Source organism: Salmo salar, chromosome ssa13 (assembly GCF_905237065.1).
Source record: "Salmo salar chromosome ssa13, Ssal_v3.1, whole genome shotgun sequence".
NCBI classification, from domain to species: domain Eukaryota; kingdom Metazoa; phylum Chordata; class Actinopteri; order Salmoniformes; family Salmonidae; genus Salmo; species Salmo salar.
In genome coordinates, this window is record NC_059454.1 from 95,311,705 (window position 1) to 95,455,500 (window position 143,796).

The 143,796-nt window shown below is 43.6% G+C and overlaps 4 protein-coding genes, 4 long non-coding RNA genes and 2 pseudogenes across 34 annotated transcripts in view; 4 read left to right on the top strand and 6 right to left on the bottom strand.

The window, feature by feature from the left end:
• Positions 1-229: 229 nt before the first annotated feature.
• Positions 230-4,148, bottom strand: LOC123726103 (uncharacterized). The gene is made up of 2 exons (XR_006758398.1): positions 1,239-4,148; positions 230-1,127 (listed from the first exon to the last, which is right to left on the bottom strand). It is a non-coding gene; the product is annotated as an uncharacterized lncRNA (long non-coding RNA).
• A 4,951-nt stretch (positions 4,149-9,099) lies between these two features.
• Positions 9,100-13,851, top strand: LOC106567751 (dentin sialophosphoprotein-like; annotated as a pseudogene).
• Positions 13,852-14,438: 587 nt separating this feature from the next.
• LOC106567752 (uncharacterized) lies at positions 14,439-17,204 on the bottom strand. Its single transcript, XR_001320148.2, has 2 exons — positions 15,448-17,204; positions 14,439-15,336 (listed from the first exon to the last, which is right to left on the bottom strand). It is a non-coding gene; the product is annotated as an uncharacterized lncRNA (long non-coding RNA).
• A 6,101-nt stretch (positions 17,205-23,305) lies between these two features.
• LOC106594651 (dentin sialophosphoprotein-like) lies at positions 23,306-28,061 on the top strand (annotated as a pseudogene).
• A 587-nt stretch (positions 28,062-28,648) lies between these two features.
• Positions 28,649-32,963, bottom strand: LOC106596325 (uncharacterized). The gene is made up of 2 exons (XR_001326642.2): positions 29,658-32,963; positions 28,649-29,546 (listed from the first exon to the last, which is right to left on the bottom strand). It is a non-coding gene; the product is annotated as an uncharacterized lncRNA (long non-coding RNA).
• Positions 32,964-42,338: 9,375 nt separating this feature from the next.
• LOC106568138 (uncharacterized) lies at positions 42,339-67,927 on the bottom strand. The gene is made up of 4 exons (XR_001320235.2): positions 67,775-67,927; positions 66,789-66,851; positions 50,126-50,358; positions 42,339-43,294 (listed from the first exon to the last, which is right to left on the bottom strand). It is a non-coding gene; the product is annotated as an uncharacterized lncRNA (long non-coding RNA).
• Positions 67,928-76,781: 8,854 nt separating this feature from the next.
• LOC106568136 (serine/threonine-protein phosphatase 2B catalytic subunit gamma isoform) lies at positions 76,782-91,913 on the top strand. 3 transcript variants are annotated; one of them, XM_014138200.2, is made up of 13 exons: positions 76,782-77,390; positions 87,171-87,368; positions 87,443-87,567; positions 87,849-87,960; positions 88,139-88,284; positions 88,467-88,684; positions 89,032-89,126; positions 89,238-89,363; positions 89,467-89,544; positions 90,033-90,117; positions 90,304-90,401; positions 91,057-91,083; positions 91,627-91,913. In XM_014138200.2, the coding sequence occupies exons 1-13, from the start codon at positions 77,330-77,332 to the stop codon at positions 91,782-91,784; spliced, it is 1,527 nt and encodes a 508-aa protein (XP_013993675.1). In that variant the 5' UTR covers positions 76,782-77,329; the 3' UTR covers positions 91,785-91,913. The 3 variants fall into 3 exon arrangements, with proteins under 3 accessions (XP_013993675.1, XP_013993677.1, XP_013993674.1); XM_014138199.2 differs by having other exon boundaries at positions 76,783-77,390; positions 91,618-91,912; XM_014138202.2 differs by lacking the exon at positions 91,057-91,083 and having other exon boundaries at positions 91,618-91,912.
• A 5,063-nt stretch (positions 91,914-96,976) lies between these two features.
• LOC106568134 (dematin) lies at positions 96,977-127,556 on the bottom strand. Of its 19 annotated transcripts, none has more exons than XM_045692448.1 (18): positions 127,338-127,556; positions 111,289-111,346; positions 109,824-109,875; positions 109,122-109,196; positions 108,811-108,882; positions 108,650-108,730; positions 108,530-108,556; positions 108,247-108,343; positions 108,094-108,138; positions 107,851-107,985; positions 106,459-106,562; positions 106,160-106,280; positions 106,040-106,080; positions 105,912-105,957; positions 99,490-99,497; positions 99,124-99,189; positions 98,950-99,030; positions 96,977-97,385 (listed from the first exon to the last, which is right to left on the bottom strand). In XM_045692448.1, exons 3-18 carry the CDS (start codon positions 109,824-109,826, stop codon positions 97,272-97,274), a joined length of 1,116 nt encoding a protein of 371 aa, XP_045548404.1. In that variant the 5' UTR covers positions 109,827-109,875; positions 111,289-111,346; positions 127,338-127,556; the 3' UTR covers positions 96,977-97,271. The 19 variants fall into 19 exon arrangements, 18 of the variants coding, with proteins under 18 accessions (XP_045548404.1, XP_045548403.1, XP_045548402.1 ...); XM_045692447.1 differs by having other exon boundaries at positions 111,289-111,350; positions 127,338-127,515; XM_045692446.1 differs by lacking the exon at positions 109,824-109,875.
• On the top strand, positions 127,485-130,208 carry pbdc1 (polysaccharide biosynthesis domain containing 1). 2 transcript variants are annotated; one of them, XR_006758400.1, is made up of 7 exons: positions 127,485-127,755; positions 128,766-128,831; positions 128,941-129,000; positions 129,118-129,258; positions 129,375-129,486; positions 129,629-129,774; positions 129,848-130,208. XR_006758400.1 is itself a non-coding variant. In XM_014138198.2 (6 exons), exons 1-6 carry the CDS (start codon positions 127,726-127,728, stop codon positions 129,718-129,720), a joined length of 501 nt encoding a protein of 166 aa, XP_013993673.1. In that variant the 5' UTR covers positions 127,485-127,725; the 3' UTR covers positions 129,721-130,208. The 2 variants fall into 2 exon arrangements, 1 of the variants encoding a protein (XP_013993673.1); XM_014138198.2 differs by having other exon boundaries at positions 129,629-130,208.
• Positions 130,209-132,394: 2,186 nt separating this feature from the next.
• The window catches only part of LOC106568133 (exportin-7), a 27,943-nt gene continuing 16,541 nt past the window's right edge, over positions 132,395-143,796 (bottom strand). For 2 of the 6 annotated variants that reach the window (XM_014138179.2, XM_014138178.2), the window contains exons 16-30: positions 142,712-142,785; positions 142,551-142,631; positions 142,381-142,444; positions 142,149-142,257; positions 141,522-141,717; positions 141,201-141,308; positions 140,441-140,506; positions 140,033-140,115; positions 139,726-139,940; positions 139,449-139,587; positions 134,748-134,812; positions 134,560-134,652; positions 134,366-134,470; positions 134,047-134,174; positions 132,395-133,952 (exon numbers count right to left, since the gene is read on the bottom strand). In XM_014138179.2, coding sequence (XP_013993654.2) covers positions 133,859-133,952; positions 134,047-134,174; positions 134,366-134,470; positions 134,560-134,652; positions 134,748-134,812; positions 139,449-139,587; positions 139,726-139,940; positions 140,033-140,115; positions 140,441-140,506; positions 141,201-141,308; positions 141,522-141,717; positions 142,149-142,257; positions 142,381-142,444; positions 142,551-142,631; positions 142,712-142,785 — 1,620 coding nt within the window. In that variant the 3' untranslated portion in view covers positions 132,395-133,858. The remainder of the gene's footprint in view (positions 133,953-134,046; positions 134,175-134,365; positions 134,471-134,559; positions 134,653-134,747; positions 134,813-139,448; positions 139,588-139,725; positions 139,941-140,032; positions 140,116-140,440; positions 140,507-141,200; positions 141,309-141,521; positions 141,718-142,148; positions 142,258-142,380; positions 142,445-142,550; positions 142,632-142,711; positions 142,786-143,796) is intronic. The other 4 variants (XM_014138184.2, XM_014138183.2, XM_014138180.2 and 1 more) reach the window with 3 other exon arrangements.

The window sequence follows — 143,796 nt, forward strand, 5'->3', positions numbered from 1 at the left end:
GGTGTAGTGCAACAAATAGCCACAAGACAGCGCTGTAGGAATGGATAAAATCACTGTCAAAATCCCACTGTTAATCACACACTCCATCTCACTGAACACTCACTCTTTTCCAAGCATGGAGTACACTAATACACTAATCATCTATTATGACTGATCATACCAAGAACTAAAACTTGATAACAGTAATCAAAAATATAATCAATTAAGAGACATCTTTTCTCTTTTTAAGTATTTTTCTATCTCTTTATTGAGTACACAAGTTCACAACAAATATCAATCAAATGTATGTTAGTAAGCCCTTTTTAAATCAGCAGTTGTCGCAATGTACTTTACAGATAACCAGCCTAAAACTCCAAAGAGCAAGTCACTACATACTGTATGTAAAGAGACATACTGGAGCATAACACAACAATATCAATAAATCAATCAAACATTCACAGATGTTTCTATCACACCCAGCAGATTATGATCACCTAGTTCACAGACATTCAAACACCCGTAACTACCACCATATGTTGAACTAGTAAAGATTACAGGGCTTCTGATAGGGTTATTATGAAGCTATGGATAACATTACCTAGAAATGCTGCTGCATAAAAAATATAAAAAGATCCAAGATATTTCATACAATGCAGGTACTGTAAACAGTCCATACAAAAATGATGACGTAAAAAAAAGCAATGATTTATAAACTCTGGAATAATTATAATTAAGTATTCTCATGAATACTCTCATTATTAGTTGTCTCCTCTAGTTGCTGGAGCGGGAGTTGTAATGTCCTCAGTGACACGTGCAGTAACATTCCCTGGTGACGGTGTCGTTTCACTGACAATTGGCCCATTCGTGGACATTTCTGTCACTGGTGGAATAGTTGACATGGCAGCAGTGGGAGGGTTCACTGTGGTTGGAGCAGTTGGTCCTCGTGTCATTCTTGATTCATCAGATTCTGAGGACTCGTGGATTCGTGGAATATTGTGGTGTCCAGGCCTGTTGAACTGTGGAATATTGTGGTGTCCAGGCCTGTTGAACTGTGGAACATTGTGGTGTCCAGGCCTGTTGAACTGTGGTCCATTGTGATGTCCAAGTCTGTTGAACTGTGGACCATTGTGATGTCCAAGTCTGTTGAACTGTGGAGTGAACAAAGCACATCAGCACCTGAAAATACTGTAACGATAGCCACTACTGCTACTAATTATGGCAAAAGATATATAAGATAAATAAAATGTTCATCCACTTACTGGTTTTGCAATTGCTTTTGAGATAAAGACAATAAGAAGTGCAGGCCTCAGTAGCTCCATCTCTTTTTTATTTCTGATGGAAAAAATAAACCAAATCGTAGATTTTTCTCTGATTACAGCTCCTGTCCCGTCTAAGCCTACTGTGGAGGAGACCATAGACAGACATCCAGGGCTGGTGCTAATATAGCCAGTGCCAATAAATAAACCAAGGGCTAGGCAGTTATCTAATCCTAGGAATGTTGCAGGAGGATTACTGGGCCTGATGGGATAGGCTTTCTGACTGTGTGTAACACGCGTCTGTCATTTCATCACTGAAAATATTCCTCTCTGAGAAAAACTTAAATAATTCCAGTGTAAGAAAATAATAAATCATCTAGGCACCCCCACTATGTTGAAGAGATCCAGCGTATTGAAACAAAAACTGAAAAAGGAAAAAGCTGCTACATGTCTGTCACTAGCAGGAAATAATCTTTGCTAAAACAATACTAATATCCAGGGTGATTTTATTTAACCTTGTTTCAACTATTTGTTTAGTCACGTTCCAGTCTGCAGATTCCAGTCTGCAGATTCTGAACTAGCTCAAACTAGTGCAGATAATTATTTAAACCACAAGATTAAGCAACCATTAGCCAACATAATGGAATATAAGTGTAGACATGCCTTGTCATTTCATGTCAACTATCATTTCCTGTCAACTATAATTAAATGAAACTGTTGCGTGATAGAGACTGATGACTAATGGTCAAATAAGTACACTCATAGTTTCTGGAAGAAAAACAAATCCTGAAAATGGCAACATGATCATAATTTGTAGTGCAGCCAAAGAAGGAAGTTAGGTAGCTATCCTGTATCTTTGAATTCACTACTAGTTAAAACCTCACTCATGTCATTTTGAATCATGGATGGTTGAGCAATTAGATTTTGAAAGATTAAACTTGTTAGACAATCTTGCCCAGCCTGACTGTTGCATCCAATGTGATACTCAGTATAGTAATGTAGTAAACACACCACAATATTCTCCTCTATTTTGTTGTCCCCCACGATGAAATCGGAGAGGGGACTGTGGATCTGTCTCCATCTGTTCGTTCCTACATTAAAGCCAAATTAAAGCCAATTTAAGCTTGATCTGAAAATGTGGTCGGTGGCTCCATAGGGAGGATGTGACATAATTGCGGAGCATCCAGAGGAATGCATCGCCGTGCACCTCCCAAATGTAGTAACAATGCTTCATATAGTTCCGCATTGGCATGATTGGTTGACTGTAGGTGGGGGCAGGAGGTCCTGTAAAACACACAAACTCACTTCCTTGACAACGTCCTTCAACGCTCTGCTTAACAGCTCTACGCTGCTCCATAAAGCACAAGAAGCATGAATGCCCTGACTTCTGCAAAGGCCATATCACCGTAAATGCTGCACAGCCAATGTACACGTCAGACTGACCATGCAGAGCCTTTAGTCACACACATATCTCAGACAGCACTACCCCGATTTTGAGGAAACTTGGGTGAATGATGCGTCTTGCCATAGCAATCATGCCTTTACAAAATTACACATATTGGCCCAAGGGGGCTGCTGCATCGAGGGGAACGACATGTTTACTGTTGTCTTGTTTTATTTGGTCTGTGGGTTGAAATCTGGAGTACATCTAATCAAGAATGAAATCAGAACAAACAACTACATGTTCTGTCTTCCCTGTGGCTCAGTTGGTAGAGCATGGTGCTTGCAACGCCAGGGTTGTGGGTTTGATTCCCACGGGGGGCCAGTATGGGGAAAAAAAAGAAGGAAAAAAATTATGAAATATATGCATTCACTACTGTAAGTCGCTCTGGATAAGAGTGTCTGCTAAATGACTAAAATGTAATCTTCAAATCAACTTTTCTTTGTCACATGTTTCATAAACAGCAGGTGTAGACTAAGAGTGAAACGCTAACTTCGGGCTCCAGAGTGGCGCAGCGGTCTAAGACACTGCATTTCAGTGCTTGAGGTGTCACTACAGACACCCTGGTTTGATTCCAGGCTGTATCACAACCGGCCGTGATTGGTAGTCCCATAGGGCGGTGCACAATTGTCCCAGTGTTGTCTGGGTTTGGCCAGTGTAGGCCGTCATTGCAAATAAGAATTTGTTCCTAACTGACTTGCCTAGTTAAGTAAAATTAAATCAAAACCAGGACATTTCTAAGTGACCCCAAACTTTTGAACGGTAGTATAGTTCTGATCATTATGGTGAAATTAGATTGATGTTACGTCATTGTATTTAAGTTGAAGTTTTACCCTAATTTCAGTGTTTACAACGCTGGTGGAAATGAGATGGAAACAGTACTGGTTGATGATTTTTTGCAAATCCAAATGCGTTTTCCTCCTAGATTCCACTTCACAATAGGTTGACAAAAATGATGTCGAAACAACGATTCAACCAGTGCGTGCCCAGTGGGAGCTCTTAGACCAACATTTATTTTTCATCATTTTTACAATTTCCCAGTTTTATTCCAACCTCAATGTGGAAATGTATATCAAACACAGGAAAAACATGTCATGACTGCGCTGGGCCTTTAAAGGGTGAACGGTAAAATATCTAACTAATCTAATGAAGAACCACGGTTGGTTGAGCAATTTCATTTTGTCAGACAAATTGACTACGTTCACTCCTTCCCAATCTGACTTGAATCCAGGGTGGTTCACAGTATGGTATTTTGATAAGCCTCAGGTAAACAAACAGTGTAATATTGATGCTCAGTGACTAGACGCTCTTGTTACACACGATGAAACATAGAGATAAACAGTGTATGCATAACAAAATCATACACTGAAATGAGGCAGATAGATTTGAATTTCATACATATTTTATTTCACTGATTACTCTTCTTCTATATATTTGGGGAATACAAAACTCAGAGATTCAGAGTTATTGCCTTGGGGCCTTACAACAGAACAAAAAGAGTTGAGAATTCTAGAGGTCAGCACTACAGAGTGAACACTAAGACTGATTGTGTTCAGGCCGTATGGGTTAGCGCCTAATGGGTGACGTTTTACATGCTCCTAACCAACTGTGCTAATTTTTTTCACGTTGTTTGTAACTTATTTTGTACATAATGTTGCTGCTACTGTCTCTTATGACCGAAAATAACTTTTAGGCATCAGAACAGCGATTACTCACCTCGAAGTGGAACAATAATTTTTCTTTAACTAGAGTGACGCGAAGGATATACTGCTTTCTCGGGAACGGGATCAAATCACTGTCATTTGTGTGAAGAAAAGACAAATGGAGCGAGGTCGGGCTGCCTTCTGAGAATTCGTAGGCGAGTGAGTAAACTCCCACTGCCATCCGTTCTATTGGCCAACATGCAATCATTGAAAAATAAAATGGATGACCTACGATCAAGATTATACTACCAATGGGACATTAAAAACGATCTTATGTTTCACCGGGTCGTGGCTGAACAACGACACGGATAATATAGAGCTAGGATTTTCCATGCATCAGCAGGACAGAGAAGCTACGTCTGGTAAGACGAGGAGCAGGGGTGTTAGACAGCTGGTGAACGATGTCTAATATTAAAGAAGTCTCGAGGTATTGCTCGCCTAAGGTGGAGAACATTAGATAAGCTGTAGACCACACTATCTACCAAGAGAGATCTCATCTATACTATTCGTAGACATCTATTTACCACAACAAAGGCCATAAATCAAATCAAAGTTTATTTGTCATATGCGCCGAATACAACAGGTGTACAGTGAAATGCGTACTTACAAGCCCCTAACCAACAGTGCTATTTTTAAGTAAAAAAATAGGTATTAGATAAACAATTTATTTCACCTTTATTTAACCAGGTAGGCAAGTTGAGAACAAGTTCTCATTTACAATTGCGACCTGGCCAAGATAAAGCAAAGCAGTTCGACATATAAAACAACAGAGTTACACATGGAGTAAAACAAACATACAGTAGAAAAATAAGTCTATATACAATGTGAGCAAATGAGGTGAGATAAGGGAGGGAAAGGCAAAAAAAGGCCATGGTGGCAAAGTAAATACAATAAAGCAAGTAAAACACTGGAATGGTAGATTTGTAGTGGAAGAACGTGCAGAGTAGAAATAATGGGGTGCAAAGGAGCAAAATAAATAAATAAATAAATAAATACAGTAGGGGAAGAGGTAGTTGTTTGGGCTAAATTATAGATGGGCTATGTACAGGTGCAGTGATCTGTGAGCTGCTCTGACAGCTGGTGCTTAAAGCTAGTGAGGGAGATAAGTGTTTCCAGTTTCAGAGATTTTTGTAGTTCGTTCCAGTCATTGGCAGCGGAGAACTGTAAGGAGAGACGGCCAAAGGAGGAATTGGCTTTGGGGGTGACCAGAGAGATATATCTGCTGGAGCGCGTGCTACAGGTGGGTGCTGCTATAGTGACCAGTGAGCTGAGATAAGGGGGGACTTTACCTAGCAGGGTCTTGTAGATGACCTGGAGCCAGTGGGTTTGGCGACGAGTATGAAGCGAGGGCCAGCCAACGAGAGCGTACAGGTCGCAGTGGTGGGTAGTATATGGGGCTTTGGTGACAAAACGGATGGCACTGTGATAGACTGCATCCAGTTTATTGAGTAGGGTATTGGAGGCTATTTTGTAAATGACATCACCGAAGTCGAGGATCGGTAGGATGGTCAGTTTTACGAGGGTATGTTTGGCAGCATGAGTGAAGGAGGCTTTGTTGTGAAATAGGAAGCCAATTCTAGATTTAACTTTAGATTGGAGATGTTTGATGTGAGTCTGGAAGGAGAGCTTACAGTCTAACCAGACACCTAGGTATTTGTAGTTGTCCACATATTCTAAGTAAGAACCGTCCAGAGTAGTGATGCTGGACGGGCGGGCAGGTGCGGGCAGCGAGCGGTTGAAGAGCATGCATTTAGTTTTACTTGTATTTAAGAGCAGTTGGAGGCCACGGAAGGAGAGTTGTATGGCATTGAAGCTCATCTGAAGGGTTGTTAACACGGTGTCCAAAGAAGGGCCAGAAATATACAGAATGGTGTCGTCTGCGTAGAGGTGGATCAGAGACTCACCTGCAGCAAGAGCGACATCATTGATGTATACATATTATGTTGCAGTTCTAACATTTGAATATCATTATTTGTGGTGGCGGTTAGAATCACTTCATTTGAATATCATTATTTGTGGTGGCGGTTGGAATGACTTCATTTGAATATCATTATTTGTTGATACCAATGTTAAAGTACGCACTAGAGCAGGGATGGGCAACTGGTGGTCTGCCCCCATTTGTAAGCCCGCGGACCAATTTGACCCCAAAAATATATATATTTTTTTTTGTGGGGGGGGACTCACTAAGAGAATACACAAGGTGCAATTTCAAAATGCAGTCAATTAGTCGAATTACTGACGGTGATCATCAGTTATCACATAAAAACTGCAAAAATTTGCCTCCACCCTATGGCAAAATATGTAGAATTGCAGGAATTGAGTTATAAAATTGTTAAATCTTCTCTCCGCTCCATGGAATGTGTAGAATTGCAGCAAACTTACTTTAAAATGGCAACATTTTCTCTACACCTCATGAAAAAATGTGGAGAATGGCAGGAAATGAACTTTAAAACTGAAATGTTTTCTCTTCGCTGTCATGAGGGGTTGCTAAAATGTTTTGCTCGCAAAACATTATGATGAGTTCCGTTTTTTGTGGCTCTCACCACATCAAAGTTGCACATCCCTGCATTAGAGCCTCAAGGTACTGTAGGTGTTGACGTAATGATTGGTTCAGGCAGAAAGGGAAGAAAGTCTGTAATCTTGTGGTGCTATAGGGGTGTTAGAGGTGTCTTGATGTTCAGTTTCTGGTGAACCACTGGTTGATTTGATATCAGACACACGTAAAAACATCTCAATAAGAATTCCAGACACAACCTGAAGAAGATTGAACTGTTGTGACATGAACACAAACGAGGTGAAAAACGTAACAAATGCAGCATGTCTCGACTTGATGCATCCACTCTCAAGAATTCCAGACATCTGTCTGGGAGTTTCACTGTACATGTCTGGTGTTGTGCCTTGTCTTCCTGTTTAAAAAAATGTTCCTCCACTTAGTGAGAGATGAATACACCCTGAACCATTCCACTGAACATGCGAAGCCACTGGAGGCTATTTTATTATGATATACAGTAAGAAATCAAGCTGTAGTGGATTACATGTTAAGTACTATAGCAGACTCAACATGTAGCAATGCATACTCCAGTGAATATGTCAGACACCTGTCAAACATTAATATAGACATCCAGACAAGTTAAATGCAGGGTTAGGATAGATAGTTTGACAAAGAAACTAATCAGGGATGCTACCTTAATTTCATACCTACTACTTTAATGGGTTGTTTATTTCACTGCTCTCCAACTTTTAGGAGAAGTATGTTCTAGAATTCAGAGAATACATAGGTGTCTGGAAGTTCTCCTCCTCCGAAAAATGATTACTCCATCTCCTTGTACTCTCCATACAATATACAGTGCCTTCAGAAAGTATTCTTACCCCTTGACTTATTACATTTTTTGTTACAGCCTGAATTCAAAATTGATTAAATTATATATTTTTTCTCTCACCAATCTACACACAATACCCAAATAATGACAAAGTGAAAACATGTTTTTCTACATTTAAGCTAATTTATTGAAAATTAAATACAGAAATATCTAATTTACATAAGTATTCACACCCCTGAGTCAATACTTTGTAGAAGCACCTTAGGCGATTACAGCTTGGAGTCATCTTGGGTATGTCTGTATCAGCTTTGCACATCTGGATTTGGGGATTTTCTTCCATACTCTGTGCAGATTTTCTTAAGCTCTGTTAAGTTAGATGGTGAGTGGCGGTGAACCGAAATCTTCCACAGATTTTCAGTGGGATTCAAGTCTGGGCTTTGGCTGGGCCACTCAAGGCTGTCCCACTCACATTCTTGTTCTGAAGCCATTCCAGCATTGCTTTAGCTGTATGCTTGGGGTCAATGTCCTGTAATAACGTAAATCTTCACCCCAAGTCTAAGGTTGTTTACATTCTGAAGCAGGTTCTCATTAAGGACATGTCTGTATTTAGCTCAATTCATTGTTCCCTCTATCCTTACCAGTCAATCAAGTAGTAAAATCTCTACCTGATTATTATTGAAAAGCCTGTGTAGTAAAGCTGGAGTGTTTTGACTACTTATTTGCTACCAACATCAAGTACTGAAGTAAAAATCTCTACCTGATTATTACTGGAAACCCTACTGTTTTCTTACCTAACACTACAAAACCCTACTTGTGTATCTTGAGTAGTGCATAAACTACACATTCACTGCACAATTCCTACATGCCTCTAGATTGTCACTACTGTACAAACAGGTTTTGTGTAGTAATTCAGTAGTACTTTTCACGAGGACACTGCAATAACAACAGCTAATGGGGATCCTAATAAAATAACAAATAAACACATTCATCTACTCTTTGACCTTGGCTGTTCTTTAACTTTGGCTTAGTGATTATGTAAGGAGGATTACCTTACAAACCAACAGTAATGTTTTGGTACTTCAATCATGGTTCATCTGCTACACAATTCTTCATCAGTAATAAAGCCAAAATGTCTTCATTTTGTGTTTTCTATCATAAATAAGTACTGTCATGTATCTCAATTTCAAAGGGCTTGTGTCCTTTCTAACAATACAGGATATGAGGGATTATTTTCTTCCTCTGTCTTGTCAATTGGTGAATGTTAGCATTGAGTGGCCACACCAACCACAGGAAGAGTGGGAGAGGAGAGGTGGGCCAGAAGTGGTAAACATCACAAGACACATCTAGCCCTGCTGCTATTGGCTGGAGCTGGAGGCAGCCGGGTTTATAAGCCAACCAGCAGCCTCCCTTCAGCAGCATCCATTCACATCCAAACTGAACTGTGGTGTTCCTCCTTTGGCATCCAAGAGAATACTGAGCAGCTCTCCTCTCATCCTCCTGATTAACTACTCGAGAGCAATCCTGTGGATTCTCTGAAGAACAAGTCGAGGTAAATAATGGCTTTCACTTGTATAGATGTTGGTGCTTCGTTTCTATAATCCTCTCCTGTAAAAGCTCAAAGAAAATTGTGGCGAATTGTTTTATATTTTGTGCAACTCAAATATCAATTATTTTCACAATTTTAAGAAATCTGGGAGACACTCTTCTGCACTTATAATCTATCATTCTGCAGTCAATGTGTCAATGTGTTGGACTTTTTTTATGTACAACAGAATACACGCAGTATTCTGGTTAGTAATAATAATGAAAAAGAAAATAGAGCTCAGTAGCCTGGTGTAACAATTAGTTTGTGTTATTACACATTCTCTCTATACACCAGATATGTATATGCCCTTGAACCTGATAGAGTGAAATAAATCATAAACTAGGTTTTATAGTGTTGGAGTGATGAATGTGAGCGTGACAGCAGGAAGAGGAAGCTGTGGCCTCAGCTCACAAATCCACAGCTAATTTGTTCTCAGCTAACTGACTCGTACAGTCTGTTCCAAGACTAAGCCACAGCATTTAAAGGGCTGCTGTGAGGAGAAATAATAATAACAGCAAAACTGACAGGCTGGATTAGTTACTTCTGAAGTCAGATCTCATCTACACACAACATCCCACGTTGTTTCTCTCGCCTCCGTCTGTCGACACAACAGATTTCTGTTCTAGAACCCAAGGATCTAATGAAAAAAGTAGAGTTGGCTTTCAAAATAAAGCTGAGGGACGTTCATCATGTTCCCTGCCTCCCTGGACCAACTGTGGTCTTCCAAACTTCCACTTTTAACTTGGGGAATTATACACTATGCAGAGATCATTATAGGTATAGCTAAAAGACTGCCTGCTCAGAGTTATACTTGATGTAATGTTGTTCTAGCTGAGAGTAGTTGAGCTGGAAAACAAGGGAGACGTTCATGCATGGGGTTAGGCATTAAAAAAAATTGAATCAAGTTAAATGTTATTTGTCACTTGAGGCGAATAAAACAGGTGTAGACCTTACAGCGAAATGCTTACTTACAAGCCCAACAATGCTTTAAGAAAAAAATTAATAAGTGTTAAGTAAAAAATAGAAAATAAAAGTAACAAATAATTAAACAGCTGCAGTAAAATAACAAGCAAGGCTATATACAGGGGGTACCGGTACAGAGTCAATGTGCGGGGGCACCGGTTAGTCGAGGTAATTTAGGTAATATGTACATGTAGGTAGAGTTAAAGTGACTATGCATAGATTATAAACAGAGAGTAGCAACAGTGTATAAGAGGGGTCTGGGTGGGCCTTTGATTAGCTGTTCAGGAGTCTTATGTTTTGGGGGTAGAAGCAGTTAAGAAGCCTTTTGGACCTCGACTTGGCACTCCGGTACAGTTTGCCGTGTGGTAGCAGAGAGAACAGTCTATGACTAGGGTGTCTGGAATATTTGACAATTTTCAGGACCTTCCTCTGACACCGCCAAACATAGAGGTCCTGGATGGCAGGAAGCTTGGCCCCAGTGATGTACTGGCCGTATGCACTACCCTCTGTTGTGCCTTGCAGTCAGAGGCCGAGCAGTTGCCATACCAGGCAGTGATGCAACCAGTCAGGATGCTCTCGATGGTGCAACTGTAGAACCTTTTGAGGATCTGAGGACCTATGCCAAATCTTTTGTCTTCTGAGGGGGAAAAGGTTTTGTCGTGCCCTCTTCACGACTGTCTTAGTGTGTTTGGACCATCATAGTTTGTTGGTGATGTGGACACCAAGGAACTTGAAGCTCTCAACCTGTTCCACTACAGCCCCGTCAATGAGAATGAGGGTGTTCTCGGTCCTCCTTTTCTTGTAGTCCACAATCATCTCCTTTGTCTTGATCACATTGAGGGAGAGGTTGTTGTCCTGGCACCACACTGCCAGGTCTTTGACCTCCTCCCTATAGGCTGTCTCATTGTAGCTAGGCTGGATGTCATTAGTTGGGATGGAAGCCCATTTTGTCTGCCAACGGTTAGGGACTTTAAAAGGAGTGCACTTCCACCAGAGTCCTTCCACTTAGCTATGGCGGAGACTCATAAGGGCCCATGGTTGGTATTCTCCCTGTATAGTAATCAAGGCTTTTAGGGTTTAAACATTACAAGGCAGGACTTCACAGGCACGTTTCATGTAAAATCAGTCTAATTGCCTCCCATTCAGGCATTTCTGCTGTAATTTCTGCTTTTATTAGGATACCCACTACCCGACGCCAATGGCGACGGCTAGTCTTCCTGGGGTCCGACACATAACGAAAAAGACATTACAGACAAAAAGACTTTACAAATTGAAAAAATAATGTATCACATTTTCACATTTAAGAAGGTGTTAAATGTAGCCTACACAGTAGCCTACACAACAGAGTTTGTATTTTCAGTTCTCATCATTTTGGTGGCTTTCATGATTCTTTCTTTTTTCATGATTATTATTTTTTTAGATACACCTTGTGACAATGAAGGCTGCAATTGTTTTCGTCCTGCTCTTTGCAACGGTCCTCGGTCGCCCGGCGATACGCTCGCTCAGCTACAGTCCAGAGAGCTCAGAAGAACTGGTGAGTGTTCCTTTTATATGAGAACATACAGTATATATTGAAAAGACAGTCTGACAGAGAGACAGATGTGTACATTGGTATCAACTTAAATTCCTGTTCATGTTGTCAGGTGAAACCAGCTCCAGTGCTTGGGATAGCCCCAGCAGAACTTACTGAGGTGGCCCCTGTACAGGTAAGAGCCTCTTTCAGCAAACATTCCTTTATAGTCTGTAGGTGTGTTGGCATTGACATTTATTAATTTGCCCTGTAGGGAAAACTGCATTAATATGTCCGTTTTTATTGGACTATTTTTATTAAGAATGTAGATACCCCTACAACATCAGACGAGAGCTCCGACGAAGATGAAACAGAGGTAAAACATAATTATGTTGTAGCATAAGTAAACATAAGATGCTGAATCAATCTTACACCTGATAGAGACAACCATATCTGTGCTTTTGATGGATGTTACTTGATACATTGATTGATCCTGTTTTTCTATTCTCCAGGGAGCTGATCCTACTTCAGACCCAACATCGGACAGCACAGCATCAACAGACAGCGCAGACAGTGCAGACAGCAATGAAAGCAAGGACAGCGCAGACAGTGCAGACAGCGATGTGAGTAATGCACTATGTATAAAACTACTGACAGCTTATATGTAGGATATATTGAGTCACTTTTTATTTATAGATGCATATGTAGTTATGGCCCCAGTAAGTCTACAGGGCCACACTGAGACTATAGCCACACTGAGACTATAGCTTGTAGTTCAATGAAGACATCTAGCTAATGTTGACAGACGGGAGCGTTTCACCAAGCTCTTATTTGAACTTTATATCTTATAAGAGGTTATGTAAAACTAAAGGTGTTGTTGTGATGTGGTGTGTTTTCAGGACACAGACGAGTCCAGTGAGTCAGAGGAGGCAGACACCACCGCTGCCCCTCTGACAGCTGAGCCCACCGTAGAGCCCACAATGGCTACCACTGAGGCCCCCATTTATGACGACGGACGTGGAGACAGCATGGGTTACCCCAGCGACCACAAGAAGTCTATCATCTACGTAGATACTAACAACATCGAGAAGGGACCCTCCCCTTACAAATCCTATGGAAAGATGGATGAGGGCATGTATGCTGGCAAAAGGTGTCTGTCTACGACACCGGGCTCGGAAACGAGATTGAGAAGACGATGACAGTGTTCAAGGTACATTTGTTTCTCCTCTGTTTTAGAATTCTCCATTTCAAACTCATAGGCATTATTTCCTTTCATTTAGTTTTGGAAGTTGAGCTAAACATCCTTCCACCGCCTCTCTCTCTCCCCCTCCAGGCCCTGCAGGTGCATGATTTGACGGAGGAGGACACCAGCACCCTCGACGTGGAGAGCCAGGTTCTGGACGCCTCCAGCGGGAAAGCCGAGGAGCCCAGCCTGCGCCAGGCACATGTCGGCGTAGCCAGCCAGGACAGGACCCCCTCTGAGAGCCCCGAGAGCCAGAAGGCCAAGAGCCTGGAGAGTGATGCCACCAGTGAGCGCACCAGTAGCGCTAGCAGCGATGGTACTAGCGAGAGCACCAGCACCAGCGCCAGTAATGAGACTGACAGCAGCAACAGTAGTGAGGAGGCTACAGCCAGGCCCGGGGCAGCAGACAGCGACTCAGCAGAGAGCAACGAGAGCCATGACAGTGACAGCGACTCGGCTGAGGAGGCGGCCACAGTGGCTACCATCACAACCGATGCTCCCGTCGTCATCACTGCCAAGTAAAGGCCTGTCTCTCTCATCCTGCTGCTGTCGACAGTGAAGAATGCTACCAGCACCTGGAAGGTGCTCTATGACCCTGCCTTAGGAGGAGAGGTCAGAACGGAGAGAATAACGGAAGACACATAAGCACAATACAGGGCCCTTAGGGTCTGATACAGTACAACAATAATACATGATAAGATTCATACTAGCCATCTCATCATGACATATAGAACAGTCAATTTTGTTCAATTGCACAATTATTTACACTACATATTGTTTGTCCCATTTTTACTGTAATAATGTATAACGTTGTATCATTCCTAAATACATGCATTCTTTTTTTCATAGAACTCATAGTGGGTGTGTTATTTCACATGTGTATACATTGTTGTGTCTGCTGAGCCATTGAGCTCTGTGCATAGTATGTAGAGACTCCAGGGGGATTCACAGTGGTGTTCACCAGAGAAACCACAATCCATCATTCAGCGTCATTATGAGCTAAAATATGAACAAAGGCCCTGTCACAGTAAACATGCTGGATGTAAAATAGAACTGGAAAAAATTACATTTTGAGTCTTCAAATTAAGTTGTTCATAGGTTGTTTTTCTCAACGTAACATTCCTTACTCTATTGTCTGATGAGGTGTTGTCTCGGTCAGGAGGAAGCTGGAGTTCACACATAACTCAAGCTGTGCCATGATCCCTTGGTGGTGTAGTGCAACAAATAGCCACAAGACAGCGCTGTAGGAATGGATAAAATCACTGTCAAAATCCCACTGTTAATCACACACTCCATCTCACTGAACACTCACTCTTTTCCAAGCATGGAGTACACTAATACACTAATCATCTATTATGACTGATCATACCAAGAACTAAAACTTGATAACAGTAATCAAAAATATAATCAATTAAGAGACATCTTTTCTCTTTTTAAGTATTTTTCTATCTCTTTATTGAGTACACAAGTTCACAACAAATATCAATCAAATGTATGTTAGTAAGCCCTTTTTAAATCAGCAGTTGTCGCAATGTACTTTACAGATAACCAGCCTAAAACTCCAAAGAGCAAGTCACTACATACTGTATGTAAAGAGACATACTGGAGCATAACACAACAATATCAATAAATCAATCAAACATTCACAGATGTTTCTATCACACCCAGCAGATTATGATCACCTAGTTCACAGACATTCAAACACCCGTAACTACCACCATATGTTGAACTAGTAAAGATTACAGGGCTTCTGATAGGGTTATTATGAAGCTATGGATAACATTACCTAGAAATGCTGCTGCATAAAAAATATAAAAAGATCCAAGATATTTCATACAATGCAGGTACTGTAAACAGTCCATACAAAAAATGATGACGTAAAAAAAGCAATGATTTATAAACTCTGGAATAATTATAATTAAGTATTCTCATGAATACTCTCATTATTAGTTGTCTCCTCTAGTTGCTGGAGCGGGAGTTGTAATGTCCTCAGTGACACGTGCAGTAACATTCCCTGGTGACGGTGTCGTTTCACTGACAATTGGCCCATTCGTGGACATTTCTGTCACTGGTGGAATAGTTGACATGGCAGCAGTGGGAGGGTTCACTGTGGTTGGAGCAGTTGGTCCTCGTGTCATTCTTGATTCATCAGATTCTGAGGACTCGTGGATTCGTGGAATATTGTGGTGTCCAGGCCTGTTGAACTGTGGAATATTGTGGTGTCCAGGCCTGTTGAACTGTGGAACATTGTGGTGTCCAGGCCTGTTGAACTGTGGTCCATTGTGATGTCCAAGTCTGTTGAACTGTGGACCATTGTGATGTCCAAGTCTGTTGAACTGTGGAGTGAACAAAGCACATCAGCACCTGAAAATACTGTAACGATAGCCACTACTGCTACTAATTATGGCAAAAGATATATAAGATAAATAAAATGTTCATCCACTTACTGGTTTTGCAATTGCTTTTGAGATAAAGACAATAAGAAGTGCAGGCCTCAGTAGCTCCATCTCTTTTTTATTTCTGATGGAAAAAATAAACCAAATCGTAGATTTTTCTCTGATTACAGCTCCTGTCCCGTCTAAGCCTACTGTGGAGGAGACCATAGACAGACATCCAGGGCTGGTGCTAATATAGCCAGTGCCAATAAATAAACCAAGGGCTAGGCAGTTATCTAATCCTAGGAATGTTGCAGGAGGATTACTGGGCCTGATGGGATAGGCTTTCTGACTGTGTGTAACACGCGTCTGTCATTTCATCACTGAAAATATTCCTCTCTGAGAAAAACTTAAATAATTCCAGTGTAAGAAAATAATAAATCATCTAGGCACCCCCACTATGTTGAAGAGATCCAGCGTATTGAAACAAAAACTGAAAAAGGAAAAAGCTGCTACATGTCTGTCACTAGCAGGAAATAATCTTTGCTAAAACAATACTAATATCCAGGGTGATTTTATTTAACCTTGTTTCAACTATTTGTTTAGTCACGTTCCAGTCTGCAGATTCCAGTCTGCAGATTCTGAACTAGCTCAAACTAGTGCAGATAATTATTTAAACCACAAGATTAAGCAACCATTAGCCAACATAATGGAATATAAGTGTAGACATGCCTTGTCATTTCATGTCAACTATCATTTCCTGTCAACTATAATTAAATGAAACTGTTGCGTGATAGAGACTGATGACTAATGGTCAAATAAGTACACTCATAGTTTCTGGAAGAAAAACAAATCCTGAAAATGGCAACATGATCATAATTTGTAGTGCAGCCAAAGAAGGAAGTTAGGTAGCTATCCTGTATCTTTGAATTCACTACTAGTTAAAACCTCACTCATGTCATTTTGAATCATGGATGGTTGAGCAATTAGATTTTGAAAGATTAAACTTGTTAGACAATCTTGCCCAGCCTGACTGTTGCATCCAATGTGATACTCAGTATAGTAATGTAGTAAACACACCACAATATTCTCCTCTATTTTGTTGTCCCCCACGATGAAATCGGAGAGGGGACTGTGGATCTGTCTCCATCTGTTCGTTCCTACATTAAAGCCAAATTAAAGCCAATTTAAGCTTGATCTGAAAATGTGGTCGGTGGCTCCATAGGGAGGATGTGACATAATTGCGGAGCATCCAGAGGAATGCATCGCCGTGCACCTCCCAAATGTAGTAACAATGCTTCATATAGTTCCGCATTGGCATGATTGGTTGACTGTAGGTGGGGGCAGGAGGTCCTGTAAAACACACAAACTCACTTCCTTGACAACGTCCTTCAACGCTCTGCTTAACAGCTCTACGCTGCTCCATAAAGCACAAGAAGCATGAATGCCCTGACTTCTGCAAAGGCCATATCACCGTAAATGCTGCACAGCCAATGTACACGTCAGACTGACCATGCAGAGCCTTTAGTCACACACATATCTCAGACAGCACTACCCCGATTTTGAGGAAACTTGGGTGAATGATGCGTCTTGCCATAGCAATCATGCCTTTACAAAATTACACATATTGGCCCAAGGGGGCTGCTGCATCGAGGGGAACGACATGTTTACTGTTGTCTTGTTTTATTTGGTCTGTGGGTTGAAATCTGGAGTACATCTAATCAAGAATGAAATCAGAACAAACAACTACATGTTCTGTCTTCCCTGTGGCTCAGTTGGTAGAGCATGGTGCTTGCAACGCCAGGGTTGTGGGTTTGATTCCCACGGGGGGCCAGTATGGGGAAAAAAGAAGGAAAAAATTATGAAATATATGCATTCACTACTGTAAGTCGCTCTGGATAAGAGTGTCTGCTAAATGACTAAAATGTAATCTTCAAATCAACTTTTCTTTGTCACATGTTTCATAAACAGCAGGTGTAGACTAAGAGTGAAACGCTAACTTCGGGCTCAGAGTGGCGCAGCGGTCTAAGACACTGCATTTCAGTGCTTGAGGTGTCACTACAGACACCCTGGTTTGATTCCAGGCTGTATCACAACCGGCCGTGATTGGTAGTCCCATAGGGCGGTGCACAATTGTCCCAGTGTTGTCTGGGTTTGGCCAGTGTAGGCCGTCATTGCAAATAAGAATTTGTTCCTAACTGACTTGCCTAGTTAAGTAAAATTAAATCAAAACCAGGACATTTCTAAGTGACCCCAAACTTTTGAACGGTAGTATAGTTCTGATCATTATGGTGAAATTAGATTGATGTTACGTCATTGTATTTAAGTTGAAGTTTTACCCTAATTTCAGTGTTTACAACGCTGGTGGAAATGAGATGGAAACAGTACTGGTTGATGATTTTTTGCAAATCCAAATGCGTTTTCCTCCTAGATTCCACTTCACAATAGGTTGACAAAAATGATGTCGAAACAACGATTCAACCAGTGCGTGCCCAGTGGGAGCTCTTAGACCAACATTTATTTTTCATCATTTTTACAATTTCCCAGTTTTATTCCAACCTCAATGTGGAAATGTATATCAAACACAGGAAAAACATGTCATGACTGCGCTGGGCCTTTAAAGGGTGAACGGTAAAATATCTAACTAATCTAATGAAGAACCACGGTTGGTTGAGCAATTTCATTTTGTCAGACAAATTGACTACGTTCACTCCTTCCCAATCTGACTTGAATCCAGGGTGGTTCACAGTATGGTATTTTGATAAGCCTCAGGTAAACAAACAGTGTAATATTGATGCTCAGTGACTAGACGCTCTTGTTACACACGATGAAACATAGAGATAAACAGTGTATGCATAACAAAATCATACACTGAAATGAGGCAGATAGATTTGAATTTCATACATATTTTATTTCACTGATTACTCTTCTTCTATATATTTGGGGAATACAAAACTCAGAGATTCAGAGTTATTGCCTTGGGGGCCTTACAACAGAACAAAAGAGTTGAGAATTCTAGAGGTCAGCACTACAGAGTGAACACTAAGACTGATTGTGTTCAGGCCGTATGGGTTAGCGCCTAATGGGTGACGTTTTACATGCTCCTAACCAACTGTGCTAATTTTTTTCACGTTGTTTGTAACTTATTTTGTACATAATGTTGCTGCTACTGTCTCTTATGACCGAAAATAACTTTTAGGCATCAGAACAGCGATTACTCACCTCGAAGTGGAACAATAATTTTTCTTTAACTAGAGTGACGCGAAGGATATACTGCTTTCTCGGGAACGGGATCAAATCACTGTCATTTGTGTGAAGAAAAGACAAATGGAGCGAGGTCGGGCTGCCTTCTGAGAATTCGTAGGCGAGTGAGTAAACTCCCACTGCCATCCGTTCTATTGGCCAACATGCAATCATTGAAAAATAAAATGGATGACCTACGATCAAGATTATACTACCAATGGGACATTAAAAACGATCTTATGTTTCACCGGGTCGTGGCTGAACAACGACACGGATAATATAGAGCTAGGATTTTCCATGCATCAGCAGGACAGAGAAGCTACGTCTGGTAAGACGAGGAGCAGGGGTGTTAGACAGCTGGTGAACGATGTCTAATATTAAAGAAGTCTCGAGGTATTGCTCGCCTAAGGTGGAGAACATTAGATAAGCTGTAGACCACACTATCTACCAAGAGAGATCTCATCTATACTATTCGTAGACATCTATTTACCACAACAAAGGCCATAAATCAAATCAAAGTTTATTTGTCATATGCGCCGAATACAACAGGTGTACAGTGAAATGCGTACTTACAAGCCCCTAACCAACAGTGCTATTTTTAAGTAAAAAAAATAGGTATTAGATAAACAATTTATTTCACCTTTATTTAACCAGGTAGGCAAGTTGAGAACAAGTTCTCATTTACAATTGCGACCTGGCCAAGATAAAGCAAAGCAGTTCGACATATAAAACAACAGAGTTACACATGGAGTAAAACAAACATACAGTAGAAAAATAAGTCTATATACAATGTGAGCAAATGAGGTGAGATAAGGGAGGGAAAGGCAAAAAAGGCCATGGTGGCAAAGTAAATACAATAAAGCAAGTAAAACACTGGAATGGTAGATTTGTAGTGGAAGAACGTGCAGAGTAGAAATAATGGGGTGCAAAGGAGCAAAATAAATAAATAAATAAATAAATACAGTAGGGGAAGAGGTAGTTGTTTGGGCTAAATTATAGATGGGCTATGTACAGGTGCAGTGATCTGTGAGCTGCTCTGACAGCTGGTGCTTAAAGCTAGTGAGGGAGATAAGTGTTTCCAGTTTCAGAGATTTTTGTAGTTCGTTCCAGTCATTGGCAGCGGAGAACTGTAAGGAGAGACGGCCAAAGGAGGAATTGGCTTTGGGGGTGACCAGAGAGATATATCTGCTGGAGCGCGTGCTACAGGTGGGTGCTGCTATAGTGACCAGTGAGCTGAGATAAGGGGGACTTTACCTAGCAGGGTCTTGTAGATGACCTGGAGCCAGTGGGTTTGGCGACGAGTATGAAGCGAGGGCCAGCCAACGAGAGCGTACAGGTCGCAGTGGTGGGTAGTATATGGGGCTTTGGTGACAAAACGGATGGCACTGTGATAGACTGCATCCAGTTTATTGAGTAGGGTATTGGAGGCTATTTTGTAAATGACATCACCGAAGTCGAGGATCGGTAGGATGGTCAGTTTTACGAGGGTATGTTTGGCAGCATGAGTGAAGGAGGCTTTGTTGTGAAATAGGAAGCCAATTCTAGATTTAACTTTAGATTGGAGATGTTTGATGTGAGTCTGGAAGGAGAGCTTACAGTCTAACCAGACACCTAGGTATTTGTAGTTGTCCACATATTCTAAGTAAGAACCGTCCAGAGTAGTGATGCTGGACGGGCGGGCAGGTGCGGGCAGCGAGCGGTTGAAGAGCATGCATTTAGTTTTACTTGTATTTAAGAGCAGTTGGAGGCCACGGAAGGAGAGTTGTATGGCATTGAAGCTCATCTGAAGGGTTGTTAACACGGTGTCCAAAGAAGGGCCAGAAATATACAGAATGGTGTCGTCTGCGTAGAGGTGGATCAGAGACTCACCTGCAGCAAGAGCGACATCATTGATGTATACATATTATGTTGCAGTTCTAACATTTGAATATCATTATTTGTGGTGGCGGTTAGAATCACTTCATTTGAATATCATTATTTGTGGTGGCGGTTGGAATGACTTCATTTGAATATCATTATTTGTTGATACCAATGTTAAAGTACGCACTAGAGCAGGGATGGGCAACTGGTGGTCTGCCCCCATTTGTAAGCCCGCGGACCAATTTGACCCCAAAAATATATATTTTTTTTTTTGTGGGGGGGGACTCACTAAGAGAATACACAAGGTGCAATTTCAAAATGCAGTCAATTAGTCGAATTACTGACGGTGATCATCAGTTATCACATAAAAAACTGCAAAAATTTGCCTCCACCCTATGGCAAAATATGTAGAATTGCAGGAATTGAGTTATAAAATTGTTAAATCTTCTCTCCGCTCCATGGAATGTGTAGAATTGCAGCAAACTTACTTTAAAATGGCAACATTTTCTCTACACCTCATGAAAAAATGTGGAGAATGGCAGGAAATGAACTTTAAAACTGAAATGTTTTCTCTTCGCTGTCATGAGGGGGGTTGCTAAAATGTTTTGCTCGCAAAACATTATGATGAGTTCCGTTTTTTGTGGCTCTCACCACATCAAAGTTGCACATCCCTGCATTAGAGCCTCAAGGTACTGTAGGTGTTGACGTAATGATTGGTTCAGGCAGAAAGGGAAGAAAGTCTGTAATCTTGTGGTGCTATAGGGGTGTTAGAGGTGTCTTGATGTTCAGTTTCTGGTGAACCACTGGTTGATTTGATATCAGACACACGTAAAAACATCTCAATAAGAATTCCAGACACAACCTGAAGAAGATTGAACTGTTGTGACATGAACACAAACGAGGTGAAAAACGTAACAAATGCAGCATGTCTCGACTTGATGCATCCACTCTCAAGAATTCCAGACATCTGTCTGGGAGTTTCACTGTACATGTCTGGTGTTGTGCCTTGTCTTCCTGTTTAAAAAATGTTCCTCCACTTAGTGAGAGATGAATACACCCTGAACCATTCCACTGAACATGCGAAGCCACTCGAGGCTATTTTATTATGATATACAGTAAGAAATCAAGCTGTAGTGGATTACATGTTAAGTACTATAGCAGACTCAACATGTAGCAATGCATACTCCAGTGAATATGTCAGACACCTGTCAAACATTAATATAGACATCCAGACAAGTTAAATGCAGGGTTAGGATAGATAGTTTGACAAAGAAACTAATCAGGGATGCTACCTTAATTTCATACCTACTACTTTAATGGGTTGTTTATTTCACTGCTCTCCAACTTTTAGGAGAAGTATGTTCTAGAATTCAGAGAATACATAGGTGTCTGGAAGTTCTCCTCCTCCGAAAAATGATTACTCCATCTCCTTGTACTCTCCATACAATATACAGTGCCTTCAGAAAGTATTCTTACCCCTTGACTTATTACATTTTTTGTTACAGCCTGAATTCAAAATTGATTAAATTATATATTTTTTCTCTCACCAATCTACACACAATACCCAAATAATGACAAAGTGAAAACATGTTTTTCTACATTTAAGCTAATTTATTGAAAATTAAATACAGAAATATCTAATTTACATAAGTATTCACACCCCTGAGTCAATACTTTGTAGAAGCACCTTAGGCGATTACAGCTTGGAGTCATCTTGGGTATGTCTGTATCAGCTTTGCACATCTGGATTTGGGGATTTTCTTCCATACTCTGTGCAGATTTTCTTAAGCTCTGTTAAGTTAGATGGTGAGTGGCGGTGAACCGAAATCTTCCACAGATTTTCAGTGGGATTCAAGTCTGGGCTTTGGCTGGGCCACTCAAGGCTGTCCCACTCACATTCTTGTTCTGAAGCCATTCCAGCATTGCTTTAGCTGTATGCTTGGGGTCAATGTCCTGTAATAACGTAAATCTTCACCCCAAGTCTAAGGTTGTTTACATTCTGAAGCAGGTTCTCATTAAGGACATGTCTGTATTTAGCTCAATTCATTGTTCCCTCTATCCTTACCAGTCAATCAAGTAGTAAAATCTCTACCTGATTATTATTGAAAAGCCTGTGTAGTAAAGCTGGAGTGTTTTGACTACTTATTTGCTACCAACATCAAGTACTGAAGTAAAAATCTCTACCTGATTATTACTGGAAACCCTACTGTTTTCTTACCTAACACTACAAAACCCTACTTGTGTATCTTGAGTAGTGCATAAACTACACATTCACTGCACAATTCCTACATGCCTCTAGATTGTCACTACTGTACAAACAGGTTTTGTGTAGTAATTCAGTAGTACTTTTCACGAGGACACTGCAATAACAACAGCTAATGGGGATCCTAATAAAATAACAAATAAACACATTCATCTACTCTTTGACCTTGGCTGTTCTTTAACTTTGGCTTAGTGATTATGTAAGGAGGATTACCTTACAAACCAACAGTAATGTTTTGGTACTTCAATCATGGTTCATCTGCTACACAATTCTTCATCAGTAATAAAGCCAAAATGTCTTCATTTTGTGTTTTCTATCATAAATAAGTACTGTCATGTATCTCAATTTCAAAGGGCTTGTGTCCTTTCTAACAATACAGGATATGAGGGATTATTTTCTTCCTCTGTCTTGTCAATTGGTGAATGTTAGCATTGAGTGGCCACACCAACCACAGGAAGAGTGGGAGAGGAGAGGTGGGCCAGAAGTGGTAAACATCACAAGACACATCTAGCCCTGCTGCTATTGGCTGGAGCTGGAGGCAGCCGGGTTTATAAGCCAACCAGCAGCCTCCCTTCAGCAGCATCCATTCACATCCAAACTGAACTGTGGTGTTCCTCCTTTGGCATCCAAGAGAATACTGAGCAGCTCTCCTCTCATCCTCCTGATTAACTACTCGAGAGCAATCCTGTGGATTCTCTGAAGAACAAGTCGAGGTAAATAATGGCTTTCACTTGTATAGATGTTGGTGCTTCGTTTCTATAATCCTCTCCTGTAAAAGCTCAAAGAAAATTGTGGCGAATTGTTTTATATTTTGTGCAACTCAAATATCAATTATTTTCACAATTTTAAGAAATCTGGGAGACACTCTTCTGCACTTATAATCTATCATTCTGCACAGTCAATGTGTCAATGTGTTGGACTTTTTTTATGTACAACAGAATACACGCAGTATTCTGGTTAGTAATAATAATGAAAAAGAAAATAGAGCTCAGTAGCCTGGTGTAACAATTAGTTTGTGTTATTACACATTCTCTCTATACACCAGATATGTATATGCCCTTGAACCTGATAGAGTGAAATAAATCATAAACTAGGTTTTATAGTGTTGGAGTGATGAATGTGAGCGTGACAGCAGGAAGAGGAAGCTGTGGCCTCAGCTCACAAATCCACAGCTAATTTGTTCTCAGCTAACTGACTCGTACAGTCTGTTCCAAGACTAAGCCACAGCATTTAAAGGGCTGCTGTGAGGAGAAATAATAATAACAGCAAAACTGACAGGCTGGATTAGTTACTTCTGAAGTCAGATCTCATCTACACACAACATCCCACGTTGTTTCTCTCGCCTCCGTCTGTCGACACAACAGATTTCTGTTCTAGAACCCAAGGATCTAATGAAAAAAGTAGAGTTGGCTTTCAAAATAAAGCTGAGGGACGTTCATCATGTTCCCTGCCTCCCTGGACCAACTGTGGTCTTCCAAACTTCCACTTTTAACTTGGGGAATTATACACTATGCAGAGATCATTATAGGTATAGCTAAAATACTGCCTGCTCAGAGTTATACTTGATGTAATGTTGTTCTAGCTGAGAGTAGTTGAGCTGGAAAACAAGGGAGACGTTCATGCATGGGGTTAGGCATTAAAAAAAATTGAATCAAGTTAAATGTTATTTGTCACTTGAGGCGAATAAAACAGGTGTAGACCTTACAGCGAAATGCTTACTTACAAGCCCAACAATGCTTTAAGAAAAAAATTAATAAGTGTTAAGTAAAAAATAGAAAATAAAAGTAACAAATAATTAAACAGCTGCAGTAAAATAACAAGCAAGGCTATATACAGGGGGTACCGGTACAGAGTCAATGTGCGGGGGCACCGGTTAGTCGAGGTAATTTAGGTAATATGTACATGTAGGTAGAGTTAAAGTGACTATGCATAGATTATAAACAGAGAGTAGCAACAGTGTATAAGAGGGGTCTGGGTGGGCCTTTGATTAGCTGTTCAGGAGTCTTATGTTTTGGGGGTAGAAGCAGTTAAGAAGCCTTTTGGACCTCGACTTGGCACTCCGGTACAGTTTGCCGTGTGGTAGCAGAGAGAACAGTCTATGACTAGGGTGTCTGGAATATTTGACAATTTTCAGGACCTTCCTCTGACACCGCCAAACATAGAGGTCCTGGATGGCAGGAAGCTTGGCCCCAGTGATGTACTGGCCGTATGCACTACCCTCTGTTGTGCCTTGCAGTCAGAGGCCGAGCAGTTGCCATACCAGGCAGTGATGCAACCAGTCAGGATGCTCTCGATGGTGCAACTGTAGAACCTTTTGAGGATCTGAGGACCTATGCCAAATCTTTTGTCTTCTGAGGGGGAAAAGGTTTTGTCGTGCCCTCTTCACGACTGTCTTAGTGTGTTTGGACCATCATAGTTTGTTGGTGATGTGGACACCAAGGAACTTGAAGCTCTCAACCTGTTCCACTACAGCCCCGTCAATGAGAATGAGGGTGTTCTCGGTCCTCCTTTTCTTGTAGTCCACAATCATCTCCTTTGTCTTGATCACATTGAGGGAGAGGTTGTTGTCCTGGCACCACACTGCCAGGTCTTTGACCTCCTCCCTATAGGCTGTCTCATTGTAGCTAGGCTGGATGTCATTAGTTGGGATGGAAGCCCATTTTGTCTGCCAACGGTTAGGGACTTTAAAAGGAGTGCACTTCCACCAGAGTCCTTCCACTTAGCTATGGCGGAGACTCATAAGGGCCCATGGTTGGTATTCTCCCTGTATAGTAATCAAGGCTTTTAGGGTTTAAACATTACAAGGCAGGACTTCACAGGCACGTTTCATGTAAAATCAGTCTAATTGCCTCCCATTCAGGCATTTCTGCTGTAATTTCTGCTTTTATTAGGATACCCACTACCCGACGCCAATGGCGACGGCTAGTCTTCCTGGGGTCCGACACATAACGAAAAAGACATTACAGACAAAAAGACTTTACAAATTGAAAAAATAATGTATCACATTTTCACATTTAAGAAGGTGTTAAATGTAGCCTACACAGTAGCCTACACAACAGAGTTTGTATTTTCAGTTCTCATCATTTTGGTGGCTTTCATGATTCTTTCTTTTTTCATGATTATTATTTTTTTAGATACACCTTGTGACAATGAAGGCTGCAATTGTTTTCGTCCTGCTCTTTGCAACGGTCCTCGGTCGCCCGGCGATACGCTCGCTCAGCTACAGTCCAGAGAGCTCAGAAGAACTGGTGAGTGTTCCTTTTATATGAGAACATACAGTATATATTGAAAAGACAGTCTGACAGAGAGACAGATGTGTACATTGGTATCAACTTAAATTCCTGTTCATGTTGTCAGGTGAAACCAGCTCCAGTGCTTGGGATAGCCCCAGCAGAACTTACTGAGGTGGCCCCTGTACAGGTAAGAGCCTCTTTCAGCAAACATTCCTTTATAATCTGTAGGTGTGTTGGCATTGACATTTATTAATTTGCCCTGTAGGGAAAACTGCATTAATATGTCCGTTTTTATTGGACTATTTTTATTAAGAATGTAGATACCCCTACAACATCAGACGAGAGCTCCGACCGAAGATGAAACAGAGGTAAAACATAATTATGTTGTAGCATAAGTAAACATAAGATGCTGAATCAATCTTACACCTGATAGAGACAACCATATCTGTGCTTTTGATGGATGTTACTTGATACATTGATTGATCCTGTTTTTCTATTCTCCAGGGAGCTGATCCTACTTCAGACCCAACATCGGACAGCACAGCATCAACAGACAGCGCAGACAGTGCAGACAGCAATGAAAGCAAGGACAGCGCAGACAGTGCAGACAGCGATGTGAGTAATGCACTATGTATAAAACTACTGACAGCTTATATGTAGGATATATTGAGTCACTTTTTATTTATAGATGCATATGTAGTTATGGCCCCAGTAAGTCTACAGGGCCACACTGAGACTATAGCCACACTGAGACTATAGCTTGTAGTTCAATGAAGACATCTAGCTAATGTTGACAGACGGGAGCGTTTCACCAAGCTCTTATTTGAACTTTATATCTTATAAGAGGTTATGTAAAACTAAAGGTGTTGTTGTGATGTGGTGTGTTTTCAGGACACAGACGAGTCCAGTGAGTCAGAGGAGGCAGACACCACCGCTGCCCCTCTGACAGCTGAGCCCACCGTAGAGCCCACAATGGCTACCACTGAGGCCCCCATTTATGACGACGGACGTGGAGACAGCATGGGTTACCCCAGCGACCACAAGAAGTCTATCATCTACGTAGATACTAACAACATCGAGAAGGGACCCTCCCCTTACAAATCCTATGGAAAGATGGATGAGGGCATGTATGCTGGCAAAAAGGTGTCTGTCTACGACACCGGGCTCGGAAACGAGATTGAGAAGACGATGACAGTGTTCAAGGTACATTTGTTTCTCCTCTGTTTTAGAATTCTCCATTTCAAACTCATAGGCATTATTTCCTTTCATTTAGTTTTGGAAGTTGAGCTAAACATCCTTCCACCGCCTCTCTCTCTCCCCCTCCAGGCCCTGCAGGTGCATGATTTGACGGAGGAGGACACCAGCACCCTCGACGTGGAGAGCCAGGTTCTGGACGCCTCCAGCGGGAAAGCCGAGGAGCCCAGCCTGCGCCAGGCACATGTCGGCGTAGCCAGCCAGGACAGGACCCCCTCTGAGAGCCCCGAGAGCCAGAAGGCCAAGAGCCTGGAGAGTGATGCCACCAGTGAGCGCACCAGTAGCGCTAGCAGCGATGGTACTAGCGAGAGCACCAGCACCAGCGCCAGTAATGAGACTGACAGCAGCAACAGTAGTGAGGAGGCTACAGCCAGGCCCGGGGCAGCAGACAGCGACTCAGCAGAGAGCAACGAGAGCCATGACAGTGACAGCGACTCGGCTGAGGAGGCGGCCACAGTGGCTACCATCACAACCGATGCTCCCGTCGTCATCACTGCCAAGTAAAGGCCTGTCTCTCTCATCCTGCTGCTGTCGACAGTGAAGAATGCTACCAGCACCTGGAAGGTGCTCTATGACCCTGCCTTAGGAGGAGAGGTCAGAACGGAGAGAATAACGGAAGACACATAAGCACAATACAGGGCCCTTAGGGTCTGATACAGTACAACAATAATACATGATAAGATTCATACTAGCCATCTCATCATGACATATAGAACAGTCAATTTTGTTCAATTGCACAATTATTTACACTACATATTGTTTGTCCCATTTTTACTGTAATAATGTATAACGTTGTATCATTCCTAAATACATGCATTCTTTTTTTCATAGAACTCATAGTGGGTGTGTTATTTCACATGTGTATACATTGTTGTGTCTGCTGAGCCATTGAGCTCTGTGCATAGTATGTAGAGACTCCAGGGGGATTCACAGTGGTGTTCACCAGAGAAACCACAATCCATCATTCAGCGTCATTATGAGCTAAAATATGAACAAAGGCCCTGTCACAGTAAACATGCTGGATGTAAAATAGAACTGGAAAAAATTACATTTTGAGTCTTCAAATTAAGTTGTTCATAGGTTGTTTTTCTCAACGTAACATTCCTTACTCTATTGTCTGATGAGGTGTTGTCTCGGTCAGGAGGAAGCTGGAGTTCACACATAACTCAAGCTGTGCCATGATCCCTTGGTGGTGTAGTGCAACAAATAGCCACAAGACAGCGCTGTAGGAATGGATAAAATCACTGTCAAAATCCCACTGTTAATCACACACTCCATCTCACTGAACACTCACTCTTTTCCAAGCATGGAGTACACTAATACACTAATCATCTATTATGACTGATCATACCAAGAACTAAAACTTGATAACAGTAATCAAAAATATAATCAATTAAGAGACATCTTTTCTCTTTTTAAGTATTTTTCTATCTCTTTATTGAGTACACAAGTTCACAACAAATATCAATCAAATGTATGTTAGTAAGCCCTTTTTAAATCAGCAGTTGTCGCAATGTACTTTACAGATAACCAGCCTAAAACTCCAAAGAGCAAGTCACTACATACTGTATGTAAAGAGACATACTGGAGCATAACACAACAATATCAATAAATCAATCAAACATTCACAGATGTTTCTATCACACCCAGCAGATTATGATCACCTAGTTCACAGACATTCAAACACCCGTAACTACCACCATATGTTGAACTAGTAAAGATTACAGGGCTTCTGATAGGGTTATTATGAAGCTATGGATAACATTACCTAGAAATGCTGCTGCATAAAAAATATAAAAAGATCCAAGATATTTCATACAATGCAGGTACTGTAAACAGTCCATACAAAAAATGATGACGTAAAAAAAGCAATGATTTATAAACTCTGGAATAATTATAATTAAGTATTCTCATGAATACTCTCATTATTAGTTGTCTCCTCTAGTTGCTGGAGCGGGAGTTGTAATGTCCTCAGTGACACGTGCAGTAACATTCCCTGGTGACGGTGTCGTTTCACTGACAATTGGCCCATTCGTGGACATTTCTGTCACTGGTGGAATAGTTGACATGGCAGCAGTGGGAGGGTTCACTGTGGTTGGAGCAGTTGGTCCTCGTGTCATTCTTGATTCATCAGATTCTGAGGACTCGTGGATTCGTGGAATATTGTGGTGTCCAGGCCTGTTGAACTGTGGAATATTGTGGTGTCCAGGCCTGTTGAACTGTGGAACATTGTGGTGTCCAGGCCTGTTGAACTGTGGTCCATTGTGATGTCCAAGTCTGTTGAACTGTGGACCATTGTGATGTCCAAGTCTGTTGAACTGTGGAGTGAACAAAGCACATCAGCACCTGAAAATACTGTAACGATAGCCACTACTGCTACTAATTATGGCAAAAGATATATAAGATAAATAAAATGTTCATCCACTTACTGGTTTTGCAATTGCTTTTGAGATAAAGACAATAAGAAGTGCAGGCCTCAGTAGCTCCATCTCTTTTTTATTTCTGATGGAAAAAATAAACCAAATCGTAGATTTTTCTCTGATTACAGCTCCTGTCCCGTCTAAGCCTACTGTGGAGGAGACCATAGACAGACATCCAGGGCTGGTGCTAATATAGCCAGTGCCAATAAATAAACCAAGGGCTAGGCAGTTATCTAATCCTAGGAATGTTGCAGGAGGATTACTGGGCCTGATGGGATAGGCTTTCTGACTGTGTGTAACACGCGTCTGTCATTTCATCACTGAAAATATTCCTCTCTGAGAAAAACTTAAATAATTCCAGTGTAAGAAAATAATAAATCATCTAGGCACCCCCACTATGTTGAAGAGATCCAGCGTATTGAAACAAAAACTGAAAAAGGAAAAAGCTGCTACATGTCTGTCACTAGCAGGAAATAATCTTTGCTAAAACAATACTAATATCCAGGGTGATTTTATTTAACCTTGTTTCAACTATTTGTTTAGTCACGTTCCAGTCTGCAGATTCCAGTCTGCAGATTCTGAACTAGCTCAAACTAGTGCAGATAATTATTTAAACCACAAGATTAAGCAACCATTAGCCAACATAATGGAATATAAGTGTAGACATGCCTTGTCATTTCATGTCAACTATCATTTCCTGTCAACTATAATTAAATGAAACTGTTGCGTGATAGAGACTGATGACTAATGGTCAAATAAGTACACTCATAGTTTCTGGAAGAAAAACAAATCCTGAAAATGGCAACATGATCATAATTTGTAGTGCAGCCAAAGAAGGAAGTTAGGTAGCTATCCTGTATCTTTGAATTCACTACTAGTTAAAACCTCACTCATGTCATTTTGAATCATGGATGGTTGAGCAATTAGATTTTGAAAGATTAAACTTGTTAGACAATCTTGCCCAGCCTGACTGTTGCATCCAATGTGATACTCAGTATAGTAATGTAGTAAACACACCACAATATTCTCCTCTATTTTGTTGTCCCCCACGATGAAATCGGAGAGGGGACTGTGGATCTGTCTCCATCTGTTCGTTCCTACATTAAAGCCAAATTAAAGCCAATTTAAGCTTGATCTGAAAATGTGGTCGGTGGCTCCATAGGGAGGATGTGACATAATTGCGGAGCATCCAGAGGAATGCATCGCCGTGCACCTCCCAAATGTAGTAACAATGCTTCATATAGTTCCGCATTGGCATGATTGGTTGACTGTAGGTGGGGGCAGGAGGTCCTGTAAAACACACAAACTCACTTCCTTGACAACGTCCTTCAACGCTCTGCTTAACAGCTCTACGCTGCTCCATAAAGCACAAGAAGCATGAATGCCCTGACTTCTGCAAAGGCCATATCACCGTAAATGCTGCACAGCCAATGTACACGTCAGACTGACCATGCAGAGCCTTTAGTCACACACATATCTCAGACAGCACTACCCCGATTTTGAGGAAACTTGGGTGAATGATGCGTCTTGCCATAGCAATCATGCCTTTACAAAATTACACATATTGGCCCAAGGGGGCTGCTGCATCGAGGGGAACGACATGTTTACTGTTGTCTTGTTTTATTTGGTCTGTGGGTTGAAATCTGGAGTACATCTAATCAAGAATGAAATCAGAACAAACAACTACATGTTCTGTCTTCCCTGTGGCTCAGTTGGTAGAGCATGGTGCTTGCAACGCCAGGGTTGTGGGTTTGATTCCCACGGGGGGCCAGTATGGGGAAAAAAAAGAAGGAAAAAAATTATGAAATATATGCATTCACTACTGTAAGTCGCTCTGGATAAGAGTGTCTGCTAAATGACTAAAATGTAATCTTCAAATCAACTTTTCTTTGTCACATGTTTCATAAACAGCAGGTGTAGACTAAGAGTGAAACGCTAACTTCGGGCTCCAGAGTGGCGCAGCGGTCTAAGACACTGCATTTCAGTGCTTGAGGTGTCACTACAGACACCCTGGTTTGATTCCAGGCTGTATCACAACCGGCCGTGATTGGTAGTCCCATAGGGCGGTGCACAATTGTCCCAGTGTTGTCTGGGTTTGGCCAGTGTAGGCCGTCATTGCAAATAAGAATTTGTTCCTAACTGACTTGCCTAGTTAAGTAAAATTAAATCAAAACCAGGACATTTCTAAGTGACCCCAAACTTTTGAACGGTAGTATAGTTCTGATCATTATGGTGAAATTAGATTGATGTTACGTCATTGTATTTAAGTTGAAGTTTTACCCTAATTTCAGTGTTTACAACGCTGGTGGAAATGAGATGGAAACAGTACTGGTTGATGATTTTTTGCAAATCCAAATGCGTTTTCCTCCTAGATTCCACTTCACAATAGGTTGACAAAAATGATGTCGAAACAACGATTCAACCAGTGCGTGCCCAGTGGGAGCTCTTAGACCAACATTTATTTTTCATCATTTTTACAATTTCCCAGTTTTATTCCAACCTCAATGTGGAAATGTATATCAAACACAGGAAAAACATGTCATGACTGCGCTGGGCCTTTAAAGGGTGAACGGTAAAATATCTAACTAATCTAATGAAGAACCACGGTTGGTTGAGCAATTTCATTTTGTCAGACAAATTGACTACGTTCACTCCTTCCCAATCTGACTTGAATCCAGGGTGGTTCACAGTATGGTATTTTGATAAGCCTCAGGTAAACAAACAGTGTAATATTGATGCTCAGTGACTAGACGCTCTTGTTACACACGATGAAACATAGAGATAAACAGTGTATGCATAACAAAATCATACACTGAAATGAGGCAGATAGATTTGAATTTCATACATATTTTATTTCACTGATTACTCTTCTTCTATATATTTGGGGAATACAAAACTCAGAGATTCAGAGTTATTGCCTTGGGGGCCTTACAACAGAACAAAAAGAGTTGAGAATTCTAGAGGTCAGCACTACAGAGTGAACACTAAGACTGATTGTGTTCAGGCCGTATGGGTTAGCGCCTAATGGGTGACGTTTTACATGCTCCTAACCAACTGTGCTAATTTTTTTCACGTTGTTTGTAACTTATTTTGTACATAATGTTGCTGCTACTGTCTCTTATGACCGAAAATAACTTTTAGGCATCAGAACAGCGATTACTCACCTCGAAGTGGAACAATAATTTTTCTTTAACTAGAGTGACGCGAAGGATATACTGCTTTCTCGGGAACGGGATCAAATCACTGTCATTTGTGTGAAGAAAAGACAAATGGAGCGAGGTCGGGCTGCCTTCTGAGAATTCGTAGGCGAGTGAGTAAACTCCCACTGCCATCCGTTCTATTGGCCAACATGCAATCATTGAAAAATAAAATGGATGACCTACGATCAAGATTATACTACCAATGGGACATTAAAAACGATCTTATGTTTCACCGGGTCGTGGCTGAACAACGACACGGATAATATAGAGCTAGGATTTTCCATGCATCAGCAGGACAGAGAAGCTACGTCTGGTAAGACGAGGAGCAGGGGTGTTAGACAGCTGGTGAACGATGTCTAATATTAAAGAAGTCTCGAGGTATTGCTCGCCTAAGGTGGAGAACATTAGATAAGCTGTAGACCACACTATCTACCAAGAGAGATCTCATCTATACTATTCGTAGACATCTATTTACCACAACAAAGGCCATAAATCAAATCAAAGTTTATTTGTCATATGCGCCGAATACAACAGGTGTACAGTGAAATGCGTACTTACAAGCCCCTAACCAACAGTGCTATTTTTAAGTAAAAAAAATAGGTATTAGATAAACAATTTATTTCACCTTTATTTAACCAGGTAGGCAAGTTGAGAACAAGTTCTCATTTACAATTGCGACCTGGCCAAGATAAAGCAAAGCAGTTCGACATATAAAACAACAGAGTTACACATGGAGTAAAACAAACATACAGTAGAAAAATAAGTCTATATACAATGTGAGCAAATGAGGTGAGATAAGGGAGGGAAAGGCAAAAAAGGCCATGGTGGCAAAGTAAATACAATAAAGCAAGTAAAACACTGGAATGGTAGATTTGTAGTGGAAGAACGTGCAGAGTAGAAATAATGGGGTGCAAAGGAGCAAAATAAATAAATAAATAAATAAATACAGTAGGGGAAGAGGTAGTTGTTTGGGCTAAATTATAGATGGGCTATGTACAGGTGCAGTGATCTGTGAGCTGCTCTGACAGCTGGTGCTTAAAGCTAGTGAGGGAGATAAGTGTTTCCAGTTTCAGAGATTTTTGTAGTTCGTTCCAGTCATTGGCAGCGGAGAACTGTAAGGAGAGACGGCCAAAGGAGGAATTGGCTTTGGGGGTGACCAGAGAGATATATCTGCTGGAGCGCGTGCTACAGGTGGGTGCTGCTATAGTGACCAGTGAGCTGAGATAAGGGGGGACTTTACCTAGCAGGGTCTTGTAGATGACCTGGAGCCAGTGGGTTTGGCGACGAGTATGAAGCGAGGGCCAGCCAACGAGAGCGTACAGGTCGCAGTGGTGGGTAGTATATGGGGCTTTGGTGACAAAACGGATGGCACTGTGATAGACTGCATCCAGTTTATTGAGTAGGGTATTGGAGGCTATTTTGTAAATGACATCACCGAAGTCGAGGATCGGTAGGATGGTCAGTTTTACGAGGGTATGTTTGGCAGCATGAGTGAAGGAGGCTTTGTTGTGAAATAGGAAGCCAATTCTAGATTTAACTTTAGATTGGAGATGTTTGATGTGAGTCTGGAAGGAGAGCTTACAGTCTAACCAGACACCTAGGTATTTGTAGTTGTCCACATATTCTAAGTAAGAACCGTCCAGAGTAGTGATGCTGGACGGGCGGGCAGGTGCGGGCAGCGAGCGGTTGAAGAGCATGCATTTAGTTTTACTTGTATTTAAGAGCAGTTGGAGGCCACGGAAGGAGAGTTGTATGGCATTGAAGCTCATCTGAAGGGTTGTTAACACGGTGTCCAAAGAAGGGCCAGAAATATACAGAATGGTGTCGTCTGCGTAGAGGTGGATCAGAGACTCACCTGCAGCAAGAGCGACATCATTGATGTATACAGAGAAAAGAGTTGGCCCAAGAATTGAACCCTGTGGCAACCCCATAGAGACTACCAGAGGCCCGGACAACAGGCCCTCCGATTTGACACATTGAACTCTATCAGACAAGTAGTTGGTGAACCAGGCGAGGCAATCATTTGAGAAACCAAGGCTATTGAGTCTGCCGATGAGGATGTGGTGATTGACAGAGTCGAAAGCCTTGGCCAGGTCAATGAATACGGCAGCACAGTATTGTTTCTTATCGATGGCAGTTACGATATCGTTTAGGACCTTGAGCGTGGCTGAGGTGCACCCATGACCAGCTCTGAAACCAGATTGCATAGCGGAGAAGGTGCGGTGGGATTTGAAATGGTCGGTAATCTGTTTGTTGACTTGGCTTTCGAAGACCTTAGAAAGGCAGGGTAGGATAGATAAAGGTCTGTACCAGTTTGGGTCAAGAGTGTCACCTCCTTTGAAGAGGGGGATGACAGCAGTTGCTTTCCAATCTTTTGGAATCTCAGACGACACGAAAGAGAGGTTGAACAGGCTAGTAATAGGGGTTGCAACAATTTCGGCAGATCATTTTAGAAAGAAAGGGTCCAGATTGTCTAGCCCGGCTGATTTGTAGGGGTCCAGATTTTGCAGCTCTTTCAGAACATCAGCTGGCTGGATTTGGGAGAAGGAGAAATGGGGAAGGCTTGGGCGAGTAGCTGTGGGGTGTGCAGTGCTATTGACTGCGGTAGGGGTAGCCAGGTGGAAAGCATGGCCAGCTGTAGAAAAATGCTTATTGAAATTCTCAATTATAGTGGATTTATCGGAGGTGACAGAGTTTCCTATCCTCAGTGCAGTGGGCAGCTGGGAGGTGTTCTTATTCTCCATGGACTTTACAGTGTCCCAGAACTTTTTTGAGTTTGTGTTGGCTTTTCTAACTGCCTGTATATATTGGTTTCTAACTTCCCTGGAAAGTTGCATATCACGGGGGCTGTTCGATGCTAATGCAGAACGCCACAGGATGTTTTTGTGTTGGTTAAGGGCAGTCAGGTCTGGAGAGAACCAAGGGCTATATCTGTTCCTGGTTCTACATTTCTTGAATGGGGCATGCTTATTTAAGATGGTGAGGAAGGCATTTCAAAAAAATAACCAGGCATCTTTTACTGACGGGATGAGGTCAATATCCTTCCAGGATACCCAGGCCAGGTCGATTGGAAAGGCTTGCTTGCTGAAATGTTTCAGAAAGCGTTTGACAGTGATGAGTGGAGGTCGTTTGACCGTTGACCCATTACGGATGCAGGCAATGAGGCAGTGATCGCTGAGACCTTGTTTGAAAACAGCAGAGGTCTATTTAGAGGGCAAGTTGGTTAGGATGATATCTATGAGGGTGCCCGTGTTTACGGCTTTGGGGTGGTACCTGGTAGGTTCATTGATAATTTGTGTGAGATTGAGAGCATCAAGCTTAGATTGTAGGATGGCTGGGGTGTTAAGCATGTTCCAGTTTAGGTCACCTAGCAGCATGAGATCTGAAGATAGATGGGGGGCAATCAGTTCACATATGGTGTCCAGAGCACAGCTGGGGGCAGAGGGTGGTCTATAGCAGGCGGCAACAGTGAGAGACTTGTTTTTAGAGAGATGGATTTAAAAAAAAGTAGAAGTTCAAAATGTTTGGGTACAGACCTGGATAGTAGGACAGAACTCTGCAGGCTCTCTGCAGTAGATTGCAACACCGCCCCCTTTGGCCGTTCTATCTTGTCTGAAAATGTTGTAGTTAGGGATGAGGATTTCAGAGTTTTTGGTGGACTTCCTAAGCCAGGATTCAGACACGGCTAGGACATCCGGGTTGGCAGAGTGTGCTAAAGCAGTGAATAAAACAAACTTCCGGAGAAGGCTTCTAATGTTAACATGCATGAAACCATGGCTATTACGGTTACAGAAGTCATCACAAAAGAGCGCCTGGGGAATAGGAGTGGAGCTAGGCACTGCAGGGCCTGGATTCACCTCTACATCACCAGAGGAACAGAGGAGCAAGATAAGGGTACGGCTAAAGCTATGAGAATTGGTCGTCGATGACGTCCAGAATAGAGAGTAAAAGGAGCAGGTTTCTGGGGGCGATAAAATAGCTTCAAGGTATAATGTAAAGACAAAGGTATGGTAGGATGTGAATACAGTGGAGGTAAACCTAAGCATTGAGTGATGATGAGAGTGATATTGTCTCTAGAAACATCATTGAAAGCAGAAGATGTCATAGCATGTGTAGGTGGTGGAACTAAAAGGTTGGATAAGGTATAATGAGCAGGGCTAGAGTCTCTACAGTGAAATAAGCCAATAAACACTAACCAGAACAGCAATTGACAAGGCATATTGACATTAAGGAGAGGCATGCTTAGCTGAGTGATCATAAGGGTCCTGTGAGATTCAGACAGCTAGCCGGATCATAGGTAGCAAGCTGGCAGAAGATGGAGGGAGGTCTGTTTTTAGCCACCTTGTGCATTTCCGTCTGTAGATTAGTGGGGTTCCGTGTGGTAGGGGGGACCAGTCCAATTGGCAAAATAGTTATAGTTATAGTGGCCCAAGAAAATTGTCCGATAGACATAATCAGATATCAGCTGATAAGACAGCTAACAATTAGCAGGCCGCAGATGGGCGTTCAAGTTACGTCGCGACGGAGGGGCCAGTTGGATAACGCCATCGGGCAGATAACGTCGGTAGTCCAGTCGTGAAGGCCCGATGGGGCTCCGCATCGGCAGTAAAACGGGTCCGGATAGGTGATTGTAGCCCAGGAGTGGCTGATGGAACTCTTCAGCTGGCTAGCTCCGGAATAATTGATGTTAGCTCCGGGACCGACGTTAGCCAATAGTCACTCGGGTAGCAGCTAGATCCAGGTCTAGATCCAGGTCTAGATGTCCAGAGCCTGCGGTAGAAATCCGGGGACATGGAAAGAAAATAGGTCCGGTATGCTCTGGTCTGAGTCACGCTGTACAAAACTGGCGATAGCTTTTCGAGCTAAGGGATAGCTGATGACCGCTAACCGTGGCTAGCTGAACTCCAACGTTAGCCAGTGAACTGGCCAACCTCTGGCTAGCTTTTGTTGAGGATTTCAGATTTGAGGTAAATAATTATTTATTTTTTAAATTGGTGAGGCGGGTTGCAGGAGAGTGTTTTGAGGTTGAGTTTTTAGAAAACAATATATATAAAAAGATATGCAAAGATGTAAATATATATATAAAAAGATATGCAAAGAGATATATATATATATATATATAAAAAGATATGCAAAGAGAGATATATATATATATGTAAATATATATATAAAAAGATATATGTAAATATATATATAAAAAGATATGCAAAGAGAGATATATATATAAATATATATATAAAAAGATATATATGTAAATATATATATAAAAAGATATGCAAAGAGATATACACACACACACACACACACACACACACACACACACACACACACACACACACACACACACACACACACACACACACACACACACACACACACACACACACACACACACTGTAGCGATCGTCGTGCAGGAAGGAAGAAGTGGACCAAGGCGCAGCTGGGAGCGAACACATGTTATTTATTACAGACTGAAATAACACGGTCAAAACAGAGAATAAACGTATCGCTACTGCTCCAACAAAAAGAGACAACAACCCACAAACATCGTGGGGGGAAAAGGAACTTAAATATGATTCCCCAATCAGAGGCAACTAGCGACAGCTGTCTCTGATTGGGAATCTACAGAACCCAACATAGAAATACGCCCCAAAGCAAGGCTATACCAAAACATAGAAAATAAACTATAGAAATGCCACACCCTGACCAAAATAGAAGAGTTCACCTGGTCAGGGCGTGACACTACCCCCCTCCAACGGTGCGTACTCCCGGCGCACCAACCTAAAGTCTATTAGGGGGGGGACCCGGGTGGGCGCCTCACCCTCGGTGGAGGCTCTGGCCCCGGGCGTGTTCTCTCCCCTGCCTTCACCTTAACCCTACCCCTCTGGCCCGGACTGGACCACGGTGGAGCGGCATGCTCAGGCTCCGGAGCGGAGCCGCCGACCGGAACAGGACTGGTCACCGGTGGACCGGACACAGGCCGTGCCGGACTGTGGACACGCGCCGTGGGCCTGGTGCGGGGAACAGGGACGGGCCGGACAGGACCGGGGACACGCACCACCAACCTGGTGCGGGGAGCAGGGACGGGCCGGACTGGCCTGGGGAAACGCACCACCAACCTGGTGCGGGGAGCAGGGACGGGCCGGACTGGACTGGGGACACGCACCACCGGCTTGGTGCGGGGAGCAGGGATGGGCCGGACAGGACTGTGGACACGCACTACTAACCTGGTGCGGGGAGCAGGGACGGGCCGGACAGGACTGGGGACACGCACCACTAACCTGGTGCGGGGAGCAGGGATGGGCCGGACTGGACTGGGGACGCGCACCACTAACCTGGTGCGGGGAGCAGGGACGGGCCGGACTGGACTGGGGACACGCACCACCGGCTTGGTGCGGGGAGCCGGGATGGGCCGGACAGGACTGTGGACACGCACCACTAACCTGGTGCGGGGAGCAGGGACGGGCCGGACTGGACTGTGACCGCACACCGGCGACACAGTGCGCATAAGCGGCGCCGGATATCCTGGACCGAGGAGGCGCACTGGAGGTCTGGAGTGCACAGCTGACATCACCCGTTCTGGCTCAACACCCACCTTAGCCTGGCAAATGTGGAGCGCTGGCACAGAACGCACTGGGCTGTGCAGCCGTACCGGAGACACAGTGCGCGTCCTTGGCGCAGGATACATCGGACCGAGAAGGGGCACCGGAGGCCAGGAGCGCTGAGCCGGCACAACACGTCCTCGCTGAACACTCCCCCTAGCCCGGCAAATGTGGGGCGCTGGCACAGAGCGCACTGGGCTGTGCAGGCGCACTGGCGATACCGTGCGCACCTCTGCTACCCAAGGCTCTTCCTCCACGCTGTCTCTGCCTCCTCCTTCGCCGTTATCCCCCACGAGAGCAGTGGTCTGGGCTCTTCCTCTGCCCTTCCGGACCACCCCATTAGCCCCACCAAAACATTTTCTTGGGGGTGTCTTCCGGGCCTCCTCGCCCGCCGCCTGCGACTCCTTCCACCGGCTGGCATCACCTCCTCGACCTGGGAATCCTTCCGCCAGGGTCCTTTCCCCGACATGATCTCCTCCCAGGTCCAGAACTCTTTTCCCTCGCGAGCCCATCTCTCGCGCTCCTTTTCCTCCCGCTGCTTGGTCCTGGTTTGGTGGGTTGTTCTGTAGCGATCGTCGTGCAGGAAGGAAGAAGTGGACCAAGGCGCAGCTGGGAGCGAACACATGTTATTTATTACAGACTGAAATAACACGGTCAAAACAGAGAATAAACGTATCGCTACTGCTCCAACAAAAAGAGACAACAACCCACAAACATCGTGGGGGGAAAAGGAACTTAAATATGATTCCCCAATCAGAGGCAACTAGCGACAGCTGTCTCTGATTGGGAATCTACAGAACCCAACATAGAAATACGCCCCAAAGCAAGGCTATACCAAAACATAGAAAATAAACTATAGAAATGCCACACCCTGACCAAAATAGAAGAGTTCACCTGGTCAGGGCGTGACACACACACACACACGGGACAAGACGAAGGACAAAGAAGTCTGACTGCTACGCCATCTTGGAGAGGGAGCAATAGATGAGTAAAGAAAAAAAATGACAGTGAAAATAACAGTAGCAAGGCCACGTATATACCGTTGAAGTCAGAAGTTTACATACACTTAGGTTGGAGTCATTAAAACTTGTTTTTCAACCACTCCACAAATGTCTTGTTAACAAACTGTAGTTTTGGCAAGTCAGTTAGGAGATCTACTTTGTGAATGACAAGCAATGTTTCGAAAAATTGTTTACTGACAGATTATTTCACTTATAATTCACTGTATCACTATTCCAGTGGGTCAGAAGTTTACATACACTAAGTTGACTGTGCCTTTAAACAGCTTGGAAAATTCCAGAAAATGATGTCATGGCTTTAGAAGCTTCTGATAGGCTAATTGACATAATTTGAGTCAATTGGAGGTGTACCTGTGGATGTAATTCAAGGCCTACCTTAAAACTCAGTGCCTCTTTGCTTGACATCATGGGAAAATCAAAAGAAAATCAGCCAAGACCTCTGGTTCATCCTTGGGAGCAATTTCCAAACGCCTGAAGGTACCACGTTTATATGTACAAACAATAGTACACAAGTATAAACACCTTGGGACCACGCAGCCGTCATACTGCTCAGGAAGGAGACGCGTTCTGTCTCCTAGAGATAAACGTACTTTGGTGCGAAAAGTGCAAATCAATCGCCGAACAACAGCAAAGGACCTTGTGAAGATGCTGGAGGAAAAAGGTACAAAAGTATCTATATGCACAGTAAAATGAGTCCTATATCGAAATAACCTGAAAGGCCGCTCAGCAAGGAAGAAGCCACTGCTTCAAAATCGCCATAGAAAAGAGGGGGTTGGCTGGTGGGGGGCGGAGGGTGGCGGGACACAATGCAAATAGTCCAGGTAGCCAATGTGCAGGGGCACTGGTTAGTCGGGCTAATTGAGGTAATATGTACATGAATGTACAGTTAAAGTGACTACGCATAGATGATAAACAGAGAGTAGCAGCAGCATTAAAGGGGACACAATGCAAATAGTCCAGGTAGCCATTTGAGACTTATGGATTGGGGGTAAAGGGTGTTAAAAAGCCTTTTGGTCCTAGACTTGGCGCTCCGGTTCCGCTTGCCAGAGAGAACAATCTATGACTGGGGTAGCTGGGGTCTTTGACAATTTTTAGGGCCTTCCTCTGACACCGCCTGGTGGTCGGAGGCCGAGCAGTTGCCATATCAGGCAGTGATGCAACCAGTCAGGATGCTCTCGATGGTGCAGCTGTAGAACCTTTTGAGGATCTGAGGACCCATGACAAATCTTTTCAGTCTGAGGGGGAAAAGGTTTTGTCGTGCCCTCTTCACGACTGTCTTGGTCCAAGCACACCATGTTAGTTTGTTGGTGATGTGGACACCAAGGAACTTGAAGCGCTCAACCTGCTCCAGTACAGCCCCGTCGATGAGAATGGGGGTGTGCGCGGTCCTCCTTTTCCTGTAGTGCACAATCATCTCCTTTGTCTTGATTACAGTGAGGGATAGGTTGTTATTCTGGCACTACCCGGCCAGGTCCTTGACCTCTTCCCTTTAGGCTGTCTGATCGTTGTCGGTGATCAGGCCTACTAATGTTGTGTCATCTGCAAATGTAATGATTGTCTTAGTCGTGCCTGGCCATGCAGTCGTGGGTGAACAGGGAGTACAGGAGGGGACTGAGCACGCACCCCTGAGGGGCTCCAGTGTTGAAGATCAGTGTGGCAGATGTGTTGTCACCTACCCTTACCACCTGGGGGCGGCATATCAGGAAGTCTAGGATCCAGTTGCAGAGGGAAGTGTTTAGTCCTAGGTTCCTTAGCTTAGTGATGAGCTTTGGGCGCACTATGGTGTTGGACGCTGAGCTGTAGTCAATGAATAGCATTCTCACATAGGTGTTCCTTAAGTCCAGGTGGGAAAGGGCAGTGTGGAGTGCAATAGAGATTGCATTATCTGTGGATCTGTTTGAGCGGTATGCAAATTGGAGTGGGTCTAGGCTTTCTGGGATAATGGTGTTAACATGAGCCATGCCCAGCCTTTCCAAGCACTTCATGGCTATGGATGTGAGTGCTACGGGTCTGTAGTCATTTAGGCAGGTTACCTCAGGGACTATGGTGGTCTGCATGAAGCATGTTGGTATTACAGACTCAATCAGGGGCATGTTGAAAATGTCAGTGAAGATACCTGCCAGTTGGTCAGCACATGCCCGGAACATACGTCCTGGTAATCCGTCTGTGATAACACAGTGGTCCGGAACAGCTGATTCTCTCATGCATGCCTCAGTGTTGCTTGCCTCGAAGCGAGCATAGAAGTGATTTAGATCATCTGCTAGGCTCATGTCACTGGGCAGTTTGTGACTGTGCTTCCCTTTGTATTCTGTAATAGTTTTCAGGCCCTGCCATATCCAACGAGTATCGGAGCCGGTATAGTGCAATTCAATCTTAGTCCTGTATTTGCACTTTGCCTGTTTGATGGTTCGTCTTAGCAGGATTTCTAATAAGCTTCCGGGTTAGAGTCTCGTACCTTGAAAGTGGCAGCTCTACCCTTTAGCTCAGTGCGAATGTTGCCTGTAATCCATGGCTTCTGGTTGGGGTATGTACGCACAGTCACTGTGGGGACGACATCCTCGATGAAGCCAGTGACTGATGTGCGTACTCCTCAATGCCATCGGAAGAATCCCGGAACATATTCCAGTCTGTGCTAGCAAAACAGTCCTGTAATTTAGCAGGAAACATGCTCGAAACATCATGGATATTGTCATTATTACGTTGTATGCTGTAAACGTAGCACAGGCAGAGAAATATTCAAAGCACATACATATTCGAAGCAAATCACAGACACTCACCCCAACATTGACAGGTTCTTCCACTCCACTTGTTTTGTGGTCCACCTACTGTACGGTGAGAGAAGGAAATCGAAGGTATCAGAGCTGATGCACCATTTTGATAAATGTGTTGTATCCTTTTAAAATCAGGCAGCAAGACAGAAGCTCACAAGACACATCAGTAGAATAACATTACTTATTGTAAGACTGTTTGAATGATAATCAGAATCACATATCAGAATTACACTACCTGATAGAACTACCTCAAATCAAATGTTATTGGTCACATACACATGGCTAGCAGATGTTCATGCAAGTGTACAGAAATGTTTGTGCTTTTAGTTCAGACAGTGCAGTAATAGCTAACAATTCCACAGCAACTACCTAATACACACGAATCTAAAAGGGATTTATATGTACATGTAAATATATGGATGAGTGATGGCATAGGCAAGATGCAATAGATGGTATAAGATACAGTATATACATATGAGATGAGTAATGTAAGATAGGTAAACATTATTAAAGTGACATTATTTAAAGTGACAAGCGATCCATTTATTAAAGTGGCCAATGATTTGAGTCTGTATGTTGGCAGCAGCCTCTCTGAGTTAGTGATTGCTGTTTACAGTCTGATGGCCTTAAGATTGAAACAGTTTCAGTCTCTCAGTCCCACCTTGATGCACCTGTACTGACCTTCTTGATGGTAACGGAGTTAACAGGCAGTGGCTCGGGTAGTTGTCCTATATGATCTTTTTGGCCTTCCTGTGACGTCGGGTGATGTAGGTGTCATGGAGGGCAGGTAGTTTGCCCCCAGTGATGCGTTGTGCACACCGCACCACCCTCTGGAGAGCCTTGCGGTTGAGGGCGGTTGAGGGCGGTGCAGTTGCCGTACCAGGCGGTGATACAACCCGACAGGATGCTCTCAATTGTGCATTTGTAAAGTTTGTCAGGTTTTAGGTGACAATCCACATTTCTTCAGCTTCCTGAGGTTGAAGAGGCGCTGTTGTGCCTTCACCACCCTGTCTGTGTGGGTGGACCATTTCAGTTTGTGTGTACACCGAGGAACTTAACATTTTCCACCTTCTCCACTACCATCCCGTCGATGTGGATAGGAGGGTGCTCCCTCTGCTGTTTCCTGAAGTCCACGATCATCTCCTTTGCTTTGTTGACGTTGAGTGAGAGGTTGTTTTCCTGACACCACACTCTAAATGCCCTCACCTCCTCCCTGTAGGCTGTCTCGTTGTTGGTAATCAAGCCCACTACTGTTGTGTCACCTGCAAACTTGATGATTGAGTTAGAGGCATGCATTGCCACGTAGTCATGAGTGAACAGGGAGTACAGGAGGGGGCTGAGCACGCACCCTTGTGGAGCCCCAGTGTTGAGGATCAGTGAAGTGGAGATGTTGTTTCCTACCTTCACCAACTGAAAGTCCAGGACCCAATTGCACAGGGTGGGGTTGAGACCCAGGGCTACAAACTGAATGATGAGTTTGGAGGGTACTATGGTGTTGAATGCAGAGCCGTAGTCAATGAACAGCATTCTTACATAGGTATTCCTCTTGTCCAGATGGGATAGGGCAGTGTGCAGTGTGATGGTGATTGCATCGTCTGTGGACCTGTTGGGGCGGTATGCAAACTGAAGCGGGTCTAGGGTGGCAGGTAAGGTGGAGGTGATATGATCCTTGGCTAGTCTCTCAAAGCACTTCATGATGACAGAAGTGTGCTACGGGGCGATAGTCATTTTAGTTCAGTTATCTTTGCCTTCTTTGGTACAGGAACAATGGTAGCCATCTTGAAGCATGTGAGGACAACAGACTGGGATAGGGAGAGATTTCATATGTCCGTAAACACACCAGCCAGCTGGTCTGCGCATGCTCTGAGGACGCGGCTAGGGATGCCATCTGGGCCAGCAGCCTTGCGAGGATTAATACATTTAAATGTCTTACGTCGGCCACAGCGAAGGAGAGGGGTTGCCCGCAGTCCTTGGTAGCAGGCCGCGTCGGTGGCACTGTATTATCCTCAATGCGGGCAAAGAAGGTGTTTAGTTTGTCAGGAAGTAAGACGTCAGTGTCCGTGACGTGGCTGGTTTTCGTTTTGTAGTCCGTAATTGCCTGTTGACCCTGCCACATACCTCTTGTGTCTGAGCCGTTGAATTGCGACTCCACTTTGTCCCTATACCGTAATTTCACTTGATTGATTGCCTTGGAGGGAATAACTACACTGTTTATATTCGGCCATATTCCCAGTTATCTTTCGATGGTTAAATGCGGTGGTTTGTGCTTTCAGTTTCGCGCGAATTCCGCAATCTATCCACAGTTTCTGGTTAGGGTAGGTTTTAAGTCACAGTGGGTGCAACATCTCCAATGCACTTCCTTAGAAACTCACTCACCGAGTCAGCGTATAGATCGATGTTATTCTCTAAGCCTGCCCGGAACATTTCCCAGTCCGTGTGATCAAAACAATCTTGAAGCGTAGATTCCGATTGGTCAGACCAGTGTTGAATAGTTCTAGTCATGAGTACATTCTGTTTGAGTTTCTGCCTATAGGACTGCAGGAGCAAAATGGAGTCGTGGTCGGATTTGCCGGAGGGTGGGGGAGGGCCTTATATGCATTGCGGAAGTTAGAGTAGTAGTGGTCCAGTGTATTGCCTGCGCGAGTGCTGCAATTGAGACATTGATAGAATTTAGGTAGCCTTGTTCTCAAATTTGCTTTGTTAACTTCTTTGGGATAGGGGGCAGTATTTTCACGGCCGGATTAAAAACGTTCCCGATTTAATCTGGTTACTACTCCTGCCCAGAAACTAGATATGCATATAATTAGTAGATTTGGATAGAAAACACTCTAAAGTTTCTAAAACTGTTTGAATGGTGTCTGTGAGTATAACAGAACTCATATGGCAGGCCAAAACCTGAGAAGATTCCATACAGGAAGTGCCCTGTCTGACAATTTGTTGTCCTTCTGTTGCATCTCTATCGACATTACAGCATCTGTGCTGTAACGTGACACTTTCTAAGGCTTCCATTGGCTCTCTAAAGCCGCCAGAAAGTGGAATGGGGTGTCTGCTGTCTCTGGGCAAAGTACAGCAGCTTTGTTTGTGAGTGGTCAGCCTGGGGACAGTGAGACTGGAGATGCGCGGTCACGAGACTTCTCCATTTTTTTCTTTCAGCCTTTGAATGAATACAACGTTGCCCGGTTGGAATATTATCGCTATTTTACGAGAAAAATAGCGTAAAAATTGATTTTAAACAGCGTTTGACATGCTTCTAAGTAAATTTTTTGTCACGAAATGCGCTCGCGCACAAACAAAACGTAGGTATTTGGATATAACTATGGATTATTTGGAACCAAAACAACATTTGTTGTTGAAGTAGAAGTCCTGGGAGTGCATTCTGACGAAGAACAGCAAAGGTAATCCAATTTTTCTAATAGTAATTCTGAGTTTAGTGAGCCCCAAACTTGGTGGGTGTCAAATTAGCTAGCCTGTGATGGCCGAGCTATGTACTCAGAATATTGCAAAATGTGCTTTCGCCGAAAAGCTATTTTAAAATCGGACATAGCGATTGCATAAAGGAGTTCTGTATCTATAATTCTTAAAATAATGATGTATTTTGTCAACGTTTATCATGAGTAATTTAGTAAATTCACCGGAAGTTTTCGGTGGGTATGCTAGTTCTGAACATCACATGCTAATGTAAAAAGCTGGTTTTTGATATAAATATTATCTTGATTGAACAAAACATGCATGTATTGTATAACATAATGTCCTAGGAGTGTCATCTGATGAAGATCAAAGGTTCGTGCTGCATTTAGCTGTGGTTTGGGTTTATGTGACATATATGCTTGCTTGGAAAATGGCTGTGTGATTATTTGTGTCTATGTACTCACCTAACATAATCTAATGTTTTGCTTTCGCTGTAAAGCCTTTTTGAAATCGGACAATGTGGTTAGAGTAACGAGAGTCTTATCTTTAAAATGGTGTAAAATAGTTGATTGTGAGAGAAAATTGAATTGTGGTATTTTAGTTGGTTTTGTATTTCGTGCCGTGCGATGCCATTGGCTCGGGGTTCCGCAGGCGGAACGGGGTTCCGCTAGCGGAACGTCTGTCCTCAACAGGTTAAAATCCCCAGCTACAATAAATGTAGCTTCAGGATATATGGTTTCCAGTTTACATAGAGTCCAGGGAAGTTCCTTGAGGGCCGTCGTGGTATGTGCTTAAGGGGGGATATACACAGCTGTGACGATAACTGACGAGAATACTCTTGGGAGATAATATGGTCGGCATTTGATTGTAAAGAATTCTAGGTCATGTGAACAGAAAGACTTGAGTTCCTGTATGTTATGATTACACCATGAGTCGTTAATCATGAAGCATACACCCCCGTCCTTCTTCCCAGAGAGATGTTTATTTCTGTCGGCCCGACGCATGAAGAAACCCGGTGGCTGTACCGACAACATATCCCGAGAGAGCCATGTTTCCGTGAAACAGAGAACGTTACAATCTCTGATGTCTCTCTGGAAGGCAACCCTTGCCCTAATTTCATCCACCTTGTTGTCTAGAGACTGGACATTGGCGAGTAATATACTCGGAAGCGGTGATTGGTGCGCATGCCTTCGAAGTCTGACTTAAGGTCGCTCTGTCTACCTCTTCTGCGGCGACGTTGTTTTGGGTCAGCCTCTGGGATTAGATTCAATGTCCTGGGTGGGGGTCTGAACAAAGAATCCACTTCGGGAAAGTCGTATTCCTGGTCGTAATGTTGGTAAGTTGATGTCGCTCTTTTATCTAATAGTTCTTCACGGCTGTATGTAATAACACTTAAGATTTTCTGGCCTAACAAAGTAAGAAATAATACATAAAAAAACGAAATACTGCATAGTTTCCTAAGGACTCGAAGCGAGGCAATCATCTCTGTTGGCGCCATATGAGCCATCAGAAGATGTCCTTTACACTGAATAAAGTGGTTTATGCTGTTTGTGCCATCATTCTGTTACCAAACTTTGGACGCAGGTGCAGGCTGGTTTGCAACACAGGATGATACTCCCAAGAATAGGAGATAATAGGACAGTTTCACACAATTTCACAAGGTTAGTCACATACTCAATTATGTGGACACATACAATTACATTGTCCCATTACACTCCTCCCTTTTGTTAATTCCTTAATAATTTAATCTGTTAAATGTAGCAAGCTTCTCAAGGCATAATATCCTGTAGTCCACAAATTCTACCATGTAAATCTCATCCGTTGTGAGACTGAGTTTAAAACCTTCAACCCTTCATACATCATATACAGTTCTAACTTCCAGTGTCTTCTCACTGTTCCTAGGCCATCATTGAAAATAAGAATTTGTTCTTACCTGACTTGCCTAGTTAAATAAAGGTAAAATAAAAAAATAAACTAATTAGGTATAACAAATATAGCCAAGTGCATCCTTTCTCAGCAAAGTCTTTTCTCCCAGAGTGTGGCTGCTTAGGAGAGAACACCTGGCAACCACAGAGTCTGGTCGTTCAGCCAATATTCCACTCCCACTGAGCCGACCTTGTGAGAGCAAACTTCTGTCTACAACAAGCACATTTCTAAGTATGCAACAGGTCAAACTTGTACGATAAGTGTGAGATACTGTAGGCAGAAAGAGACACGGTATTTGTGATATTTACACGTCTATCAAAAAGGAGATCAGAAACTCAAACGAAAAGAGAGGGAAGCAGCATGATCCCCCAGGTAAATAGGGGTTAATCAGCATGGTCCCCCAGGTAAACAGGGGTTAATCAGCATGGTCCCCCAGGTAAACAGGGGTTAATCAGCATGGTCCCCCAGGTAAACAGGGGTTAATCAGCATGGTCCCCCAGGTAAACAGGGGTTAATCAGCATGATCCCCCCAGGTAAACAGGGGTAAGCAGCATGATCCCCCAGGTAAACAGGGGTAAGCAGCATGATCCCCCAGGTAAACAGGGGTAAGCAGCATGATCCCCCAGGTAAACGGGGGTAAGCAGCATGATCCCCCAGGTAAACGGGGGTAAGCAGCATGATCCCCCAGGTAAACGGGGGTAGGCAGCATGATCCCCGGGTAAACAGGGGTAAGCAGCATGATCCCCCAGGTAAACAGGGGTAAGCAGCATGATCCCCCAGGTAGACAGGGGTAAGCAGCATGATCCCCCAGGTAGACAGGGGTAAGCAGCATGATCCCCCAGGTAGACAGGGGTAAGCAGCATGATCCCCCAGGTAGACAGGGGTAAGCAGCATGATCCCCCAGGTAAAAAGGGGTAAGCAGTATGATTACCAATCCAATAATGTCCTTCAGGTGTTCCTACTGAGCATTTCCCAGCTGCTGTTGCAAAATTGTGAAATCCCTGTTGAAATGTTGGGCAATTGTCATTCACCTCATTTTTACAGAGGTGGCTATCTAACACTCCCAATTCTACCACACGGTCCCCAGAACCAGTGAATCTCACATACCAAGAGAAAGATTCAGGAACAACATCAATAACAACAGTATCAGGAACAATTAAACAATCAGCTTGACAGCCAGGTGTTCATCGTCTGCGGATTAGTTCACGCATTTTTGTAGTTGTGGTATTTGCCCAGCTCTTAGTGATGAATGAAACATCTTGCAAGTTTCACAATCAGTAAGTCTTATTGCCAGCAGTGGAAAAACCCATGACACAGATGTAGATGTCAGTCCACAAACACAATGTTGTTGTCCATTGTTTTGAGGCACTTTGCTAAGAATAAAATACATACATTCTCAAAATAGTTTGAGGTAGGGTCATGGGGGTGAGCTGGTGAATTGTCAAACTGTTCATTACCACTCAACCCTACCATCACACTTCTGACACCAATCTGTCCAGTTGAGGAGAGCAGCGGCAGTCCCAGAATAAAAAGTGTGAATTGCGCCATTACCTCATATCTGATCGTCCTCAGGGTTGCCCACGTTCAGGCAGTGGGATCCTTGGATCCAGTTGTCCCTTTCAGCGATCCTGACCATAGTCGGAGGGGTCAGCAGCACTTGGTATGGTCCCCTCCACCGAGGTTGGTGCCAGTGCATTCGTCTCAGATTCTTCACCACGATCCAGTCGCCAGGGGAGATCATATGCAGCTGTCCTCCCTTTGGCTTGGGCAGGGCAGCTCGGCACCTGTGTATAGATAGAACTAAACAAAACTCTGAAATCTATCATATACTTTACCATCTGGTCGTCCCCACCAGTCAAGGTAAACTGGGCCTGCTTCACTGGCGTGTTGTCCATCTTCATCGGCCTTCCTGTAAGTACTTACCCTGACAGGTAGAGAGCTCGATAAAATCCATCATCAAGTGATTGAAAGGCATCTCAGGTGTGGGGTGAGCTGAAATAGGCATGGGTGCAGGTCTTCCAACATTATACAATAAAACATTGTTAACAAAAAATGTCTGCAAAATTTGTAAACCCAAATGTATGCCAATATCTATTAACATACAGTTGAAGTCGGAAGTTTACATACATCTTAGCCAAATACATTTAAACTCAGTTTCACAATTCCTGACATTTAATCCAAGTAAAAATTCCCTGTCTTAGGTCAGCTAGGATCACCACTTTATTTTAAGAATGTGAAATGTCAGAATAATAGTAGAGAGAATGATTTATTTCAGCTTTTATTTCTTTCATCGCATTCCCAGTGGGTCAGAAGTTTACATACACTCAATTAGTATTTGGTAGCATTACTTTTAAATTGTTTAACTTGGGTCAAACGTTTCAGGTAGCCTTCCACAAGTTTCCCACAATAAGTTGGGTGAATTTGGCCCATTCCGCTTGACAGAGCTGGTGTAACCGAGTCAGGTTTGTAGGCCTCCTTGCTCACACGTGCTTTTTCAGCACTGTCCACAAATTTTCTATGGGATTGAGGTCAGGGCTTTGTGATGGCCACTCCAATACCTTGACTTTTCTGTCCTTAACCTGTTAGGGCTAGGGGGCAGCATTTGCACGTCTGGATAAAAAAAAATGTACCCGATTTAATCTGGTTACTAATCCTACCCAGTAACTAGAATATGCATATACTTATTATATATGGATAGAAAACACTCTAAAGTTTCTAAAACTGTTTGAATGGTGTCTGTGAGTATAACAGAACTCATTTGGCAGGCAAAACCCTGAGACATTTTCTGACAGGAAGTGGATACCTGATGTGTTGTATTGACTTTAAACCTATCCCATTGAAAAACACAGGGGCTTAGGAATATTTTGGCACTTCCTATTGCTTCCACTAGATGTCACCAGCCTTTACAAAGTGTTTTGAGTCTTCTGGAGGGAGATCTGACCGAACAAGAGCCATGGAACGATGATGTCCCATTAGACACCTGGCGCGAGTTCATGTTGGGTACCCTCGTTCCAATACGTTATAAAAGAGTATGCATTCGTCCACCTTGAATATTATTCATGTTCTGGTTAAAAAGGCCCTAATGATTTATGCTATACAACGTTTGACATGTTTGAACGAACGGAAATATTTTTTTCCCCTCGTTCATGACGAGAAGTCCGGCTGGCTTACATCATGTGCTAACGAGACGGAGATTTTTGGACATAAATGATGAGCTTTTTTGAACAAAACTACATTCGTTATGGACCTGTGATACCTGGAAGTGACATCTGATGAAGAGAATCAAAGGTAATGGATTATTTACATAGTATTTTCGATTTTAGATCTCCCCAACATGACGTCTAGTCTGTATCGCAACGCGTATTTTTCTGGGCGCAGTGCTCAGATTATTGCAAAGTGTGATTTCCCAGTAAGGTTATTTTTAAATCTGGCAAGTTGATTGCGTTCAAGAGATGTAAATCTATAATTCTTTAAATGACAATATAATATTTTACCAATGTTTTCTAATTTTAATTATTTCATTTGTGACGCTGACTTGACTGCCGGTTATTGGAGGAAACGATTTCCTCAACATCAATGCCATAGTAAAACGCTGTTTTTGGATATAAATATGAACTTGATAGAACTAAAAATGCATGCATTGTCTAACATAATGTCCTAGGAGTGTCATCTGATGGAGATTGTAAAAGGTTAGTGCATCATTTTAGCTGGTTTTATGGTTTTGGTGACCCTGTCTTTGAATTGACAAAACATTACACACAACTCTTGTAAATGTACTGTCCTAACATACTCTAAATTTATGCTTTCGCCGTAAAACCTTTTTGAAATCGTAAAACGTGGTTAGATTAAGGAGATGTTTATCTATCAAATGGTGTAAAATAGTTGTATTTTTGAAAAATTTGAATTTTGACATTTATTTGGATTCAAATTTGCCGCTCTTGAAATGCACCTGCGGTTGATGGAGTGCACCACGGGTGGCATGCTAGCGTCCCACCTAGCCCATAGAGGTTAAGCCATTTTGCCACAACTTTTGAAGTATGCTTGGGGTCGTTGTCCATTTGGAAGACCCATTTGCGACCAAGCTTTAACTTCCTGACTGATGTCTTGAGATGTTGCTTCAATATATCCACATAATTTTCCATCTTCATGATGCCATCTATTTTGTGAAGTGCCTCAGTCCCTCCTGCAACAAAGCACCCCCACCACATGCTGCCACCCCTGTGCTTCACGGTTGGATGGTGTTCTTTGTCTTGCAAGCATCCCCCTTTTTCCTCCAAACATAACGATGATCATTATGACCAAACAGTTATATTTTTTTGTTTCATCAGACCAGAGGACCTATCTCCAAAAAGTACCATCTTTGTCCCCATGTACAGTTGCAAACCGTAATCTGGCTTTTTTATGGCAGTTTTGGAGCAGTGGCTTCTTCCTTGCTGAGCAGCCTTTAAGGTTATGTCGATATAGGACTCGTTTTACTGTGAATATAGATACTTTTGTACCCGTTTCCTCCAGCATCTTCACAAGGTCCTTTGCTGTTGTTTGGCGATTGATTTGCACTTTTTGCACCAAATTACGTTTATCCCTTGGAGACAGAACGCGTCTCCTTCCCGAGCGGTATGACGGCTGCGTGGTCCCAAGATGTTTATACTTGCGTACTATTGTTTGTACAGATGAACTTTCTACCTTCAGGTGTTTGGAAATTGCTCCCAAGGATGAACCAGACTTTTTTTCCCTGAGGTCTTGGCTGATTTCTTTTGATTTTCCCATGATGTCAAGCAAAGAGGCACTGAGTTTGAAGGTAGGGCTTGAAATACATCCACAGGTACACCTCCAATTGACTCAAATTATGTCAATTAGCCTATCAGAAGCTTCTAAAGCCATGACATCATTTCCTGGAATTTTCCAAGCTGTTTAAAGGCACAGTCAACTTAGCGTATGTAAACTTCCGACACACTGGAATTGTGATACAGTGAGTTACAAGTGAAATAATCTGTCTGTAAACAATTGTTGGAAAAATGAATTGTGTCATGCACAAAGTAGATGTCCTAACCGACTTGCCAAAACTATAATTTGTTAACAAGACATTTGTGGAGTGGTTGAAAAACCAGTTTTAATGACCCCAATCTAAGTGTACGTAAACTTCCAACTTCAACGGTATATACACATCCCCCCTTTTGACACATGGTCCAAACCATGTGACAATTTTGCAAGGTAGGGAAAAGCCACTTGAGGGAGTACAGGGAGGCCCGTTGGACCCTTCCAGACACCATCAAAGGGGTCACACGTGCATGCTGACTGGCAACATCTCTTTTCCGCTGCATCAGCCCCCTGTTGTAGCAGAGAGACAGCCTTAAAGGAAAGAGGGGTGACAGGGGCAATGCATCAGTGTGTTTAGTATGAGCTGCACATTTACAAATAGCAAGTGTGGAAGGTAGGAGTACTGCCTCAAGCAGTTCTTTAAGCATGTTATGGTGTGCGATTGGTTTACCAGTTGAGGTGAGGAAACCATGATGTTGCCACAGTGTTCCAAAAATGTGACAGACAGCAAAAGCGTACTGAGAGTCAGTGTATAATGTGAGGGACTTCCCCTTTCCCAACACACAGGCAGGTGTGAGAGCAAACGGCTCTCCTGACTGTGCAGACCAGTGGGAGGGCAGTCTAGCTGCCTGCTCAATACTGTGGGGTGTACACACAGTATATGACGCAACTGTATCATCTGATGAAGAACGTTTATCGAATATCTTACAATGAAATTCTTACAAGCCCTTAACCAACAATGCAGTTTGAAGAAAAATAAGTAATAATAAAGTATTTACAAAAAATAAACTGAAGTAAAAAATAAAACAAAAAATAAGAAAATAGAAAAATAACATAATTAAGGAGCAACAATAAAATAACAGTAGCAAGACTATATACAGGGGGTACCGGTACAGAGTCAATGTGCGGGGGCACAGATTAGTCGAGGTAATTGAGGTAATATGTACATGTAGGTAGAGGTAAAGTGACTATGCATAGATAATAAACAGAGAGTAGCAGCAGGACCACTGAGGGGCTCCAGTGTTGAGGATCAGCATAGCAGATGTGTTGTTACCTACCCTTACCACCTTGGGGTGGGCCGTCAGGAAGTCTAGGATCCAGTTGCAGAGGGAGTTGTTTAGTCCCAGGGTCATTGGCTTAGTGATGAGCTTTGAGGGCACTATGGTGTTGAACGCTGAGCTGTAGTCAATGAATAGCATTCTCACGTAGGTGTTCCTTTTGTCCAGGTGGAAAAGGGCAGTGTGGAGTGCAATAGAGATTGCATCATCTGTGGATCTGTTTGGGCGGTATGCAAATTGGAGTGGGTCTAAAGTTTCTGGGATAATTGTGTTGATGTGAGCCATGACCAGCCTTTCAAAACACTTCATGGTTACGGGTCTATAGTCACTTAGGCAGGTTACCTTGGTGTTCTTGGGCACAGGGATTATGGTGGTCTGCTTGTAACATGTTGGTTTTACAGACTCGTTCAGCGACAGGTTGAAAATGTCAGTGAAGACACTTGCCAGTTGGTCAGCGCATGCTCAGAGTACATGTCCTGGTAATCTGTTTGGCCAAGCGACCTGTTTAAAGGTCTTATTCACATCGGCTACGGAGAGTGTGATCACACAGTCCTCCGGAACAGCTGATGCTCTCATGCATGCTTCAGTGTTGCTTGCCTCGAAGCTAGCATAGAAGTAATTTAGCTCGTCTGGTAGGCTTGTGTCACTGGGCATCTCACGGCTGTGCTTCCATTGTAGTCCGTAATAGTTTGCAAGCCCTGCCACATCCGGCGGGCATCGGAGCCGGTGTACTGTAGTACGATTCAATCTTAGATTCAATCTTAGTCCTGTATTGATGCTTTGCCTTTTTGGAGGGCATAACGGGATTTCTTATAAACGTCCAGGTTAGAGTCCCGCTCCTTGAAAGCAGTAGCTCTACCCTTTAGCTCAGTGCGGATGTTTGGGTATGTACGCACGGACACTGTGGGGAAGACATCATCGATGCACTTATTGATGAAGCAAGTGACTGATGTGGTGTACTCCTCAATGCCATAGGAAGAATCCCAGAACGTATTCCAGTCTGTGCTAGCAAAACAATCCTGTAGCTTAGCATCTGCGTCATCTGACCACTTCCGTATTGAGCGAGTCACTTGTACTTCCTGCTTTAGTTTTGCTTGTAAGCAGGAATCAGGAGGATAGAGTTATGGTTAGATTTGCCAAATGGAGGGCGAAGGAGAGTTTTTACGCACCTCTGTGTGTGGAGTAAAGTTGGTCAAGTGTTTTTTTTCTCTCTGGTTGCACATGTAACATGCTGTCAGAAATTAGGTTAAACGGATTTAAGTCTCCCTGCTTTAAAGTCCCTGGCCACTAGGAGCGCCACCTCTGGATGAGCATTGTTTGCTTATGGCCTTGTATAGCTAGTTGAGTGCGGTCTTAGTGCCAGCATAATTTTTTGGGTGGTAATAGACAGCTACAAAAAATACAGATGAAAACTCTCTTGGTAAATAGTATGGTCTAGAGCTTATCATGCGATACTGTACCTCAGGCTTGCAAAACCTTGATACTTACTTAATATTAGATTTCGTGCACCAGCTGTTATTTACAATTTGACACAGACCGCCACCCCTTGTCTTACCGGAGGTAGCTGTTCTATCTTGCTGATGGACCGAAAACCCAGCCAGCTATATGTTATCCATGTTGTCGTTCCGCCACGACTTGGTAAAACATAAGATATTACAGTCAATGTTTACGTTTAATGTCCTATTGGTAGGCTAGTCTTGATCGGAGCTCATCCATTTTATTATCCAATGATTGCACGTTGGCTAATAGCACTGATGGTACCCACTCGCCGTTGGATCCTTACAAGACACCCCGACCTACGACCGATATTTCTGTATTTTTTTCATGCGAATGACAGGGATTTGGGCCTTGTCGGGTCTCTGAAGTAAATCCTTTGCATCCGACTCGTGATGAAAAAAATCTTCGTCCAGTACGAGGTGAGTAATCACTGTCCTGATATTCATAAGCTCTTTTTGGTCATAAGAGACGGTGGCAGCAACATTATGTACAAAATAAGATACAAATAACACGAAAAAACACACACAATAGCACAATTGGTTAGGAGCCCGTAAAATGGCAGCCATCTCCTCTGGCGCCATCTCGCCTATAGATTAGATCACTGTTAACCTGTTAGGGCTAGGGGGCAGCATTTGCACGTCTGGATAAAAAAAAATGTACCCGATTTAATCTGGTTACTAATCCTACCCAGTAACTAGAATATGCATATACTTATTATATATGGATAGAAAACACTCTAAAGTTTCTAAAACTGTTTGAATGGTGTCTGTGAGTATAACAGAACTCATTTGGCAGGCAAAACCCTGAGACATTTTCTGACAGGAAGTGGATACCTGATGTGTTGTATTGACTTTAAACCTATCCCATTGAAAAACACAGGGGCTGAGGAATATTTTGGCACTTCCTATTGCTTCCACTAGATGTCACCAGCCTTTACAAAGTGTTTTGAGTCTTCTGGAGGGAGATCTGACCGAACAAGAGCCATGGAACGATGATGTCCCATTAGACACCTGGCGCGCGAGTTCATGTTGGGTACCCTCGTTCCAATACGTTATAAAAGAGTATGCATTCGTCCACCTTGAATATTATTCATGTTCTGGATAAAAAAGGCCCTAATGATTTATGCTATACAACGTTTGACATGTTTGAACGAACGGAAATATATTTTTTCCCCTCGTTCATGACGAGAAGTCCGGCTGGCTTACATCATGTGCTAACGAGACGGAGATTTTTGGACATAAATGATGAGCTTTTTTGAACAAAACTACATTCGTTATGGACCTGTGATACCTGGAAGTGACATCTGATGAAGAGAATCAAAGGTAATGGATTATTTACATAGTATTTTCGATTTTAGATCTCCCCAACATGACGTCTAGTCTGTATCGCAACGCGTATTTTTCTGGGCGCAGTGCTCAGATTATTGCAAAGTGTGATTTCCCAGTAAGGTTATTTTTAAATCTGGCAAGTTGATTGCGTTCAAGAGATGTAAATCTATAATTCTTTAAATGACAATATAATATTTTACCAATGTTTTCTAATTTTAATTATTTAATTTGTGACGCTGACTTGACTGCCGGTTATTGGAGGGAAACGATTTCCTCAACATCAATGCCATAGTAAAACGCTGTTTTTGGATATAAATATGAACTTGATAGAACTAAAAATGCATGCATTGTCTAACATAATGTCCTAGGAGTGTCATCTGATGGAGATTGTAAAAGGTTAATGCATCATTTTAGCTGGTTTTATGGTTTTGGTGACCCTGTCTTTGACTTGACAAAACATTACACACAACTCTTGTAAATGTACTGTCCTAACATACTCTAAATTTATGCTTTCGCCGTAAAACCTTTTTGAAATCGTAAAACGTGGTTAGATTAAGGAGATGTTTATCTTTCAAATGGTGTAAAATAGTTGTATTTTTGAAAAATTTGAATTTTGACATTTATTTGGATTCAAATTTGCCGCTCTTGAAATGCACCTGCTGTTGATGGAGTGCACCACGGGTGGCACGCTAGCGTCCCACCTAGCCCATAGAGGTCAAGAAATTGGCACATTTTGGAGATCAGGGAGTGGTTTACACAAGAGGTCAATCACCTCACTGCAGTCATGTGCATCACCTTCAGATTGTGTGGGCAGTAAGGTTGCAGGGTTCAAGACAGTGCATTGTTTCAGAGTAACATGAGACATTGTAAGTAACACATTCTGCCAATGTAGCAGCCTTGTGGGGGTGAGATGTGCTGTCTTTGCCTGTGAAATAAGGGAGAAGACAGAATGAGGCACATGAACAGTTAAGGGCCACATAGATACAATGTCAGTACAGGCCAATACTGCCTCCATAGCGGAGGCAAGGGAGCAGTGCACGCGCAACAGTATTGAGACATTTCCAGTAGAAACCAACAGGTCTCATTTTACCACCCACAGTTTGTGTCAGTACTGATGACATAAATCCATTATCTGAAATAAACAAATGGAAAGGTTTGGAGTGATCAGGTAACCCCAAACAAGGTGACAATGAGAGTGCCTGTTTAAGCCAAATTAGCGCTTCTTCATCATCTTTAGTCCACTCAGTCTGATCCCCCATGGCCATGGGTTTCAAATGAATGAGATCAAAGAGAGGTTGGACAATTTCAGCATAATCAATTAACCAAACTCTACAATAGCCAGCCATTCCTAGCAGTGAAAACATCTGTTCTTTGGGGTTTGGTTTGGGAACTTGTAAAATAACTTTAACCCTGTCTGTAGCCAAGCTTCTGCCCCCTGGTGTGATAACGTGTCCCAAATATTTAACAGTCTATTGAACATATTACAATTTGTTTTTAGAGGCCTTGTGGCCATTATCCTCTACAAGATTTAGCAGTGCAACAGTATCAATTTCACATGATTCTCTGTCAGGAGAGCAAAGAAGGAGGTCATCAACATACTGAACAAGTGTATTCCTTTTGGGGGGGACAAATGACAGCAAGTTGGCGACCAATTCATCCGCAAAAATTGACGGGATTTTAAACATAATCTTGTCTTTGAAAGAAAAATGCAAACCAATACTGAGAATCTGGGTGCACAGGAATGCTAAAAAAACGCATTAGCCAAATCAACAATTGTAAACCAATTTGAATCTGTCCGGACTGAAGAAAGGATAGTGCCTGGGCTGGGCACAACTGGAGCCCTGGTGTACACTGCATCGTTAACAGCTCTAAGATCTTGTACCATTCTCCATTCACTAGATTATTTTCTAACAGGTAAAATTGGCGTGTTGCAAGGTGATGGTGTACAGGTGACAACAGCCCCCCCTGCTCAGCAGAGAGGTCAGCATTTTGCCCATTCCTGCATCCGCCTCCTTACACAAGGGGTACTGTGCTTTGTGTGGCCGATATGTGCCTTTAGGTGAGACGGTCACAGGCGTTTCTCCTGTGAGGTGGCGGGGATGGTAAGTCTGGATAAAGTCCACTGGTCATTTTGGTGACCAGTCGTTTGGGAGGCTTAGGGTCTCGGTAGGGGGCAGCTCAGAGGTGTCTATTTTATTCCGGAACTCAGTGTGTGTGGTGACCAGAGGCATGTCTTTTTCTTCTTAGTGTTTATCAGATTCTCCACCGTCTGCCCCCACAATTGTGGAGGTGGTAGCTGTTGTTGAGGTGGGGGAGTGTAGGGTGGTGAATGATGTTGGTACAGTTCTTCTTTACGTCTGTTCCTACTTACTTTGCCTTTCTTTTCTTCAGCTTTCATCATTACCTCTGCACCCTTCTCTGCACTTTTCCTCTCCCTCTCTGTCCTTGTCTCTGCTTCAACTTCCCACTTTCTAAAATTATCCCAGCATATATAATTTTTCTTGCCTTTCCCTATTTTCTCGGACTCATTTTAATTTAACAACACTGAGGGTGAATCTCCATTTGTTAAGCGATGCCATTGTGACACGTCCTCAGCAACATTCAGACCCCATTTGCTTACCATCACCTTCAACAGCCCTGTGTAGCATATGGTGACTGGAGAACACTTTTTTCTCAAGGATGATCCCATCTTGAGTTATCTCACTCACACACACAAAAAAAAATTTGTGATCAGTTCCTACAACCTAAACCATGTAATTACATAGTTGCTAAAACATTGCCTAACTTGTGGTTGAATCATGGGAGAACTAATCCAAATTGTTATCTTACCTAAAAAGTAAACACAGTTTTGCTATGACACTTAGTTTAAACTGTATGAGAAACAGTTATTCCTTTCCACTGGTTAATAAGTCTATCCCTAACCTGATATTCTAGCCTAACATGATGTCTTAACCTCACTAGGGTAGGGAGCAGCATTCAGAATTTTGGATGAAAGGCGTGCCCAAAGTAATCTGCCTGCTACTCAGGTCCAGAAGATAGGATATGCATATAATAGATTTGGATAGAAAACACTCTAAAGTTTCCAAAACTGTTAAAATAATGTGAGTATAACAGAACTGATATGGCAGGCGAAAACCTGAGGAAAATCCATCCAGGAAGTGCTATTATTTTGAAATGCCTGTTTTTCCATTGAAAGCCTATCCACCATACAAAGACTTATGACCCAGTTCACAATCCCTATGGCTTCCATTACATGTGGCCAGTCTTTAGGCATTGTTTCAGGCTTTTACTCTGAAAATGAGGGAGAAACACCACTTTCAATGAGAGGACAGTGGAAATTTCCAGACATGAGCCCTGCTCGTGACCGGGAACGTGCCTTTCTTGTTTTTCCTTTTTTATTGACGAAGCTATTGTCTGGTTGAAATATGATCGATTATTTATGACAAAAACAACCTGAGGATTGATTTTAAACATCGTTTGACATGTTTCTGCGAACTTTTATGGTACTTTTTAGATTTTTCGTCTGTCTGTTGCGACCGCGCTTTGTTCCAATGGATTACTAAACAAAACGCACCAACAAAACTGAGGTTTTTGATTATAAAGAGGGACTTTATCGAACAAAACAAACATTTACGCCGCAGCCCGTCTGGTGTTCAACCTTCCCAAGTTCTCTCACGTCACCCCGCTCCTCCGCACACTCCACTGGCTTCCAGTTGAAGCTCGCATCTGCTACAAGACCATGGTGCTTGCCTACGGAGCTGTGAGGGGAACGGCACCTCAGTACCTTCAGGCTCTGATCAGTCCCTACACCCAAAGAAGGGCACTGCGGTCATCCACCTCTGGCCTGCTCGCCTCCCTACCTCTGCGGAAGCACAGTTCCCGCTCAGCCCAGTCAAAACTGTTCGCTGCTCTGGCACCCCAATAGTGGAACAAGCTCCCTCACGACGCCAGGACAGCGGAGTCAATCACCACCTTCCAAAGACACCTGAAACCCCACCTCTTTAAGGAATACCTGGGATAGGATAAAGTAATCCTTCTAACCCTCCCCCCTACCCTCCCCCCCAAAAAATATATAGATGTTCATTGTAAAGTGGTTGTTCCACTGGATATCATAAGGTGAATGCACCAATTTGTAAGTTGCTCTGGATAAGAGCGTCTGCTAAATTACGTAAATGTAAATTTGTGTAACATGGAGTCTTGGGAGTGCAACCATATGAAGATCATCAAAGGTAAGTGATTAATTTTATCGCTATTTCTGACTTGTTACTCGTCTACTTGGCTGGTTACTGTTTGTAATGATTTGTCTGCTGGGCGCTGTTCTCAGATAATTGCATGGTTTGCTTTCGTCGTAAATTCTTTTTGAAATCTGACACCGTGGTTGGATTAACAAGAAGTTAATCTTTAAACCGATGTATAACACTTGTATGTTTCATGAATGTTTATAATGAGTATTCCGTTTTTGAATTTGGCGCTCTGCAATTTCACTGGATGTTGGCCAGGTGGGACGATAGCATCCTACAACCCCTAGAGAGGTTTTGACTCCATTCCTTTAATTCCATTCCAGCCATTACAATGAGCCCATCCTCCTATAACTCCTCCCACCAGTGTTATTGGCTTGTTTATTGTTTATTCCATGTTATTCCATGTGTAACTCTGTGTTGTCTGTGTCACACTGCTTTGCTTTATCTTGGCCAGGTCACAGTTGTAAATGAGAACTTGTTCTCAACTAGCCTACCTGGTTAAATAAAGGTGAAAAAAAAAATAATCATTGGTTTTTGTTTGGCATACATTTTAAAGTGAAAAATCATTCTGTTACTGTGGAATTGCCCATCTACAAAATGCGCAAAGACTATGATACCAACCTTACTGTTAGATGACTGTGTATCCTTCAGTACAACTTCAAATTCCAACTTGAAGACAGGTGAGCTGACATCTGAGTGGGCTCATAAATGGTTCACCTGTTCTGAGCCATCCAATCCTATCACTGCCCTGTTATCTGTTTACTTAGTTTCACCACAAAAACAAAGTCCCACCATCGTTTAATTCAATATGAGTCACTGATCAGTTCATTTGAAATGAAAGATGTCTGCCATTGATTCATATTTTGTTTTTATGGTTCCCAATGGTGTAGGACAGGTAATAACACCCAGTATTGATGTATTTTCTGAGGTGAGCATAACATAGAAAGGGTGGAGTAATGCTGTTATGATGAAGTCTAGACATGACTGGTGGGTTCAATTGTAATGTGTGATTGAGAGGGGGAAATAATTAGGTTGGTTTGAAGTCCAATTTACTCTTATAATATCTAGGTAGTGGCTTTATAGATGAAGGATCTTAATTTGAGCCAGTTTGATACAGCAGAAAAATAATCCTGCAGCCACACAAAATGTGAATTATTATGTGGATTATAATGAATGTAAGGGTTGATACATTTTTCATAAAGGGACATCAAGTCTAACATTTTAAGAGGAAATTACTAACTTTAGAAGCCTTTTTAAAGTTTGAATACACTACAAATTTGCATTTTCCTAAGCAACAAATTAGTTTCTTTATTAATGTTGCAATTTTGATTAAATCATGTGGATAATTTTGTTGGATTACATAGTGTCTTTTAATTTTCAGTATACGGCAATATACACTGAGTGTACAAAACATTAAGGACACCTGCTCTTTTCATGACATGCAGTGCACTTGGAAAGTATTCAGACTCCTTGACTTTTTCAACATTTTGTTACGTTACAGCCTTATTCTTAAATGAATTCAATATTTTCCTTATCCATCTACACACAATACCTCATGATAACAAAGTAAAAACAGTTTATGAAATTTTGCAAATCTATAAAAAATGTCAAACTGAAATATCACATTTACATAAGTATTCAGACCCTTTACTCAGTACATTGTTGAAGCACCTTTGGCAGTGATTACAGCATCGAGTCTTCTTGGGTATGACGTTACAAGCGTAGCAAAACTGTGTTTGGGGAGTTTCTCCCATTCTTCTCTGCAGATCCTCTCAAGTTCTCTCAGGTTGGATGGGGAGCATCGCTGCACAGCTATTTTCAGGTCTCTCTAGAGATGCTCAATTGGGTTCAAATCCTGGCTCTGGCTGGGCCACTCAAGGACATTCAGAGACTTGACTCGAAGCCAATCCTGCATTGTCTTGGCCGTGTGAACCTTCACCCCAGTCTGAGGTCCTGGGCGCTCTGGAGCAGTTTTAAATCAAGGATCTTTCTGTACTTTTCTCCGTTCATCTTTCCCTTGATCCTGACTAGTATCGTGTCTGGACTATCATTAAATGTGAAGACTTATATCAAATCAGTCCTCTAGGTTTATTATTACGTGATTAAACTAATCATGTAAACATTAATTAACTAGGAAGTCGGGGCACCACGGAAAATGTTGACTACAAATTTTCTGAATATAATGCTTCAGATATTTTAATATCTGGAAAGGGGTGGGGACTAAGAAAGAACGGGAAAGACCAAATGGATTCACTACACACAGTCTATAATTATATTCATTGAAACGCCGCTCATTCGAGAATAATTGCAATTTATATATTTACGCCCATATGTCGTTGTCTTCTCTGTTCGTCCTGTAGGTGGTTAGAATGGATACTTCAAGGTACCATTCGGAAATATTCTCATAGATTAGGTGCTTCAGCGGTTGTCGGCATTCTCGTTCTAGACTTACGTAATTTCTAGCTGCATACTAGTAATTATATGTCTTAGATTTGCTCTTATTCTGTAGTGATCGATAGTTTCAGAGTTTACCCATTTCCGGCCGTGTAGCCAAAACTACACCTGTATGAGTCTGTGGCCTATAGAATTGTAACCATTCCAGTGTGGGGACTCTGTCCCGGCGTTCTCTGACTTCTTAACCATTCGAGACGTCTGGCTTACCGTGGGTTTCTTTGGCATGAAATGTAAACTGCATTGCAGTTTCTACCAGGTATTTATGACCTGTCAAAGTCATAAAACTGTGGTGAGAGAAAGAGAGAGGGGGGGGGGGGGGTTATGATCCTCCCCCCAGGGCACGTCATGACACTAGTCTCCCAGTCCCTGCCACCACCATGCTTCACCGTGGGGATGGTGTCAGGTTTCCTCCAGACGTGATGCTTGGCATTCAGGCCAAAGAGTTCAATCTTGGTTTCATCAGACCAGATAATCTTGTTTCTCATGGTCTGAGAGCCCTTTAGGTGCCTTTTGGCAAACTCCAAGCGGTCTGTCATGTGCCTTTTACTGAGGAGTGGCTTCAGTCTGGAAAATCTACCATAAAGGCCTGATTGGTAGAGTGCTGCGGAGATGGTTGTCCTTCTGGAAGTTTCTCCCAACTCTACAGAGGATCTCTAGAGCTCTGTTAGATTGACCATCGGGTTCTTGGTCACCTCCCTGACCAAAGCCCTTCTCCTCCGATTGCTCAGTTTTGCCGGGCTTAAATTGAGTGCATGTCAGAGCAAAAACCAATCCATGAGGTCGAAGGAATTGTCCGTAGAGCTCAAAGAAAGGATTGTGTCAAGGCACAGATCTGGGGAAGGGTACCAAAAGATTTCTGCAGCATTGAAGGTCCTCAAGACCAAAGTGGCCTCCGTTATTCTTAAATGGAAGAAGTTTGGAACCACCAATACTGTTCTTAGTCAGCCAATAGTGTGTGGGGGGTGAAGCAACTCAATATTAGGAAGGTGTCCTTTATGTTTTGTACACTCAGTGTATGTATAGTATCCCGCTTTTATCGAACCCCTAATCTTACCCCTTAATGCCCTCATAATCTTAGCCCTTAAAGCCCTCATAGTCTTATCCCTAAAGCTCTCATGATCTTATCCCTCATAATCTTACCCCTTAAAGCCCTCATAAGCTTTGACCAAGTGATTTATGCTAAAAGGATTTAGCTAATCTTATAGAGACACTATTACACTCCCAGCAGAGCAGAGTTTTCTAAACACGGCCCTGTGGCCTCCAATGGGTGTACGTTTTTGTTTTATCCCTAGCAATATACAGGTGATTGAAATAATCAACTCATCAACTCAATAAACCATCATTCCTGATGAGGTTGGGGCCACAGCTGATTAGATGTTATGGTGCTACTGAAGCGTTTATATTGCTTTATGTTGAGAAGACTTAAACATGTCCATGAATTATAATCCATATCATAATTCACATTTCCTGTTGCTGCAGGGTTATTTTCCTGCTGTAACAAACTGGCTCAAATGTACATCCTACATCTGTATTCTACAGTTGTTGATAGCCAGCTAATTTAAGCAGCAAACTTGTCGAGCAGACGTAAGATACCCTACATTTTTTTATATGTACCTCTCACGAAATCATAGTGTATAGTAATCAACAGATAATTGTCACTAAGTCTGTACGTCTTTGTGCTTCTCACAGAACAAATTTACTGAAGAAACAACATGAGTACTAGCTTTGGTGCTTGGTGTTCTCAGTGTATGTCTTGCTGCTCCTGTAAGTCTCATGAATTCTGTATAATAACTGCAAAAACAATTACTTAGTATTGCCATCTGTCTGATACCAAGGGACACGTGTATACAGATCTTAGGATCTTAATTTGAGCAAATTTGATACAGCAGGAAAATAATACTGCAGCAACAGGAAATGTGAATTATTATTATTTTTTGTAGGGGTTGATACATTTTTCGTAAGGGGAAATCAAGTCTGAAATTTTAAGGGGAAATTACTAACTTTGTGACCGGTGTAGTTTGCCTCTGCGTTGTGTTTTGATTGGCTTACATATGACCAAAGGATCAGGGTTGGTGTTGATTTTGTATTCTCTGATAATGACAGGAAAAACTTCCATAAACAAACACTGTGCTGCCCTTATGTGGCAAAACTCCTATCTTCCACATGGGTACAGTAGACAGGGCAATATAAAGATTATCTCGTTTCACATAACAGTACAATATAAGGTCAATGCAATGGGGATACCTAGTCAGTTGTACAACTGAATGTGTCTTCCACATTTAACCCAACCCCTTGGAATCAGAGAGGTGCCATAATCGACATCCATGTCTTCAGCACCCGGGGGATAGTGGGTTAACTGCCTTGCTCAGGGGAAGACTGAGGATTCGATCCTGGAACCTTTCGATTACTGGCCCATCGCTCTAACCAGTAGGCTACCAACCACCCAGTATGAAATAGTATGTACAGTATAGCCTATGGACCTAGGCTAGCCAACTTTCTCAATGACAGCCAAGCGTTATGTACAGTATGTGAGTTGCACATGCAAACTACTAAGAGTAAATAAAATAGAGTAAATAAAATAGTAAAACACATGACATACCTGATTATGACAGGAAAAACTTCCATAAACAAATGCTCCGCTGCCCTTATATGCCAAACTCCTCTGCAAAGTACAAATGAACAACAAAAGGGGACATGAATAGCCATGCTAGCCAAATGACGACATGTAGCCTCCAGAAGAAAGTACAGTAGCTAGGTAGCATGTACAGCATTCACAAATCAACAGATAAAAAGTTAATAAATGACTGAAATGCATGAATATCCCAATATATTGGTGGGAGAACATTGTCATACACTGTCACTGAGCATATTATTATGGGTGTTTTAACAGATAGGACTGATTTAGGATTTTCATGGGACAATTTTTCTGTAATTTACCTCTTCAGCATTGGTATACTAGACAGGTAAGGGGGCAGGGCATGTTAATAAATGCAGAAAGAGAAAGAAGTGTGAAACATTAAAAAGAGCATTTACAACGACAAAAGGAATGTACAGTAAGGCATGGAACTATTCAGATTTGTTGTAATTATACAACATCAAATTCAATACTTGTTACATTTAGAATCATTTTTAAACCTTGAATACACTACAAGTTTGCATTTCCTGCATAGAAAATGATCAGCAACAAAAGAGTGATCAAATGAAGATCCTACATCTGTAAGATAAATATTCTGTTTATAATATTAAAGGTGGATCAACAGAACCCTAAAAATAGTTTTACAGTTTGAGGTCAGAAAACATTGCCATGACTTCTTCTTCATACAGTGTCTATAGTTATATGGCCATAGCTACCACCCGGACCATCTACTACCCTGTGCCCAGACTAGATATTGTCTTCAACAACCACTACAACTCCTACTACATGTACCCCATCTACTGCAATCCTTACATGTTCAATATGTTGTGAAAAGATCATATGGGAAAAGATCATGCGACATCACAAAGTTCACTTCCACTGCTATGCAGATAATACCCAGCTCTAGCTCTCCACCAAACGCACCACTAAGATGTCCTTGAGTAGCCTACCTTGAAAGGTGTCCGCCAAATAAAATGTATTATTGTTATTATAACTATGGGTTGAACCCTAGTCTTAACAACCCTCTCCTCTGTGCCTACACTCTACCAACCATCATAATCAGTCTGCCGAGGCTTACCAGCTGAGGGCATAGTACTAGTAGTACTGACTATAACCATCACGTGCAAGTCTCATGAGCTGCGAAGCACCTGGGGCCAATCACTTGGTAGCAGATAAGTATGTGCGTGGAGTTGCGGTCACACGAAAAAAAAACTGCTGCTCCAAATTCACTCCATTCATTAAAATCTATTTGTGTGACTACCTGGACCTACCTTTTGGTTTTGTAGTATTTAAACCATATGATCTGATTGAACGGTATTGTAATAAACATGAAAAGGTGAATATAAATAGGTTACATGTCATATTAAACCGCATATAAACTCTAAATATGTCAGGAGCCAGACAGGGAGCCTAAGAAGGAACATAAATGAATTATTTCGTCTATATTATTTAAATTATTTCAGCGCTATAGCCTACAAAGAAATACATCATGAAACATTTGCGAGTGCGACACGCTTGGCTGGTAGGGAGTCAAAGACATTAAACTCAGCATTTAAACAACATTTCGTTGTATTAAATCATTATAGACAAAGGGCGGCAAGTAGCCTAGTGGCGTTGGGCCAATAACCGAAAGGTTGCTGGGTCGAATTCCCGTGCTGCTCTGTCGTTCTGCTCCTGAACAAGGCAGTTAACCCACTGTTCCTAGGCCGTCATTGTAAATAAGAATTTGTTCTTTACTGACTTGCCTAGTTAAATAAAGTTTTTTTTTAAAGTGTCTATAAATTCTGCATATAGGCTGTGACTTATTTAGACTTAAATACAAATTAAACGAAAAAATGCATTATTAGGCTCAGTCTCCAGTGCAGTTGATTTCATTTTTTAGAAAGACCAGTATCGCGACTCAGGATAAGACCCAGATGTAGACAGTTCTAATCACAGATGTTTATTGACCAAACAGGGGGCAGGCAGAGGTCCGTAATCCAGGGCAGAATGGTCAAAACCGGAAGAACTGGAAAGCAAGGGCTAGCGTGCACATGAGGAAAAACCACGCTTGTATGCTTGACGAGACATGACGAACTGGCATCCGACAAACAGAAAACACGGGTATAAATGCACATGGGATAATGGTGAAAATGGGCGACACCTGGAGGGAGTGGAGACAAGCACAAGACAGGTGAAACGGATTATGGTGTGACAACCAGTTTGGCCAGAGTCTGTGTCTTCAGGCTCATGCGTTGGTACCTCCTTTCGGCGCTTGCAGAGTTACTGGGGATGCTAAACACCCTTTTGGCCACTCTTGCTAGGCTGGGCAGGGATGCAGATTTTTTTTTATTCTATAGGTAGGACTAAAGGTTATTGGCAAAATAACCCAATCAAAACGGAAAGCTCCTTGAAAGTTGGAATATGCCAGGCCTATTGGGCCAATTGTATAGATAATAGAACAAAAATGAAAGACACCTGATTTTTTGTTGTTGTTTATAAATACTTTGCTATGATGACACACTTAATTAGTTACCTACCTCGTTTCTTTCTTTTAGCATATACATGTAGTAAGTACACCATCATGCTTTAGGGATATGTTTCTTTTCAGATTCGACAATAATAATTTAGTTGTGGACATTATGTCAGCGCACTCCCTCTCTTGCCCTACATCTTTGTAAATCACCCAATTTGACGCTCTTCCAGTCAAATTGGGCACGCTCCAGCTCTGCTCTGGCTCACATGCTCTGCTTGGTATATCTATTTGTAATTTGAGCCATTTCTCAATCCTATAAAAACCAATAAATACTACTTCCAGTTCTCTGCTGCCAATGACTTGAACGAATTGCAAAAATCGCTTAAGCTGGAGACTTATATTTCCCTCACCAACTTTAAACGTCAGCTATCTGAGCAGCTAACCGATCGCTGCAGCTGTACATAGCCCATCTGTAAATAGCCCACCCAATCTACCTACCTCATCCCCATATTGTTTTTATTTACTTTTCTGCTCTTTTGCAAACCAGTATCTCTACTTGCACATCATCATCTGCACATCTATCACTCCAGTGTTAATTTGCTAAATTGTAATTACTTCGCTACTGTGGCCTATTTATTGCCTTATTGCCTTACCTCCTCATGCCATTTGCACACACTTTATATAGACTTTCTTATTTTTTGTTGTTATTGACTGTACGCTTGTTTATTCCATGTGTAACTCTGTGTTGTTGTATGTGTCGAACTGCTTTGCTTTATCTTGGCCAGGTCGCAGTTGTAAATGAGAACTTGTTCTCAACTGGCCTACCAGGTTAAATAAAGGTGAAAGAAAAAAAAGGAAAAAAAAAAGTACTACTTCAATGTAAATCAACATCAGACATGTAGCTGCTTCATTCTAGGGGCAGGGGGATTTCAAAGGTATTAAAGATATATATATATTGTTAATTATTTATAATTTAATATTATGAATAAATATTAATATATTTACAGTACCAGTCAAAAGTTTGGACGCACCTACTCATTCAAGGGTTTTTCTTTATTTTTTACTATTTTCTACATTGTAGAATAATAGTGAAGACATCAAAACTATGAAATAACACACATGGAATCATGTAGTAACCAAAAAAGTGTTAAATAAATCAATATTTTATATTTGACATTTTTCAAAGTAGCCACCCTTTGCCTTGATGATAGCTTTGCACACTCTTGGCATTCTCTCAACCAGATGCATGAGGTAGTCACCTGGAATGCATTTCAATTAACAGGTGTGCCTTGTTAAAAGTTAATTTGTGGAATGTCTTTCCTTCTTAATGCAGTAAAGCCAATCAGTTGTGTTGACAAGCTCGAGGTGCTATACAGAAAATAGACCGATTTGGTAAAAGACCAAGTCCATGTTATGGCAAGAACAGCTCAAATAAGCAAAGAAAAAACGGCCGTCCATCATTACTTTAAGATATGAAGTTCAGTCAATACGGAACATTTCAAGAACTTTGGAAGTTTCTTCAAGTGCAGTTGCCAAAACCATCAAGTGCTATGATGAAACTAGCTCTCATGAGGACCTCCTCAGGAAAGGAAGACCCAGAGTTACCTCTGCTGAAGAGGATAAGTTCATTAGAGTTACCAGCCTCAGAAATCGGCAATTAACTGCACCTCAGATTGCACCTCACAGAGTTCAAGTAACAGACACATCTCAACATAAACTGTTCAGAGGACACTGCGTGAATCAAATCAAATTTTATTAGTCACATGCGCCTACATGTGTAAACCTTACAGTGAAATGCTTACTTACAAGCCCCTAACCAACAATGTGGTTTAAAACATTTATTAAAAAATACGTATAAGAAATAAAAGTAACAAGTAATTAAAGAGCAGCAGTAAAATAACAATAGCGAGAATATATACAGGGGGTACCGGTACAGAGTCAATGTGCAGGGGCACCAGTAAGTTGAAGTAATATGTACATTTGGGTAGAGTTATTAAAGTGACTATGCATAGATGATAACAACTGAGAGTAGCAGCGGTGTAAAAGAGGGGGAGCCATTTCATTAGGTGTTAAGGAGTCTTATGGCTTGTGGGTAGAAGCTGTTTAGATGCCTCTTGGACCTAGACTTGGCGCTCCGGTTCCGCTTGACGTGCAGTAGCAGAGAAAACAGTCTATGACAAGGGTGGCTGGAGTCTTTGACCATTTTTAGGGTCTTCCTCTGACACCGCCTGGTATAGAGGTCCTGGATGGCAGGGAGCTTGGCCCCAGTGATGTACTGGGCCGTTCGCACTACCCTCTGTAGTGCCTTGCAGTTGGAGGCCGAGCAGTTGCCATACCAGGCAGTGATGCAACCAGTCAGATGCTCTCGATGGTGCAGCTGTAGAACCTTTTGAGGATCTGAGGACCCATGCAAAATCTTTTCAGTCTCCTGAAGGGGAATAGGTTTTGTTGTGCACTCTTCATGACTGTCTTGGTGTGCTTGAACCATGTTAGTTTGTTGATGATGTGGACACAGAACTCACAGAGGAAGCTCTCAACCTGCTCCACTGCAGCCCCGTCGATGAGAATGGGAGCGTGCACAGTCCTCTTTTTCCTGTAGTCCACAATCATCTCCTTTGTCTTGAACATGTTGAGGGAGAGGTTGTTGTCCTGCCACCACACAGCCAGGTCTCTGACCTCCTCCCTGTAGGCTGTCTCGTCGTTGTCGGTGATCAGGCCTACCACTGTTGTGTCATTGGCAAACTTAACGATGGTGTTGGAGTCGTGCCTGGCCATGCAGTCATGAGTGAACAGAGAGTACAGGAGGGGACTGAGCAAGCACCCCTGAGGGGCCCCTGTGTTGAGGATCAGCGTGGCGTATGTGTTGTTACCTATCCTTACCACCTGGAGGCGACCCGTCAGGAAGTCCAGGATCCAGATGCAGAGGGAGGCGTTTAGTCCCAGGGTCCTTAGCTTATTGATGAGCTTTGAGGGCACTATGGTGTTGAACGCTGAGCTGTAGTCAATGATTAGCATACTCACATAGGTGTTTCTTTTGTCCAGGTGGGATAGGGCAGTGTGGAGTGCAACAGAGAGTGCATAATCTGTGGATCTGTTGGGGTGGTATGCAAATTGGAGTGGGTCTAGGGTTTCTGGGATAATGGTGTTAATGTGAGCCATGACCAGCCTTTCAAAGCACTTCATGGCTACAGACGTGAGTGCTACGGGTGATTTAGGCAGGTTACCTTATTGTTCTTGGGCACAGGCACTATGGTGGTCTGCTTAAAACATGTTGGTATTACAGACTCGGACAGGGAGAGGTTGAAAATGTCAGTGAAGACACTTGCCAGTTGGTCAGCGCATGCTCGCAGTACACGTCCTGGTAATCCATCTGGCCCTGCAGCATTGTGAATGTTGACCTGTTTAAAGGTCTTACTCACATCGACTGCAGAGAGCGTGATCACACAGTCTTCCGGAACCGCTGGTGCTCTCATACATGTTTCAGTGCCATTTGCCTCGAAGGGAGCATAGAAGTAGTTTAGCTCGTCTGGTAGGCTCGTGTCACTGGGCAGCTCTCGGGTGTGCTTCCCTTTGTAGTCTGTAATGGTTTGCAAGCCCTGCCATATCCGAGGAGCATCAGATATTGACGCTTTGCCTGTTTGATGGTTCGTCGGAGGGCATAGCGCGATTTCTTATTAGCTTCCGGGTCAGAGTCCCGCTCCTTGAAAGCGGCAGCTCTAGTCTTTAGCTCAGTGCGGATGTTGCCTGTAATCAATGGCTTCTGTTTGGGGTATGTACGTATGGTCACTGTGGGGACGATGTCATCGATGCACTTATTGATGAAGCCAATGACTGATGTGGTGTACTCCTCAATGACATCGGAGGAATCCCGGAACATATTCCAGTCTGTGCTAGCAAAACAGTCCTGTAGCTTAGCATCTGCTTCATCTGACCACTTTTTTATTGATCTAGTCACTGGTGCTTCCTGCTTTAATTTTAACTTGTTAGCAGGAATCAGGAGGATAGAATAATGGTCAGATTTGCCAAATGGAGGGCAACGGAGAGCTTTCTATGCGCCTCTGTGTGTGGAGTAAAGGTGGTCCAGAGGTTTTTTTTCTCTGGTTGCACATAGAAATTTGGTCAAACGGATTTAAGTTTCCCTGCATTAAAGTCCCCGGCTACTAGAAGCGCCGCATCTGGGTGAGCATTTTCTTGTTTGCTTATGGCGGAATACAGCTCATTCAATGCTGTCTTAGTGCCAGCCTCTGACTGTGGTGGTATGTAAACAGCTACGAAAAATACAGATGAAAACTTTCTAGGTAGATAATGTGGTCTACAGCTTGTCATGAAATACTCTACCTCAGGCGAGCGATAGCTCGACACTTCCTTAGATTATCATGCACCAGCTGTTATTTACATAGCCCGCCGCCACTTGTCTTACCAGACATGGCTTTTCTATCCTGCCGGTACAGCGTATAACCAGCCAGCTGTATGTTGATAGTCTCATCGTTCAGCCACATCTCTGTGAAGCATAAGATATTACAGTTTTGAATGTCCCGTTGGTAGTGCAATCTTGCACGTAGGTCATCTATTTTATTCTCCAAACATTGCACAGGGATTTATTCGATCGCCTACGAATTCTCAGAAGGCAGCCCACCCTTTGGCCCTTTTTTCTCCACCTCCTCTTCATGCAAATCATGGGGATCTGGGCCTGTTCCCGAAGCAGCCTTCGTGTCGGGCTTGTCAGACTCGTTAAAGGAAGAAAAGGATTCTGCCAGTCCGTGGTGAGTAATCGCAGTCCTGATGTCCAAAAGTTATTTTCTGTCATAAGAGACGGTAGCGGCAACATTATGTACAAAATAAGTAAAGAAATAAGTTACAAAAACCGCAAATAAACGAACAAAAACACAGTCGGTTGGGGACACGTAAAACGTCTGCCTTCTTCTCTGGCGCCATTATCAGACCTTAATGGTCGAATTGCTGCAAAGAAACCACTACCCAAGGACACCAATAAGAAGAAGAAGAGACTTGCTTGGGCCAAGAAACATGAGCGATGGACATTAGACCGGTGAAATATATCGTTTGGTCTGATGAGTCCAAATTAGCGATTTTTGGTTCCAACTGCCGTGTCTTTGTGAGATGCAGATTAGATGAACGGATGTTCTCCTTCAAGACTGTTGGAAAAGCATTCATCATAAATCTGGTTGAGAGAATGCCAAGAGTGTGCAAAGCTGTCATCAAGGCGAAGGGTGTCTACTTTGATGAATCTAAAATCTAAAATATTTTTTTATTTGTTTAACACTTTTTTGGTTACTCTATTATTCCATATGTGTTATTTCACAGTTTTGATGTCTTCACTATTATTCTACAATGTAGAAAATAGTACAAATAAAGAAAAACCCTTGAATGAGTAGGTGTATCCAAACTTTTGACTGGTACTGTAAATATATTTGTTAAAAACTGACACCGAAGAGCAGTTTTTGCATGAGTCAGGTACACTACATGGCCAAAAGTATTTGGACACCTGCTCGTCGAACATCTCATTCCAAAATCATGGGCAATAATATGGAGTTGGTCCCCCCTTTGCTGCTATAACAGCCTCCACTCTTCTGTGAAGGCTTACCACTAGATGTTGGAACATTGCTGAGGGGATTTGCTTCCATTCAGCCACAAGAGCATTAGTGAGGTTGGGCACTGATGTTGGGCAATTAGGCCTGGCTCATAGTTGGTGTTCCAATTCATACTAAAGATGTTCGATGGGGTTTTGGTCAGGGCTCTGTGCAGGCCAGTCAAGTTCTTCCACACCAATCTTGACAAACTATTTTTGTATGGAACTTGTTTTGTGCACGGGGGCATTGTCATGCTGGAACAGGAAAGGGCCTTCCCCAAACTGTTGCCATAAAGTTGGAAGCACGGAATTATCTAGAATGTTATTGTATGTTGTAGTGTTAAGATTTCCCTTCACTTGAACTAAGGGGCTTAGCCCGAACCATGAAAATCAGCCCCAGACCATTATTCCTCCTCCACCAAACTTTATAGTTGGCACTATGCATTCGGGCAGGTAACGTTCTACTGGCATCCGCCAAACCCAGAGTAGTCCGTCGGACTGCCAGATGGTGAAGTGTGATTCATCACTCCAGAGAATGCATTTCCACTTCTCCAGAGTCCAATGGTGGCGAGCTTTACACCCCTCCAGCCAACTCTTGGCATTGCACATGGTGATCTTAGGCTTGTGTGCGGTTGCTTGGCCATGGAAACCCATTTAATGAAGCTCCCGATGAACAGTTATTATGTTGATGTTGCAACCGAGGACAGACGATTTTTACACGTTACGTGGCAGTCCCGTTCTGTGAGCTTATGTGGCTTACTACGTTGCCGTTGAGCCGTTGTTGCTCCTAGACCTTTCCACTTCACAATTATAGCACTTACAGCTGACCAGGGCAGCTCTAGCAATGCAGACATTTGACAAACTGACTTGCTGGAAAGGTGGGAACTAATGTCTCCCGATCCCTCCCACATCCCTCAGATACAGGACAGACACCCCAGATTTGTTGAAAGTCACTGAGCTCTTCAGTTCGGGCCATTCTACTGTCAGTGTTTGTCTATGGAGATTGCATGGCGGTGTGCTCGATTGTATACACCTGTCAGCAATGGGTGTGGCTGGAATAGCCGAATCCACTAATTTGAAGTGGTGTCCACATACTTTTGGCAATGTACATTTCACTGTTACTGTATATCACTAGTGGCTATTGACATCTAGTGTTCGAAAAGTATATTGACTAAAAGACAAACTGTTCTGGGAGGAAGTGTCTTAATGAGAACATAAGAAAACGAAGGTTGCACAGCAGGTTACGGTATATCCAAATACACATGTAGTCCTGAAGATCGCATTTACCCCATACATAAAAACTAGTGTGTACATACTTTGTCTCTACCTTCTTGCACTTTGTGCTGTTGTCTGTGCCCAATAATGTTTGTACCATGTTTTGTGCTGCTTCCATGTTGTACTGCTGCCATGTTATGTTGATACCATGTTGTCATGTTGTGTTGCTACCATGCTGTGTTGTCATGTGTTGCTGCCATGTTATGTTGTTGTCTTAGGTCTCTTATGTAGTGTTGTGGTGCCTTTCTCGTTGTGATGTGTGTTTTGTCCTATATTTTTATTTTTAATCCCAGCCCCCGTCCCCGCAGGAGGCCTTTTGCCTTTTAGTAGGTCGTCATTGTAAATAAGAATGTGTTCTTAACTGACATGCCTAGTTAAATAAAGGTTCAATAAAACAATTCAAAAATACCATCAGAGCAAAATGTCCAAACAGGCTCAACAGCATGCACCAAGGGTCTTGACCACAAGGAAACAGTATATTTGTTGCTATTGAGATAATCTGTGTGTGTGTTTCTGTATGTCTGTGTATAGGCGGCCTACAAGCAGACAGTTATGTGGACAGGTGTGTCCCACAGGTGTGTCGGGTCATGACAATAATACTACACTACCCACAACACCATGCGTTTGACAGACACAGCCATGTTGTAGGAAATCCGTTTGTGGTGGATTGCTACAGTAATCCTACAGCAGTCTGGGCGATATATTTGATCACGACTAAAACCCAAACCAAGAGGCCTGGATCAGATTAGGTACAGCCAAGAAGAAACAGATGAAATTAAGACATGAATTGAGCTGCGGTGTGTAAACCTGAGAAAACAGTGAGATCGGTGGAAACCTTTTCCTGGACGGGAGCAGTCTGTTCATCTGACAGATAATTTGACAGCAGTTGGTTTACTAGCTACCTCAGGCTCTACAAGGCAGGAAGAAAAAGCTTTCATTTAGTGGTTAAAGTGATTCCCCCCTCCCCCTCCCTCCCCACATCTAGCAAGCTAAATTACGTTCCTGCCCAGTTGATCTGCACTTCCCTAGTCTGCTAACCCCCTGCCGGAGAGGACGGCTGCGGATCCAGAGGTGCTGTTGGAGCTAGCTAGCTAGCACGGCTAGTTCATTTCACTAGCTAGCCTGCTAGCTACGCCTTGGAATTCACACCATTAGCTAACTGTTTCCTCCTGGGGCAGATACGCCGAGATGTCGATGACGAAAGACCAAACACCAGCCAAACTGTCCACCACCGATCGGCCCATTAAAGGTAGCTATGCAATCGTATCTATATTAATTCAGCAAGTGGTTGCAGGAAGTTAGCTAGCAGCTAATTCGCGATGAAAACAACTAGCTAGCGATCAAGCTAGCTTGGTTGGCCGTAGATGCACCAATAAGGACAAGATGCTTCTTGCCAACTAACGTTAGCTAGCTACTTATATCGTTCAGGTGTTCATCGTATTTGGCTTGCTTGGAACAAGTGGGATAATGTTAATGGTTTGTTCATTTACAAGCTAGCTTCCCTAGTTAGGTTGCTAGTCTGCAGCACTCGGATGACACGTCGTTAAAGAATAAAGCAAGCTAATAAATATTTTACCTCAAATAACTTAGATTTTGCCATCAATCTTGTTGTAACAAACTAGCTAGATAGTCAGATGTTTTTGAGACTCCTAGCTAGATTATATTTTTAGTTTTATCTGACTGTCACACTGACTGAACTGAAATAAGCATGTGTGTGTTCTCAAGTGTCTTGTCTGGCTCAGTGAGGTGAGAGTGTGTGTGTGTGTCAGTGGAGGCTGCTGAGGGGAGGACGGCTCATAATAATGTCTGGAAGGGAACAAATGGAATGGCATCAAACACATGGAAGCCTTATGTTTGATGTATTTGATACCATTCCACTAATTCCGCTCCAGCCATTACCACGAGCCTGTCCTCCCCATGATGCCATCAACCTCTTTTGGTGTGTGTGTGTGTGTGTGTGTGTGTGTGTGTGTGTGTGTGTGTGTGTGTGTGTGTGTGTGTGTGTACACACTTGTGGGTTATACCACAGCATACACACACACACACACCCAGGGCTCCTGCGGCATATGCTGAATGACTGTCAGTTGATTGAGTGGCATGGAGCGGGTCTTTTGATTTACAACCTGGGTGGCCTATTGGGGTGTGGGGGGCTATTGCTACCAACTTGCAACATTTGCTTTCGAAATATCGGCTTCTATTTGAAATTTGTAATGCACTTGTACAGAATGTAAATGGTAAGCCTAACAGTGCATAGAACTGCTCTGTCTACACTGTAGCAGGTATTTCTGAATGGTAGCAGGTAGGCTTACTGTATGTTGCCTGATCTAACTGTAACCCTGATCTATGTTATGAAAACAACAACAGGAATGAGGGTAAGGCCTTACGCTCCACAGGGAGTGAAGAGGACCAAGTAGGATTGAGGAGCTCCAAGAACTGTGATGACCTTGTTATTTATGACAATGTCTTTTGTTGTGGACCCAAAGTGTGTGTGAGTGTGTGACGGGTGCAGTGGGTTAGTGAGGGTTAGGAGCATCAAGAGGCTGAGGTCATTAAACCTGCCTCTCAGATGCCACCAGGTTAACCATCCTACAGACAGCACTGGGCGAAACACGCACACACTCACTCATTCATACATAGGCCTACAGCTTGACTCTATGACCACTGACCTCCCTGGCTGCGACTGTGACCAAGATACGCCCCTCGCTGTGGCTGTCACTGACCAAGATACGCCCCTCGCTGTGGCTGTCACTGACCAAGATACGCCCCTCACTGTGGCTGTCACTGACCAAGATACGCCCCTCGCTGTGGCTGTCACTGACCAAGATACGCCCCTCGCTGTCACTGACCAAGATACGCCCCTCGCTGTGACTGTCACTGACCAAGATACGCCCCTCGCTGTGGCTGTCACTGACCAAGATACGCCCCTCACTGTGGCTGTCACTGACCAAGATACGCCCCTCGCTGTGGCTGTCACTGACCAAGATACGCCCCTCGCTGTCACTGACCAAGATACGCCCCTCGCTGTCACTGACCAAGATACGCCCCTCGCTGTGACTGTCACTGACCAAGATACGCCCCTCGCTGTGGCTGTCACTGACCAAGATACGCCCCTCGCTGTGGCTGTCACTGACCAAGATACGCCCCTCGCTGTGGCTGTCACTGACCAAGATACGCCCCTCGCTGTGGCTGTCACTGACCAAGATACGCCCCTCGCTGTGGCTGTCACTGACCAAGATACGCCCCTCGCTGTGGCTGTCACTGACCAAGATACGCCCCTCGCTGTGGCTGTCACTGACCAAGATACGCCCCTCGCTGTGGCTGTCACTGACCAAGATACGCCCCTCGCTGTGGCTGTCACTGACCAAGATACGCCCCTCGCTGTGGCTGTCACTGACCAAGATACGCCCCTCGCTGTGGCGGTCACTGACCAAGATACGCCCCTCGCTGTGGCTGTCACTGACCAAGATACGCCCCTCGCTGTGGCTGTCACTGACCAAGATACGCCCCTCGCTGTGGCGGTCACTGACCAAGATACGCCCCTCGCTGTGGCTGTCACTGACCAAGATACGCCCCTTTCCCTCCCTCCACCGCTCAGATCGGTCAACCTCCATTCTTGTCTCAACTCCCTGACATTTAGATTTTGTTGTATCTTATTCATTTAAATCTGTTTATTGTATGTGTTACTGTAATTCAGCTTTTAGCTGACATAGTAAACATGAAATGAAATGGAAAAAAAACATTTCATGACACACACGTCAATTGTGTAACAAGTCAAAATTAGGTTCATCTGCTGACATTACCGGTAGACATTACCGGTAGACATTACCGGTAGACATTACCGGTAGACATTACCGGTAGACATTACCGGTAGACATTACCGGCATTTAGTATTTTATTGGGATCCCCATCAGATGCTGCCAAAGCAGCCACTACTCTTCCTGGGGTCCAAACAAGAACAAAACAATGTCTACATCAGACAAGACATTGTGCACTGTACAAATGTACACTGCTCCACCATTACACATTTACAATATAATATGTAAAATATTACAACAATACAATGTTAGTGTGTCCACAGTGTTTTTTTTGTGTGTGTGGAATTTTACTGCTAACTTGAGTTACTTGATGTGGAATAGAATTGTATGTAGTCATGGCTCTATGTAGTACTGTGTGTTTCCCAGCCTCTGTTCTGGACTTGGGGATTATGAAGAGACCCCTGGTGACATGTCTTGTGGTATGTAGGGTGTCTGAGCTTTGTGTTAGCTGTTTGAACAGACAGTTTGCTTTTAACACGTCAATTCCTGTCACAAAGACAATTAGTAATGCAGTCAATCTCTCTACTTTGAGTCAGGAGAGCCCTCTGTGTACATTTAAGGGCCAGCTGTGCTGCTGTCTTCTGGGCCAACTGTACATTCAATAGATCTAGCATGCCTGTGCTTGCTTCATTCTGTATAGGCCTAGGCCTGTTGCACCAAATGTTGTTCTGCCAACTTTTGAAGAGAAATGAGTCAGTGTGGAAGCCTGCCAAGGCAGATCTAAACCACTAGAAGATTCACACATTTTCCCACCAATTGTTTTATTTGTAATTTACGCTAACCAGTTAGTTAGGCCTACTGGTCACAAAAACAACTTATTTCTATCCCATTCCCTACATCAAATTAGAATAGGCCAAAATGTAATCTTACTACTTTAAACCATTTAACAAACTGCTTTTTAGGCCAATAAGGTTTATTAAAAGAGACGCCTTCTCTGTGTACCCAAACAGTGGCAGCATGGAGGTAATAAATTGGTATTACAATAGAATCGATTCATTTTGGCAGAACACCTCTCATGCTAATATTGTTGATTAGTTACACACCGTTGTTTGTCTAAAGAAAGCAACCTATGCCTTTAGAGATGGAATCCACAGCATGGGGAAACTGGCCGCACCCAACACCATTGTTATTGTTGCCGAGCTGAGGAGTGTCGCTGCATTTCTTCCCCCCAGTAAATATCATGTGCTTCAATCGCACGTGCAAGAGCTGCACATGCATTTCTGGGATCTTTTATTTCAGCTCATGAAACATGGGACCAACATTTTACATGTTGCGTTTTATATTTTTGTTAAGTGTAATTTGCTGCGATCAATAATCAGTTTCTGTCAGAGGCGTGCGTGTTGTCAGTGCTCTGTGAGGGTTGACATTTTTGACCTTTTGGCTTAGTTACCGAAAGTAACCTGATCAGGCCAGCCAGCTGCATTGCTCTGCCTGTGTAATGATACTGTCTTCATACATGTATGGATATGGGCCCTTTTTTTGCCCTGGGCCCTAGCGTATACAGGAGGTCGCACCCTGGGCCCTAGCGTATACAGGAGCTCGGCCCTGGGCCCTAGCGTATACAGGAGCTCGGCCCTGGGCCCTAGCGTATACAGGAGCTCGCACCCTGGGCCCTAGCGTATACAGGAGCTCGCACCCTGGGCCCTAGCGTATACAGGAGCTCGCACCCTGGGCCCTAGCGTATACAGGAGCTCGCACCCTGGGCCCTAGCGTATACAGGAGCTCGCACCCTGGGCCCTAGCGTATACAGGAGCTCGCACCCTGGGCCCTAGCGTATACAGGAGCTCGCACCCTGGGCCCTAGCGTATACAGGAGCTCGCACCCTGGGCCCTAGCGTATACAGGAGCTCGGCCCTGGGCCCTAGCGTATACAGGAGCTCGGCCCTGGGCCCTAGCGTATACAGGAGCTCGGCCCTGGGCCCTAGCGTATACAGGAGCTCGGCCCTGGGCCCTAGCGTATACAGGAGCTCGGCCCGGGATTAGTGTGTGTAGTGTGATATGATGAACCAGTATGTAGTATGTGTGTGGAGTATGGGTTAGATAAGATGAACCTTTAGTGTGACATGAATAGCTCAGTCTGTCTGTGTGACCTGCTTCTGTGTTGAAAATGTACACTAACTGGGCAGAGGGTGGGATAGAGGTAGAGAAATGGAGGGAAGAATTACACTATATCTACAAAAGTATGTGGACACCCCTTCAAATTAGTGGATTTGGCTAATTCAGCCACACCCGTAACTGACAGGTGTATAAAATCAGGCACACAGCCATGCAATCTCCATAGACAAACATTGGCAGTAGAATAGCCTTACTGAAGAGCTCTGTGACATTTAATGTGGCACCATCATAGGATGCCACCTTTCCAACAAGTCAGTCAGTAAAATTTCTGCCCTGCTAGAGCTCCCCTGGTCAACTGTAAGTGCTGTTATTGAGAAGTGGACACATCTAGGAGCAACAACGGCTCAGCCACGAAGTGGTAGGCCACAGAATGGGACTGCCGAGTGCTGAATCGCATAGCGCATAAAAATCATCTCCTTGGTTGCAATACTCAATACCGAGTTCCAAACTGCCTCTGGAAGCAACATCAGCACATGAACTGTTCGTTGGGAGCTTCATGAAATTAGTTTCCATGGCCGAGCAGCCACACACAAGCCTAAGATCACCATGCACAATGCCAAGTGTCGGCTGGAGGGATGTAAAGCTTGCTGCCATTGGACTCTGCAGCAGTGGAAACGCATTCTCTAGAGTGATGAATCACGCTTCACCATCTGGCAGTCCAACGGACTAATCTTGGTTTGGCAGATGCCAGTAGAACACTACCTGCCTGAATGCATAGTGCCCACTGTAAAGTTTGGTGGTGGAGGAGGAATAATGGTCTGGTGCTGTTTTTCATGGTTCGGGCTAGGCCCCTTAGTTCAAGTGAAGGGAAATCTTAACACTACAGCATACAATGATATTCTAGACAATTCTGTGCTTCCAACTTTATGGCAACAGTTTGGGGAAGGCCCTTTCCTGTTCCAGCATGACAATGCCCCCGTGCACTAAGCAAGGTCCATACAAAAATGGTTTGTCAAGATCGGTGTGGAAGAATTTGACTGGTCTGTACAGATCCCTGGCCTCAACCCCATTGAACACCTTTGGGATGAATCAGGTCAACACTCACAAGGCAGCGTGCCCCGACGGTATTCCAGGGCTCGTTCTCAGAGCATACGCAGAACAGCTGGCAGGCATATTCACGATCATTTTCAACCTTTCCTTGTCCCAGTCTGTAATCCCCACGTTTTAAGATGACCACAACCTTCCCTGTCCCCAACAACTCTAAGGCTTCATGCCACAATCACTACCGCCCTGTAGAGCTCACTTCTGTAATCATGACTACCGCCCTGTAGAGCTCACTTCTGTAATCATGACTACCGCCCTGTAGAGCTCACTTCTGTAATCATGACTACCGCCCTGTAGAGCTCACTTCTGTAATCATGACTACCGCCCTGTAGAGCTCACTTCTGTAATCATGACTACCGCCCTGTAGAGCTCACTTCTGTAATCATGACTACCGCCCTGTAGCGCTCACTTCTGTAATCATGACTACCGCCCTGTAGCGCTCACTTCTGTAATCATGACTACCGCCCTGTAGAGCTCACTTCTGTAATCATGACTACCGCCCTGTAGAGCTCACTTCTGTAATCATGACTACCGCCCTGTAGAGCTCACTTCTGTAATCATGACTACCGCCCTGTAGAGCTCACTTCTGTAATCATGACTACCGCCCTGTAGAGCTCACTTCTGTAATCATGACTACCGCCCTGTAGAGCTCACTTCTGTAATCATGACTACCGCCCTGTAGAGCTCACTTCTGTAATCATGACTACCGCCCTGTAGAGCTCACTTCTGTAATCATGACTACCGCCCTGTAGAGCTCACTTCTGTAATCATGACTACCGCCCTGTAGAGCTCACTAATGTAATCATGACTACCGCCCTGTAGAGCTCACTTCTGTAATCATGACTACCGCCCTGTAGAGCTCACTTCTGTAATCATGACTACCGCCCTGTAGAGCTCACTTCTGTAATCATGACTACCGCCCTGTAGAGCTCACTTCTGTAATCATGACTACCGCCCTGTAGAGCTCACTTCTGTAATCATGACTACCGCCCTGTAGAGCTCACTAATGTAATCATGACTACCGCCCTGTAGAGCTCACTTCTGTAATCATGACTACCGCCCTGTAGAGCTCACTTCTGTAATCATGACTACCGCCCTGTAGAGCTCACTTCTGTAATCATGACTACCGCCCTGTAGAGCTCACTTCTGTAATCATGACTACCGCCCTGTAGAGCTCACTTCTGTAATCATGACTACCGCCCTGTAGAGCTCACTTCTGTAATCATGACTACCGCCCTGTAGAGCTCACTTCTGTAATCATGACTACCGCCCTGTAGAGCTCACTTCTGTAATCATGACTACCGCCCTGTAGAGCTCACTTCTGTAATCATGAAGTGCTTTTAGAGGCTGGTTATGGAACACATTAACTCCACCATCCCAGACACCCTACACCCACTCCAATTTGCATACTGCCCCAACAGATCCATAGACAACGCCATCTCAATTGCTCTCCATGTAGTTAAGAGGAACACCTATGTGAGAATGCTGTTCATTGACTATAGCTCAGCATTCAACACCATTGTCCCCTCCAAGCTCGTCACCAAGCTTAGGACTCTGAGTCTGAACACCTCCCTTTGCAACTGGATCCTGGACTTCCTGACCCTTAACACAGTGGCCCCACAGGGCTGTGTGCTTAGTCCCCTCCTGTACTCCCTGTTCACCCGTGACTGTGTGGCCACGCATGACTCCAACACCATTATCAAGTTCGCTGACAACACAACAGTGGTGATCAGCAGTGACGATGAGTCATCTAACAGGGAGTGTGCTGCCGGAGCAACAACCTCAACGTCAGCAAGACCAAGGAGCTGATCGTGGACTACAGGGTGAGCACGCCCCCATCCACATCGACGGGGCGGCAGTGGAGCAGGTAGACAGCTTCAAGTTCCTCAATGTCCAAATCACTAAAGACTTAAAATGGTCCAAACACACGCACAGTTGTGAAAAAGGCGCCGCGGTGCCCCTTCCCCCTAAGGAGGTTGGATAAATGTGGCATGGGCCCTCAAATCTTCAAAAGGTTCTACAGCTGTACCATTCAGAGCATATTGACTGGCTGCATCACTGCTTGGCATGGCAATAGCATCGCCCTGGATCGCATGGCGCTACAGAGGGTTGTGTGGACAGCCCAGTACATTACTGGGGCCAAGCTCCCTGCCATCCAGGACCTCTATATCAGGTGGTGTGAAAAGAAGGCCCGGAAAATTGTCAGACTCCAACCACCCAAGCCATAGACTATTTCCTCTTCTGCCGCATTGCAAGAGGTACCGGTGCATCAAGTCTGACACCAACAGGCTCTTGAACAGCTTCTATCCCCAAACAATACAACTGATAAATAGCTACATGGACTATTTGAGTTTACCTTGTATCTTTATTGACCTTTTATTTCAACCTTTGCACTCTCTCTATGCACATTCACAGGGCCCTATACACACACACACACTGTTACTCCAACACACACACACACACACACACACACACACACACACACACACACACACACACACACACACACACACACACACACACACACTCATATGCAAGCTGCTGCTACTGTGTTTATCTTAGATCCTGTTGCCTAGCTCCCTTACCCCTATACATGTCTACCTCCATCACTCCTGCACATGGAAATATGGTATTGGATCTGACTTTAAACAAATATATTTCCTGTGTATAGTATGTTTACTTTGTGTATTTCATATTTCTTATTGTTATTTAATGTGTATTTTCTAGTAATACATTGTTATTGCATTGTTAGGTTATAAGTTTGCAAGAAAATCATTTCACTTTACTTGTGCATGTGACATTAAAACTGGAAACTTGAATTGGAGCGCTGACTGCGAGCCAGCCCTAATCCCCCAACATCAGTGCCCTACCTCATTAATGCTCTTGTGGCTGAATGGAAGCTAGTCCCTGCAGCACTGTTCCAACATCTAGTGGAAAGCCTTCCCAGAAAAGTGGATGCTTTTATAGCAGCAAAAGGGGACCAACTCCATATTAATGCCCATGATTTTGTAATGAGATGTTCAACGAGATGGTGTCCGCATACTTTTGGAAATATAGTGTATTTTAGTTATTTTCAGAGGGAATTATGGATGCAATACCTGGCACCACACCGACGGTAACATTAAAATAGTGGGTTCTGATGAATGAATGAATGAATGAATGAATGAATGAATGGTAGACTATTCATGTGACTAGGACTTAATATAGCCCAGAGGGAGGGAGACCGATAGAGGTTTTTTTGCCAGTCAAATCTGATCTTCCTGATTCCTGCCAGTCCTCTTGCAAATATGACGCTGTATTTTTACCCAGTCACTCAGCCATGCAACACACTGTCTATCTCTAGACTAGAGCCACCACATTTTAATGTGGAAGGATTGGTACCCTGAGACCTCCAGAGGGTGTGTCCTGGGGTTCAATAGACCAATAGATACATTAGAGGGTGTGTCCTGGATTTTAATGAACCAATAGAGCTGCTAGACGGTGTGTCCTGGGTTTTAATAAACCAATAGAGATGCTAGAGGGTGTGTCCTGGGTTTTAATGAACCAATAGAGATGCTAGAGGGTGTGTCCTGGGTTGTAATGAACCAATAGAGATGCTAGAGGGTGTGTCCTGGGTTGTAATGAACCAATAGAGATGCTAGAGGGTGTGTCCTGGGTTGTAATGAACCAATAGAGATGCTAGAGGGTGTGTCCTTGGTTGTAATGAACCAATAGAGATGCTAGAGGGTGTGTCCTGGGTTGTAATGAACCAATAGAGATGCTAGAGGGTGTGTCCTGGGTTGTAATGAACCAATAGAGATGCTAGAGGGTGTGTCCTGGGTTGTAATGAACCAATAGAGATGCTAGAGGGTGTGTCCTGGGTTGTAATGAACCAATAGAGATGCTAGAGGGTGTGTCCTGGGTTTTAATAAACCAATAGAGATGCTAGAGGGTGTGTCCTGGGTTGTAATAAACCAATAGAGCTGCTACAGGGTGTGTCCTGGTGTTTGATAGATTCATTAGTTAATTAGTGTTGGTAGTGTATATTCTTTATAATAATGTTGTATTGCGTTGTAGCGGTGCCCTACCCCCCTGGCTCCAAGCTGACGGTAAAGGACCTGTATGTAGACGGGAAGCCCAGTGTTGAGGTGCTCAAGACCCATCTCGTTAAGGAGGGCCGTCTGGAGGAGGAAGCAGCTCTACGGATCATTACTGATGGAGCCAACATCCTGCGACAAGAGAAATGCATGCTGGAGGTGGAAGCACCTATAACAGGTAACCTCTGACCTGTTACTAACCCCAAACATTCTCCGACAGATGGACCTCTAACTCGTGTGTGTGTGTTGCAGTGTGTGGGGATGTCCATGGCCAGTTCTTTGACCTGATGAAGCTGTTTGAGGTGGGCGGCTCGCCCAACAGCACCCGCTACCTGTTCCTGGGGGACTATGTTGATCGAGGATACTTCAGCATCGAGGTCAGTGTGTTTCTGAATCTGCTGTTTCATCTAACATTTGGAGTCATGGCCTGTAACCCGGTCTTGAGTCGCAGGGCTTAGCAGCACATCTTTAAATAGTCAGCAGCACAGTACCCAGTTGTCGTCGAACCCCACCCCACACACAATTGGGTTTTGTGTTCCTCTTAGGTTCTGATTAAGCCAGTGTATTGTAATGATATCATTACATATCTATTGGCCTTCATCCTAGCTGTCGTGATCGTAGCTAGTGTAGATGGAACTCACTCTCTCTTTCTCTTCAGTGTGTGTTGTTCCTGTGGACTCTGAAGATCAACCACCCCACCACTCTGTTCCTCCTCAGAGGAAACCATGAGTGCCGACATCTCACAGAGTACTTCACCTTTAAACAGGAGTGTGAGTGGTCCTGTGTATTTAGTGTGTGTGGGTGGGTGGGTGGGTGGGTGCGTGTCTGTGGGTGGGTGTGTCTTATAGTAATAATAATGTCCTCTCTGTTGTGTTCTAGGTAAGATAAAGTACTCTGTGGGTAGGTGGGTCTTATAGTAATAATAATGTCCTCTCTGTTGTGTTCTAGGTAAGATAAAGTACTCTGAGCGTGTGTATGATGCGTGTATGGAGGCGTTTGACTGCCTTCCCCTGGCTGCGCTCCTCAACCAGCAGTTCCTGTGTGTCCACGGAGGCCTGAGCCCTGAAATCACCTGCCTGGACGACATACGCAAGGTATGACCCCTGACCTCTGACCCCTGACCTGCTTTGGATGAACTCTATCTTAATCGTTTTAACTGGTTAAGCTGACAATGTTATTAACGTGTTTTGACGGGTATAAGGAGCACCCGGCGTTATTGAACTGTTTAACCGGATTAACCCTGTAGATTAACTGTGTTTAACTCTGTGTTGACCAGCTGGACCGGTTTAAGGAGCCCCCTGCGTTCGGACCCATGTGTGACCTGCTGTGGTCAGACCCTGGAGAAGACTATGGCTCTGAGAAGTCCCAGGAACACTTTGCTCATAACTCAGTTCGAGGTTGCTCCTACTTCTACAGTTACCCAGCAGTATGTGACTTTCTGATGAACAATAATCTGCTGTCAGTAATAAGAGCACATGAAGCCCAGGATGCTGGGTGAGTATTATATTAAGTCATTAATAATAATAATAATAATAAAAGTAGTAGTATGATACTGTTTTAAGAGCACATGAAGCCCAGGACGCTGGGTGAGTATTATTATTAAGTTATGATACTGTTTTAAGAGCACATGAAGCCCAGGACGCTGGGTGAGTATTATTGTAGTATGATACTGTTTTAAGAGCACATGAAGCCCAGGACGCTGGGTGAGTATTATTAATTCATAATAATAGTAGTATGATACTGTTTTGAGAGCACATGAAGCCCAGGACGCTGGGTGAGTATTATTAATTCATAATAATAGTAGTATGATACTGTTTTGTGATATAAACTGTGTATTTCAGGTATAGAATGTACAGGAAAAGCCAGACGACGGGTTTTCCTTCTCTGATCACGATATTCTCTGCTCCGAATTACCTGGACGTGTACAACAACAAAGGTAAACAAACACAAAGGTTACCCACATTTCAAACCATGACAATAGGTTAGAAACATAACAAGGTAGAAACCATGGCAACACATGGCAGATGGTGTGTGTGTGTTCTTGTAGCGGCGGTACTGAAGTATGAGAATAACGTGATGAACATCCGTCAGTTCAACTGCTCCCCCCATCCCTACTGGCTGCCCAACTTCATGGACGTGTTCACCTGGTCTCTGCCCTTCGTAGGCGAGAAGGGTGAGTGTATATGTGTGTTATAACGGTGTGTATAGTAACTTTGGGCTTCTTGTTACCTTTGCAAAACTGACCTCTGTGTGAGATAATGTGTGTGTTCCTACAGTGACAGAGATGCTGGTTAACGTGCTCAACATCTGCTCTGACGACGAGCTCATGTCTGAAGGAGACGACACCTGCGAGGGTAAGAAACACACTTAACAACACTTTCATATTGACTTTCCATGTATGATAATGATGATATAGTAGCAACGTGTTCCTTCAAAGAGGAAATGAAACCTTTAAGGAAGTGAAGTTGTTTTTGACTGAAGTGCAGTGTAGCAAAAATAGACGTGAAGAGAGGTGAAGAGTTCACACCCACAACGGATTCAACAACAGATATTGGTCAACACCTCTATTGTTGCCACATGGCAGCTGAGTATCAGCTGAGCTGTGTGTGTGGGCGAGTTCGACATTGCAGCAGACTTTAAAGTCGACTGACTGATCTAAAAATCTATTTACCCATGATACGTCACAGTTTTGGATGCTCTCGAACACGGCCGGTGTGTGTAATGTTTCACAAGTCCCGTACCTCGCCCTTCTTTCTCCCTCTCTCCTACCTTCTTTCTCTCTATCCTCCTTCCCTCGCTCTCTTTCTCATTTTCTCTCTCTTGCTCTTTCTCTCCCTCTCAGCTGGAACGTCTGCTGTGAGGAAGGAGGTCATCAGGAATAAGATCAGAGCAATTGGGAAGATGGCCCGTGTCTTTTCTGTGCTCAGGTACAGTACACATCTGGTTTCATTGATTAGATGTAATCAACCTCTGTAAAGGTATTGATGAGAAGACCTGCATCCAGATTCTATCTGGACTTGGTTATGTTCAGCTTCCAGTCCAATCTTTTGTATGGTGCCCCGCTTGTAACAACCATGCTGTTGAATCTGGAAACTGAATGTGTGTGTTGACAGAGAGGAGAATGAGAGTGTGTTACAGCTGAAGGGGCTGACCCCCACTGGGGCCTTGCCTGTGGGAGTTCTGTCTGGAGGACGGCAGACCCTGGAGAGCGGTACGTATGCACACCTACACACACACACACTCTCACCTGAACTACTATGGCATCATGAGACAATTGTTTTATCCTTTGCCTGCACTCAAACCCACCAACAGACTTAATGCTCCTTCCACCTCCCTCTCTCGGGCTCCCTGACTCTCACACACTCACCTATCCCTAATCCACATTCTCCTTTAACCTGCAGAATTCTCTTTAAACCTTGATCAATCTCTTAAACCCAGAACATTCCCCTTTCTGCACTAATCCCAGTCATGTGGAACTCCTGTGTCAGGGTTGAGAGGGAAGTGGGCTGGGGAGGTTGGGGGTGGGGTTGAATGATCTTATGACTGACTGCATTGATAACAACTCACTGACTATAGATGTTTAACACTCTGAATAAATACATTGATATCTCACTGACTATAGATGTTTAACACTCTGAATAAATAAATTGATAACTCACTGACTATAGATGTTTAACATTCTGAATAAATACATTGATATCTCACTGACTATAGATGTTTAACACTCTGAATAAATACATTATCTCACTGACTATAGATGTTTAACACTCTGAATGCATTGATTCCTCACTGATCTGGGTCTGTTGGTAATGTTAACTCTCTCTCTGTATGTTTTGGGCATGGCTCTACTACTCACGCTTACACAGCTACCGTACAGGCAGAAGAGGCACGAGGTACGCAAGTCATTTCTCAACTCTCTCTCTCTCTCTCTCCTCCCTCTTCCTCCCTCCCCAAAGTTTGAGTGTATTATTGTTGTTTATATACATATTACTAAGTTAAGAGACGTTTTGTGGACGTACCATGAAGTATCAGGCTATTTATGCCATTTACCAAATAGTCTGAGTCTTCGCTCCACTCCCTCTCTCTGTCTCCTCCACCTGGTCTCAATCTCCTTCTCTCTGTTTGTTTGCCCATGCTGCCTTGATGTTTTTGAAGTAAGTGTCTTACCTCTAACTACCAAAACCTTCTAACAACCAAACCCTTCAAGTCTACAATGTCAGACTACACTTTATGTATTAGACTGAACATGACCATATTAGACTATACTTCTATTACCCCTACCAACCACTAACTAGTACCTACTAGACTGTAGATTAGATCCTAAATCTTTCTCTTCACCCCCATACCTCCCTTACTAAGCGTCAGACCAAACCCCCTGTATTGTGCTGTATTCCTGCACTAATACTAAACTCTACATCTCTCTCCAGCCATCCAAGGGTTCAACCCGCAGCATAAGATCCAGTCCTTTGAGGAGGCCCGAGGTCTGGACAGGGTCAATGAGCGGATGCCCCCTCGCCAAGATGCTCCTCCCCCTCCCAACAACCTCCCAGCCAGTGGCCCACCTAACAAGAACGGGACCAACACACAGGCCTAGGCATCTGGCCCACCTCCCTCTGTATCCCTCCCTCCCTCCCGCTCTCCGTATCCCTCCCTCCCTCCCGCTCTCCGTATCCCTCCCTCCCTCCCGCTCTCCGTATCCCTCCCTCCCTCCCGCTCTCCGTATCCCTCCCTCCCTCCCTCCCGCTCTCCGTATCCCTCCCTCCCTCCGTATCCCTCCCTCCCTCCCGCTCTCCGTATCCCTCCCTCCCGCTCTCCGTATCCCTCCCTCCCGCTCTCCGTATCCCTCCCGCTCTCCGTATCCCTCCCTCCCTCCCGCTCTCCGTATCCCTCCCGCTCTCCGTATCCCTCCCTCCCTCCCGCTCTCCGTATCCCTCCCTCCCTCCCGCTCTCCGTATCCCTCCCGCTCTCCGTATCCCTCCCTCCCTCCCGCTCTCCGTATCCCTCCCTCCCTCCCGCTCTCCGTATCCCTCCCTCCCTCCCGCTCTCCGTATCCATCCCTCCCTCCCTCCCGCTCTCCGTATCCCTCCCTCCCTCCCGCTCTCCGTATCCCTCCCTCCCTCCCGCTCTCCGTATCCCTCCCTCCCTCCCGCTCTCCGTATCCCTCCTTCCCGCTCTCCGTATCCCTCCTTCCCGCTCTCCGTATCCCTCCCTCCCGCTCTCCGTATCCCTCCCTCCCTCCCGCTCTCCGTATCCCTCCCTCCCTCCCGCTCTCCGTATCCCTCCTTCCCGCTCTCCGTATCCCTCCTTCCCGCTCTCCGTATCCCTCCTTCCCGCTCTCCGTATCCCTCCCTCCCTCCCGCTCTCCGTATCCCTCCCTCCCTCCCGCTCTCCGTATCCCTCCCTCCCTCCCGCTCTCCGTATCCCTCCCTCCTTCCCGCTCTCCGTATCCCTCCCTCCCACTCTCCGTATCCCTCCTTCCCGCTCTCCGTATCCCTCCCGCTCTCCGTATCCCTCCCGCTCTCCGTATCCCTCCCGCTCTCCGTATCCCTCCCGCTCTCCGTATCCCTCCCTCCCTCCCGCTCTCCGTATCCCTCCCTCCCTCCCGCTCTCCGTATCCCTCCCTCCCTCCCGCTCTCCGTATCCCTCCCTCCCGCTCTCCGTATCCCTCCTTCCCGCTCTCCGTATCCCTCCCGCTCTCCGTATCCCTCCCGCTCTCCGTATCCCTCCCGCTCTCCGTATCCCTCCCGCTCTCCGTATCCCTCCCGCTCTCCGTATCCCTCCCGCTCTCCGTATCCCTCCCTCCCTCCCGCTCTCCGTATCCCTCCCGCTCTCCCTCCCTCCCTCCCGCTCTCCGTGTCCCTCCCTCCCTCCGTATCCCTCCCGCTCTCCCTCCCTCCCTCCCGCTCTCCGTGTCCCTCCCTCCCTCCGTATCCCTCCCGCTATCCCTCCCTCCGTGTCCCCCTCTTTTCCTGCTCTCCTCTTTTCTACCGCTCTCCTCTTCTCCCTCCCTCTGCTCTCCGGTCTTGTGCCTCTTCTCCCTTTCTCTCTCCCTCTCTGAGGGGCAGTAGGATGGGTCTTTGTTACTTGGCCTCCAGAGAATCAGTCCTAGCATCATGTTTATTTATTTCATCATCTAGAATGAATCTAATGTCATTGGAGTTTAACAGTGGATCTGAACAAATGACACATGATTAAATCTACATTGTACATTTCTATAAATGATACATGACGATTCAATCTACAATGTACATTTCTTTATTGACTGTCCCTAGGCTGGGGCATCACTGCCGTATTAAATAAAAGGCAAATCCATTTTGTAATTTTGAGTTGATAATTGGGATAATAGTCAGACCACCTTTTTACCTATTTGTGTGCTTGGCAAGGAAGACCTACGCTGCAACTTATATAAAAGGTCTTTGCCTAGGTACTTTATATCTTAGTAATGTTATCTAATATATAAAGTACCTATGCTATGGTGCCTAAGATATATAGTATATAATGTACCTAGGCTATGGTGCCTAAGGTATATAAAGTACCTAGGCTATGGTGCCTAAGAAATAAAGTACCTAGGCTATGGTGCCTAAGATATATAGTATATAAAGTACCTTCGCTGTGTCTGTGTCCCACCCAAAAAGAGCAAGCAAGAGCACTTGAATAAAAAGAGAGAAATCCGTTTGAACCACCATTGCATTAAATCCATCCTTTCTAATGCCAACGACAGTGTGACAAGAGTATTGACATTTATATTATATGTACATTATAAATGTTCCCGTCTCTCAATGTGATTGACTGTTTTTGTTTTATGAAAAATAGAATTAGGCTTCATACCTAGATCAGCGAGGGGGTGAGGGATGTGGGAGGGAAGAGATTTGTTTTCTCTCTCTGAAGACGTCAGTCTGTTACGAGTGGAGAAGTAGAAGCTAGATGGTGTTTGTGTATGAGGGAGAGGTATGAATGAAAGGTGTTTGAAAGTGTGGAAGATGGTGGTAGTTGGATGATGACTAAGTGAAGGCTGTTTGGAGTGTGTGTGTTTGCATGGGTGGAGGTATTAAGGGTGGATGGGGTGGAGGGTCAATAGAGACACATCGTGTATGTGAGCGTCTTGTTTCTGACTTCTGTTCCAGCTCCTCAACATATCTCACAGAATGTACAGAGATCGTTTAATCAAGGTTTTCTTAATAGCTGAATTTCAAAACTTTTTTTGTCAAGTATTTGTACTGCAGGCCTCTGATTTATGTAGCTGTATCCATTCAATAAAAAACTTAAAAGTAACACCTTTGTTACCTTGTAGAATTTGTTGAATGACAAAGGACAGTGTTTTCTATACAGCTAGATTTGTTGTAGAATGCAAAATGTAATTAAAACACAACACTTATTTTATTAATTTTCCAAATTCAGCATATACACTAGGGTTGGGAGGTAGGGATTAGGGGTCTTGTTCTGGGTGGGATTTGGAATTTCTGGTGTTCTTGACGCCAGGAATGTCCTACTGGTCTCAGAACCTTTCCTACGATCTTAGAGCCTGTTTCCGATTTGAGAAGAACCACGAAAAGAAAAAAATAATGCTGTTCTGAAGGACTAAGAGAGAATCATTTTCAAATTAATACAATAATATTTGTCAACCTCAGTCATGGGTTCACACCAGGAAATATATTAACGTGAATAAAAAGCTGTACTAATACACAACAATATTTCTATAAAACATTAACCATGGTCGATCAATCATGTAAAAACAAATCACAGTGATGTGAACTTTGAACATACAGTGCCTTCGGAAAGTATTCAGACCCCTCGACTTTCTCCACATTTTGTTGCCTTTCTCTAAAATGTATTAAATCGTTTTTTTCCCTCATCAATCTACACCCCATAACAACAAAGCAAAAACAGGTTTTTAGAAATGTTGCCAATTTATTAAAAATCAAAACAGAAATACATTATTTACACAAGTATTCAGACCATTTGCCATGAGACTCAAAATTGAGTTTAGGTGCAACCTGTTTCCATTGATTATACTTGAGATGTTTCTACAACTTTATTGGAGTCCACCTGTGGTAAATGAAATTGATTGGACATGAGTTGGAAAGGCACACACCTGTCTATATAAGGTCCCACAGTTGACGGTGCAAGTCAGAGCAAAAACCAAGCCATGAGGTCGAAGAAATTGTCCGTAGAGCTCTGAGACAGGATTGTGCCGAGGCACAGATCTGGGTAAGGGTACCAAAACAATTCTGCAGCATTGAAGGTCCCCAAGAACACAGTGGACTCCATCATTCTTAAATGGAAGAAGTTTGGAACCACCAAGACTCTTCCTAGAGCTGGCCTCCCAGCCAAACTGAGCAATCAGAGGAGAATGGCCTTTGTCAGGGAGGTGACCAAGAACCCGATGGTCACTCTGATAGAGCTCCTCTGTGGAAATGGGAGAACTTTCCAAAAGGACAACCATCTCTGCAGCACTCCACCAATCAGACCTTTATGGTAGAGTGGCCAGACGGAAGCTACTCCTCAAAAAAAGGCACATAACAGCCCACTTGGAGTTTGCCAAAAGGCATCTAAAGGACACTGACCATGAGAAACAAGATTCTCTGGTCTGATGAAACCAATTCTTTGGCCTCAATGCCAAGCAACACGTCTGGAGGAAACCAGGAACTGCTCATCTCCTGGCCAATACCATCCCTACAGTGAAGCGTGGTGGTGGCAGCATCATGCTGTGGGGATGTTTTTCAGCGGCAGGGACTGGGAGACTCGTCAAGATCGAGAGAAAGATGAACAGAGCAAAGTACAGAGAGATCCTTGATGAAAACCTGCTCCAGAGTGCTCAGGGCCTCAGACTGGGGCGAAGGTCCACCTTCCAACAGGACCCTAAGCACACAGCCAAGACAATGCAGGAGTGGCTTCGGGACCAGTCTCAATGTCCTTGAGTAGCCCAGCCATAGCCTGGACTTGAAACCAATTGAACATCTCTGGAGAGACCTGAAAATAGCTGTGCAGCGACGCCCCCCATTCAACCTGACAGTGCTTGGGAGAAACTCTCCAAATACAAGTGTGCCAAGCTTGTTGTGTCATACCCAAGAAGACTCAAGGCTATAATCACTGCCAAAGGTGCTTCAACAAAACACAGAGTAAAGGGTCTGAATACTTATGTAAACATGTTTTTTTTTTTTTTTATCCATTTAAGAATAAGGCTGTAACATAACAATGTGGAAAAAAGAGGACGTCTGAACACTTACCGAATGCACTGTAGATTTAATATGAAAATGATATTTTCACATTTCTAGGTGTTAAAAGCAGTGATAATTATTGTGTGGCCAGATAGTGTGTGTACAGTATTCACATCTGTGTATGTGGTGGGGAGGCAGTGGATACTAGGAGATTCTCAATGCTTATGATCAGGTCGGTTAGGGGTAAGACTTGTCTCTGTACTGATGCTCTATATCAAAGCCAGTGAGACTAGGGCCCAGATTCAATCAAATCCAGCATTAACCGGCGACAGCAGACACTCGCATAGCTGATGTTTTGGAGGTGTAACTAAGTCGGAGCTGTCAAAACGTGAGCAGCTGCTCTTGATCATTGTCACGCAGCCGCACCCGTCCCACTCGCGTTAGAAGTTCAGAATGTATGCCATATAGAATAATGACGCTCAAATTGAAAATCACTAAACTAAATGATGAGGATTTCTATCAGCTTAATGGAGGTGTAGATTACATCTCACATTCCAGTGTTCCAACTTGTAAACAAGGCTACATGGGATTTCTCTTAATGCAACTCTGTGCAACCAATGGCATTGTCCGCTTTAGGTATAAAGCCAGGAGGCGCTTGTGGATTTGACAGCTCTAGTGCAGTTCTACCTCTGACACCGCCAAAACAACCGCTATGCAGATGTCGGCAAAAGCGGATGTGACTGAATAGAGCCCTAGAGGATACGTCGGAACATACAGGTTGAATATGGCTACAGTGATATAGGACTAGTTAGGATGTGACGTATATATGGTTAGTTAGGGTGTGATAGTTTGGTGTTGTGGGGTATTCTTCGTTAGGCAGTGGAGTGGTTCCTGTTTCCTGTGACGGATAAGGTCACTTTCTGCTAGAAAAGTTGAACATTCTTTTTCAAATGATTTCGTTTCCATAGTGACAGACAGTCGAACTCGGCGATGGGCATTCCGAACAGACGCTCAAAGTCCTCAGGAGACAGGTGTCTCTGAGGAGAAAGACGCACACGCTTAGTAACACAGTCAAACACATTCATACATACAGTTGAAGTCGGAAGTTTACATACACCTTAGCCAAATCCATTTAAACTCAGTTTCACAATTCCTGACATTTAATCCTAGTAAAAATTCCCTGTCTTAGGTCAGTTAGGATCACCACATTATTTTAAGAATGTGAAATGTCAGAATAATAGTAGAGATAATTATTTATTTCAGCTTTTATTTCTTTCATCACATTCCCAGTGGGTCAGAAGTTTACATACACTCAATTAGTATTTGGTAGCATTGCCTTAAATTGTTTAACTTGGGTCAAATGTTTCGGGTAGCCTTACACAAGCTTCCCACAATAAGTTGGGTGAATTTGGCCCATTCCTCCTGACAGAGCTGGTGTAACTGAGTCAGGTTTGTAGGCCTCCTTGCTCGCACATGCTTTTTCAGTTCTGCCCACAAATTTTCTATGGGATTGAGGTCAGGGCTTTGTAATGGCCACTCCAATACCTTGACTTTGTTGTCCTTAAGCCATTTTGCCACAACTTTGGGAGTCTGCTTGGGTCATTGCCCATTTGGAAGACCCATTTGCGACCAAGCTTTAACTTCCTGACTGATGTCTTGAGATGTTGCTTCAATATATCCACCAAATTTTCATCCCTCATGATGCCATCTATTTTGTTAAGTGCACCAGTCCCTCCTGCAGCAAAGCACCCCCACAACATGATGCTGCCACCCCCGTGCTTCATGGTTGGGATGGTGTTTTTCGGCTTGCAATCCTCCCCCTTTTCCCTCCAAACATAACGATGGTCATTATGGCCAAACAGTTCTATTTTTGTTTCATCAGACCAGAGGACATTTCTCCAAAAAGTACGATCTTTGTCCCCATGTGCAGTTGCAAACCGTAGTCTGGCTTTTTTTATGGCGGTTTTGGAGCAGTGGCTTCTACCTTGCTGAGCGCATTTCAGGTTATGTCGATTTAGAACCTGTTTTACTGTGGATATAGATACTTTTGTACCGGTTTCCTCCAGCATCTTCACAGGGTCCTTTGCTGTTGTTCGGTGATTGATTTGCACAGACAGAACCCGTCTCCTTCCTGAGCGGTATGACGGCTGCGTGGTCCCATGGTGTTTATACTTGCGTACTATTGTTTGTACAGATGAACGTGGTACCTTGAAATACATCCACAGGTACACCTCCAATTGACTCAAATGATGTCAATAAGCCTATCAGAAACCTATCAAAAAGCCATGACATAATTTTCTGGAATTTTCAAAGCTGTTTAAAGGCAGTCAACTTAGTGCATGTAAACTTCTGACCCACTGGAATTGTGATACAGTGAATTATAAGTGAAATAATCTGTCTGTAAACAATTGTTGGAAAAATTACTTGTGTCATGCACAAAGTAGATGTCCTAACCGACTTGGCAAAACTATAGTTTGTTAACAAGAAATTTGTGGCGTGGTTGAAAAACGAGTTTTAATGACTCCAACCTAAATGTATGTAAACCTCCGACTTCAACTGTACATTTGACGCATATGATATCGTATGTACACGCACACACACCTCCAGTCTGGTACGGTCCACACCCGGCGGCAGCTTGCAGCGCCCTCTATGGGTGACTATGAGCATTTCATATGGGTAGATCTGAGGAGAAAAAACACAGTTTTGTCTGGGTCTTTATTATATGTATTTTTGCCTGTGTGCATGAATGCGTGGTACGTATTCACCAGTGCTCACCTTCTGTTCCAGCATACTTGGCAGTGAGTTTCCTCTGTCCATCCTTTCCCGCGGTGCCTCTCCATTCTAGACACACACACACACACACACACACACACGCACGCACGCACGCACGCACGCACACACCGTTTGTGTAATCAAAATGCCTTGGCGGTAGATAGATATGACTTGAGCAGAGGGAAGAGTCGGTATGAAAATAAGGCTGGGATTCAACCTGACCACGCTTGTAGACAACACAGCTTTTTAAAAGGCAATGTTATCGCTTTCGTGGAGATCGCATGTCAAGGCTACAGATGTCGGCTCAGTTAGATATTAACGCGGACCTGGTGCTGATCAGAATAAATCCTGGCATAAGAACACCCTTACCTTTTCAGCTGCACAACACAACAGGGAGAGACAAGAGAAAAGAAGATAATTAAATAGTTATATTCAACATATAAAAGGCTGTAGATATACACTTTAATATACACTCAGTGGCCAGTTTATTAGGTACACCACCCCGTTCACGAAATTAGTTCGCTCCTACAGACAGTGAGTCACATGGCTGTAGCTTGATATATAAAACAGGCATTCAGGCATTGGGGCAAATAATGGCACAGTACACAACTCGTCATTCCTTGTCACAGATGGGCTATTGCAGCTGACGACCACACCAGGTTTTACTCCTATAAGCTAAAAACAAGAAGAAGCGTCTCCAGTGGGCACGCGATCACCTTCACTGGACAATTAAGGAGTGGAAAAACATGCTGATGGCAGAGTCAGGATTTGGCATAAGCAACATGAGTCCATGGCCCCATCCTGCCTGGTGTCAACGGTACAGGCTGGTGGCGGTGGTGTAATGATGTGGGGAATGTTTTCCTGGCACACGTTAGGTCCCTTGATACCAACTGAGCATAATTTGAATGCCACACCTTGTGGAATCCATTCCACAAAGAATTTAGGCTGTTCTGGAGGCAACTGGCTACTGTGTGTATATACAGAACCAGTCAAAAGTTGACACACCAACTCATTCTAGGGTTTTTCTTTATTTTGACTATTTTCTACATTGTAAAACAATAGTGAAAAACTGAAATAACACATATGGAATCATGTAGTAAACAAAAAAAGTGTTAAAGCAAAATATATTTTATATTTGAGATTCTTCAAAGTAGCCACTCTTTGCCTTGATGACAGCTTTGCCCTCTCTCAACCAGCTTCGTGAGGTAGTCACCTGGAATACATTTAAATTAACAGATGTGCCTTGTTAAAAGTTAATTTGTGGAATTTCTTTCCTTCTTAATGCGTTTGAGCCAATCAGCTGTGTTGTGACAAGGTAGGGGTGCTCCACAGAAGATAGACCGATTTGGTAAAAAACCAAGTCCATATTATGGCAAGAACAGCTCAAATAAGCAAAGAGAAACGACAGTCCATCATTACTTTAAGACATCCCAGTGGGTCAGAAGTTCAGTCAATACGGAACATTTCAAGAACTTTGAAAGTCTCTTGAGGTGCAGTCGCAAAAACAAAAAAGCGCTATGATGAAACTGGCTCTCATGAGGACCGCCACAAGAAAGGAAGACCCAGAGTTACCTCTGCTGCAGAGGATACGTTCATTAGAGTTAACTCCAAATAAATGCTTCACAGAGTTAAAGTAACAGACACATCTCAACATCAACTGTTCAGAGGTGCCTGCGTGAATCAGGCCTTCATGGTCGAATTTCTGCAAATAAATCACAACTAAAGGACACCAATAACAAGAAGACTCTTGCTTGGTCCAAAAAACACGAGCAATGGACATTAGACAGGTGGAAATCTGTCCTTTAGTCTGATGTGTCCAAATTCTGAGATTTTTGGTTCCAACTGCTGTGTCTTTGTGAGACGCAGAGTAGGTGAACAGATGATCTCAGCATGTGTGGTTGCCACCGTGAAGCATGGAGGAGGTGGTGTGATGGTGTGGGGGTGCTTTGCTGGTGACACTCTCTGTGATTTATTTACAATTCAAGGCACACTTAACCAGCATGGCTACTACAGCATTCTGCAGCGATACGCCATTTGTTTTTCAACAGGACAATGACCCAAAACACATCTCCAGGCTGTGTAAGGGCTATTTGACCAAGAAGGAGAGTGATGGAGTGCTGCATCAGATGACCTGGCCTCCACAATCACCTGACCTCAACCCAATTGAGATGGTTTGGGATGAGTTGGACCGCAGAGTGAAGGAAAAGCAGCCAACAAGGGCTCAGCATGTGGGAAGTCCTTCAAGACTGTTGGAAAAGCATTCCTCATGAAGCTGGTTGAGAGAATGCCAAGAGTGTGCAAAGCTGTCATCAAGGCAAAGGGTGGCTACTTTGAAGAATCTCAAATATAAAATATATTTTGATTTGTTTAACACTTTTTGGTTACTACATGATTTCTTATGTGTTATTTCATAGTTTAGATGTCTTCACTATTATTCTACAATGTAGAAAATAGTAAAAAATAAAGAAAACCCTTGAATGAGTAGGTGTGTCCAAACTTTTGACTGGTACTGTATATGCAGTGCATTCACATTTTGTTACGTTACAGCCATATTCTAAAATGTATTAAATCGTCCCCCCCTTATCAATCTACAGTCGTTGCCAAAAGTTTTGAGAATGACACAAATATACATTTTCACAGTCTGCTGCCTTAGTGTCTTTAGATATTTTTGTCAGATGTTACTATGGAATACTGAAGTATAATTACAAGCATTTCATAAGTGTCAAAGGCTTTTATTGACAATTACATGAAGTTGATGCAAAGAGTCAATATTTTCAGTGCTGACCCTTCTTTTTCAAAGACCTCTGCAATCCGCCCTGGCATGCTGTCAATTAACTTCTGGGCCACATCCTGACTGATGGCAGCCCATTCTTGCATAATCAATGCTTGGAGTTTGTCAGAATTTGTGGGTTTTTGTTTGTCCACCCGCCTCTTGAGGATTGACCACAAGTTCTCAATGGGATTAAGGTCTGGGGAGTTTCCTGGCCATGGACCCAAAATATGGATGTTTTGTTCTCCGAGCCGCCTAGTTATCACTTTTGCCTTATGGTAAGGTGCGCCATCATGCTGGAAAAGGCATTGTTCGTCACCAAACTGTTCCTGGATGGTTGGGAGAAGTTACTCTCGGAGGATGTGTTGGTACCATTCTTTATTCATGGCTGTGTTCTTAGGCAAAATTGTGAGTGAGCCCACTCCCTTGGCTGAGAAGCAACCCCACACATGAATGGTCTCAGGATGCTTTACTGTTGGCATGACACAGGATTGATGGTTGCGCTCACCTTGTCTTCTCCGGACAAGTTTTTTTCCGGATGCCCCAAACAATCGGAAAGGGGATTCATCAGAGAAAATGACTTTACCCCAGTCCTCAGCATTCCAATCCCTGTACCTTTTGCAGAATATCAGTCTGTCCCTGATGTTTTTCCTGGAGAGAAGTGGCTTCTTTGCTGCTCTTCTTAGACACCAGGCCATCCTCCAAAAGTCTTCGCCTCACTGTGCGTGCAGATGCACTCACACCTGCCTGCTGCCATTCCTGAGCAAGCTCTGTACTGGTGGTGCCCCGATCCCGCAGCTGAATCAACTTTAGGAGACGGTCCTGGCGCTTACTGGACTTTCTTGGGCACCCTGAAGCCTTCTTCACAACAATTGAACCACTCTCCTAGAAGTTCTTGATGATCCGATAAATGGTTATTTAGGTGCAATCTTACTGGCAGCAATATCCTTGCCCGTGAAACCCTTTTTGTACAAAGCAATGATGACGGCACGTGTTTCCTTGCAGGTAACCATGGTTGACAGAGGAAGAACAACGATTCCAAGCACCACCCTCCCTTTGAAGCTTTCAGTCTGTTATTCGAACTCAATCAGCATGACAGAGTGATCTCCAGCCTTGTCTTCGTCAACACTCAAACCTGTGTTAACGAGAGAATCACTGACATGATGTCAGCTGGTCCTTTTGTGGCAGGGCTGAAATGCAGTGGAAATGTTTTTGGGGGATTCAGTTCATTTGCATGGCAAAGAGGGACTTTGCAATTCATCTGATCACTCTTCATAACATTCTGGAGTATATTCAAATTTCCATCATACAAGCTCAGGCAGCAGACGGTAAACATTTATATTTGTGTCATTCTCAAAACTTTTGGCCACAACTGTACACACAATACCCCATAATGACCAAGCAAAAATAGGTTTAGATTTTTTTCACATTTATTAAAAATAAGAAAAACTGAAAAATTCCATTTATGTAAGTATTCAGAACCTTTTTTCCCCCCTTTATTTAACTAGGCAAGTCAGTTAAGAACAAATTCTTCTTTTCAATGACAGCCTAGGAACAGTGGGTTAACTGCCTTGTTCAGGAGCAGAACAACAGATGTTCACCTTGTCAGCTCGGGGATTTGATCTTGCAACCTTTCGGTTACTAGTCCAACGCTCTAACCACTAGGCTACCTGCCGCCCCTTTACCTAGTACTTTGTTGAAGCACCTCAGCGACTACAGCCTCGAGTCTTCTTGGGTATGACGCTACAAGCTTGTATTTGGGGAGTTTCTCCCATTCTTCTCTGCAGGTCCACTTAAACTCTATCAGGTTGGATAGGGAGAGTCGCTGCACAGCTATTTTCAGGTCTCTCCAGAGATTTTCAAATCGGGTTCAAGTCCAGGCTCTGGCTGGGCCACTCAAGGACATTCAGAGACTGGTCCCGAAACCACTCCTGCATTGTCTTGGTTGTGTGCTTAGGGTCATGGCCCTGTTGGAAGGTGAACCGTCGCCCCATTCTAAGGTCCTGAGCACTCTGGAGCAGGTTTTCATCAAGGATATCTCTGTACTTTGCTCTGTTCATCTTTCCCTTGATCCTGACTAGTCTCCCAGTCCCTGCTGCTGAAAAACATCCCCACAGCATGATGCTGCTACTGTAACCGATGTGAAATGGCTAGTTAGTTAGCGGTGGTGCGCGCTAATAGCGTTTCAATCAGTGACGTCACTCGCTCTGAGACCTGAAGTAGGGTTTCCCCTTGCGTTGCAAGGGCCGCGGCTTTTGTGGCGCGATGGGTAACGATGCTTTGTGGGTGTCAGTTGTTGATGTGTGCAAGGGTCCCTGGTTCGAGCCCAGGTTGGGGCGAAGAGAGGGACGGAACCTACACAGTTACATTGGTGCCGTGACCCGGATCATTGGTTGCTGCGGAAAAGGAGGAGGTCAAAAGGGGGGTGAGTGTAACCGATGTGAAATGGCTAGTTAGTTAGCGGTGGTGCGCACTAATAGCGTTTCAATCAGTGACGTCACTCGCTCTGAGACCTGAAGTAGGGTTTCCCCTTGCGTTGCAAGGGCCGCGGCTTTTGTGGCGCGATGGGTAACGATGCTTCGTGGGTGTCAGTTGTTGATGTGTGCAAGGGTCCCTGGTTCGAGCCCGGGTTGGGGCGAGGAGAGGGACGGAACCTACACAGTTACACTACCACCACGCTTAACCGTAGGGATGGTGCCAGGTTTCCTAAAGACGTGACACTTGGCATTCAGGCCATAGAGTTCAATCTTGGTTTCATCAGACCAGATAATCTTGTTTCTTTTGGGTGACTTTTGGCAACTCCAAGTGGGCTGTCATGTGCCTTTTACTGAGAAGTGGCTTCTATCTGGCCAATCTACCATAAAGACCTGATTGTTGGAGTGCTGCAGAGATGGTTGTCCTTCTGGAAGGTTCTCCCATCTCCACAGAGGAACTCTGGAGCTCTGTCATTGACCATTAGAGTTATTCGTTACCTCCCTGACCAAGGTCCTTCTCCCCCGATTGCTGTTTGGCCGAGCGGCCAGCTCTAGGAAAAGTCTTGGTGGTTCCAAACATCTTTCATTTAAGAATGATGGAAGCCACTGTGTTCTTAGGGAGCTTCAATGCTGCAGAAATGTTTTGGTACCCTTCCCCAGATCTATGCCTCGACACAATCCTGTCTCGGATTTCTACAGACAATTCCTTCGACCTCACGGCTTGGGGTTTGGTCTGACATACACTTTCAACTGTGGGACCTTATATAGACAGTTGTGTTACTTTCCAAATCATGTCCAATCAATTGAATTTACCACAGGTGGACTCCAATCAAGTTGTAGAAACATCAAGGATGACCAATAGAAACAGGATGCACCTGAGCTCAATTTCGAGTCTCATAGCAAAGGGTCTGAATACTTACATAAATAAGACACAAGGTTTTATATTTTTAATAAATTAGCAACATTTCTAAAAACTTGTTTTCACTTTGTCATTATGGGGTATTGTGTGTAGATTGATGAGGAAAATGTTTTATTTAATCAATTTTAGAATAAGGCTGTAACGTAACAAAATGTGGAAAAAGTCAAGGGGTCTGAATACTTTCCGAAGGCACTGTATGTGCATTTTGTTGTTTCAGCCTCAATTCAAAATGGATTAAATAGATTTTTTCACCCATCTATACACAATACCCCATAATGACAAATTTTGTGAATCAATCAATAATTATCATTTATAAAATTCTTCATGCTCTGTCAAGTTGGTTGTTGATCATTGCTAGACAGCCATTTTCAAGTCTTGCCATAGATGCTCTTCTTTGCGAGGCATTGGAAAACTCTCTGGTCTTTGTGTTTTAATTATTGTTATGAATTCACTGTTTGACTGAGGGTCCTTACAAATAACTATATGTGTGGGGTACAGAGATGAGGTAGACATTATGGGGTATTGTGTGTAGACCAGTGACACAAAATCGTAATTTGGTGAAACTGATTGTGTAGGTCCTACTTCACTACTACAACTGTTTTTGTAATACATAATACCTGTAGCCTACCTGTTTTGCCCTGATTTCCCTCTGTAGTGAACTCTGCAGACTGCATCTGCACAGAGGTAACACATATAAATCATCACGCACACACACACACACTTACTGCAACACATGCAAACACACTGTACACTCACCCTGGTCAGACCTGAACTGGAGGACAACTTCAAGGAGAAACCTGAAGACATCAGCGCAACCAATCAGAATCAGGTTCGAGCACACACACTCACAGACATACACAATGGACTGTAACTTACTTGTGTGCATGTGTGTTCTGTCTGGCAGTGACTGCGTCTTCCTGCGGCCAATGTCAAGTAGAGCCTTCTCCTGCTCCTCCTTCTCCTCCTTCAGGATCAGCCTGCCCAGGTTAGACTTGATCTGGCACACACGCCACACACACAAACACACCCATGCACACAGACACACCATCAATCGATAAATATTGATTAGTGAAGACGGTAAAACTTCCTATGATAATATACTGTATATACTGAATAAGCATTCTAAAAGCACTTATGTAATACATTACGAAGAAGGAATCCATGTGAAGAGTTACCTTGTGGAGTTCCTGCTCCTGTAGTGTCTTGGTGTCATCAGTCAGGACTTCAAACTCATCCTTCCCCTCGTCCTCTTCCTCCTTCCTCTTCCTCCACTCGATCTCTGTGGCAACAACAGGAGAGGTCAGACCACACACTACCACTACCTATCCAATCACGTGTGTGTGTTTGGTTTTTCTATCCTTGTGGGGACCAGAAGTCCTCACAAGGATGGTAAAGCAAGGACATTTGTGGGGACATTTTGCTGGACCCCACAAGGAAAAAGGCTATTTGAGGCTTAAGGCTACTTCCTACAAGCTTCACTCTGTTCATGTGCGTGGAGTGGGAATTTTGGAACAGCAGACATCTTTTGGTAACATGATATCCTCACCGGTCCCACTCCCATTCATAAGGGGGCGATAGCAACGTTTTTTATTTCTGTCATTTCATTTTGTGAAGTGTTGCCGCCTTCCCTTGCTAGTAGTAGCTAGCTGACAGCCTGGCTATACCCTGATGAAGACAGCTTGTCTGTCGAAACCTTGGTTATTACATTTTTGCATCGGAGCTCCTAGAGTGTGTGGCTCTCCTTTAATTTTTCATGTGTTCTACTCCGCTAGCCAGCACCTCGCCTAAATAGGTGTGCGTTTCTTTCGCCTCTAGATTAGCCTGGCCAAAAACACAGCAAGCTAGCTGGGACACACTTTTCACGCCACTTCGATACAAAGGGATTTTCGTAGCAGGTTAGGAGAGCATTTTTGCTAGATGTGCAGAAGATGAATGTGCAAGTAGAGATACTGGGGTGCAAAGGAGCAAGACAAATAAATAAATAAATATAGTATGGGGATGAGGTAGTTGGATGGGCTGTTTACAGATGGGCTATGTACAGGTGCAGTGATCTGTGAGCTGCTCTGACAGCTGGTGCTTAAAGCTAGTGAGGGAGATATGAGTCTCCAGCTTCAGTGATTTTTGCAGTTCGTGCCCATACTCTCATTACTGGGGTCAGACAAAATTTGCAGGAAAACTTTCTAATCACTACCTTCAAAGCATTAAATGCAATACACAACGTTTATCAACAGGTTTTGCAGCAGTACTTGGTTTGAATGAATCACACAGGTATTACTCACACCCCACCACACCTGACAGATCTGTGATGGTGAGGAGCGTCATAGGATGTGTCTCTATTGGAGACTATGCATTGAGGGCAGAATCTTGAATACTGTGTGAGAAACGACTGAGTATAAATCTTAAATTTACATCAGGAGTGGTAAACTCATTCTATAGGGTTAGGTGTTTGGACTTAGGTATAGGTTAAGGGTTAGAAGTTAGGAAAAATATGATTTTGAATGGGAATCAATTGTCTGGTCCCCAAAAGGATAGTAAAACAAACATGTATGTGGGTGCGTGGATCTTACCCATAGCAGCCAGTGAGGGAGGACAGGGCCAGTACTCTGTCTCTATCTTTGAGGGCAGGTTGGGGTCTGGTTTCTGAGCTGCTGGGAACTTAGACGACTGGATAATGCTGCCCATCACCTGCTGCTTGCTGACCTCTACAGACAGGGAGAGAAAGAATTACACACACACACACACACACACACACACACACGTACAGGCTTACACAAATCTCAAAGCCAAACACACACACAAATATACAGTACCTTGTTTAAAATTAGGCAGCTTCATGTAGATATTGGCACCATTATCTGAAATAAAACACAGAATTAGAAAAGTATGTGTGTGTGTGTGTGCGTTGGTGCACGTGTGTGTGAGTGTGTGTGTTTGTGTGTGCATACGTGCATGTGTGTGTGTACCTGGCCTGTGGAAATGCTGCTGTAGGGGAATGGATGTCTTTCGGAGCTGAATTGTGGAGCCTCCTGGAGACCCTCCATCCTCCCTACACACCTTCAGCTGAGAGAGAGAATAGAGAGAGGAGAGAGAAATATATGGAGAGAAACGGAGAGAGTTAGTGCTGCTGGGTAACTGGATGAAGAGAAACACCTACACAGCGCAACACAGAGAAATAAAGGGAGGGGGAGACAGGGGAGAGAAGAAGGGGAGGTCAGGAAAGGAGAGAGGTCTGAAGAAGTGTCTTACCTCAGGAGAGGGAGGAGAGAGGGATCTCTGGAGATGGAAGAGGAGAACACAGTCACATCACACTTCTCTTCCTAAACAGCCTTTACGAGTTACTTACTGTAACATGAATTGTGTGTGTACCTCTTTACGGGGCGTACACACTGCGTCTAGTGGTGAGTAGGTGAGGTGAGGTTGGTAGGTCATGAGATCTGGTCTCTCCACCTGCAGAATAGCAGTCAGTGGTGAATCACAAGCACGCACGCTCCACATACACACACCCCCCACAGAAACCACACACACACCTGAAGAATACTTTTGTCTCTGGGCAGAGCAGCCATATCTGTGTAGTCCACCACCTCATCATTCACACGGGCCTGGAGGGACAGTGTGTGTATGTATGTGAATGTGTGTCACAGGAGGTTGGAGGCACCTTAATTGGGGAGGCTGGGCTCATGGTAATGGCTGGACCGGAATTCGTGGAATGGTATCAAATACAACAAATCTTGTGTTTGATGCCATTCCATTTGCTCCGTTTCAGCCATTATTGTGAGCCGTCCTCCCCTCAACAGCCTCCACTGGTGTGTGTGTGTGTGTGTGTGTGTGTGTATTTTACCTTGATGCTGGATGAGCCAGGAGCACTTGGACCCCGCAAGGAGGACATTCTGCCCGTGGCTGGCCATCCCTCTACCTACACACACACACACACACACACACACACACACACACACACACACACACACACACACACACACACACACACACACACACACACACACACACACACACACACACACACTTAACCCTAACCCCTCCCTCCACAGAGGAAGACGTACAGTGCCTTCTGAAAGTATTCATGCCCTTTGACTAATTCCACATTTTGTTGTTACAGCCTGAATTCAAAATGGATTACATTTTTTATTTAGACACAATACCCCATAATGACAAAGTCAACAAATTATTTGATTAAATTTTGTGAGTCAACACATTACAATCACCTTTGGCAGCGATTACAGCTGTGAGTCTTTCTGGGTAAGTCTCTAAGAGCTTTCCACACCTGGATTGTACAATAATTGCATTTTATTCTTTAGAAAATTCTTCAAGCTCCATCAAGTTTGTTGTTGATCATTGCTAAACAGCCATTTTCAAGTCTTGCCATAGATTCTCAAGCTGATTTAAGTCAAAGATAATTTGTTGTATTACTTGTGAGGCACAGGTGAGTGAGCATAATAATGAGCTTTTTATTTTTTTATTGGACTGATGGTCAGTCTGGGGGGAGGGAGGGAGCAGCGGGGAGGCTGCCTCTCACACGACTCACCATCCCTCCGGTCTCCCTCCCTTCACTGAGAAAAGGGGACACGGTCTTCCAGCTGATGGCAAAAAAAGTCACACTGCATTATTTCTGCCTGATGTTGTTACTCCTATGACCAGAGAAAGTGAAATATTCCTCAATATTAAAAAGACACAAGCCGCTAATAATAACAACACAAGCTTATGGGAACACTTTACTGTCCTCATTCATTACAGCTGCAGTACTGGTTGTAGCATGAGTGGAAGTAGGGAGAACATGCATTTTATGACTTCGAAAAGTGTTGAACAAAGTGTTGTTAGTGCTGAATAACAACTTAAACATGAACTTGCTCATAAAAACAGCAGCTCTTTGCTGTATTTGTTGAGTCTCTCTCTAGTCATGGTTTTAAAAGTTTAGAAATCTCACAGTATCAACTTTGATGTGCATTCAAGGTTTCTTTTTATGGTCTATGGCTTTAGGAAACTGTGCCGATATGGTGATCTGAGCTATCTGATTGGCCAGCGGTAGGCTTATAGGTGTACTTGATTTTATCTCTAGGATTTTGCATGTGCTTAGCTCCATTAAGTTTATTTTTTATTCTGAAAAACTCCCAGTCCTTAACGATTACAAGCATACCCATAACATGATGCAGCTACCACCATGCTTGAAAATATGGAGGGTGGTACCCAGTATTTTTTGCTGTATTACTTTAGTGCCTTGTTGCAAACAGGATGCATGTTTTGGAATATTTTTTATTCTGTACAAGCTTCCTTCTTTTCACTCTGTCAGTTGGGTTGGTATTGTGGAGTAACTACAATGTTGTTGATCCATCCTCAGTTTTCTCCTATCACAGCCATTAAAATCTGTTTTAAAGTCACCATTGGCCTTCCGCTCCGGCAACTGAGTTAGGAAGGACGTCTGTATCTTTGTAGTGACTGGGTGTATTGATACACCATCCAAAGTGTAATTAATAACTTCACCATGCTCAAAGGGATATTCAATGTCTGCTTTTTAAAATGTTTACCCATCTACCAATACGTGCCCTCATTCGCGAGGCATTTGAAAACCTCCCTGGTCTTTGTGGTTGAATCTGTGTTTGAAATTCACTGCTCGACTGAGGGACCTTACAGATAACTGTATGTGTGTGATACAGAGATGAGGTAGTCATTCAAAAATCATGATAAACACTATTATTGCACAGAGTGAGTCCATGCAACTTATTATGTTATTCTCACGTTTACTCCTGAACTTATTTAGACTTGCCATAAAAAAATGGTCGGATACTTATTGACTCAAGACATTTCAGCTTTTCATTATTAATTAACTTGTAAAAATTTAAAAAATAAAAACATAATTCCACTTTGACATTATGGGGTATTGTGTGTGGGCCAGTGACACAAAATCTACATTTCAGGCTGTAACACAACAAAATGTGGAAAAAGTCAAGGGGTGTGAATACTTTCTGAAGGCACTGTATGTTTGTGTGTCTTACCTTCTGCATGATGGTGGAAATCCTTCCTGTGGCTTAAACTGGCTGGCTGGCTGGCTGGCTGGCTGAGAGACAGACAGACAGACAGACAGACAGACAGACAGACAGACAGACAGACAGACAGACAGACAGACAGACAGACAGACAGACAGACAGACAGACAGACAGACAGACAGACAGACAGACAGACAGACAGACAGACAGACGTAGAACAGTGATGTAGATAAGGAACAAGGTTCATAAAGCCCGTCTTTCTGACGGAGGATATTGTTGCCACTGTGAACTGTGTCCACAGGCTCCTCACAACATCACACTCACACTAACCAACTCACAATAACCATGTTTCCATCCACAGTTTTTAGGAGAGTAAAGTCACAGATGAAAAAAAGAAATCAGGACAGCTGTGATGGAAACTTTTTTATAAATCCCGAAAGATTATTTGTTCGTTCAACACGGTGGGATTTTTTTGTGTCTGTAAAATTAATTATGCGAGAAATGGCGGTGGAAATGACTTTAAGCGCAAATATTGATATAAAAACGATCATATCGAAGTGAACTTGGAGTTACGCAATGATATGGTGTGTGGTCCTCCCACTACACCTCAGGAAACCATGCAGTTTATGAGGCTACAGATGAAATAACTTATGAACTTTCAATGGTGGTGAAAGTGCAAGGTGATGAGCTTGATGCTCCTTTCCATTAAATATCGAGGGTCTTATTCTAGTGACATGATGATCGATGCTTGGCTGCCATTTGACAAATAAAAATATTCTCACTCTCATCCATAATAATCTTATTATGTAGACTAGCCTACCCACACTGTATCTGCGAGCTGTTGGCTAGAGAACACGTGCCAAGAACAGATAAGGTACATTTGCTATTTAACACAACAGTTTTTGTGACAAAACTAACGGTAGAGTTGAAAATGTGATGGAAACACATTGAACTTCAGATTTTTATTCGGTACATGAAAACTTAATCGATAAAGAAAATTGTGTGCACTACGTCATCACGCACTGATTTGTATCTGCAACAAGTCAGTTTGGTGGAAAAACCACTGGTGGGAAAATGCACATATTTTCTTTATGTAGATTGAAAAATATTTGCATGAAAATTTGTAGCCAATTGGATGGAAACTGAGCTCGTGTCACACAGCACAAAAACACTGCCTTCAGGGCCTCCCAAGTGGCGTAGTGGTCTAAGGCACTGCATCACTACAGACCCGGGTTCAATCCCAGGCTGTGTCGCAGCCGGCCGCGACCGGGAGACCCATGAGGCAGCGCACAATTGGACCAGCATCATCTGGGTTAGGGGAGGGTTTGGCTGGCTGCTATGTCCTTGTCCCATCGCGCACTAGCGACTCCTTGTGTCGGGCCGGATGCATGCACACTGACTTTGGTTGCCAGCTGTACGGTGTTTCCTCTAACACATTGGTGCGGCTGGCTTCCGGGTTAAGCGAGCAGTGTGTCAAGAAGCAGTGCGGTTTGGCAGGGTGGTGTTTCGGAGGACGCATGGCTCTCGACCTTCGACCTCTCCCGAGTTCATGCGGGTGTTGCAGCGATGGGACAAGACTAACTACCAACTGGATATCGGGAGAAAAGGGGGTAAAAAAAATAATAATATAAAAACACTGCCTTCTATAGTCACCCTACATGGTGTGTGACACACATACACGAATGCACAGAACTCCCTTCTATCTAATATAGCGCAAGTGAACGGCAAACCTGGTTTCAAAAAACAAATAAATCATGTGAGCTTATCTTTAATGTCTTTTTCGTTGTGTCGGACCACACTAAGACTAGCTGTCACTATTTGCGTCGGCTAATGGGGATCCCAATAAATCAAATCACAACATGTGATGAAAAGAAAGATAATCTTTAAACAAGTGAGAGTTAAGACTATCATAAGGGTTTTAAAGAAAGGGAGAGAGAATAGAGGAGGGTTAAAGGAGTCCCCATGAAGTCAGAGGCCTCCCTCACTTCCTTCTTCCTTCTCCCTCCCCCTTTCTTCCTCTCCCCTGCCCTCTTTTTCCTCTCCCCTCCCTCCTCCCCCCTCTCTCTCTCTCTCTCTCTCCTCTCTCCCTCCCTCTCTTCCTCCCTCTTCTTCCTCTCCCCCCTCTTTTTCCTCTCCCTCCTCCCTCTCTTCCTCTCCCTCCCATTATCTCCCCCCTCCCTCCTCCCTCCCTCTTCCCCATTTCCCTCTCCCTCCCTCTCTTTCTCTCCCGTCCCTTCCTCTCTTTCTCTCCTCCCTCCCTCCCTCCCTCCCTCCCTCCCTCCTCCCTTTCTCTCCCCCTCCCTCCCTCCTCCCCATTTCCCTTTCCATCTTCTCCCTCCTCTCCCTCTCCCCTCATCTTCCTCCCCCCTCCTTCCTCTTCCCTCCTCCCTCTATTCCTCTCCACCCCCTTTTCCTCCCCCACCCTCTCCCCTCCCCCTCTTCCTCCCTCCCCCTCCCTCTTCCCCTCCCCCCTCTCCTTCCTCTCTTCCTATCCCCCTCCTCCACCCTCCCCCTCCCTCTTCTTCCTCCCCCTCCCTCTTCTCCCTCCCTCTTCTTCCTCACCCTCTACTTCCTCCCTCTCCCCTCTCCCTCTACTTCCTCCCCCTCCCTCTTCTTCCTCATCCTCTACTTCCTCCCCCTCCCTCTCCCCCTCCCTCTTCATTCTTCCTCCTACCTTCTTCTTCCTCCCCCTTCCCACTTCCTCCTCCCTCTTTCTCCCTTCCTCTCCCTCCTCCCCCCTCCCTCTCCCTCCTCCCTCCCTCTCCCTCCCCATCTCCCTCCCTCCCTTCTCCCTCCCCCCCTCCCTCTTCCCCTTCTTCCTCCCCCCCTCCCTCTCCCTCCCTCTCTTCCTCCTCCCTTCCCCCTCCCTCCCTCTCTTCCTCCTCCCTTCCCCCTCCCTCTTACTCTCCCCCTTCTTCCTATCCCCCTCCCTCTCTTCCCTCTTCTTCCTCCCACTTCTCCTTCTCCCTCCTCACTTTTCTTCCTCTCCCCGCTCCCTCTTCCTCTCCCCTTCCTCCCTCCTATTTTTCCTCATCCCCCTCCCTCTTCCTCTCCTTCCCCTCTCTTTCTCTCCCCCTCCCTCTTCTTCCTCCCCTCCCTCCCTCCCTCTTCTTCCTCCGCTTCCTCCCTCTTCTTCCCCCTCCCTGCTCCCTCTCTTCCTCTCCCTCCCCCTGGCTAGGTTGCTTCTCCCTACCTTCTCCCTAAAGTGCACTCGTTTGCCAGATTTCGTACACCAGTCCATTCCATAATGATTCAGTAGCCCTCCCAGGCGCTGACCTCCCTCCCCTCTCCTGCCTCCTCCCCATCTCTTTTTCTCTCTAACTGAATTGTTTATCAGTCCAGCCAGTCAGGCTGACGCCCAGCCAGCCATCACCACGGTTACACTCCCCCCACTAGGGAACATCCCCTTGGAGAGGCCTTCTCTCTTTCTCTGTGTGCGTCTTTCGCACCCAGTCCCTCCTTTCGCCTTTATAAGACACACACACACACGTTTGTAATTTACATTATCCAGAGCGACTAACATTTGTGCATTCATCTTAAGATAGCTACACACACACACACACACACACACACACACACACACACACACACACACACACACACACACACACACACACACACACACACACACACACACACAGTTACAGTGTATAACCAGCAGTGTGTGTCAGCTCTGAGCTCTCTGCCAGCAGTGTGAGTAGATTCATATTGATCTACTGGGATCTGTTTCTCTGAAAGTTGTTCCTGGGTTAGGTGATCTATCGGGAGCAGACAGGCCACAGACGCTAAAGTAAAATATAGATGGGGTCTAGTCTAGAGGGTAATAGAAGGCTAATAGCTCCACCTTGCTTATACCTATAGAAATCTGTTCAAATGTTATTTGTCACATGCACAAGTACGGTGAAATGCTTAACTAGAAAGCCCTAACTTGCAAGCCCTAACTAACAGTGCAGTATTCAATATCAAAATAATTATAACTAATAAGAAAATAAAGAACAATTTAAAAACACAAAAAATTACAAATAATAGAGGAAGCTATATACATGATTAATTTACAGTGTGCAGAATAGAGTATTTGAGGTAGATATGTACATGTAGGCTGGGATTTGGAGAAAGTGACTGGTAGCAGGATAAATAATAGTAATATTAATAATAATAATAATAATAATAGTAGTAAACAGTATGGCAGCAGCATAAGTGGTGTGTGTGTGTATGGTGGTGAGTGTGTGTGTGTGTGTGGTGGTGAGTGTGTGTGTGTGTATGGTGGTGTGTGTGTGTGTGTGTATGGTGGTGAGTGTGTGTGTGTGTGTATATATAAATGGTGGTGGTGGTGTGTGTGTGTGTGTGTGGAGGTGTGTGGAGGTGTGTGTGGTGGTTAGTGTGTATGGTGGTATATGGTGGTGTGTGTGTGTGTGTGTATATGGTGGTGTGTGTGTGTATATGGTGGTGTGTGTGTGTATATGGTGGTGTGTGTGTGTGTATATGTTTTTTTTGTATATGGTGGTGTGTGTGTGTGTATTGGTGGTGTGTGTGTGTATATATGTTGGTGTGTGTGTGTGTGTGGTGTATATATAAATGGTGGTGGTGGTGTGTGTGTGTGGAGGTGTGTATGGTGGTGTGTGTATGGTGGTGTGTGTGTGTGTGTGTGTGTTGGTGTATATGGTGGTGTGTGTGTGTGTGTGTGTATATGGTGGTGTGTGTGTGTGTGTATATATGGGGGTGTGTGTGTGTGTGTGTGTGTGTGTGTGTGTGTGTGTGTGTGTGTGTGTGTGTGTGTGTGTGTGTGTGTATATATGGTGGTGTGTGTGTGTGTGTGTGTGTGTGTGTGTGTGTGTGTATATATGGTGGTGTGTGTGTGTGTGTGTGTGTGTGTGTGTGTGTGTGTGTGTGTGTGTGTGTGTGTGTGTGTGTGTGTGTGTACAGTGCACTCGGAAAGTATTCAGACCCCTGGACTTTTTTCACATTTTGATACTGTTGGATTCAGGATAAACTTTGAACATTGAGATATTAAATAAATAATAGATCAGAAGCATAGAATATAAGGAGTGGAAGAGAATGGGTTTTATGTCAGAAGTTAAGGGTTTTCTGTAGAAAGACAGATGGCTTTGGAATGTGTTGGGTGGACGGGAGGAGATCACAGGATTGCTATAGGGGAGCGGATGGACATCTGTGGATTAGGTGAAGGAGGGGTTTAGGTCAGGAGGTCAGGTCAGATCCCCTGAAGGGAGTAATAAGGGTTTATTACCCTCTTCCTGTGGAACCATAAGATGTAAGGATTGGAGAGAAGGAGGAGTGTCCCAAGTGGGGTATACATACTTGTGATGGTGAGTAATGTTTTTTCTCTGAATACAGCTGTGTCGACCCTTTGGGAAGAATTCAACTTGGTTAAGCTTCTCTAGTGTCCGTGAGTTATTTACTCTGAAAAATAAGAACCTAACAGTTGGCGTTGTCGGCAGGATTCACCACGATTTGTAGTCAAACCAAAGAGTCCAGATCAGTGGAGCAGAGCTGGCAACAAACAAGGTAGGCTAGTTTCTACATCTGTTTCCACTCATTTTGACATCTTGGGGAGATGAGAATCGTAGGCTGAACATTATAGGATATGGACCTGGAGAGCCTGAGTTTAATTCAGTCGGCCCATTGTATAACGACCGGTCGTAGCTTTATGGTAAATGGTAAATCCCGGAAGGTAAACTCGTACAGGCTGGTACCTGTAGGGTAAGTCCTAGAGGGTAAATCCCTAGTAGGTTGGTTCCTGCTAGTACTATAACGTAAATGGTAAATCCCTAGTAGGTTGGTTCCTGCTAGTACTATAACGTAAATGGTAAATCCCTAGTAGGTTGGTTCCTGCTAGTACTGTAAGTATAAGTCCCGGTAGGTAAACTCGAGCAGACTAGTACCTGCGAAGGTTAAGTCCTAGGGGGTAAATTCTGGGTGGAATTGGATCCCTGCTAAAACTGTGACGAGAGGACAAAAGGCCCAGTTGCAGTGACCGTGAGAGTGCAGGGTGTGAGTGTGTGTGTGGAAGAGGTTAGTTGTGTGCCCTGTTGGGGTAGGGAACCATGGCAGATGATGTGGAAATAGGAAGACAAGTGTGAATAATTTTGGTGATGTGTGTTATCAATAATAGGGATATTGGAGGAAATAAGTAATCCGTATTTTCCAGTAATAAATTTGCAGCCGCAATGGTATCGGTTCTAAATACAAGGTATTAAGTGCCGTGACCCATTAATTATTATCCTGGGAAGTGTGTAGTGCTATCTAAAAAAAAATGTTAATAGAAGGTGTGTATTATAGACGGGAGTGAAGTAATCTAAGATACCCTGAACACCGTCGGGAGAGGTTAGGGGATAATAACTATTGATATGGCGACAAACGGCTCCGATTCTCCCTGTAATATAGAGCTAGCAGATTTTTAAAAAGCCATGGAGGCGCTGAAAGAAGCGCACGAGCATTCCACCAATTCGGCAGGAATATGGAAAAAAATTTGTGGGGGTGCTTTGCTGCAGGAGGGCCTGGTGCACTTCACAAAAAAGATGGCATCATGAGGGATGAAAAGTATATGGATATATTGAAGCAACATCTCAAGACATCAGTCAGGAAGTTAAAGCTTGGTCGCAAATGAGCCTTCCAAATGGACAATGACCCCAAGCATACTTGCAAAATGGCTTAAGGACAACAAAGTCAAGGTATTGGGGTGGCCATCACAGTGTATGTAAACTTCTGACCCACTGGGAATGTGATGAAAGAAATGAAAGCTGAAATAAATCATTCTCTCTACTATTATTCTGACATTTCACTTTCTTAAAATAATGTGGTGATCCTAACTGAACTAAGACAGGGGATTTTTACTGAGTTTAAATGTATTTGGCTAAGGTGTAGGTAAACTTCCGACATCAACTCTATGTTCTGATCATTTCCTTAAAATCTCCCAGTGTCACACCCTGATCTGTTTCACCTGTCCTTGTCTCCACCACCCTCCAGGTGTCACCCATCTTCCCCTGGGTATTTGTACCTGTGTTTTCTGTCTGTCTCTGCCAGTTCGTCTTGTTTGCCAAGTCAACCAGCGTTTTTCTCCTAGCTCCTGTTCTTCCCAGTCTGTTTTTCTCGTCCTCCTGGTTCTGACCCTTGCCTGTCCTGACACTCAGCCCGCCTGCCTGACCACTCTGCCTGCCCCTGACCTCGAGCCTGCCTGCCGCCCTGTACCGTTTTGGACTCTGCCCTGGCTATGAATTATTGCCTGTCCCCGAGCTGCCTTTTGTCTATCCCTTGGATTATGATTGAGGAATACACCACATCAGTCACTGGCTTTATCAATAAGTGCATCGAGGACGTCGTCCCCACAGTGACTGTACGTACATACCCCAACCAGAAGCCATGGATTACAGGCAACATTTGCACTGAGCTAAAGGGTAGAGCTGCCGCTTTCAAGGTGCAGGAATCTAACAAGAAATCCCGCTATGCCCTCCGACGAACCATCAAACAGGCAAAGCGTCAATACAGGGATAAGATTGAATCATACTACACCAGCTCCGACGCTCATTGGATGTGGCCGGGCTTGCAAACTATTAGAGACTACAAAGGGAAGCACAGCCACAAGCTGCCCAGTGACACAAGCCTACCAGACGAGCTAAATCACTTCTATGCTCGCTTCGAGGCAAGCAACACTGAGGCATGCATGAGAGCATCAGCTGTTCCTGACGACTGTGTGATCACACTCTCCGTAGCTGACGTGAGTAAGACCTTAAAATGGGTCAACATACACAAGGCTGCGGGGCCAGACGGATTACCAGGACGTGTGCTCAGAGCATGTGCTGACATCCTGAGATCCTCAAAAGGTTCTACAGCTGCAACATCGAGAGCATCCTGACCGGTTGCATCACTGCCTGGCACGGCAATTGCTCGGCCTCTGACCGCAAGGCACTTCAGAGGGTAGTGCGAACGGCCCAGTACATCATTGGGGCAAAGCTGCCTGCCATCCAGGACCTCTACACCAGGCGGTGTCAGAGGAAGGCCCTAAAAATTGTCAAAGACCCCAGCCATAGACTGGTCTCTCTAATACCGTATGGCAAGCGATACCGGAGTGCCAAGTCTAGGACAAAAAGGCTTCTCAACAGTTTTTACCCCCAAGCCATAAGGCTCCTGAACAGGTAACCAAATGGTTACCCGAACTATTTGCATTGTGTGCCCCCCCCCAACCCCTCTTTTACGCTGCTGCTACTCTCTGTTTATCATATATGCATAGTCACTTTAACTATACCTACATGTACATACTACCTCAATAAGCCTGACTAACCAGTGTCTGTATATAGCCTTGCTACTGTTATTTTCAAATGTCTTTTTACTGTTGTTTTATTTCTTTACTTACCTACACACACCTTTTTTTCGCACTATTGGTTAGAGCCTGTAAGTACGCATTTCACTGTAAGGTCTACACCTGTTGTATTCGGCACACATGACAAATAAACTTCGATTTGATTTGATTCATAAATACCAGCGCTCAAACCATCTGCCTCTGGGTCTCGCCTTGTGTCGTTATACCCATATGTCTTCTTTCCACAATATACCAAGTTTTTGCATGTAAGAATCATGTAATTACACATGAATAGCAGTTACTTTTGCGTATGTCTATTTAGGCAGAAATCTACATTTTGCCACGACAGTGCCCTAGTCACAGACTCAAGTCCCCAACTCTGCTCACAGAGGAATTTCCATTGAAATAGCATAATTTTCTGCACTACAACCAAATCAATCCTCTCAATTCAATGGGCTTTATTTGAATGGGAAACATATGTTACCATTGACAAAGGAAGTGAAATAAATAATAAACTCACAAAAGATCCAAAGGAATAGAGACATGTCATTATGGCTATATACACTGCTCAAAAAAATAAAGGGAACACTAAAATAACACATCCTAGATCTGAATGAATGAAATAATCTTATTAAATACTTTTATCTTTACATAGTTGAATGTGCTGACAACAAAATCACACAAAAATAATCTATGGAAATCCAATTTATCAACCCATGGAGGTCTGGATTTGGAGTCACACTCAAAATTAAAGTGGAAAACCACACTACAGGCTGATCCAACTTTGATGTAATGTCCTTAAAACAAGTCAAAATGAGGCTCAGTAGTGTGTGTGGCCTCCACGTGCCTGTATGACCTCCCTACAATGCCTGGGCATGCTCCTGATGAGGTGGCGGATGGTCTCCTGAGGGATCTCCTCCCAGACCTGGACTAAAGCATCCGCCAACTCCTGGACAGTCTGTGGCGCAAAGTGGTGTTGGTGGATGGAGCGAGACATGATGTCCCAGATGTGCTCAATTGGATTCAGGTCTGTGGAACGGGCGGGCCAGTCCATAGCCTCAATGCCTTCCTCTTGCAGGAACTGCTGACACACTCCAGCCACATGAGGTCTAGCATTGTCTTGCATTAGGAGGAACCCAGGGCCAACCGCACCAGCATATGGTCTCACAAGGGGTCTGAGGATCTCATCTCGGTACCTAATGGCAGTCAGGCTACCTCTGGCGAACACATGGAGGGCTGTGCGGCCCCCCAAAGAAATGCCACCCCACACCATGACTGACCCACCGCCAAACCGGTCATGCTGGAGGATGTTGCAGGCAGCAGAACGTTCTCCACGGCGTCTCCAGACTGTCACGTCTGTCACATGTGCTCAGTGTGAACCTGCTTTCATCTGTGAAGAGCACAGGGTGCCAGTGGCGAATTTGCCAAACTTGGTGTTCTCTGGCAAATGCCAAACGACCTGCACGGTGTTGGGCTGTAAGCACAACCCCCACCTGTGGACGTCGGGCCCTCATACCACCCTCATGGAGTCTGTTTCTGACCATTTGAGCAGACACATGCACATTTGTGGCCTGCTGGAGGTCATTTTGCAGGGCTCTGGCAGTGCTCCTCCTGCTCCTCCTTGCACAAAGGCGGAGGTAGCGGTCCTGCTGCTAGGTTGTGCCCTCCTACGGCCTCCTCCACGTCTCCTGATGTACTGGCCTGTCTCCTGGTAGCGCCTCCATGCATTGGACACTACGCTGACAGACACAGCAAACCATCTTGCCACAGCTTGCATTGATGTGCCATTCTGGATGAGCTGCACTACCTGAGCCACTTGTGTGGGTTGTAGACTCCGTCTCATGCTACCACTAGAGTGAAAGCACCGCCAGCATTCAAAAGTGACCAAAACATCAGCCAGGAAGCATAGGAACTGAGAAGTGGTCTGTGGTTACCACCTGTAGAACCACTCCTTTATTGGGGGTGTCTTGCTAATTGCCTATAATTTCCACCTGTTGTCTATTCCATTTGCACAACAGCATGTGAAATGTATTGTCAATCAGTGTTGCTTCCTAAGTGGACAGTTTGATTTCACAGAAGTGTGATTGACTTGGAGTTACATTGTGTTGTTTAAGTGTTCCCTTTATTTTTTGAGCAGTATATATATAGGTTGTATTTACAATGGTGTTTGTTCTTCAGTGGTTGCCCTTTTCTTGTTACAACAGGTCACAAATATTGCTGCTGTGTTTGCACACTGGTATTTCACCTAATAGATATGGGAGTTTATCAAAATTGGGTTTGTTTTCGAATTCTTTGCGGGTCTGTGTAATCTGAGGGAAATATGTGTCTCTCATATGGTTATCATCTGGCAGGCGGTTAGGAGGTGCAGATCAGTTTCCACCTCATTTTGTGAGCAGTGTGCATATAGCTTGTCTTCTCTAGAGCCAGGTCTGCCTACGGCGGCCTCTCTCAATAGCAAAGCTATGCTCACTGAGTCTGTACATAGACCCAAAATTAAGGAACCTTTGACTGCCATTGTGTACTCTCTCTTTAGGGACAAATAGCATTCTAGTTTGTTCCATTTTTCTGTTACTTCTTTCCAATGTGTCAAGTAATTATCTTTTTATTGTCTCATGATTTGTTTGGGTCTAATTGTATTGCTGTCCTGGAGCTCTGTGGGGTCTGTTTGTGTTTGTGAACAGAGCCCCAGGACCAGCTTGCTTTTGGGACTCTTGTCCAGGTTAATCTCGCTGTAGGTGATGGCTTTGTTCTGGAAGGTTTGGGAATCGCTTCCTTTTAGGTGTTTGTAGAATTTAACAGCTCTTTTCTGGATTTTTATAATTAGCGGGTATCGGACTAATTCTGCTCTTCATGCAATTTTTTGGTGTTTTACGTTGTACACAGAATATATTTTTGCATAATTCTGCATGAGGTCTCAATTTGGTGTTTGTCCCTTTTAGTTAATTCTTGGTTGGTGAGCAGACCCCAGACCTCACAACCATAAAGGGCAATGGGTTCTATAACTGATTCTGATAACTGAATAATTTTTTTGCCAGATCCTAATTGGTATATCAAATTTTATGTTCCTTTTTATGGCATAGAAGGCCCTTCTTGCCTTGTCTCTCAGATCGTTCACAGCTTTGTGGAAGTTAACTGATGTTTAGGCCGAGGTACGTATCGTTTTTTGTGTGCTCTAGGGCAACGGTGTCTAGATGGAATTTGTATTTGTGGTCCTGGCAACTGGACCTTTTTTGGAACACCATTATTTTAATCTTACTGAGATTTAGTGTCAGGGTCCAGGTCTGACAGAATCTGTGCAAAATATCTAGGTGCTGCTGTAGGCCTGGGGACAGCACCAGATCATCAGCAAACAGTAGACACTTGACTTCAGATTCTAGTAGGGTGAGGCTGGGTCCTGCAGACCGTTCTAGTGCTCTCGCCACTTCGTTGATATACATGTTGAAGAGGGTGGGACTCAAGCTGCATCCATGTTTCACCCCACAGCCCGGTGGAAGAAATGTGTTTTTTGTCTATTTTAACCGCACACTTATTGTTTGTGCACATGGATTTTATAATGTGATATGTTTTCCCCAAACACAGCTTTAAATCAATTTGTATAGCAGACCCTCATGCCAAACTGAGTGAAAAGCTTTTTTGAAATCAAAAGCATGAGAAGACTTTGCCTTTGTTTTGATTTGTTTCGTTGTCAATTAGGGTGTGCAAGGTGAATACATGGTCTTTTGTACGGGAATTTGGTAAAAAAATTAAACAATTGACATTTGCTCAATACATTGTTTTCACTGAGGAAATGTATGCTGCTGAGTCTGCTGTTAATGATAATGCAGAGGATTTTCCCAAGGTTGCTTTTGACGCATATCAAATCAAATTTATTTGTCACATAAACATGGTTAGCAGGTGTTAATGCAAGTGTAGCGAAATGCTTGTGCATCTAGTTCCGACCATGCAGTAATATCTAACAAGTAATCTACCAATTCCACAACAACTACCTTGTACACACAAGTGTAAAGGAATGAATACGAATATGTACATAAAAATATATAAATGAGTGATAGCCGAACGGCATAGGCAAGATGCAGTAGATGGTATGGAGTACAGTATATACATATGAGATGAGTAATGTAGGTTATGAAAACATTATAAAGTGGCATTGTTTAAAGTGGCTAGTGATACATCTAATTATGGCAAGATGCAGTAGATGGTATGGCGTACAGTATATACATATGAGATGAATAATGTAGGTTATGTAAACATTATCTAATATAAATAAAGTGGCAAGTGATAAATTGATTACATCAATTTTCCCATTATTAAAGTGGCTTGAGTTGAGTCAGTATGTTGGCAGCAGCCTCTCAATGTTAGTGATGGCTGTTTAACAGTCTGATGGCCTTGAGATAGAAGCTGTTTTTCAGTCTCTCGGTTCCAGCTTTGATGCACCTGTACTGACCTCGCCTTCTGGATGTTAGCGGGGTGAAGAGGCAGTGGCTCGGGTGGTTGTTGTCCTTGATGATCTTTTTGGCCTTCCTGTGACATCGGGTGGTGTAGGTGTCCTGGAGGGCAGGTAGTTTGCCCCCGGTGATGCGTTGTGCAGACCTCACTACCCTCTGGAAAGCCTTACGGTTGTGGGGGGAGCAGCTGCCGTACCAAGCGGTGATACAGCCCGACAGGATGCTCTCGATTGTGCATCTGTAAAAGTTTGTGAGTGTTTTTGGTGACAGCGTGACGAATTTCTACTGCCTCCTGAGGTTGAAGAGGTGCTGCTGCGCCTTCTTCACCACGCTGTCTGGACCATTTCAGTTTGTCCGTGATGTGTACGCCGAGGAACTTAAATCTTTCCACCCTCTCCACTACTGTCCCGTCAATGTAGACAGGGGGCTGCTCCCTCTGCTGTTTCCTGAAGTCCACGATCATCTCTTTTGTTTTGTTGACATTGAGTGCGAGGTTATTTTCCTGACACCACACTCCGAGGGCCCTCACCTCCTCCCTGTAGGCCGTCTCGTCGTTGTTGGTAATCAAGCCTACCACTGTAGTGTCGTCTGCAAACTTGATTGAGTTGGATGCGTGCGTGCCACGCAGTCGTGGGTGAACAGGGAGTACAGAAGATGGCTGAGAACGCACCCTTGTGGGGCCCCAGTGTTGAGGATCAGCGGGGTGGAGATGTTGTTACCTACCCTCACCACCTGGGGGCGGCCCGTCAGGAAGTCCAGGACCCAGTTGCACTGGGCAGGGTCGAGACCCAGGGTCTCGAGCTTAATGACGAGTTTGGAGGGTACTATGGTGTTAAATGCTGAGCTGTAATCGATGAACAGCATTCTTACATAGGTATTCCTCTTGTCCAGATGGGTTAGGGCAGTGTGCAGTGTGATGGCGATTGCGTCGTCTGTGGACCTATTGGGTCGGTAAGCAAATTGGAGTGGGTCTAGGGTGGAGGTGATATGGTCCTTGACTAGTCTCTCAAAGCACTTCATGATGACGGAAGTGAGTGCTACAGGGCGGTTAATGCGGTCTCTCTCACTTTCTCTATTTTGTTCAACCTAATCCAGTGATTGACATGAATTCTGTTAGGGTTGACAATTAGACTATAATTGCTATATTTTACTGTAAAAATAGGACTCCAGAGAGATGAATTACATACGTCTTTATGTTCACTAATTTCATAGGCTAATTAATTTGGAGTTAAACACATGAGGGAGTGGAAACTAAAAAAACACATACACTAGATCGCTAACCTTAAATATAATACCCACTGCTAGTAGCCATCCAACAGTAAATTGAATGTCCTAAAATAGCTTAAATATATTTGAGATTCTTCAAAGTAGCCACCCTTTGCCTTGATGACAGCTTTGCACACTCTTGGCTTCTCTCAACCAGCTTCACCTGGAATTATTTTCCAACAGTCTTGAAGGAGTTCCCACATATGCTGAGCACTTATTGGCTGCTTTTCCTTCACTCTGCGGTCCAACTCATCCCAAACCATCTCAATTGGGTTGAAGTCGGGTGATTGTGAAGGCCAGGTCATCTGATGCAGCACTCCATCACTCTCCTTCTTGGTCAAATAGCACTTACACAGCCTGGAGGTGTGTTGGGTCATTGTCCTGTTGAAAAACAAATGATAGTCCCACTAAGTGCAAACCAGGTGGGATGGCGTACCGCTGCAGAATGCTGTGGTAACCATGCTGGTTAAGTGTGCCTTGAATTCTAAATAAATCCCTGACAGTTTCACCAGAAAAGCACCCCCAGACCATCACACCTCCTCCTCCATGCTTCATGATGGGAACCACACATGCGGAGATCATCCCCTCACCTACTCTGCGTCTCACAAAGACACGGTGGTTGGAACCAAAAATCTCAAATTTGGACTCATCAGACCAAAGGACAGATTTCCACCGGTCTAATGTCCATTGTTTGTGTTTCTTGGCGCAAGCAAGTCTCTTCTTCTTATTGGTGTCCTTTGGTGGGGTTTCTTTGCAGCAATTTGACCATGAAGGCCTGATGCACGCAGTCTCCTCTGAACAGTTGATGGTGAGATGTGTCTGTTACTTGAACTCTGTGAAGCATTTATTTGGGCTGCAATTTCTGAGGCTGGTAACTCTAATGAACATATCCTCTACAGCAGATGTAACTCTGGGTCTTTCCTTTCCTGTGGCGGTCCTCATGAGAGCCAGTTTCATCATAGCGCTTTTTGGTTTTTGCGACTGCACTTGATGAAACTTTCAAAGTTCTTGAAATGTTCTGCATTGGCTGACCTTCATGTCTTAAAGTAATGATGGACTGTCTCCTAATATTTGAGCTGTTCTTGTCATAATATGGACTTGGTCTTTTACCAAATAGGGCTATCTTCTGTATACCACCCCTACCTTGTCACAACACAACTGATTGGCTCAAATGCATTAAGGAAAGAAATAGCACAAATTAACTTAAGACACACCTGTTAATTGAAATGCATTCCAGGTGACTACCTCATGAAGCTGGTTGAGACTGCCAATAGTGTGCAAAGCTGTCATCAAGGCAAAGGGTGGATACTTTTAAGAATCTCAAGTATAAAATATATTTTGATTTGTTTAACACTTTTTAGATTACTACATGATTGCATATTTGTTATTTCATAGTTTTGATGTCTTCACAATTATTATATAATGTAGAAAATAGTACAAATAAAGAAAAACCCTAGAATGAGTACACATAAAAATATGTGTGTGTGTGTGTCAATTCCGATCAGCCCACACACCAAAATAATGGTGCAGCCCATCTGGCTTTTGTCAGAATTGTCTGATGGCCTATGCACGCCTGGCTTGTCTGGCTAACGGTTATTGGTGTGGCTTTCATGGAGTCATATTTGCTTTACTGTTCTAATAAAACTTTTTTACAATATAGCCTCATAATAGATAAACATCGACGCAACAGATGAACATAGGCTCATATCGGCTATAGACTATTAGTTGTACATCACATACTGTATAAGCCTATAATTTATATCCTCCCTATCCAGTAGGCCTATAATAACAACGTCATGCGGCCTTTCATCGATAAATTCGCACGACGGGGAATGAGAGGCGATCTAGAAGACAAGATCTTGAATTGTTTATATGAAATGTGCTGAAAATACCCCATGACAAAATGATATTATTAACCCTTCCTAGACGACCTTACCCCTCAGACCGACCTAGAATACAACAGTCCCTAGTCAAGTGTAATGTCTTTATAAACGTAACTAATAACAAAATGGAATCAAATGATCTAATCTTACCTGCCAATCAATCCGCCGTCATCAACAAAATAACACTCCAGCTAGTGACGCGAACAGATCGAGCATCCCGAAATCCCATCAGTCGCGTGCCATGGGCGGGAGCCTGTCAGTTTAAGCGCGCTCCTAGATATCGAGGAGACTGGTGGGAGGGTGTGAGTGCGTCCTCTCTTCTCTCTCGTCTCCTCCTCTCTTTTACTCTTCTCTCCCCAGCTCCTTCCCTCTCCTAGCCTATCTGACAACAAGTGGATAAGAAGCAACATGGTGAACAATGAATACGAGAATTTAGCTTTAACCAGTCCCAGATGTCACAGCAGATATAGGAAAGGAGACAAGGCGTGGGCCCTTTAAGCAGAACGATGTGACGTCATCGGGTCAGGGGTTTACAGCTATGGCGTCGGGAAATGGACTTGCTTCTCTGGTGAGAATCCACACGGTTGAATAACTGTATTTGAATTTAATGTACATGTCATATACCGGTAGAGAGTAGCTGTATGTGAATTCTTAAAGTATATGCTGCATTTTTATTTGTAGTAGTGCTTCTTCCTAAACGGGAACAACATTGATTGAATTGAACATGTTTTAATACCATTATTAGACTATAGCAATAACAGTAATATTGAATTGATAATGCCAACATTTCGTCGTATTATTTAGGGTGTGAACTAGCTTTGGGACACAGCATCGGAAGTCTGTATTGTTCGGACTACCTGAGTTGTGAATCGTTCTGGTCCGTGGGGATGGAAAATACCTACCACAATATAGAGCCCCACGGTGGAGGTGTCATCATACCCATAAAACCTAGTAGTCAAACAGGTTTCAATCGTTTTTTTCCACCATTAATTTTTCCCATAGGGAATTTTACAAACACCTAAAATAAGGGCTGTGTTTCGTGTAGGCTTACCCAGGCGTGACGTTTTGATAACCATGTAAATCTCTCTCTGGACAAGGTGACGTGTGTATGTGTATATATAGCAAAGGTGTCAGCGAGAGATGATATGCAGGAGTTTGCAGAAATGTGTAGTTTTGCATGGTCTACTTTGATGCTAATTAGCGTTTTCAAATGAGTAAATAGAGCCAATGTCTGAATCAAACTTGAATTCCTGTTGAGTTAGACAGCGGGCTGCCATTAAACCACGCACTTGGTGTAGTTCAAGTTGAATTCAGACCTTTATTTAATAGCGAGGGTCACATTTCACTTTACGTCTGGTAAATCGAGTTCCTAGAGATTATATGCTTTCGTTGACAGGAAATTATTTTTTGGTGTAGCCGGCTATATTTTGGTAGGGTTATTTTCCATTGCCACCCATCAGAACGATTCACAACTCAGGGAGTCCAACCAATACAGACTCCTGTGTTGTGTCCCAAAGCTAGTGTAAAGGAGCAATTGTAATGATAATGTTAATGATTCTGTTATATCATGTTATTCAGGGCATGGAGGGAGCTACAGCAGCTGCACAGGCTCTGTCTCTACCAGCTGAGGCTTATGGGAACGATGTGAGTTGACAACACACGGTCTATTGAGGTTTTCCATCCTCTGACACACTCAACACAGTATAATTGTAGTGTCAGTTAGCTAACCTGTGTATGGGTGCATGTGTCTTAGCCTCAACTGGAAGTGATGTGGGCGATGAAGGCTTACAATCACGCAGAGATCTACTTCAATGTGAGTATCTCTTACTCACAAGTACCTGCACCAGTTGGAGCATATTATCAATACTAGCAGCCACATTGCACTGATCTAGTCCTCTCCCCTCTAGCTAATAATGTGTGTGTACTGTAGCTGATCTCGTCGGTAGACCCCAGTAATCTGAAGTTGACCAAGGTGGATGACCGGATCTATGCATCCTTCAAAGAATCCTTCTCAGATCTCAACATTAAGAACTTGGACCCAGACATGCTCAAGACGGCAGAGGCCAAAGAGGTAGAGGACAATGTGTGTTACAGGAGTCAGAGATAAGAGGGACAGATGAAGAGTGGGTGGGTGGGTGGGTGTGTGTGTGAGAGAAACTAACCTCACCTCTGTATTGGCATCAATAGAAGTGGCGTCCATTCTGTAACCAGTTTGACGGAGTGGTGGAGGACTTTAACTATGGGACTCTGCTACGACTTGACTGTGTGAAGGACTACACAGAGGAAAACACCATATTTGGTATGTTCAGTCACTATTACACAAGAAATGTTGTCACTAATTAGGAGCATAAGTGTGCAGGCCTTCTCTTTTTTTATTATGAATATTCACCTGGATTTTTAGTTATCATGAGTATTTAACAATGGCCTTATTGTCCCTGCAGCCACCAGGATCCAGTTCTTTGCCATCGAGATCGCTAGGAACAGAGAAGGATTCAACACCCCTGTTTTCCAGGCTAAAAAGCAGCCTTCGTAAACCCATACCCTATAACCCAACCTGCTATTACCTCTAACCCAGTAACAGAGAAAGTTGTCAGCCCTGTGTACCAGGTAAACACCCTTTATAACCCCTACCACCACCACCACCTCTAACACAGAGAAAGTTGTCAGCCCTGTGTATCAGGTAAACACCCTTTATAAACCCTACCACCACCACCTCTAACACAGAGAAAGTTTCAACAGCCCTGGTTACTAGTGTAAACATACCCAATACTTGACACACCACCATCTCCTTACAAACTTTTCCTGTGGTTACCCACCTTGTTGACAACATAGGTGGTCTACTGGAAACTTGACCAGGGGCGCGTTCAGCAGGGATATATTCTTTACGTCTTGCAACAGAAAACATTTAAGAACCAAAACTAAACCTGGAGGGAGCTACCTGAATTTTTACAATAGAAACTCGTTTTCTGTTTGGAATAAATGGTTTGTTGCAGAACGTTTTGCAACAATCTGTGTAATACATCACAGGGCATGTTAAGATAAATATGTACAACAAACAATTCACAGTATTTCTATCTGCAACATTTGCTTACTGAACATGGCCCAGAAGTCCACCCCCCCTCCCTCCACACACACACACCAGCCTGCATCCCACAAGTGTGTGTGTGTACTGATGTCTAAACTGAGCATCGTAGCTATATGTAATTAGCTTTCCTCTTATTTGTGCCAAGCACTTCTGGGATTGCGTATGTCCTTGTACAAAGTTGTAAACGTCTTTCAAATGGCACCATATTCTCTATAGTGAACCACTTATGACCAGAGTTCTGGCTAGCAGTTGTGCACTAAATAAGAAATAGGGTGTTCTTTCAGATTTACCCAGTGTATCCAACTGCATTTGGTTTCTACCTTCGGACTGGCCTCGTCATATGTTTTTATACACACACACACACACATACACACAGTTGAAGTCGGAAGTTTACATAAACTGAGATTTGGCTAAGGTGTTTCACAATTCCTGACATTTAATCCTAGTAAAGATTCCTTGTCTTAGGTCAGTTAGGCTTACCACTATTTTAAGAATGTGAAATGTCAGAATAATAGTAGAGAATGACTTTCAACTTTTATTTTTCATCACATTCCCAGTGGGTCAGAAGTTTACATGCACTCAATTAGTATTTGGTAGCATTGCCTTTAACTTGGGTCAAACGTTTCAGGTAGCCTTCCACAAGTTTCCCACAATAAGTTGGGTGAATTTTGGCCCATTCCTCCTGACAGAGCTGGTGTAACTGAGTCAGGTTTGTAGGCCTCCTTGTTCGCACACTCTTTTTCAGTTCTGCCCACAAATTTTCTATAGGATTGAAGTCAGGGCTTTGTGATGGCCACTCCAATACCTTGACTTTGTTGTCCTTAAGCCATTTTGCCACAACTTTGGAAGTATACTTGCGGTCATTCTCCATTTGGAAGACCCATTTGCGACCAAGCTTTAACTTCCTGACTGATGTCTTGAGATGTTGCTTCAATATATCCACATAATTTTCATCCCTCATGATGCCATCTATTTTGTGAAGTGCACCAGTCCCTCCTGCAGCAAAGCACCCACACAACATGACGCTGCCACCCCCGTGCTTCATGGTTGGGATGGTGTTCTTCGTCTTGCAATCCTCCCCCTTTTCCCTCCAAACATAACAATGGTCATTATGGCCAAACAGTTCTATTTTTGTTTCATCAGACCAGAGGACATTTCTCCAAAAAGTACAATCTTTGTCCCCATGTGCAGTTGCAAACCGTAGTCTGGCTTTTTTTAATGGTGGTTTTGGAGCAGTGGCTTCTTCCTTGCTGAGCGGCCTTTCAGGTTATGTCGATATAGGACTCATTTTACTGTGGATATAGATACTTTTGTACCCGTTTCCTCCAGCATCTTCACAGGGTCTTTTGCTGTTGTTCTGGGATTGATTTGCACTTTTCGCACCAAAGTACGTTCATCTCTAGGAGACATAACGTGTCTCCTTCCTGAGCGGTATGACGGCTGCGTGGTCCCATGGTGTTTATACTATTGTTTGTACAGATGAACGTGGTACCTTCAGGCGTTTGGAAATGGCTCCCAAGGATGAACCAGACTTGTGGAGGTCTACTATTTTTTTTCAGAGGTCTTGGCTGATTTATTTTGATTTTCCCATGATGTCAAGCAAAGAGGCACTGAGTTTGAAGGTAGGCCTTGAATTACAGGTACACCTCCAATTGACTCAAATGATGTCAATTAGCCTATCAGAAGCGTCTAAAGCCATGACACAATTTTCTGGAATTCTCCAAGCTGTTTAAAGGCACAGGTAAACTTCTGACCCACTGGAATTGTGATTCAGTGAATTATAAGTGAAATAATCTGTCTGTAATGAATTGTTGGAAAAATGACTTGTGTCCTGCACAAAGTAGATGTCCTAACCGACTTGCCAAAAGTATAGTTTATTAACAAGAGATTTGTGGAGTGGTTGAAAAACAAGTTTTAAATGACTCCAACCTAAGTGTATGTAAACTTCCGACTTCAACTATATATTTTTTTTTTTTATACCTGAATCTGAATAAATGGATGTCAAAAATCAACCTGTAGCCTGTGTTTCAGATAAATCCTTATGAAGACAATACCTTGCTAGTCTTCACCACACACTAAAGACATGACCCATGTTGTGCAGTGAAACAGTGACAGCACAGTATACAAACCAAATAACGTTTATTTGCAGTCACAATGCCGACACTATAATATGTAGCAGACATCCACACAACTCAACCAAACTACCGATCCAACACACACTCACATCAGAGAACCAAGGTACCGATCCAACACACACACACACACACACACACACACACACACTTTAGGGAACCAAAACAATAAACCAGGAAGTCAAATCAACATTGTTAGAGATGAGCTAGTTGTCACAAACAGTTAGCAGCAACACCTGTAGAGTAGCACAAGTTGCTAATGAACTCTGAACCCACATCTCTTTAATACACAGTTCTGTCTTTTTCTTACCACCCATTTCCCTGTAATACACAGCTCTCTGTTCTACAAAAGGTTGCATTCTTCTTTAGTTTCTCAATTAGAAATAAACTATCCTTCAGGGAGCTCGGAAACGAGAGCTGAACGTTCTAGAATGTCCTGGAAGGTTCTGTCTGGAGCGCACCGCTCCTTTACAGCACCACGAGAGGCCACGCGCGCACACACACACTCTGAGTCACACCTACTCCAGAGATAGACTGCAGCCACGCTCCTTTCTGTTATCAGATCTGTGACCCCTACACACTAGCTAGCATGCTGAGACACTTCACTCTCCCCTAACCCAACCGACTCCCCTGAGGTTAGTGTCAGCTCCAACCAGCCTACCAGAGGGTAAAGTGGAGCATGACCTTAACCCAAACCTACTCCCATAACCCTGCCCCACACCTACACCCAACCAATTATTTTCTAGGCTTAAATGTCTAGGGGCTAAAGGTGGTGTCTAGGGGCTTTGGACAGTGCATAGAGAGTAAAGGTGGTGTCTAGGGGCAGTGCCTAGGGAGTAACAGTGGTGGGTATTTACATCACTCAAATCAGAGGGCCAGAGGAAAATGTGCAAAATGGACAGTTTCTCACTCTCTTTGTCTCTACCCCTTCACAGCTCTAGTGCTCTCTACTTTCTCGCTCCTCTCATCCCCCGTAGAAAGTTTTTTCCCCCCACACACAGACAGACAGGTGCACTGACTCACTACACTGTAAAAAGTTCAATCACACATTTCTCATTTTGTGTTTTAAATTCAATCAATATAAACATTGTTCAAAATGTTATGAAAAAAAATGTACACTTGATTTGTTGTGTTTCTATACAAGGCAGGCAGAAGCAGAGAACTACATTTACCGGCTTCTCCCTTTTCACCTTCATCCCCCCAGCAGATTCTCTCCCTCCAGAGTGTGTAGAGATATCCTCATCCTCCTCTCCTCCCAGCGAGTAGCAGGGTGACCTCTACAGACTGGCTTTAAAATAGGTCTGTATATTTATATAGGCTTCTATAAAAAGGGGGGTGGAACCACAAGGGAGAGGAAGAGGGGGTGAGAAGAGGAAGAGGGGTGAGAGGAGGAGTGGAGGGGGTTGAGTTTTGGGAAGCTGCTCTGTGTGGAGCAGGTGTGCGTGTGTGGAATGTCAGCTCATCATGTCATTGGTGTTGACTCCGTATGAAGAGTTTTTCATGCTGTCGTTCACCTCCCTCCGGAACACCGAGAGGTTCTGGGTGAACCTGCACAGATTAATATACACACAGTTAAAAAACAAAGTTACCACACACACACACAAAGTGAGCGCGCACACACAGTCAATGGAATTGTGTGTACCTGTCTCTGTTCTTGGTTAGCAGGTTGCGTTCTATCCCCTCCATCAGGTTCTCAAAGCAGAGATGCATGGCCTGCTGCTTTTCTGGAGGCTGGCTGTTCACAATGCTGTTCCTCAGGTCTGCAAAATACTACACACACACACAAAAAAAGAATGTTCTCTGATCGGCAAAATACTGCAGGAATGGAGACCCACACAGGACGAGGCTGGTGTGTTAGGTTTTTTTCTTTCCTTTTTTTAGCCAGGATAGTCCACTCAGCAACAATTTCCACGTCTTCCAGGGAATGGTTGGATAATGGGTGTGTGGATGTGGTTGTGTACCTGTACCTTCTCGTTGAGCAGGATGAGGCCCAGTAGAGGTCTGGACATGGACCACTGGTTCCTGCAGTCCTCAAAGATGATGATGTTCAACACTGTGGACAGCATCTGTAGGACAAACACACAGAATGATTAGTGTGAGTGAGTGTGCGAGAGAGCGAGATCGGTGTGTGTGTGTGTGTTTGGGGTGTGTGTACCTGTTGGATCATCTCTGGGTGTTGCTGCATGATGTGTAGGAAGCGTTCGTCTGTTGCCATGGCAACAGGCCGTTTCTTAGTGGAGCGAGACAGCTAAACAGAAACAATACATTAGCATCAATATATGTACATACATGTATGTATAAAATGATATTAATAGATTACAGATGAACAGAGGGAGAGGTTACCTGTTTGAACAGGTAGGTGGCGATATGGTCCAGACTGGAACAACACCCAGTACACACCATAGTATCTACAACACACGTTAGTCATTTTAAAATAAATTATAAATATAGTTGATTTATTTATTGTCCTATCATGATGGAACAGTCCACAACCCTATACAGCCACCTGAGAGACCCATACACTAAGGAGAAGTCCTGATCTGTTTTATGGGCCTACTGTAAGTAGCCTATACGCAGCCAAAACAAAAAGATAAATGCAGTCAGAGACCTTCTAGAGCAGCACCGCCCCCTCAAGATTCTGAGCCTGCCTGGCAGGATTGGTCCAACAAAGCCAGAGCCCCCTGATGGGTGAGCATAATATACAAGGAATTTCTCAAAGCTGCTAATGAGTACCTTGATGACCTTGTACCTAGCCGGTGGGGATTCTGGTGGGGTGCCCCCACCAAGGTCATCAAGTAAATAATAAATAAATAAAGTGTTGGTAGGGGACAGAATGCAGTCGGACCATCAACTAATTGGCACATACATTACCTAATCAGACAAGTTTTTTACATGGACGATACATTGGAGATAATATAAGGCAACTACTGGAAACAATAGAACACAATGAAATATCAGGGAAACCAGGCCTGGTTTTCATAGCTGACTTTGAAAAGGCTTTTGATAAAGTACAACTGCAGTTTATATATAACTGCCCGGAATATTTCAATTTTGGGGAATCTCTTATAAAATGGGTTAAAGTTATGTATAGTAACCCTAGGTGTAAAATAGTAAATAATGGCTACTTCTCAGAAAGTTTTAATCTGTCAAGAGAAGTAAAACAACGTTGTCCACTATCGGCATATCTATTTATTATGGCCATTGAAATGTTAGCTATTAAAATCAGATCCAACAATAATATCAAGGGATTAGAAATCCAGGGCTTAAAAACAAAAAGGTGTCATTGTACGCCGATGATTCAAGCTTTCTTTTAAATCCACAATTTGGATCACTCCACAGCCTAATAGAGGATCAAGATACTTTTCTAACCTCTCTGGATTACAACCAAAGTGTGATAAGTGTACTATATTATGTATTGGGTCACAAAAAAAATAAAACTTTTAAATTACTGTGTAGTTTACCAATAAAATGGTCTGATGATGATGTGTACATACTCAGTATACATATCCAAAAGAAAGAAATGATCTCAGTACAATACATTTTAATAGAAAGTTAGCAAAAATAGTTAAGATCTTGCTGCCATGGAAAGGAAAATGCCTGTCTATTTGTGGAATACTCACCCTGATTAACTCTTTAGTCATATCACAGTTTACCTATTTGCGTATGGTTTTGCCTACACCTAGTGACCTGCTTTTTAAATTATATGAGCAAAACATATTCAACTTTATTTGGAATGGCAAGCCACACAACATTAAACAGGCCTATTTATAAAATGAATATGAATTTGGAGGGCAAAAATGACTAAATATTAAAGCATTAAACCTCTCACTAAAAGGTGTCAGTCATACAAAAGTTATAGTTAAATTCCAACTGGTTCTCTAGCAGATTAGTAAGAATGTCTCACGCCATGTTCAAGAACGGCCTTTTTCCCTTTATTCAGATTACAACCTCTCACTTTCAGTTATTTGAAAATGAAATCTCCAAAATATCGCTATTTTTAAAACAAGCCATAAAAAAAAAGTTGGTTGCAATTTCAGTTTAATCCACCAGAAAAGACAGAACAAATAATACAACAAAGTGGTTAAACGTAAATATACTAATTGAAAAAAATAAAAATAAAGTATAATCTTTGTAAATTATATCATAAATAGGACTGGTGGAGTTGTCACACATGCAGCTAACAAAAATATGGAAATGTCTGCTCTACCCAAATTTGCAGCATTACTGCAAAAATGGAAGAGGCAAGTGGAAGGGGGAAAAGTAAGGAACTTGTCTGTCGGCCCTGCATTAAAGACCAACATTGGTTAAAGAAAATGGTGATGAATATATATCTTTTTTAAGTATACCAGTTTCATTTAAGGACCAAAAAAATTGACAGCTGTGCCATATAGATTGAAAAATAGTTAAGAGATTTTGATGTACTGATTACATGGTTTATGAACTGATAGGCAAAACGACGCCAGATTCAAAACCTAAAATTGTTCTACTTAAAATTATACAAAATTCTTGAAACCAATAGAATGTTATATACAGTACCAGTCAAAAGTCTGGACAAACCTACTGATACAAGGGGTTTTCTTTATTATTACTATTTTCTACATAATAGAAGACATCAAAACTATGAAATAACATATAGAATCATGTAGTAACCAAAAAGTGTTAAATCTAAATATATTTTATATTTGAGATTCTTCAAATATAAGTAGCCACCTTGGATGACAGCTATTGTTTAACACGATTATACCCAACACATATAGATAATTGTAAGGTTCCTCAGTCGAGCAGTAAATTTCAAACAAATTTCAACCACAAATTCAACCTCAGCAGGACAATAACCTAAAACACAAGGCCAAATCTACACTGGAGTTGCTTACCAAGATGACATTAAATGTTCCTGAATGGCCTAGTTACAGTTTTGACTTAAATCAGCTTGACAATCTAATGGCAAGGCCTGAAAATGGTTGTCTAGCAATGATCAACAACCAACTAAAAAGAGATGGAAGAATTTTAAAATCATTAAAATGGGCTAATACTGTACAATCCAGGTGTGCAAAACTCTTAAGAGACTTACCCAGAAAGACTCACAGCTGTAATCGCTGCCAAATGTGATTCTAACATGTATGGACTCAGGGGGTTGAATCGAATCAAGATATATTAGCGTTTTATTTTTCATGAATTTTTTATAGATGTCAAAGTTGAAGAAAAATTCTAACATGAATGTTGTGTGTAGATCGTTGATGAAAAATGACAATTAAATATGTTTTAATCTCACTTTGCAACACAACAAAAGTCAAGGGGTGTGAACATTTTCTGAAGTCACTGTATATATCACCCGGTGCAGTGGTATACTGTATATGTACCATTTCCTGGTGCAGTGTGTGTATGTACAGCTGAAGTCGGAAGTTTACATACACCTTAGCCAAATACATTTAAACTCAGTATTTCACAATTCCTGACATTATATCCTAGTAAATATTCCCTGTCTTAGGTCAGTTAGGATCACCACTTTATTTTAAGAATGCGAAATGTCAGAATAATAGTAGAGAGAATGATTTATTTAAGCTTTTATTTCTTTCATCACATTCCCAGTGGGTCAGAAGTTTACATACACTCAATTATTATTTGGTAGCATTGCCTTTAAATTGTTTAACTTGGGTCAAACGTTTAGGGTAGCCTTCCACAAGCTTCCCACAATAAGTTGGGTGAATTTGGCCCATTCCTCCTGGCAGAGCTGGTGTAACTGAGTCAGGTTTGTAGGCCTCCTTGCTCGCACATGCTTTTTCAGTTCTGCCCACAAATTGTCTATGGGATTGAGGTCAGGGCTTTGTGATGGCCACCCCAATACCTTGACTTTGTTGTCCTTAAGCCATTGTGCCACAACTTTGGAAGTATACTTGGGGTCATTGTCCATTTGGAAGACCCATTTGCGACCAAGCTTTAACTTCCTGACTGATGTCTTGAGATGTTGCATCCACATAATTTTCATCCCTCATGATGCCATCTATTTTGTGAAGTGCACCAGTCCCTCCTGCAGCAAAGCACCCCCACAACATGATGCTGCCACCCCCGTGCTTCACGGTTGGGATGGTGTTCTTCAGCTTGCAAGCTTCCCCCTTTTTCCTCCAAACATAACAATGGTCATTATGGCCAAACAGTTCTATTTTTCTTTCATCAGACCAGAGGACATTTCTCCAAAAAGCATGACCTTTGTCCCCATGTGCAATTGAAAACCGTAGTCTGGCTTTTTTATGGCGGTTTTGGAGCAGTGGCTTCTTCCTTGCTGAGCGGCCTTTCAGGTTATGTTTATATAGGACTTGTTTTACTGTGGATGTAGATACTTTTGTACCTTTTTCCTCTAGCATCTTCACAAGGTCCTTTGCTGTTGTTCTGGGATTGACTTGTACTTTTCACACCAAAGTAAGTTCATCTCTAGGAGACAGAACACATCTCCTTCCTGTGCGGTATGACGGCTACGTGGTCCCATGGTGTTTATACTTGCGTACTATTGTTTGTACAGCTGAACGTGGTACCTTCAGGAATTTGGAAATTGCTCCCAAGGATGAACCAGGTCTTGACTGATTTCTTTGGATTTTCTCATGATAAAAAGGCACTGAGTTTGAAGGTAGGCCTTGAAATATATCCACAGGTACACCTCCAATTCACAATTATCCTATCAGAAGCTTCTAAAGCCATTACATAATTTTCTGAAATTTTCCAAGCTGTTTAAAGGCACAGTCAACTTAGTGTATGTAAACTTCTGACCCACTGGATTTGTAATACAGTGAATTATAAGTGAAATAATCTGTCTGTAAACAATTGTTGGAAAAATTACTTGGGTCATGCACAAAGTAGATGTCCTAACCGACTTGCCAAAACTATAGTTTGTTAACAAGAAATTTGTGGAGTGGTTGAAAAACGAGTTTTAATGACTCCAACCTAAGTGTATGTAAACTTCCGACTTCAACTGTATATACATTACCCAGTGCAGCGGTATACTGTGTATGTATAATTTCTCGGTGCAGTGTGTGTATGTATATACATTACCCAGTGCAGTGAGTCCCTCGGAGATAGATGACAGTATGTACATGACGACATGCGGTTCTAGAGAAGCAATGAAGTTCATGTGATCCTGAGTCAACACCTCCAACAGACTGTAGAACGACTGGCTCAACTTGGGATAGTCCTGGAGTGAGGAGGGAGAAAGAGAAGGGGGGAGGGAGAAAGAAGGAGATTAAGTGTGCTGAAACTGTCATTGTCAGACATATTTAGAATGTTCAGGGAAGTACTTCGCTGTGAGGGTTGGAGAGGAGTGTGTGTGTACCAGCAGGTCGCTGTGTGGTATGGACAGCAGCAGTTTGATGAAGGTCTGTAGTGCGTTGTCCAGTGCGTCATCTCCATAGAGACGGAACACCCCGAAGTTGACATAGTTCCCAGAGAGCACAGCCTTGAGCATGGAGAAACACACACTGACACCCTTCAGCTTCACACTGTACATCTGGTCCTTAGGCACCTCCCCAATGGTCAGGATACGGTTACCTGGAGAAGGGGAGAGAGAGAACCAAGGGAATTAATATATAAAAAAATGTGTGGCTGACCAACCAATTACATTGCTCCAGTGAGTGTAGTACCATAGGTGGTGATCATCTTGCTGGTTTCTCTGAAAAGCAGGATTCCGTTGGGTGATGACACATCAAATTGTAACCTCTGTGACCTGGAAACACAGACACAGAGTTAAGGATTCATATTTTCCTCAAACATTTACCAATTTTCCATCCTGAGAAAATTGCAAGCCTTTGCCAAGTATCCCGAGATCCTTCCAACCAGAAATGCTATCTAAAAGCATTTAATACCCGCAATTGTGGAACGGACATAATTCTAATCACTATAAATTGAGAAACACTTGCAGGTATCTAACGGTTTCTTGTTGTATTTGTTGTAATTAAATCAACTCAAAGTCGTCACACTATTTTGTTTATGTAACCTATAGTTTTAACTACTAGTTCTTATAGCTAGTGAAAATGACAGGGTCGTTTTACCGTTGACTGAAAGATGACACCCAGCTTGTTGGCTCTTTCCTCTCCCCTTGCAGAGCAGCTGTCTGGCTATCAGGGGAATTTGGAAAGATTATGGCTGTTTTTACTATGAAAACTCACTTACGTGGTGACTGTTTGTTTAGCGCAGCATTGGATATTTTCCCTGTGACAGACAAGCAAACTGTGTAGAATCCGCACCATGGACTGCTGCCGATCAATTCCATGTGAATCTGACCTTCTAGTCAAGCCAGTGCCCTTGCTTTTGTTAGTGTAACAACTTGGAACAATGTTGCGAGTGTCAATTTCCTTGAGCGCTTTTGCAGACACAATGTATTAGGTGTTTTGTTAGCAGTAGTTAGTAATTTATATTTTGGAGCCTCTGTTGTGCAACACAGCTGCCGTTTGGATAGTTATTTGAATGAACAAACTGTAGAGGAGAAACCTGGGATGGAAATGACCTACCGTGACTGCGTGGAGAAGTCGTGTGTAGCAGTGTAAGTTATAGAAGCCATGTAGACGTTTTCTATTGGAGACTAGCCTAAATAATGCAGGTTTCTAGCATGGCATATTTTCTGTTTTTGCATTAGTGTTGCATAGAAATGTTATATTATTGTTCGAGATACTTAAAAAAATGTTTTTATCTTGGTAATCAGGAAGGCACTTGTTCAGGAAATTGGTGTTAATCCCTACAAAGGGTTGGAAGTCAGGGGTTAGAGGTCGAGGGAGAAGTGTCAGGGTTCTGACTGTATGAATGTTTGTGTACCTGTTGTGGACTAGCTCAGCCATGAGCTTTAGGACAGGAGTGGTGCATGCTGGTACGTGGTACCAGAGCTCTATAGCTCTCTGCAGGATGGGCATGTAGGCTGGGTAGCTGGGGGAGGGGTTAAGAACAACACTGTGCACCAATGAGACTTCAAGTGAAGGACAACACTACTTGCAATTCACAACTCTACAGTGATTTCCTATTCTATGACAGACAGTCATATCTCTTCTACACAATGCATTTCTATCTGAACGTTCTTTAACCTTTCAACCTCCTAAGCAGGCCCCTGGTCCGTAAAGGTCAGGGGTCAGTAAAGGATACATCCAGTCGAAGAGCATCATAAAGCTGGTCTTGGCGTTGAAGGCAAAAGCGATACCTCTCAGGTCTCTGACCAGTCCTACCAACGTCCTCTTCGCCTCCTGCTCGTTGAATGTGTTGGTGCTGAACATCTGAGCCACTGCTTCAAACGCCGCCGTTAGGGGAAGCATGAATTGTTCAAACTGGTCCTCATCCTCACCTACACACACAAGATGAAAACAAAGTGAAAGTAGGGCTGGGACGATACCAGTATCACGGCAAGGGACCAACACACGAAGTGGATTTAACTTGTTTAGGAAAACAGCCCTAATGTTGGAAACAAACATCATCATCTTGTCATCCAGAGTCACATTGATTTATTTTTCCAAGCTATAGCACACTATATTTTACATACAACAGGTTTTAAAGGACCAACGAGTTTGATCTGCTTCGTGTTTTCATTTTTACCATGGAAAAAATATATGATACTGGTATCATCACAGCCCTAGGTGAAAGAATGAAAAGTTTGTAATTATCCAAATAAGATCATTACTGATAATCCTGTAGACTGTAGTGTGTGTGTGTGTGTGTGTGTGTGTGTGTGTGTGTGTGTGTGTGTGTGTGTGTGTGTGTGTGTGTGTGTGTGTCTACCTAGGTCGACCATCAGCAGGCGTCCCAGTGCGGTGTAGAACGTGGTGCGACACCTCATGTCGCTGAGGTTTGATTGGTTGTTCACGCCCAGGAAGGAGAAGTGCTCGCTCTGACATCATAGGAGAAAGGATAAGGGCATTATGGGAAAAGAACTGGATGAAAAAGCATACATTGAGTTTCAGGTGGTTAGTGTTAAGGGTCAGGGTGAAGAGTCAAAGGTCAGGGTACTTACTGTGTGGTTGTTCAGCATGAACTGAACAGCGCTGAGTTTCACCAACTTCCTCACACTGCTGTACGTACACACACACCGTCAAAGAGACAACACAGGAGTTGGAATATAACAGAATACCAAATACACCCCCCCCCCCCCCTTCTCTCACACACACACGTGCAAAAGGATATCCTATGGAGAGGTCATTGAGTAACTGAAGTGTCTTGGAAGTGATTGGTTCACACTGGCCCCAGTACTTCAGATTGGTGATGCTGCAATCACAAATGGTATTAATCAGTGGTTAGTTCATAGAACCAGCAGTAGTAGTAACACAGGAAGTGTTGAAACTCACATTTTTCCAATGAAGACGCTGAGTACCATGGTCTCATCATTCAGCCCCAGAACCTCTGACAGCCGCCGGTACAGCTGTGACACACACACAGACACACGCCATTAACCATTGGAAGATCCCCTGGAGAGTGCGCAACTACACAGTAGGACAACTATGATATAATCACAAACAGTAACAGCTGCCAGCAGCGTAGCACTAGTCATACATCTCCACAGGGTTAAAGACAAACACACACCAATCAGCTCTGCTCTCATCTCCCCAACATGGCTGCACATTCCACCAAACCCTGAGCTGAGGTAAAGTAGTGTGTGAGGGTGAGCGAGATCAAGAGAGTCTGTGTGATAGTGTTAAGTTGAGCAGAGCTGAGGATGGTTTGCCTTAGTATCAGGGGGTTAGGGTAGGGGGTGTCATAGAGGGGTGTGTATCTCCTGCAGGTCTGGGGTGTTCTTTATTCTGCCACCTCAGACTCATACGGTCCATCTCACACATACACAACCTGAAATGAGACATTCCAGAACCCTCATCATATTAATTATTCTAGAACTACTCCCCTGCCTCCACTCCACGGAGAATTCTCTGGTTAGCCATGATTCCACCTACTTTATCCACCATGTTAACAGTAAAACTGACCATGTCACTAAGAAGGGATAGGGAAGGATAAGTAGAAGACCACACCAAACAGACACGTTGGGGGAGGGCTGCTCTCTCGACTGTCACCACTTATCTGAACTGTTCACATTTCGCAGCCTCTGCCCAGCACAAACAAAACACACTCAGTCAGTCAGTCAGCCCAAGGCTGTGTGTCAGCACTAACACACCCACAGACAAAAGAGCTACTAGTTCAAATATAACACAACTCCCACTAGCTACAGACAGAGAACGGAATGGAGAGAGATGGAGTTAGTCATGAGAGGAAGGAAGATAGCCTTGCTATTGAGAAAGGCCGCTGTAGGCCGACCTGGCTCTCAAGAGCACACTGCCCACAAAATGAGGTGGAAACTGAGCTGCACTTCCTAACCTCCTACCAAATGTATGACCATATTAGAGACACATATTTCCCTCAGATTACACAGAGCCACAAAGAA

Coding starts and splice junctions, on each gene's coding strand:
- LOC106568136 (XM_014138199.2), top strand. CDS start 77,330: ATGTCGATGACGAAAGACCAAACACCAGCCAAACTGTCCACCACCGAT. Junction 89,545..90,032: donor AGGAGACGACACCTGCGAGG/GTAAGAAACACA, acceptor TCTCCCTCTCAG/CTGGAACGTCTGCTGTGAGG. Junction 90,402..91,056: donor ACGGCAGACCCTGGAGAGCG/GTACGTATGCAC, acceptor ACGCTTACACAG/CTACCGTACAGGCAGAAGAG.
- LOC106568134 (XM_045692446.1), bottom strand. Junction 108,344..108,529: donor TCTCTCCTCCCTCTCCTGAG/GTAAGACACTTC, acceptor TCTCTCTCTCAG/CTGAAGGTGTGTAGGGAGGA. Junction 106,081..106,159: donor CAGAACACACATGCACACAA/GTAAGTTACAGT, acceptor TGATGTCTTCAG/GTTTCTCCTTGAAGTTGTCC.
- pbdc1 (XM_014138198.2), top strand. CDS start 127,726: ATGGCGTCGGGAAATGGACTTGCTTCTCTG. Junction 129,001..129,117: donor ACGCAGAGATCTACTTCAAT/GTGAGTATCTCT, acceptor TGTGTACTGTAG/CTGATCTCGTCGGTAGACCC. Junction 129,259..129,374: donor AGACGGCAGAGGCCAAAGAG/GTAGAGGACAAT, acceptor TGGCATCAATAG/AAGTGGCGTCCATTCTGTAA.